General features: G+C 41.4%; 2 protein-coding genes across 9 annotated transcripts; one reads left to right on the top strand and one right to left on the bottom strand.

Annotated features, from left to right (window-relative positions):
- The first annotated feature begins 9,702 nt into the window (after positions 1–9,702).
- Positions 9,703–28,531, top strand: FAM98A (family with sequence similarity 98 member A). Of its 4 annotated transcripts, none has more exons than XM_074863379.1 (9): positions 9,703–10,116; positions 10,405–10,483; positions 13,467–13,615; positions 15,391–15,525; positions 18,181–18,365; positions 20,678–20,758; positions 22,099–22,215; positions 24,980–25,147; positions 26,666–28,531. In XM_074863379.1, exons 2-9 carry the CDS (start codon positions 10,431–10,433, stop codon positions 27,419–27,421), a joined length of 1,644 nt encoding a protein of 547 aa, XP_074719480.1. In that variant the 5' UTR covers positions 9,703–10,116; positions 10,405–10,430; the 3' UTR covers positions 27,422–28,531. The 4 variants fall into 4 exon arrangements, with proteins under 4 accessions (XP_074719480.1, XP_074719481.1, XP_074719478.1 ...); XM_074863377.1 differs by lacking the exon at positions 9,703–10,116 and adding an exon at positions 10,145–10,219; XM_074863378.1 differs by lacking the exon at positions 9,703–10,116 and adding an exon at positions 10,201–10,311.
- A 9,677-nt stretch (positions 28,532–38,208) lies between these two features.
- RASGRP3 (RAS guanyl releasing protein 3) lies at positions 38,209–104,652 on the bottom strand. Of its 5 annotated transcripts, none has more exons than XM_074863373.1 (17): positions 104,507–104,652; positions 72,755–72,944; positions 71,165–71,265; positions 70,435–70,499; positions 69,159–69,290; positions 67,758–67,905; positions 64,985–65,158; positions 64,456–64,572; positions 63,873–64,148; positions 57,215–57,292; positions 53,087–53,203; positions 51,177–51,292; positions 46,553–46,700; positions 42,910–42,946; positions 40,347–40,472; positions 39,448–39,812; positions 38,209–38,965 (listed from the first exon to the last, which is right to left on the bottom strand). In XM_074863373.1, exons 2-17 carry the CDS (start codon positions 72,822–72,824, stop codon positions 38,957–38,959), a joined length of 2,079 nt encoding a protein of 692 aa, XP_074719474.1. In that variant the 5' UTR covers positions 72,825–72,944; positions 104,507–104,652; the 3' UTR covers positions 38,209–38,956. The 5 variants fall into 5 exon arrangements, with proteins under 5 accessions (XP_074719474.1, XP_074719475.1, XP_074719473.1 ...); XM_074863374.1 differs by lacking the exon at positions 104,507–104,652 and adding an exon at positions 90,543–90,691 and having other exon boundaries at positions 53,087–53,200; XM_074863372.1 differs by lacking the exon at positions 104,507–104,652 and adding an exon at positions 90,543–90,663.
- Positions 104,653–105,198: the final 546 nt, after the last annotated feature.

The following is a 105,198-nucleotide window of genomic DNA, read 5'->3' as shown; positions in this document are numbered from 1 at the left end:
TAAGCTGTTTTTATGATGTTAAGCAGTTACTGCACTGAATATAAGAAGTCTTTGTTAGTATCATTGCCCTACTTTCTTCAAATAACCATTTGCTGTCAAAACCAAAGAAAGCAAGGTTTGACATGCTTTGATACTTCCAAAATGGAGTTGGGTAATGAGTAGAGATTGCTTAAATGCTGGTTTATAAATAAGTCCTGTGTTTCTCAGTTTTCTTCTGTATTTTTTTTTAATTATATATCTGAGTTTATTTGTTTACATTTGACAGCTAAATTATTTTCCCCCCATTTTCTCTCCAATTTCTTCAGTGAAGTGCCTGGTCCCTTGTAAATCCACAGAGGAAGAGGGGAACTTATTTTCTTGCCTGCCTTGTATTGAGGGATATCAGTGCAGGGAAGGAAGATATTAAAGGGAAGGCTGAATTTTTCCACAGTTCTGCATTTTAGATGGTGGTGTTTTGGAATACAGACCTGCTTTCTGGTTAGTTTCCTGCTGCGGATTGGTTTTCATGAAGGTCTCAGTGCATGCAACGGCAAACAGAGTAATTTGGACAATTGTCTTCTTCAGACAACCTTATTCAATGATGTGATACCTATGTGGGACGTACTCTTGATTAACTTTATTTTGGGGGAAAGGACATCAATGTAAATCCAATATCCTTGTTATCTGCTCTCTTACAGTTGCTTCTATAAGTAGTGGTGTTCAGTGCTGAACCTGACTGGCCACGAATGGAGAGCAGCTAGCACCAAGGGAAAGCAAGAGCTTTGCAAATGAGAAACTGAGAATTGTTACCCCATATTTGTCTTCAGCTTTCCAGAAGCTGAACCTTCCTATGGTACAAATTAAATTGTACTTCTGTTCATGCTGTTTATTCAAATAATTGTTCCTCTATCCCTGAGTGGAGTAGGGCTCTATCCCACACTGGAAGAAAGATTAATTTGGTCTTTTTTGAGGTAGGAGTAAAAGGTACTCCTGGAACTGCTGGAATGGGCAAGAACAAAACAGATGGTGTAGATGATGACATCTAGGCAGATTGCCAGACAGAGGCTTTAACACTGTCATGCAATTTCATGAAATGGCATATATTTTTATTTATGTATTCTTTTTTTTTCTTTTTTTTTCTTTTTTTTTTTTTTTTTTTTGCTGTGGTTTCCAGAGGCATGCAGTAAATGATTTATCCACTGTACTGGTCCCCTGTGCTGGCAGAGCTGTAGCATAGTGCACTGACTGGGAAGCCTTAAGTTCTAGGCTGGCCTTGGACTCTTGACTCCAGATCCTCAGGAGGAGGGGTGAGTTAATGGAGGGGATTTACTTGTGTGTTTGAACGGTGCAATACAGCATTACCTCTCCTTCCTGACCTAGTTCTCTAAAAGCTGCATAAGGCATAAGAAGTTACCTTTCTCCTGATTTTTAGAAGGCTGCTGATAGGAAAATAAGCCTACTTTGAATGTTTCTTTCTTTACACTACTTCAGACCAGGCACAAATACCTAGTGAATTCAAAGGACAATGGATTAAGCCTTCATTTGATGCTGCAACCTTTAGTTTGCCATGATGGAGGCTGGCAGAAAGGCCTTTCTCCCGGATGAAGTTTGTTGCAAAACCAAGCTTTACTGAGAGGCAGTGGAAGAAGTGCCATGGAAAAGCTGCTGGTGTTCTGTCATTGTATTGTATGTCCTGGTGGTTTTTTTTTTAGTATTTCTCCAGTTTCTTTTAACATTTGTGGCTGCGTTTGGAAAGGAGAAGCAGCCTTCAAATGTTTACGATTTGCAGAGAACTTTAAAAGCAAAAGTAATTTTTAGACAAAATACAGTAAATTTTTTTTCCTGGGTAGTCTCTTGGGCAGATAAATCTTGCTTCTAGCTTGCTGGAATCTTTTTCTTTGACTTAAGTTTTAACTAAGCAGCAGATAAGCTTTTGGGAGGATTGTTTCTTTGTTACAGACTTTTAAATGACTTGTGAGCAGGGAAGAAATGTATCAACCAGCATTCTGTTGTTAATTTTTTCCAAATGCATTTGTGTCTTAGTGGTAAAAAGTACAAGCAGTAGATTAAGATATATGGTCTCTGCCATTACTTAATTGTTGCCAAAGGTGAAAATAAATGCCTAATTCTTAGCTAAGGGAAGCTGCACAGAGATCTTAAATTTTGCCTATGGAAACAGATGGTAAGAAAAGGGGGCAAAACCAGATAATTTTTTTAGCCTGCTAAACCCTAAATAGAAATAGCAAGTGAAAGTAAGTGTTGGTAGCAGAAGTCTCTTTAAAAAAAACAAACCCACAACAATCTACCAAACTAGTGCATCCCAAAGCATGATAAAACTATTTCTTTAGTGCAAAGGGCAAGAGAAATCGCATGGTATAGTTTTTTATGTGGCACTGAAGTGCAAACAGCCTATGTGCCGCCACTGTGGGAGTATAAAGCAGCCATAAAATTGATTTTACTTGACTCCTCTGCCTCTGCCTAGGATGAAGGAGAGAGATGCAGGTTATGGTTGCTAGACCATCCTTTCTGCTAGCTGTTTTCAGCCAATATGGATGTATTTTTGGTTGTAACCAGCTTGAGCAAAATAACACAGCTGCAGACTCTTACATTCTGCCTTAGAGAAGAAACCCGAGGCTCCATATTTAGTATTAGTTTCTGGGGGTTGTTTTGCGATCCCATCTCCACCTCTTCTTGGGCTGTCTTGTTGCTTGCAATGAGAAGGCTGATTACCATATGTTAGCAGTTCTAGGCTCTAGTAAAATGAGTCAAGTTGCTGTGATAATTCCCATGAAGCTGTACAGCAGTGGGGTGCAAAGAACAGAGCCATCAGAATTGCTTAGGCAGGTGGTGGAGAATAGTTCGGTAGCTGCAGCAGATGAAACCTGTATCAGAGCTGCTTCAAGGAAAGCAATGCTCCCTCTTATTAGTAGGCTGACTGAAGAATCTTCAGTTTACAGACAGGAAAGCACACACACAAGGTAATGTTTTCAATTCTTAATCAGATACAATTTTTCTTCAAAAAACTGCTTTTGTAAGGGAGCTTTAGCCAGAACCTAAGCAACACTGAAATAGTACCAGTCACCTGGGATACCACCCTGTTTAATTTGCTTACATACTTCGTATGAATGCAGGAACAAAATAACACTTCAGGAGCGATGGTAGCTGTAAAGAATATGAAAAGCCCTGTAACAGCTATCTGCTAAAAAAATGGTAGGGATGATCCTCACATCAGTACTCGCATTAGACTGTGTTCATCTCCTGTCAGATATGAAAAAACAGAAATTAACGGTAAATGTCAAGTAATTAGATTAGAGAAGGACTCATGTAGCTATGCACCTGAAAGATGGGTATTGTTAGCGGAGAAAAAAAGAATAAAGTCCATTAGCAAAGGAGTATCAGTCACTGCTTTTTCTCCTAAGAACTGGAGGCTTGAGGCAATTCAACCCATTTAATATCATGCTTTCAAGGTACTGTTTAAACTTCATGTCCACTGCCAGTTAGTTTCACAGATTATATTGCTTTACCAAGTGTATGAGAGAGGTTCAAAACCAGTGTACCTTAATTGTGTCTCCAGCCATACCATCCAAGATAGGATTACAGAAGCAATTAGCACTTGTATTTCATGTATTCAGTGCAATGAATTCATACAATGGATTCAGTTTGGCCAGGGGGGGGAAAAAAAAAATCCTGCATCTGCATTTGCTACAGTACTTTATAATTCACATTTGATCTATCTAGCATTTGATATGATACAGGCATGGACAGCCTGCTTCAAGCTGGCTACAATGTCTACAGAAAAGAGATTATCCAAGATCCTAAACGACCTGTAATTACTCCTCTGAGTGTTGAATTTGTGTTTCAGAATGCAAGAAAGGCTTACAGGTTGAAAGTTTATTTCAGGTTTGTAAGATGCAACCCTCTGCTTTATAGGTTACCATCCTAGGTTATCCTAGTTCTTACAAATCTCCTCTCCTAGTGCACTACCTACATTCACAGTCTGTTCAACTTCAGCTGTTTTCATTCTGTATTAAGCTTGCTAGATTTCTTCATAACTACATCAAAAGCTTTTGGTATTGAAAGCTTTCAATGCAGAGAGGAAAATAATTAAAAGGGCCTCAGATTTGGGAATGTAACAGTCAAGCTCACCAGATGCTCAACAAGCAGGATTTTAGGATGAACATTGAGTTTGCTGTAACAAGCCCATTTTCTTTGCTGGCTTTTGGTTAATTTCCACAGGAGCTAAGAAAATGTTATCTGGAACTGCTGGACTTCTGGAATCCTGTTCTAAGAAGGTGGGTGCAGATGCATGACTGGAATGGTATCCTTCTCTGTGGTATGAGGGCACATTCATTTCATTATTATTAATGTGATTAATCAGTGAGGCTTTTTCTATATTCTTAATGGTTAAACATGCTGTTCATGGGTATGTCTGTAATCTAAGTTCTTTTGCCAGCATCCAGGAAGACTGTGTACATGTGGATGCTTCCTTTCTCTTGATTAAACAATTATTTTAAAAACAAACATTAAACTTTTATGAAAGAACACTGGATCCTGAGTGCTGTTTGTTTAAAAATTATTGTCTGAAGAGGATTAAAAAAATGCAGGCTACTCAAGGTATTAATAGTGGCAAGAGAGGGCGCTAGATTCTGAAGCTTCTTGATTCATGGGGACTTTATGGCCCTACAATAACAGTAGTTTCTGTATCTTTTGGAAGAGCTACTTAAAGTAGGGAAAAGGCTTTTTAAAACTCCTGTATCTATACTTAATCTGGAATCTTCCAGCTATTTTTAAACTCAGCTACCATGTTAAATTATTCATGCGAACTTTTTTGTCATGTGTTCACAGAAGTCCCTTGTTAACTCTTCTCATAATTATTTCACCTGAAGGAGATGGCGCTGTGTTTCAACAACATAAATGTGCTGACAGCAGCTACCAAGCATGTAAAAGAATAAAGACAAGCAACAGACAGGCTGCTTTTTTGCATAGGTTTATCATAGCTGTTGATTATTCTATAAAATAATGTGTAAGAGTTTGCTTTACAATATATAGATAGGCTCATCCTGCTTTATATGTGATGAAAAAACACAAACTAGATTGTTGATGCTGCTCAGGGAAGAAGAGCACTTTAGAAATATTTATTTTCCCCACACAAGCTCCACACAATGCTAATGTGTTTCCTAGCAGCAGTGCCTGGTAAGTCTTACCCATCTGTATAACCTTAAGTATTGAATTGTCAGCTCTCAGCTTGCTGTTGTGTTGTAGATCAACTTGCCCTTTCTCCTTCCTTAATTTGCTACTGCAGAGACTGACTGGTAAACTAATTACCGTAGCGCTGACATCCTTTGGCTAATAGAGCTGTAATCCAGGGATGGATTCGAACACTGTGTCTAGAAAAGACTGCCTGTACTTTCTTCCCTTTCTTCAGTAACCAAAGCAGCAGAGTAGCAGAGATCCAGCTACTCTAGAAAATTAAATAAGCATGTATTTCTGCTGATAAGGTATTCAGGAACATGGTACAGTATAGCTAGGGAAAAAATTAACTGCCACACAAAGGCTGCATTTTAAATTTGTTCTTTAGCAAAAATTAGCTCCTGCCTGCAGTAGGAGAAAAGTGTTGGTTGGAGTTGCTAAACCTGGTAGCCTGATAGAGGTGAAGCTGCCTGCACCTCCCATCTCCCCAGGTCCAGCCAGTAGCAAGACTGAGTGTGTACTCCCAGTAGGCACACACATGCCCTAACACATGTATGTGTATGCACATGGCCAACCACACAGATAAACACATATAAAACCAGAAAACAGCACTTCTGCAAATGGAAACAGGACCAACAGCATCATCCTGTTCCCCTCTCTGGAATGAAGGTCCTTAGTGGAACGTACAGACATAGGTACATCATGGGTCCCTCCAGGAACAGGCCTTAAGTGTTCGTTTATCCATTAGCTGGCCCCAGATCCTTGTTCTCTCCAGGTGCAGGCACCTGGTCATATAAGCCCCCGAGGCCCACTGCCCCACTCCGGTTGCTGGTACTCGGACCCCCTTGCACCCACAAACACAGGCGCACACAGACTGTGGACCCCTTCAATAACTGGCCTTAGGCAGCCCACCCTGTACCTGGCCCTGGTGCTCTCTCACCTCTAGCGCTCTCAGGCAGAACCTGACCACACAGTAGTAAGGACTGAAGAAACTCTGGAGAGCTGAAAGTAGTTGGAGGCTGGAAGAGTATTAGGGCAAGTGTCATACGTGCTTGTCCTGATCTTGATCTTCCCATGGTATCTGGTTTTAGTTAATACTACTAACAGGCTATTGGGCTAACCAGAGCATGGTCTGAGCCAGAACTGACTTTCCTAGATACCTGGTAAATACAGCTGTATGTCTGGCAGCCAGTAGTGGGCTTTTATCTGCAACACAGTGGCTGGATACTGCTGCATCCAGGCACTCTGGAAAAGCTGCAGCATCATCAGGGAAATTAGTAAAACATTTGATATTGATGCAAAAGTGATTAGCAGCACCTTAACATGCACACTCTGCACTTTGTAACACTCAAGTGTGTTTCATGCTGTTCCACCAGTGCAGATTTCAGGATGCCTCTGTCATGGGGATTTCTGATGACCATAGAGCAAACAGCCAAGACCTGAGGTGGGGTGGTGTAAACACTGTGAAAATAATTTAGCTATAATGAAATAATGCCCCCTTTAAGGTTGTAATCTTTGGCCAAGTTTCCTATGGAAGTGAGGTTTAAACCATCAGGGTGTGTTATCTTCAAACTCAGTGACCCATTCCAGGCAAGTTCAACAAGTCGTCTCCACACTGGCGGCAGGTTCTTTTGGTGCAAAGCTGAAGGAGGGGCTGCAACATCAACTCACACTTTATTAGACTGAGAGAATCTGCTCAGGACAAAGTCCTTTATCTTCAGTCAGAGCTCACATCATCCTGGACACCAAAGCCAATCAATCACAAAAGGCAAATACACAGCAAACCTTTGTTAAATGACAACTGGCATCAGAGCAGTGGAGCACCTCACACCTCTCCGAATAAATATTTCTGGCTGCTGCACAGCCTCAGGCCATGCAAAGGCTGCCAACTTCCTTAACCTATGTGTCACAGCCTGAGAGCACCTGACCAAGATCCACCATACACATCCACATCCCCCCAGGGCTAAGGGGGCTGGAAGGGGTTTACAGGGGTCCGATGGACAGGAAGCATCAGCCTGGGCTGGTGTGGTTATTCCCATATGGGAAATTGGTATTACACGGCTTTTCCAGTGCTGGCACAGTGTAGGGAGTCATGTATGGCTCCAGCCAGCACACTGCAGTGCAGCTGCCTGAGGACCATGTGGACTCCCAGAGCTACAGCTCCCTGTGAGTGAGGGTGGGGAAGGAAGGAGCCATAACAAACCCTACCAGGAAGAGAACAAACACGAGGAGAGCTGTGCTCAGTTCTGCAGCTTGACAAGTCTGCAGAGCCTTGGGTAGCCCATGGAAATCAGCTACCCCAGTTACAGCCCTGGTGTGAGGTGACAGCCCGAGTGGCTGCTGCTCCCAGAAGTAACCATTTTGCAAAGCCATGGATCTCATTGCACAACAGCTAACTGCTTGGGACAAGATTAGTTTGTTTGAGAAGCACTGGGATGCAAAACAAAAACTAACTGTACAGAGTCCAAGTGAATTTCTTCTAGAGGGGCCAGGATGCTGCACTGTTGCCATTCACACCTCCCATGCCTCCAAAAAACCCTACATAGCTAGGAAAAAAAAATATCACCACTGACAAGACACAGAATGACAAAGCAAAGCTCTCTTCCCTGTCCTCAGGGCAAATTGTAGCTGCCTGCTCCAGGTTAGCATCACAACTCCAACTGGTCTTCTCCCCAGCCATGAGATTCATACAGTTTTCAAGAAATCGCTGGTTCCCACAACACAGAAAGGACAATAAGGCAGTTGTGGAACTGAATGATACAGACTGGAGAGGGTGCCTTCCATCTTGTCTCTATCCTGCAGTATTGCCACAACTGAATCAAAGAGAGAAATAAACAAAAGGCAGGTGTTAACTTGAGCACCAAGATGAATACAACCCTTCTCCTGTGCCTGTGCTTATCTGAATCATCTGAGTAGTGTAAATACAGAGTTCACCTGCAGTAAATATAGGATGACAGCAAGTCTTTCCATGAAATTAACACAAAATCCTTGCTTCTCAACATGTGCAGAGTCGAGTGGACACAAAAACAGTCTTCATATGAGAAAATTAATCGTATCATGTACTGCTTGCTACTATGAAGACTTTTAAGCCCTATGTTTAGTCCTTGTCTGTGGACAAGAAAAAAAGCAGAAGGCTCAGAAATAAGGGCTAAACATTATCATGACCAGAAGCAGCAGGAACTGAGGAGCAGGGGCAGACTGTGGACATACTGCCCTGCTCGGTACACTTCCAGCTGTGCAAGCAAGCTGAACCCAACCGTTGCATCAAAAAAAGTGTTACAAGCCTTCAGCCACTATGTTGAATTTGGGAGGAAAAAACTCAGTCCCCCAAACCCCCGACTTAGACTGCCCACCCAGGCAAGGCTCCCAGGCAGAACACCTGAGATGCTTTGAATAAATCCAAAATGAATAGACTAAAGGAAAAGCAGGAAATTCTTACAGCCAAGTTTAGACCAGCAGTGATAAGGCAGCTTGCCAGGAGCCTTAATCTATTTTAGGTTTTTTTAAAAATGGAAATAGCCTATGGTTGCCCTTTACCAACCACTATACAACTAGAAGCAAATACACAAAGAGACAGGAATACCCATATTATTCCTTTCACATTAAGTTGTCTTTAGAAGGCAATTTTCTCCTAAATGTGTAGATTGACCTGTCTTTAATATAGCAGAACTGGTGACTGAGCTGGTAGTGAAGTTTCTTCTTTCTAGCCCTTCAAGGTAGTTTCTTTGTCCTCCTACCTATCATGAGGCTACAAGATCCCTACTTATTTGACCACAGCTTTTCTTCTTTATGCCTGACAAGTTCATGAAGTACAGGCAGCTAGGACTCCTCTGCTGGAGCATCAACTCATTGCTGGTGACAGACTGTGATTATTTTTGGCATGAGCGCTTTTGGCTTTCCCTGGCATGGCCTAGCTATTACAACATACTTTGCTCTCTTACTCATGCTTCCTTTTTAGTACTGATGTGCTTTCTGTGGGACTGCTGCGTCCCAGGCAATATGGCAATACTGCTGAAGAGAACTAGAAAGAGCAAACAGAATTATTCCCTATGACCCTATAATTGAGTTTTTCATTATTAATGATGCATCTTCATCCACATGCTTGGCTTTCCTTCCTGAAGATGCTGGCAACTAAGCAACTGAAAGCAGTGACTGGTTGCACCCCTCCCCTGCCCCCAAAGTTTAAAACAATTTCAATAAACTGCCAGAGCAATGCCTTAAGGAGTTTCACCGTCAGCACAAAGTGGGGCAGGCTCTGCTATGGCCAGCATCCTCAAAAACCACATCACCAGTAGGATACCGAGGCACCGCTGCCGCCTCCGGGCACGGGCTCCCGCCGCCTCGGCAGGGACAGGCCACCACACACCGGTTGGCGCAAACCCGCCTAGAGAGAAACGCGACCCACGGAAGCAGCAATTTCAATTTATTAATTTTATTTCCCCCCGCAACCGCAACATCTGCTACAAGGCCCCGCCTCCATCCGCCGCCAGAGCTCACCGGGCCCCCAGCAGCGGCGGGAGGCGGCCCGACGGCGGCCACTAGTGTCCCCGCGGGGCCCAGGGCATGCTGGGATTTGTGGTCCCGGTGGTGCCGTGGGCCCTCCCGGGTGGGGAAGCGCTCGCTCACTGATGCAGTTTGACCCTTCTGCCGCCCCGTCCCCCGCCGCCTGTTGCCGCGGCACCGCTCGCCACAGCACATTCCAGCGCGGGTTCCGCGGTGGGGAGGGAGGGGGGTCCTTCCTCCGGGCTTGCCCGCCGTGCCGCCTGAACAGAAACGTGGGATCCTTCGCGCGTCTCGGGCTCCCTCCCCACAGAAGCACCCCGGCGTCCATCCTCGCACCCACGTCTTCGTTTAGCAACGCTTCCTGGCGCGAGGGGTAGGCGGAGACCGCCGCGGAAGGAGGCCGCGCTGATCAGGCGTGGCGGCGGGCGGCCGGCGAAAAGCCGGGTGAGGGGTCAGGCCGGGGCCCTGCTCCTCCCTTCCCCCCTCCCTCCCTCCCCACCCTGACATGCCAACCCGGCAGTCGGCGGCGCAGCAGCGTGTGAGCAGCGTACGTGGGGCCGTCGGGGTGGGGACGGGACGGGAGCTCGCCGGGGGCTCCGCGCTCCCCCCACACCGCAAGGCGGGTGCGGGGTGCGACCGGTGAGCCCCCCCGCGGGGCCGGGCCGGGCTGGGAGGGGTGGCGGGACTGGGGGTACCAGGGTACCGGGGGTGCTGAGTCCCGCTGTCGCGCAGGTTCGCCCCCCGTGCCCCGCCGCAGGATGGAGTTCGAGCTCCTGGAGAGCGACGTGCTGGAGTCGCTGGAGGATCTGGGGTAGGTGCCCGCGGCCGAGCGACGCCCTGTCCCGGGGCTGGGGCGGGGGGAGGCGGCCGTTGGCGGGGCCGTGGCGTCCTCGGGCGGCCGGTGTGGGCCGGGAGCAGGAGGGCGGCCCCGGTGCGGCTCCCTGGCGCGGGGAGCGCCGCTGGGCGCCAAGGGCAGGCGGGGCCGGTGTCGCCCCGGAGGCCCGCGGCCCAGGGCAGCCCCCGGAGAGGTCTCTTTTCGTCAGAGCTGGGGTGCCGCCTCCAGAGCGGGGCTGGTGGTGGTGCCGCTTGGGCTTGAGAAAAGCACCAAGCCGAACAGGCGGTGTTTTAGCGGTACGGCCTTTGCAAACATTTTATCTCCAAGTGCGTGCTGATCTCCTTGATTCTCGTGATGCCATCTCATCGGTAACCCCTCTGTTCGATGGAGTGAGGGTGAAGAAGGAAGAAAGAATCCTTTTAAGAGAAGTCAGGGGAGAGGAAGTCTTTCAGGCTTCATATTTCGTGAAAAATAATAGCAAGAAAAATGACAGTATTTTTCCCTTTTTTAAAAATATAAGATAGCACAAGAAACTTGTTGTTTAAACCTGTTACTCTGTCAGAGTCAGTAAAGGTTATATAAATGTGAAAGGGAAAGCAAGGAGAATGTGCCCTACTGTAAGCTTGCATGTCTGTAAACTGTTGAAGTTCAGACAAGAAGCAGTTACAATTTTACTGCTGCTGCTAGGCAAACAGCTGTATTTACTCACATTGGCCACATTCCCATAAATCACTTTGTGGCTAGAGTCATTATACTGCAACAAAGATTATATTTCCAGGCTAAGTTGGTGATGATAGTTCCAAAGCTTGACAAATAGGCTTCTGTTTTGACAGGTATTTCTCTGACTGAAATGTGAAAAGGTCTCTGCCATGATGCACATACTGTGATTGGCTTCTTTTTTCTGCCATATGCTTAAAAGGATATTAGTGACTCGAAGGAGTTGTGATTTGTGCTTCTTATCTGTGTAATTATAGACAGAAAACATTGCTGTCTATTTTTGACATAAATAACGCAAACAATGAAAGGAGATTAAAAATTAAGTCATATCAACCAAGATTGTCAACAGTGGTTGAAAAGAAAATTTGGAGGGCAAAAGACATGGGGCTTCAACAGTTATTAGTAACAGCTAGGAAAACTGCTGCATGTGACTAAATGATTTCTGTTTCCTTGTCTCTGGAAAGACTGGGGTGTTTGAGGTTCTAAGATGTGGCAGTAGCAACATGGTCCTTCACAGTTCAACTTATTTTTTCTAACCAGATACTGAAGACATTTCTAATATATTACTTGATTTTATTTTTTTTAATAGCATTACACATCAAAGAGTTGTTTCTTTTTGGATTTGTGCTTGAGGTGCTCAAATAGTGGCCTCTTGCTTTGTAAGTCAGTTTGTTGAACTATCAAAAAAGAAAACAAACCGGACAGCAGAATGTTACCAAAAGAGAAGTGTAGCTCTAGAACATGTGCCATTGGCAAAAATGGAAGGAAAAAGCTGCTTGCTGTCAGGAATCTCCAAGTTGGATTACTGGCCAGGTAGATGTGTAGCTGAAGTCATAAATAGCAGAGATAACACAGACAAAATGTCATATCTGTCAAAGAAAAATTCTAGAAAAGGGTCCTCTGATGTGACCAGTGATTAAATACAGATCCTGCCAAAGGCTTGTCATCACTTCCCTTCTATGTTGATCTGTAACTGAATGTTTCTGTTCTGAGTCCCAGATGTTCCTATACGTGTGTAGGTCTGAAATGTCCCTGGGACAGGACTTAAACAACTTCTAATTAGCCTGTTGGAATTGTCTGGCCTACTGTGGTAATGTAGTAGCGTTGTCATACATCATATTACAGCTTCCCACCAGCTGCTAGTAGATTAACTCTGTGTCACTAATCGAGCTTCTCTGTGAGGTAAAAGTTACTTTTGAGTGTGACTTCTTCATTTTGGTTGGATGAAGTAACAGGCTGTTACAGTGAAGTCCAAATCCTTTATATGTGATGTTAGGCACAAGAACAAAGTGTGGAAATTAACATTTTAATTTGCTGTTTGAGAGGGGTTTTTTTACTTCTGAGGTTTGCCAAGAGTTGACTGGACTCACTGGGTTGCTGTGACATAGTGGGTGACTTTGCCTGGAAGTTTGAAAGAGGGATTTTGGTTGATTGTGCTCACTCTTGGATGTCTTTCTGTTTTGGATGCAGTGTATCAAAACAATACTGTGCATTTTTTCTTAAATACTCTGGTAAGCTCAGACTTTGTGCTTCTACCTGGTTAATAAGGCATTCTTCTCCCTATTCTTCTTCCTCCCCCTGACAGAGTATCAGTACACAGATGTCCGAAAACTATGTCTTCTAAGACCCGATCTGTAGACTCATGTTTTCTTACACTAGGCCTCATTTTGGCTTATTTTGTTTATGCAAAGAAATATTTCTATTTATTTTTCTTGTGCCCATTAAAAAAGGTAATTTTTCAAAGGAGGATATTGTTTTGCAGATCACTTTTATAACATTTGTATCGAAGGCATTGTTTTGCATGGCAATCCTTTAATACATGATAGGAAATAACAGAAAAGATGCACTAGTTCAGCAGTAATTATTCAACATACTGTAAAGCAGTGCTTGAGAATGATACTTTGAAACTGCTGTTGCCCTAGATAGTTATATTGTAAGTAACATCTTCAAGAGGTAGAGGCAGAGAAGTTGCCACTGTATATGTGATGACATTCTCTAGGATGAAACCTTTGATAATTTGTGACACAGTCTCTTTGGCAGTAAGCTAATGTGCATGAAAATACCGAGTTTACTCGGTTTTCAATATGCTTTTTCTTACAGTTCAGTACTGATCAGTTTAGATGTTCAGCATTGCAGATATGATGAGGGTGTAGCTCTCAATATGTATACAGCATAAAATAAATATCACAGGACATTGGTCATAGCAAATGTTAATGAACTGTGCTTTTGTTTTACTTGTCAGTTACAAAGGTCCATTGTTAGATGACGGAGCGCTGGCTCAGGCAGTCTCTCGTGGAGCCAGTTCCCCTGAATTCACCAAACTCTGTGCTTGGTTGGTATCTGAGTTACGGCTGTTCTGTAAACTAGAGGAAAATGTGCAGGCAACTAACAGTAAGTAGCCATAACTCTAGCACAAATGTGCACTTAATGTGTGTTCTTGCATGCCGTAAAGATTTGGGCTGAGAATTACTAAATCTGTTGTACCAAGGAGTATTGTCTCTATGCTGTTAGATTTTGGATATTTTCCACCTCAAACTTGCCTAATGAATAGCCAGTAGAGGTGGAAATAATAGTGAGGATCAAACGGTCTTTCTTCTGAAATTAGCTTTTTCTTTTAATTGTTCAACCATAGATATTTTTTTAAAGTTCTTGGATGGATTTAAGGAAACAATGGGGTTTTTTTAATCGGATCATGAGAATACTTTTATTTCAATGCTTCTGTCTGTAATTTTGATGTAAGAAATACCTACTGTTCAGGGAAAAATTCTCATGACTACAGTAACCATATTTTCTTTTTATTGTTGGTTACCTCTACTCTATGCTTACTATGTGTTTTTCCCTCTTGATCAAACACTGTGAGAAGGAGCCTGAAAATCATAGAATGGTTTGGGTTGGAAGGGCCCTTAAAGATCATATAGTTCCACCCCCTGCCACGGGCAGTGACACCTTCCACTAGACCAGGTTGCTCAAAGCCCTGTCCGACCTGGCCTTGAACACTTCCAGGGAGGGGGCAGCCACAACATATCTGGGCAACCTGTTCCAGTGCCTCACCACCCTCACAGTAAAGAATTTCTTCCTAATATCTAATAATATCTAGTCATGAAATGTTTGTTTATTGATTTGGTGGAGGAAGCAAACTGTAGTTTTCAAAAAATGTTATTTTTTGTCAACTAGTCATGACATTCTACAGATCAAATTGTTATGATAACCTGTACTTCTGAATATCTAATGTTATTAACTCATAATGCCTTTATAAGCTTAACTATCAATCTACTCAGTGGCCAAAGATTGCTGCCTTTCACCTCAACATCTGTTCTTTTCTTCTTTCTGTTTTTGACATGTCCATCCTTTCTTCTTTGAGTGTATTTGACTCCCTTTCTCTGTAACAATACATCACCTCACCTCTTCTAGTAGTGTAAGGTTCCTACTATACATTTTGTGTAAAAATACAAGCCAGAAGTATTCTAACACCTATTTCAAATTCTCTAAATACAGTGATAGAAACATCTGTAGTAGCATCAAGTCCTACCTTAATTTTGGGACTTGAGTTTATGAATAACAGACATTTTGGGTTGAAGTCCCTTTTCAACAGAAGAAAAACTTGTTACCTCTCATTAATCACTATTTTTTGCATAACTTGGCTTAGCATATTCAGATTAGTTTCACTAATTTCTGACACAAGTATCAGTCTAAGTTTTGTGACTCAATTATTTTTAAAGGATATTGGTATGAAGTAAGATCAGTTGACAAATGTTGAGCTTACAGGGAGAAGTAGTAAAAACGTAAGAGCTCAAACCATATTATTCAGAAGTATCTAATACATTTGTAGTGGGAAGAGTTAGTTGATACTTAAAATACCCCTGTAAAATTTGTGATGTTCTTAATGTCACTTTTCATTGTAGAAGTTGCCAATGCCTGTTGTAGCTGGGAAAAGCTGTCAATGAAATGTAATTTTACAGTAATGAGGAATATCATGGCTTCAAATAGGTTGTGCTGTGTTTTTGAGAAACCCAAAGAAAGCATTTGGCTTCCGTTAAAAGCGAGGTTTTAATGTTAAATAGCAGCTGGAGCAAAGCTTAATTTATTTTTTTTTTAAATAGCTAATTCATTCTAATCATAGCCATATATATTTGCTGTAAAAAAATTATTATTCTTTTCCTTCTAAGGTCCAAATGAAGCAGAAGAATTTCAACTTGAAATGAGTGGGTTGCTGGCTGAAATGAACTGTCCATATGCATCATTAACATCGGGAGATGTGACAAAACGCCTTCATAATCAGAAGAACTGTCTCTTGCTGCTTAGTAAGTTAAAGGGGTGCTTGCAAGCAAATCTGGTTTTGTGCAAGAATCATAGTATGGTTTCTTACACTTAATGAGATACTGTTTTGTTTACCACAATGTATAAAAACCATTATCTAAAATTATGAATTGTTTTTCACTGTAATTTTCAGTGTCAGAATATTATACTTTTGGATCTCAAATTTACCAGTCACTCTGCAGCCAGTATATGATGGAAAATACTCTTGAGTATTAACCTTTTTCATGTTCACCAGCAAAAAGCCTGTCCTATGACTTCTCAAAAGGTTCTCTGAAGAGGGAATAATTTGAAGACTTCTGTCAGGATTTAATCACTGAACTTTGTTTAGAAGGGTTGTAAAAATGACCACTAACATCAGATGCATCATCATTTTGGAGCCCCCACCATGATGACTTGCAAGGTGCACTAAGACTTGCATTTTCCTACACTTTGACAGCCATTGGAATTGTTGTGAAAAAGAGAAAATGTTTTACCCTGGCTCCCAGTTTGTTTGATCATCTCCCTAAGCAAATAGCTTCAAAAAAGATTTTTGCAAGTGTCAGAAATTGTAATACTAATTTTAATTTGATCTTAAATTTAACATAAAATAATGTTTTATTTGCTTCCTCAGTTGCTGATGATTCTTGTAACTTTTCAAAACAGAAATTTAGTTCTGCCTGCAGCTAAGATGTAAGAAATGAATTACGGACTAGGTTCCTGTATTTCAACAGTAGGAGAAAGATGAGTAGTAAGATTTTATCTGAATTTGTTTTGATAGTATGTTCAAAAATGTCAGATGAAGTGAGGTAATTACTGCATTTAAACTATTTTGTAGCTCAAACAATCTGCCCTTCAGCTTATTCTCTGGAAGCTAAGCCATTCAATAAATTTGGCTTGTCTGTGACACACAGTTTATCCCAGAGGTCCTCTGTGATGTACCTTTTGGTAATATAAGGCTATGTTCAGAAGCTGAGCTCTGGTATCCCATCTGGCAGGAATACTGTGTTTACTCTCAAATGTGGAATTGAAATAGATGCCAAACTCCTTTTTTGTGTACCATGATAGTTGCATAGCTTTCTTTACCTACATTAAGCTAACTTATTGGGTATCCTCTTGTATGTGAGCTGTAAACCGAGATCTTTTCAGGAGAAACAGAATAACTTTCTTTAATGGAATGCCAGGTTATTTTACATTTTAACGAAGTGCAGCACAGTTTATGTCAATTGGAAGATGTGGTAGTATTGCTGGTAGAGGAAAGCACCAAATAAATGTAAGTAGTTAGGATTATCTTGGAGTGCAGCATCACGAAAATACAATATTAAGTACTGGCATCTGCAAAGATAAAAAGTACAGGAGTTTCAGGTTGGTTCAGAAAAGGTCTGCAAAAAAGAATCACTATCTGGAGAATATTTACAGTGGTAGACTTAAAAATTTCAGTCTTTGTCAGAGGAGGTTGAAGGTAGCTTGAAAGTGATCTCTGAATTCCTGAAACAAAATTCTGCTGCTGGTTTCTTTTTCAGGAGGTACTAACAGGGTGTAAATAATTGGAAGTTGAATACAAGAAAAATCTGTATAAAATACCATTGCCAGAACTTACAAAGAATTCTTCACTGCTTTACGTATTTTAAGAACTTTATCATTTATAAGGTGTTCTGCGTCTTTAGCAGAAGACATTCTGGAGATCTAGAAGAAATTCTAGAGATCACTAAAATGTTTTGTTCTTTTCTTAATCTTTTGTATAGCCGTGGGTTTTACATCCCCGCTCACAAGTCTGTCTTTATCAGTGCAGTATCTATTTTTCAATCCTTATTTTTAGAAATATTTATGTTACTGTTATCGCCACCCAGTATGATTCATGATAAAAGTATCGTTAAACCTCTGTATTTTTTTCAATTCAAACTTTAAAGCTGTGACAGTTGCAAGGAGAGGCTGTGTGCTAAATTTGTATCGCAGTGAATGACACTTAATGCTGAAATTTTGGGTGTATATCACATTCAGAAATTGTGAGTTTGATATTTTTTTTGTTAGATAAAACAATTATGTGATGATAGGCTCTTGCAGTTCTGATATTGAAGAACACTGCAGGTTCTATTTCATCAGTTACTGCCTTTCTTTCTGGAGTTACTATATACCTGAATTCTCAACAGTACTTTTAAAAGTGGAGTTATTTTTCCACTCTGCATCTTGTCTTGGGAAGTAGAGGAGATTCATCCAGCATTTCACTTCTCTTTACTCATATCCTTGCTTTGTTTCCTAGAGCCTTAACGAGTTCTTGCTTGTCTAGCTTAAAGTGCATGTCCCAGTCCCTCATCCTGCTTACTTCCATGTTCCTAGTCTCCTGTCTTTGCTGGGCAAAGCCTGAAGGAAAAGAGCTGTGTTCTGTTGAACTATGTGATTAATACCTGTTGGAATCATAGGGATTTTTTTCCAGGCTTTAATTGGTTGTACTAAACCTTTCCCCTGTTTGTTGTGTTTCTAGCATTGGGCTCAGTGATTAGTAGAAATATGAGCGTTCTGTGGATACCAAAATTACAGCCCTAACTATTTCTAAAACAGGTCCATTTGCACATTTGTTGGTTGTAAGCACTTGAGTTCTCACTGGTTCTAAAATAATTTAACTCGGCTATATCTGATGCTGAAATCTAATTTTTCTTACCCAGCATACCTCATCTCAGAACTGGAAGCTGCCAGAATGCTGTGTGTGAACGCCCCTCCTAAAAAAGCACAGGAAGGAGGTGGCAGTGAAGTCTTTCAGGAGCTAAAAGGCATATGTATTGCTTTAGGCATGTCCAAGCCTCCAGCCAACATAACGATGTTCCAGTTCTTCAGTGGAATTGAAAAAAAAGTAAGATCCAAAGGAACAAAAAAAATAGAATATTTATGATGTTACTGTTTTGATGGAAAATAGTTCTGCTACCAGGGACAGATTTGCCTCTTGTGAAACTCCAGTGTTTGAATTGTGAAGGAGAGTTAACATGGTTTACTGAGTATGCCAAGAGTCAGGATTTTGAAACTGAATTTAAAGGCTTTTTCCACGCCAAGGCACGAGGTCAGGGACTACTGCTATCATTGCCTTATGGGGTGAGGTATTTCTTACCACTCTAGGTTTTAATGTCATCACCTGTTGCATAAGACATGGAAAATGCTGAGCTTAGGCCTCAGGAAGAATATTAAGGAGAAACATATTCCAAGGCATACACCTAAATAAATTTTTACAGGAACCTATTGTTTTAAAAATGTTTAGGTTAAAAGGTGTTGTAACTGAAGTAAAGCTTACACCTTTTCCCTAAGGCTTCATCAGTTCTTGTGGTTCCATTATTTATTTTTGTTCCTTTACATGTATGTGTTCTCCAGGTTGTTGTGGGTTTTTTTAAAAATAAATTTACTTTTGTTTGAGTAATTTTTATAAAGCAGAGAAATGGAGTGGACTATCCAGTGCACAGACCCAAGGTGGAGGACAGAAAGTTTTAAAGTTACATTAAATAACTTGCAGGATAGAGGAGAGCAGAACAGCAGAAGAGAACCTTTGTGAACTTTAAAGACAACTCCCCAAAATACTTTGAGAAGTTTTTTGACTAACCTTTTAGTTGCGTTGTACTTAAACCCAAGCAACTGAAAATAGTGCTTCATTTCTTTGCAAGAAAGCAGTTTGGATTTACTTCTTTAAGAAGAGGAGGATGGTTTTCCAGCAGAAGTCCAAGGTGTAGAATGGAAGCAGTCTGTTTTCTGGTTGGGGCATTAAATAGTGCTTCTGTTTTCTGTAAAAGGTAGAAAATATTCATAACAATGAACAATGCTAGCAAGCTTTGCTGGTGAAAGAGGCTCTATAAAAATGCAGAACACAAAGTAGATCAAAATCTTCTTTAAAGTCAAAACTTGCATACACCTTGTGAAATCATTAAGGTTAAATGAATGTTATCTCATTGATTTATTTATATCCATAGGTGGTTATACTAAAAAAACACTGGAACAGTCCTTATAGCTTAATACATCAGGAATTTCTAACCTACAGGATTTTTTAGAAATCATATATAGCTGTGGTGCTTACAGTCTGAAGACTTCAGATGTTGGTAGTATTTGAGAAGAAGAAAGTAAAGCTGACTAATAACTGAAAAAAATTATTTCACTTTGTAAATGAGATTGCATCATAAAGTTGAGAAGGTGTGAAAACTTACATAGAGTGAAAATTTGACTCTTGACTGTAAGATTATAGTTAAGAGATCACCCTAAAGTTTTCTTGATTTTTAAAAAGTGAGTCTTAGAATGGCAATATGCTGATCTAGCATGTGAAAATCAAGCTATCCTTTTCTTCACACATACACAGTACAGTTTGGAGCAGGATCTTTGTATAATTGACTCTCTTTGTTAATGATCCACCACATTAAAAAAGAAACTGCTGATACTTGAATGAACTGCTACCTCTACTGTTCTGAAAGCACTTGGTTTTAAAATCTTCAAGTTAACAAATTGGGCTCAGCACCTTTGGAAAACCAGTCAGTCACTGTGTTAAATCAGTTGCTGGAATGAACAGCTAAGGAAGTTGAAAAATGTGGCTTGCAGCAGTGGAAAAGTGTTTTCATAACTCCAGCCTGCTTTTGTTCCAAGTTTTTTGTTGCTGCTACTCCATTTCTTCCCCGTGAAGTCCTCAGAAATCCTTAGATGTGAAAGATAACCAAAGTTGTGCCCAAACTTCTAAAATGCAAGTTAAATTTAAATTTTCATATTGAAGATTTTCTCCTTTTGATTGTAAAGAGGGGTCCTTCTTTAGGTTGTGTTATATTTCACATAATACAAGCTCTTTGATGCAAGTGTGGGTTTTTTCAGAATTAAAGAGATGATGTGTAGAATAATCCCTCTGTCTTCAAGGGGCACTGTACCTCATGGTATCTTTCTGTTTTAACTGTAGATCTACTCTGTAGTTCCTTCTCTTAATTTTTAAATAATTACAGCCAAGACTACCAGACATATAAAAATAGTTGCTTTCCAAAGGAAGTGTGCTTGATTCTCTGTCCCAGAGAAAACAAACTTGATATTGGAGGTTGCTCTGGCATGCCTATGACTGTCCAAGAGTCCTCTCCTGTAATTTTAATCTTTGAAAAGCTGATATTTTTTTTTTTTTTTTAGCCAATGCTTACAGTCTTATATGTCTCCTAACAGCTGAAGGAAACTCTAGCAAAGGTTCCACCTAATCATGTTGGAAAACCTTTATTGAAGAAACAACTGGGACCAGCTCACTGGGTAAGTAGTTGCAGATGTTAAAGCTTATTTCCCTTTTTCAGGTATATAAAAATACTGATTCTGTGTGTAATGTTGCAAAATGATTTTTCTCATCTCTTTCTGAAAATAAGACAGTTTCTTGCAGTACTTTACATATATGTTGGTACAATAAATGTTCAGCAACTGGTAAGATCTTAGGCTTGTGAATCTGTATGTCCAGATGCAGGCAAAAGTTTTCCAAAATGGGGGATTTACAGTGGTGGTGCTGACCTGCATGCTTGTGCAGTAGCTTAAGCCTTCCTCTCCTGCCCTTTGCCAGCGCTGTCTGTGTGACCTAGCCTTGCTGAGATCTTGTCACATCCCCTCCTGTGGCTTCTTTCCAGCTAACCTGTGGGTCTTCCCATCATTTCTTCCTCTCTTTCTGTCCTGCTGGAGTAGTCTGCTTCCTTCATAGCCTCTTCGCCAAGAAGCAGTGAGTGTGCAGGTGAAAGCTGGGAGAGGCTGTGTGACAGGTGGCAAAGGCACAATCATCTCCAGCTGGGTTTTAGAAGGATGGTGCCTGTGTTAGATACTGCTGCTGCACCAGCACGAAACTATGGCTACTGCTGCAAGACTGCGAGTCTCTCTTGTGTCTCTTGCTCATCTAGTCCCAGCAGTCTGCTTCCTTCAGTGCTTGTATTGTTGAGGCTGAAAGTGGGTCCCACTGCCCCCATCCAGCCAGGCTTCAGCCAATACATAAATTATTTCCCTAATGGTGCATATCTCAACTGTTGCTCTGACTAGACCATTGTCTGCTACCAGGTGTGTTTCTAGTGGTGACTTCTCCCCATGCGACACTTAGTTGTCTTGTCTGTATGCAGATTGTGCTTTAATCAAGATCCTCTTACAGTACGTTACTTACTTTTAGTCCTCTTTCTTTGCTCTATCTTTTGTCCTTAAGCTTACTACTTTTTAAAAAGGCCAGGACACTGGTCCCTAGGACTTACGTATGTCCTTGCATCCCCTTCAGTTTGTAGCATGTAGTATTTTCTCACTTTCACTTCTTTGTCCTGGTGGGTGTTGAGAAATGCCTCAGCAGTGCATGCAGTTTTTATGTCCCTTCTGAAAAACAAGACAACTGTGCTGTTAGAAATGGTAGAAGGCTAAACATGAGGATAGCGGAGCCTTTGAAGCCTTCAGAAAAATAGTGTCAGCAGGCATAGCTTGCTGTGAGCCCATTTGACAAGGTAGATAATTGCAGACCTAAGCCCTTTTTAATATCTCTGTGGGTTATTCTTTTCCATCCACATAGTTTATTATCTTAAGTAGAAACATTTTATCTATAATCTCTAGGTTTTATGTTTGCAAATTTTTTGTTTCAGGAAAAAATTGAAGCAATTAATCAAGCCATAGTCAATGAATATGAAGTCCGAAGAAAACTGTTAGTCAAACGTTTGGATGTTACTGTGCAGTCCTTTGGCTGGTCAGATAGAGCTAAGGTACAAACAACTTGCTGTGAAGTTCTGGTTGATGGTAATGCTTTATAATAAGTATCTCTGGAAAACTGCTTCTTTGTTGTTTCATCCTTCATGAGTAAGAAATAATCACAGGAGTTGTCTGGTTTTGGTTTGAGTTTCTGAAAAAGTTTATGACAATGTAAGATGACTAAAAAAATTTTACTTCAAACTGATTTGTTTGGATTTTAAAACAGTATGTAAATTGAGAAGGTAGATGGTGTGTAACTATACACCAAAGCCAAAACATACAGTTAAATAGGCCACTAGAAAAAAATAGTAAGAGGAGATTACTGATCCAACCCTTTGTGTTCAGAGTACCATCATGTGAATCACTAAGTGCTGTCTCTGTGTGATGGTAGAAAAACATCTTCCTCTAGACCATCCTTTAACTAGTAAGTTGTGCTGTCCACAGTGGTCCGGTTTCCTTAACTCAAAGTGTGTCTGAAAGCACAGCTCCACAGATGCACATGAGAAAAGCTGCTAAGGCACTACTTGTCCTTACCTCATAGACAGAGTAATATTTTATGTGCTGCTTTTGTCTTTGAATCGTGCAAGTGGCTGTGACATGACATCTGTTCTCTCTGAGTATCACAGAATCACAGAATGATCTAGGTTGGAAAAGACCTTGAAGATCGTCTAGTCCAACTGTTAACGTAACACTGACCGTTCTCAAATGTGTGATACATATTCTGCTTTTAAAAATAATGACATGGTTTCCCTATTTCCTGTATTTCATAGTGAAAAAGGAATGACAAGATTTAAAAAATAGTACATATGATTTATTGTCTAGGACTAAACCAGATCTGCTAACATGCTGTTGATTATGCTGCTGGCAGTGCTTAAGACTGAGTTATTAGTGATAAACTGTGACACATGAATCATCAAGTGTTTTTTCTTGATAAATGATTTATTCAAAAAGTAACTATTTTAATAATAAACTGTGACCTCTCCCCTTTTCTACTTCATCATCTGAGTAGGATTTCTATTGGTGTACTATCTCTTAAACCTTGTGTTCCTCAGTTCTTTTAGTAGATGACTGAAGAACTATTTGATTGATTGAATATTTTAATAGTGAATGAAAAATGGGAAAAGTATGGATTAGATTAGAAACCAGGGGCTTCTAATTGTGTTGCAGCTTTGGCATCCAAATCTATGTTTGTTTGTTTTTTCCTTAGGAGACTTTCCAGGTGTCTTTGGACTAGACTAGTTATGTGAAATTGTTTCACAAGAATTATATATATGCATTTCTATCTATTGAAATGCAAATCTAAAGTTTTTAGGACCATAACAATATAAAATTGGAGAATGTGGCTGTGGTATTCCAGACATTCAATACAGTTTGTTTTAACAGTAACTTTTCATGATGCTTTAATACATGATGGTAATTTTTTTATTTTAAAATTTGAAAAGTATCAGAATTCAGTAGTATAACTAAATAGCTACTTCTCCAGATAGTAGAAACACCAGTAAAAACTTTATTAGGGGTTTTTTAAGTTCAAAAATTTCGAGTTTCACCTAAAACAATAATATCATAGCACCGAAATGCTCTGCGCAGAGCTCAGTCAAACTTGCCAGGGAGAAATATACTATTACTCTGGTGAATACTGTTGCTTTTCCTGTCTTTAGCCAGTGTCAGGTAAATGATGTGCATGTCTTCCTTCATTTTGAATAAACTGTGTTCAACTTGTAATATAAAGGTAGAAGCTTTTGGTTTAAAAACTTATCACTGAGTTGACTGGAAATACATACTCTCACTTCTTCCCAATTCCAGTTTTCTGCCTTTAGATGGAAAATAGGATTTTAAAATTTGCTGTGTCAAGCGATTTGTTGGAAAACCTGGTTTGCCTGTCCCCACTGCTGTCATCTGGGGTCCAGACAAAAAGCAGCCCTTTTGTCTGTGTGCAGATTGCAATCTGGTTTATCCTAACTGTATCTACACATTATACTCTGTTGGTAACTGAAGATAGATGTAACTCGTGTGTTAACTCATGGCTGGTGGCAGAGATTTCTGTTGTCTCCGTCATCTGGAAAACTGCTGTCATACTTTTGAGGTGTTCAAAAAAGCCAGTATGGTTAATGCCAAAAGGCAGTAGAGGAAGAGAGATACTCCACATACAAGGAAAAGTTTACGTGTAGGATGTCATTTTTAGCCTGGGCACTACATATGTGAGACAAAGGACTGAATTAGAGCAAGCACTTGAGAATTCTGCAAGTACCTTTTGACGGCTTGCCTTTGTGAAGAAGCTGACTGGAATGAAGAGTGTGAAAGACCTACTGCAGCCTTTTTCTGCTGATGCAGTGTTGAGATAGGTGATGGGATGCTAGCCTAACTGGAATGGGTGTGCTTCAGTGTGCAGGCACAGGAGGAGGTCTGGAGGCTGGACACAGATGTGTTTCAGTATCTTTTAGACATTAGCAGTAAGTTGTATAACCATACAACACACTTCTGTGATTGCCTGAAAGTAATACAGTCTGCATGTATATATTGTTAATCTTAAAACTGTCAGAAGATCAGTGTCTTGGCAATTCAGATTAGTGTTTCCTATATTAAGAAGTTAATTTGACAAATGCTAGCTTTGTTGCAGTGATTCTTAGTTATAAAGTGGTTCTCATTGTTTTTATATTAATTTTTGTTGTTTGTAGTAGTGTCTTGTTCTTCAGTATTGATTTGATTCTTTTGGTGAGGTGTCCCATTGCTTTCCTATTACATTAGCTGACTGGGTTTTGTTTCTCTTCTTTCCAACAGAGTCAAACAGAAAAACTGGCTAAAGTCTATCAGCCAAAACGTGCCCTCTTATCTACTAAGTGCACTATTTCCATTGCAAATCTCTTGGCAGCTCGGCAGGATCTGTCAAAGATTATGAGAACAAGCAGTGGGTCCATCCGAGAGAAGACTGCATGTGCCATTAATAAGGTACCTTTGGTGACAAATGGCTTGTTCTGTTATGAATATTTAACTAATTTGAGTGTAGTAATAAATCCCACTTTTTTACGATTTAAGTGGAATTTGGTAATAAAGGACGAGAAACTTGGTGTTTCTGTACTCCAGATTATGCATCAGTACATTATGGGAACTTCAATTTCACCTTTTAGGTTCAGAGTGCTCCTTAGGACAGTAAAAAATTGCTGAAATATCTTTGATTACTTTCAGTGGGAGTAGGCCTGCTCTGTCTTACCAGAATTACTGATGTCATTACACTGCTGCTACCTAATTCTGTCACTGTGTCTAAAATAACACCTACATAGTAACAGTTTTTCTGGTCTACCTAAATGGAATGTATTAAGATCACGAAGCAAGGCTCTTACAAGTTAGTCCCCTATGTATGCAAATAAAAGAGATTATAGTCAAGTGGGCAGTCTTAGTAAGACATAGTAGGAACATGATTTAGACTAAGCTATTTACTTTGTTTCAAAAATTATCATTTCATAGGACTAATAGGCTCACAAAAGCACACGTGCTGAACTCAAAGCTCAGTAGCTATGTACAGCAGTGTACTTGTTCCTTTAAAATTTATGGGTGCACATGCATGCTTTTCTGCCTTCTGGGTACCAACTGTATTTCAGATGAAGTTCTAATTAATTTGGGATAGAATAGTGGTGTGCTGATTTGACCACTCCACCCCAATAACTTTTTAGTGTAGTTGGAGTCTGGAATGTAAGAAATTAAATGGGAAGGCAGGTGTGACTATCATCAGACCATATGTATGTTTTACTAGGAATGCAATACTGCCCTGGTGCCGATCCATATTCTGTTATCTCCATTATCAATATTAAATATTTTCCAAGACAGTAACATAAAGTAACAAAGTAACCTGCTTCCATTGAAGTTTTTCTGTTACATCGTTTAAAATCTTCAAGTAATGCAAATGTCCTGTCCCATTTTGTCTTGCTAAATTCTTAATGTCACAGCATCCTTAGACAGCTAAACACCCCTAGAGTCTTGCTCAACTCTGATCAGTGCTGTCTGACACCTGTTAGTTGGTGTTTAAGTTTTTGCGTGTCCTTACTGAAAATAAAAATCTGCAGTTTGTTTACCAAGCCAATGGCTTCTACAGCAATTCAGAGCACTAGTTAGAGGGACTGTGTTGCGCTATACTTGTGGTTGTTTGAGACTAGCAGTCTGCACTAGTAAACAGTTTAGTGAAAGACTGTATTGATGCTGCCTCTACTGGTGTGCCTGCTGTTTGAACAAAAACCCCAGGTCTCCTGACTTGTCTCGTTAGTAGTGCTTGGAGTACTAGATAATCTCTATTCAATTTTTATTAATTGGGCACGAAGGTCTGTCACATTCAAACAGACAAAAGTTTGCCTTGATGAAATCCTCTGGATGCAAGAACTCTTGAGTGGCTGCTGTTTGTGGTGTGTATCAGTAAATGTGACTCTTCTGTGAGGTGTTACAACTCCTACAGCAGTTCTCCCTTTTCCTTTGCAGGTGCTAATGGGCAGAGTGCCTGACAGAGGAGGAAGGCCCAATGAAATTGAACCACCACCCCCTGAGATGCCACCGTGGCAGAAAAGGCCAGAGGCTGGTCCGCAACAAGGAGGTGGCAGAGGAGGAAGAGGTGGCTACGAATCCTCATATGGAGGGCGAGGAGGTTATGACCATGGGGGTCATGACCGAGGAGGAAGAGGAGGCTATGACTCATCATATGGAGGGCGAGGAGGTCATGAACAAGGAGGCCATGACCGAGGGGGACGAGGAGGACGTGGTGGTTATGATCATGGTGGCAGAGGAGGTGGAAGAGGAAACAAGCTTCAAGGAGGTTGGACAGATGGTGGAGGTGGTGGCTACCAGGATGGCAGCTACAGGGAGAGCAACTACAGAGATGCAGGTTTTCAAACAGGCGGCTACCATGGTGGTGGTGGTGGCGGTGGCTACCAAGGAGGAAGCTATGGTGGCTACCAGTCATCTTCATATTCAGGAAGTGGCTACCAAGGGGGTGGTGGCTACCAGCAAGACAACAGATACCAAGATGGTGGGTCCCACAGTGACCGAGGTGGGGGTGGGCGTGGAGGAGGGAGGGGTGGCCGTGGCGGTCGTGGTGGCCGTGGAGGTCAAGGAGGAGGCTGGGGGGGCAGAGGTGGACAGAACTTTAATCAAGGGGGGCAGTTTGAGCAGCACTTCCAGCATGGAGGTTATCAGTATAATCAATCTGGCTTTGGACAAGGAAGACACTTCACAAGCTGAGGCTGCTAAAAATTTTTGCTTCAGCAGAGTTCATGTAATGGAAACCTGGTTTCAGAGGCCTGGCTTAATTGCTGCTTGAATTAGTACAGGTTTGTACATGGCAGTAGAATCTGTTTGGGTGGGATGTTTTGCATTGAGCAAAGAACAACTTTCTGTAGACCGGCCCCCAACCTTGCTGAACTAAATGCATCATCCCTACCCACTGCACCCTAAACATCAACTAGTAGCCATGCTTTTTAGGTGTTGGACTGGTTCCCTCTGCTCAAAACACTTTTGTTCTGAAACTACCTGCTGTGTTTGCCTTCTGTTTTGATTTAGAGAAATATCAAGACCTGTCTGGTCTGATTTGTCTATTATAATACACAATAGAACTTCTGCATTTTTCCCCCAATCATTGTTCAATTACATGTTCTAAAACCAGTTCTGAGTATTGCTTTTTGGTTTGCTGACCTCTTGTTTTAGTCACGAAGACGTTACACACACTTGTGCGCACGCACAGAGAATGCCCTCTGACAAACAGGTTATTTGTCTATTATATGAGCTCTGCTATGGATGCCATGTTCGGTAGCCTTATCTCCTGCTAAACAAAGTTTTCCCACCTGCTCAACTCTGAAGACTGACTGCCGCCAAAATCTGCAAAGATCATTTAAAACTAAGCTAAATTGTGAACCGATAGTGTGTGTAGGCCTGTAGTTAGGTGTAGCAATTCAAACTGACCTGCATCCATCCAAAACAAGTTGCTCCTTCTCCAAACCTAATTTTTACTTGAAATCAGCTAGAAGAAATGACAAATTGAAATTTATTTTATTTGCAAGTTAATACCACTGGCTCAGCAAATCTAGGGCAATTTGTTTTGGGGGTTGTCTTTTTAAAGAAATGCACTACGGCCTGGGAAGATTAGTTCCTGCCTGGAGGAAGCCCTTTTATTATTGCTGCAGAAAACAAAGCCTGGCTGAGTTTGATGTTCTAATTTTTTTTTTCTTTACTGAAAGCCACATAATGCTTCTTGCTGGGTTTTTTGTGTACATAAACATTGTCAAGCTGTGAAAGAAAATGGCTGAAGGTGTGCTGTTGTATAAAAGGTGAGCAATAAAAGTATCTGTATGTTCACTTTGCTTTAGTTTCTTTTTCTTTGTGGTAGTAAAAAGCAGTTGCTACAGTAGCTGGAAATTTGTGGGGATTTCTCTCTGCTTCATCTATTTTATGTTTTAATCTATTTTAGATGTTCTAGTCATCCTAGCCGTACTGTGTATTCTGTGCCCTGAGAAGCTGTCAGAGCAAGAGTGGACAGGAGGAATTGATCTTCAGTTGCTCTGAGTTTTGTTCTATTCTTCCCTCTGACCTGGTGTAACAGTATGGGCTCTCTTGGGTGTCACTGTATAAAGTTATTCTGTGTGAGCACCCATCTCCCAGGTGATGCTTCTGCATGCCATGTGAACACGGTATGCTGCTTCTGGGAATTCTCCTGATGCTCTCCAGCCTTGTGGAAAACATAGGTTCCTGCTACTGTGCTTGGATTGCTGTAGCAGAGGCTGTGCTGATGGCAGTCTCTGGCTACCCGAAGTGTCCTTGGGGCTCAGCCCAGATTGATGCAGGCAGGAGGAGTTCCTTGGATTACAGAAACAGTAAGAGCATTTGAGAGAATCTGTGTGACGCTGTAATTCAAGCCAATCATGTAAATAAGCTGATAAACATTGTTTAGAACATTTCTGTGTATTTAATTCCATGATCAACCTGAAAATCTGTTTAATTTATTGCAGCCACTAGGTGCTGCTAATGATTCACAAGTTTGAAGCAAAGGTCTCTGAAAGGCACTTGGGAATCTGACTTAATGTCTCCTCATTTTTTAATGTTTCAAACAACGTTAACAAGCCTGACGAGGGAAAAGTTTTCTATATTGAATCCAGGTCTTTGAGGATCACCGATATAGATCTATCTCAGCATAATACAGTTCAAATTATGAACATCTAAAAATTAATGTTGCTGCTTCACAAATGTATTGATGGTTTCTCACAGGACGGTGCTCCGGAGAAGGTATCTCCTTTGTCATGAGCATTGGCTGGTAACTAGCTGCAAAAATGATTAGTGAATTTTTTAAGAATTAAGATCCCTGTAACAGAGTCAGCCTTGGACTGGTAAAGGTAGAGAGATTGACAGAGTTAAAGAGCCTTTTTCTGGGAATGTGATATCTTCAAGGTGACACCTGCTTTTGTTCACACCACTCCTCACTGTAAAGAGTTTGGTGTTTACTATCAGTGGATTAGAGTGCTGCAAACCTGTTCCTAGCAAGAGGCAACCCAGGAGGCTCTTAAGAGAGCCTCTGGTTGAGTTGAATCAGCACCTTCAGAGACTTCTTTCTGTGCTAGAGCTGACAGTTTCTCTGTGAGGCTATGGCTGTTGCTGCAGTGGATAGTCTCTCTGCACACTGTGACATGGTGAAATGATGCTGAGGTGGAGTAGGAGCACAGAACTTTCCCCTTATTCCAGCTAGCTTTTTCTCCTCAAAATATGTTGCTTCTCCTCCTCTCTCTTCCAGGACTTACGGTAAGCTGAGTCCCACTTTATTGCTGTTTGAGGGGGAAAGCTTAAAAAAAAAAAAAATCAATTCAGAAGGTGGCAAAACAGGAGGCTTTACTTTTCCAACAGGAAAGAAAACACTTTGCTTCTGCCAGCTGTTGTTGTTTTTCCTTACTCTATTGTTTCCTCCTAGTGTGCTGTGAATTCGTTCTTCTCCAGAGAAAACAAGCTTTGTATATGTAGAGAAGAGCAGCTTTGATTAATGAAAGCAAATAGCCACTGCTTTGTTACTGTCTGTATGATGCTCTGATATTTACTGTTTTCCAAACATGATTCCTGCTGCACTGGAAGGTATCTCTTAACTGGAAGCTAGGAGACAAGAGATGGGTTGTGGACATCATTAGGCTTGTGGTGGATTGGATAGATGTGCTTGATTTCATGTGCGTCGTGACTGAAAGCAGAACACCATCAGATGAAGAAGGCAATTAAGTAAGCAAGCATTTATACAGGGGAATAGTGTTCTTCCTTTTGACCACGGTTGTTCTTGCCACTCTTCTTCTACAAGCTTTAGGCATCTTGTTCTGTTTTTCCCATCTGCTTTTCTGTAATAACTTTTGTTTCCTAAAGGCTTTGCTTGCTTTGCCCTTCCATTCCATCTATTAGGATCACCCTCTCAAGTGTTGTTGTGTGGTAAAATAACTATGGGGAGCAGGGGACATGCTTTCTTCCCACATCAGACGTATTAGTATGTGACTGAGAATACTACGATCTATATGCACTGTGGTCACAGTTGGGTTTTCCTTGACGGTCTAAGGAATGGATAAAAATTTATTCCTTATTGTGTGTAAAATGGTAACACAAGGGAAGGCATCAAGCTGAGCTTGCACCATGCATCACGCACCCCAGGAAGCCTTTTTGCTTGTAGCTGTTCCCTGAGTAGTTTGAGTAGTTTGTCATCTTTAGGATTGGTGTTGGCTGGTAATCCCTAGCTCGCTTGATGAGATTCCTCCACTTCTCTAGTCAAACCCCTGAAGTGCCGTTATAGCTGTTGGCCCCCAGAGGGGCTCCTCTAGCTATGGGTTAGACTTCTCAGCCAGAGCATGTGGGTAACCTGCTTTAACGTGGTGGGGCCTTTGATTATGTGTGTCCATTAAACTGCTATTGGCATCTTAGTCAATGAAAGTGGCAAGTGCCTCAACCAACCCCTGGCCTCATTGGAAACTAGACACTTACCAGTCAAGTACCTATGAGAGAACTGGGAAGAAGGGAAGCAAGATTTGTGTCAGTAGACAGTTTGAGAAGTGGCTGGAGCTGGAAAAGTCCTGTGGCATGAGTATTCCCCATTAACAGGTTATGCATCTGGGAAATTAAAATGAAACTGTGTTGAAGTGGGCAGAGTTGAGTGAGGAGTAAGACGATTTTCACAGATCTGATGACTCTTTTTGGGTGTCCAAAAGGCTCCTGTGGGTCCTTAAAGTACTAGAAGCTAGTTCAGCTCCCTGTTTGGTTAATGAAGGCCAGCACACAAAAAGCCTTCATCTGTCTGCTCATCTCACGTGATTTATTCTTAGTTCTGCTATATTTAGGTCTGCAGTAGAGAGTCTTGGAAGTGTAGCTGCTAAAGACTGTAGGCTTGTGATCTCGCTTCCTCTCTGAACTTTGGATTTTCCTTGGATGACAGGGATGTTACAGAAATATGTGTGCATTTTTAAGGTGTTGAGAGTGATTTAACAGTCCCAAATAAGCTGGCTCATGCTAAACTGCAAACTTCCTTTATCAGCCTCCTAGCATACCCTTAGGTTAGAGTCACACCAGTGTTGTGATTGGAGAGCATACACCGAGGTGGATGTGAACTTCTGTTTCCCCTGTGCCGGCTCTCAAAATAGTTGTGTGCTTGTTTATTTCATGTTATGCCTTTTCAAAGGCACAGAAACTGAAAAAGCAAGTGCTTTTTCCAGCTGTAAACATTGCCTTCTCCCCTCTTTGGCTGAAAATAAGTCACACCTCTAATGGCTTAACAAACAAGGTTAGAAGGGAAAAAATATTTTTCCTTTGTGTTTACTTTGTGCTTTTTACAGCTCTGAGTGCTGTCAGTGTCATTGTTTCCCCTTCATTGTCCAGTAATTTCCCCTCTTGTCCACGTGGGTCTTTCCCACAACAGAGGAGAGAAAAACAAGTATAAAAAGTAGGAAAACACTATTGTAAAACCAAAGAAAGAGGGAGTCTGCCTGCGCTGTGGGCAGGTGGAAGGTCATAACTCGTTTTCACACATGAAGCAGAGATGAAGGTGATAAAGGCTCTTTAAACTTTCCGGCATTAGCTTAACTCATGGAAAAAGCAGACTTTTTGGCTAAATTTCATACTACCCCAGCAGTAGCCTTTTGCTGATGGCTTTTCTGTCTCCTAGGACCAGATTGTCAGCAGCTGTAAACAGCACTTCAGAGTTCAGCACACAGATTTTTCCAATGAGTTTAGCCTGTTGGCTGCAGTGCTTATTTTGAAAATTCAGTTCAAATCAGTGCTGATAACTCAAAAACTTGTTCCAAAGTTACATCTATTTCTCCGGTGTCCCTGGGTGGGCCAACTCTGTTGTCAAGACTTGCTTGAGAAGTACTTGGAGCTATTTTTTGTGCTGCACAGAGGCCTATCAGTTAGCAGGCTGATACTGAATAAAGCAAACCTTGGTTAGATTTTTTTTTTTGTCTATGACAATCATGAAAGAACAAGCCCTTGTTTCTCCTGCCTCTTGTGTCTTCACAAAATCTGCATTCAGATTTCCTTCCTCCCTTCCTCCCTTCCTCCCTTCCTCCCTTCCTCCCTTCCTCCCTTCCTCCCTTCCTCCCTTCCTCCCTTCCTCCCTTCCTCCCTTCCTCCCTTCCTCCCTTCCTCCCTTCCTCCCTTCCTCCCTTCCTCCCTTCCTCCCTTCCTCCCTTCCTCCCTTCCTCCCTTCCTCCCTTCCTCCCTTCCTCCCTTCCTCCCTTCCTCCCTTCCTCCCTTCCTCCCTTCCTCCCTTCCTCCCTTCCTCCCTTCCTCCCTTCCTCCCTTCCTCCCTTCCTCCCTTCCTCCCTTCCTCCCTTCCTCCCTTCCTCCCTTCCTCCCTTCCTCCCTTCCTCCCTTCCTCCCTTCCTCCCTTCCTCCCTTCCTCCCTTCCTCCCTTCCTCCCTTCCTCCCTTCCTCCCTTCCTCCCTTCCTCCCTTCCTCCCTTCCTCCCTTCCTCCCTTCCTCCCTTCCTCCCTTCCTCCCTTCCTCCCTTCCTCCCTTCCTCCCTTCCTCCCTTCCTCCCTTCCTCCCTTCCTCCCTTCCTCCCTTCCTCCCTTCCTCCCTTCCTCCCTTCCTCCCTTCCTCCCTTCCTCCCTTCCTCCCTTCCTCCCTTCCTCCCTTCCTCCCTTCCTCCCTTCCTCCCTTCCTCCCTTCCTCCCTTCCTCCCTTCCTCCCTTCCTCCCTTCCTCCCTTCCTCCCTTCCTCCCTTCCTCCCTTCCTCCCTTCCTCCCTTCCTCCCTTCCTCCCTTCCTCCCTTCCTCCCTTCCTCCCTTCCTCCCTTCCTCCCTTCCTCCCTTCCTCCCTTCCTCCCTTCCTCCCTTCCTCCCTTCCTCCCTTCCTCCCTTCCTCCCTTCCTCCCTTCCTCCCTTCCTCCCTTCCTCCCTTCCTCCCTTCCTCCCTTCCTCCCTTCCTCCCTTCCTCCCTTCCTCCCTTCCTCCCTTCCTCCCTTCCTCCCTTCCTCCCTTCCTCCCTTCCTCCCTTCCTCCCTTCCTCCCTTCCTCCCTTCCTCCCTTCCTCCCTTCCTCCCTTCCTCCCTTCCTCCCTTCCTCCCTTCCTCCCTTCCTCCCTTCCTCCCTTCCTCCCTTCCTCCCTTCCTCCCTTCCTCCCTTCCTCCCTTCCTCCCTTCCTCCCTTCCTCCCTTCCTCCCTTCCTCCCTTCCTCCCTTCCTCCCTTCCTCCCTTCCTCCCTTCCTCCCTTCCTCCCTTCCTCCCTTCCTCCCTTCCTCCCTTCCTCCCTTCCTCCCTTCCTCCCTTCCTCCCTTCCTCCCTTCCTCCCTTCCTCCCTTCCTCCCTTCCTCCCTTCCTCCCTTCCTCCCTTCCTCCCTTCCTCCCTTCCTCCCTTCCTCCCTTCCTCCCTTCCTCCCTTCCTCCCTTCCTCCCTTCCTCCCTTCCTCCCTTCCTCCCTTCCTCCCTTCCTCCCTTCCTCCCTTCCTCCCTTCCTCCCTTCCTCCCTTCCTCCCTTCCTCCCTTCCTCCCTTCCTCCCTTCCTCCCTTCCTCCCTTCCTCCCTTCCTCCCTTCCTCCCTTCCTCCCTTCCTCCCTTCCTCCCTTCCTCCCTTCCTCCCTTCCTCCCTTCCTCCCTTCCTCCCTTCCTCCCTTCCTCCCTTCCTCCCTTCCTCCCTTCCTCCCTTCCTCCCTTCCTCCCTTCCTCCCTTCCTCCCTTCCTCCCTTCCTCCCTTCCTCCCTTCCTCCCTTCCTCCCTTCCTCCCTTCCTCCCTTCCTCCCTTCCTCCCTTCCTCCCTTCCTCCCTTCCTCCCTTCCTCCCTTCCTCCCTTCCTCCCTTCCTCCCTTCCTCCCTTCCTCCCTTCCTCCCTTCCTCCCTTCCTCCCTTCCTCCCTTCCTCCCTTCCTCCCTTCCTCCCTTCCTCCCTTCCTCCCTTCCTCCCTTCCTCCCTTCCTCCCTTCCTCCCTTCCTCCCTTCCTCCCTTCCTCCCTTCCTCCCTTCCTCCCTTCCTCCCTTCCTCCCTTCCTCCCTTCCTCCCTTCCTCCCTTCCTCCCTTCCTCCCTTCCTCCCTTCCTCCCTTCCTCCCTTCCTCCCTTCCTCCCTTCCTCCCTTCCTCCCTTCCTCCCTTCCTCCCTTCCTCCCTTCCTCCCTTCCTCCCTTCCTCCCTTCCTCCCTTCCTCCCTTCCTCCCTTCCTCCCTTCCTCCCTTCCTCCCTTCCTCCCTTCCTCCCTTCCTCCCTTCCTCCCTTCCTCCCTTCCTCCCTTCTCTGATCGGTCTCCATTGGGATTCCCTTCCATTTTTGGTGTCACGTAGAGAGGGAGAGCTCTCTTAATATGCTTCTTCCCACGCCTACTCCCCATCTGTCTGTCATTAGTTCTTTTTTTGTTTGTTTTTTTCCACCTGTGTCCAGTATCTGGACATGCAACTATTTCCCATACAGATGCTTAAAGCTTCTGGAACTAGTGTCCCAGGCTGTGAGGACCCTCCTGTGACTGCTCAGGCTCAGCCAAAGGCTTTCAGGCTGGCTATGAGGAAGACCTTGGGGGCTGCCTTAGGGCATGCTTTCGCTTTGGCTTCCAAAGAGGAGTCCCTGAGCAACACTCCAGAGAAGTGACAGCAGCCAGTCCACTCCATTTTGGAAAATATAAAATTTTAGACAGCAGCTTCCCCTAAACTTGCTCTGCTGCTGAGCTCTTTATCTTCTGTATTGAAAGGAAAACAGCTCACCTCTCCCAGCTGGGGAAAATCCATGCTTCAGACTAGCTCTGCTCAGCAGGTATGTTACTGTGCCCCCCACCTCCCCTTCCTCAGCCTTCACCTGCCTGAGGAAGGCACCTCAGAAGATAGCTTCTGTCTAGGAAAATGGGATTATTCTTTTAAAGCCCAAAAGCTGGGTAAAATGAGGGGGGGTGGGGGTGGGCAGAGGAGGGCAAAACAGGCAGTCTAGAGCAGAGGAGAGCACTGCAGTTCAAACGTGGTTTTGCATTTCACTCTGAGGGAGCCCAGTGTCCTCTTGGACTCCTTGTATAGCACCCAGGGGGCTACTCCATAAAGTTGACAGCAAAGCTGAAGCTCCCTTATTTGTGACACAGGGCTTTGCAGAGGCTTTACACAAGCACAGAAAGTCCTAGCGGGTTTGGCTCAAACAGCCAAATCATCTCTTACAGGGTCTATCCAAGCACTTGCATTTTTCACCTACTCATGTTGCTTGTATTCTTTGGCATTTGCAGATCAGGCTGTAAATAAGGTTTGATTATAATCTTCCTTCCTTCCACTTTATTTTGTTTGTTTGGATTTTTTTTAAATGGCCCTCCTTTTCCCCTCAGTTTCTTAAAAGATCCTGAGACAGGGAAGAACAGATGTGGTGGAAGCATCCAGCATCATAAGGGATTGTATCTCACTTTAGCTACTTCATTAATCCAGTACTCTTGTCATACGACACTTTTTCTCCTGGACACTCTCCTGGAATTGCTCTACCTCTAGCAGGCAGGATTTCACCAGGACCAGCAGAGGCACATAGCTCAGTCAGGAACTGATATGGCTGATAGGTCTTGCCTTTTGTTAAGTAAGGGGAGGGCAACAAGAAACTCTTTGTTGCTTTGCCCAGACTGGGGAACTAAAACTGTTCTTGTGAGGTGAGGAAAAGTCTTGCCCCTCTTTACAAAAAGATGTCAACTTAAAGAAAGGAGAGAAAAAGATTTTTTCATTTCATGTATTCAGGCTTCCTCCAAGGTAAAGAGCTTACACCAACTTCTTAAAATGGTTGTTCATGCCCTGTCAGCTCTCCTCACTCAGGTGCTTGCTAGCACTAGAACTAGAAGATCACCGTTCTGCTGCAAACAGCCTGTTAATGCTTAAATTTTTTTGTAATTATTACATTGTCTATGATGAATCTATTCCTTTTTGGGGGGCGGGGAAAGTGAAAAAAGGGTTTATTTCTACCCAGTGTCTTTTTCTCAAGTTTTCCAGTGGCCAAGAACACTTCCAATGTGCCAGCAACACGCTCTCAATATTCTCCTTCTTGACATGCCTAAAGCAAAGGGTTGCCAGCAGGAGCAGATGCTTGAAATTTTCACCTAGCGTTAGTCCTTCTTGGACACTGCAGTATTTTGCTTAGAGGGATCAGCTGTGTGAGCCTGCAGTCTATGCTTGATCTGCAGCTGCTGCTGAGGTAAGCACCTAACCGACCAAAGCTACCAGGCTTGCAAGAGATGCATTGATGAAGTCTCTACAGTGGGTTGAAGCTTAAGCAGCCTAATTGCTAGCAGAACAGTTCCCCAGAAAGTGGGAGCTGCTTCTGTAGAAAGCATCACTTTTCTTGCTTAATATGAGTTTATGCCTTGGTAACAGTATACATGGAAAAAAAATGTGTCCTTGAAATGGCCTTCCTCTGAAGGACATAGAGCACCTACCCTTTTAAACAGTTTAGGAAAGAAACTTGTTAAGTATCTTGGGGAGTGGGTGAGAAGGTTATGTACAAGAAACATTCTTGTCTAAAACCCAAATGAAGACAGGCATGACTTGTGGGCCTGATAGAAATAGGAAAGCAGGTACTTTTCAGACCAAGAGCTACAACTAACTTTTAAAAGCCTGCAAGAAATGGGATGAGGTCTACAGACTAAATGCTGGTTAATACTCTTAACGTGATGTTAAGAATGAAATTGCACATGAACCTTTCATTTATAAAGCGTTAAAAGGCTTATCTGAACAGATCCATCAACAGCCTGGATCATGACCAAATTTCTCTATTCAAATTCTCTACCACATAATTTTCATTGTGTGCAAGCTGTACGCTGTAACGGTAGCTATGCGGTCAGCCTGTTGTGACCTGTCACCTGACCCAGCACAGGAACTAAAGACCATATTTTTGCTAATTCTTGTTCCTTTGCCCACAGCAGTAAGAGTGAAGTATGCTGCTGGCCCTCATCCTAGCTTGGAAATTGGTGCTCTCTGCAGTCCTTCTTTCTTTTGAGTTTGACACAGTAAGAGCATGTTGGTTTTTTTTCTCTCCCCAGATTTAACATCATTACTTGGAAAACAAAGGAAACCTGCAGGTTTCAAGATGTAAACCTGAGCAGGCATCATGTAGTTGCGCTGCAGATTACAGTTAAACTACCACAGAGCTGCCAGTTTTGGTTAGGGAAGTTATGAAATTACTCTCTGGTCTTGAGGGCTTATAACTTGATGAAAGGATGTAATAACTTGAATTTTGTAGGAAATCTTATAATTGGGTTGCTTTAATTCAGAGTGTGTGCTCCCCAGATGCACCTGTTTTTGTGGAGAGATGGGGTAAGAAGAATAATACATGTATATCAATTTGGAACACACTTTTCAGGTTTGAGCTTTGTGCTGTGCTGTTTTGCTTTTCTCTCTTATTTCCAGATGAGGGCTGTGCTCCTTAAGTAACCTAATGCTTCTGAGAAATGCCACTTCAAACCTGCTTCTCAGGCCATTAGAGATTCAGGTGCTGGATTTAGCAAAACGCTAATTTGGGCGTTGCTGTTCAGGACATTTAGTCTTAACGTATACAGGTTGCTAATCAGAGAAAAACATATCACATACACATATATACACATACACACTTAAAACTAAGGTGTTTATTATATGCTAATTTTACCATTATCAGTGCTGGCAAAGGTGACCCCTCTCCACTGCAGTGTAACCAGACAAATGCATAGTGTCTTGGAATTCCTTCAGTCTCAGCCATATGCTGCCTATTTGAAGGATCCTCAGTCAGGGAACTGGTATCACTGTGCTGAACACCAATACGCTCACTGTAGCAATGTAAACACAGCCAAAATTCAAAACCACAGGTGTGCAAAGAATTTCAGCATAGAGGACTTTGTGAAAGGTTTTTGTCTGAGATTTAATCAGCATACACACCTACTTCTTTCCTTAAAAGATCATTACAAGCCTCTGAAAAAGGAGTGTTATCGAACAAACTTAGATGCTTGGCTTCTGTCCTCACCATTGTTGTTGCTGGCAGACATACCGAAATGATGCAGTATATTTAAAGGAGGCCAAATATATCCTCACTGGCATGTAGAGGAAGTTTCCATAAAAGTCATACAAGAGAAAACACTGAGTGCAGAGATCTGTTCTGCTGTGTCCGTGCAATGTTCATCCAAATGGCTTACTTGTGAGAAAATAAATAGTGCTTTATAACACCTTTCAGCTAAGAAAACAGGGAAATGGTTGACTTTAAATGTATGAGGTACAGGAAAACTTCTCATGGCCAAATGTGGTCTGTGACAGTCCATCAGCACTTTCTGTATTACAGTTGTCATCTTCATTTTTCAGTGCTTCAGGGTGAGCAATCAGCTATCCTGTCATCAAAAGAAAATAGTCACTTAAATGGTGAATAAAAGCATGAGGCTTTGGAAGTATGAACTCTATGGGTGACTGCAACAGAAATCAGACCAATACCCTGGACTCGTATGTTTATCAGAATGCTAGTTCCTGTGAATCTAACTTGGAGCCCTGAACTGTGAATTGCAAGGGTACAACAGCACAGAATTTAGTCAGATATCCACCAGGCTATTTTAATGATTTTCAAAAAGAAAAGTGCCCAACTCCTAAAAGCACATACTGACACCAAGAGTCAAACTCCCAGTTACAGTGTTACAGTAAATGCACACTTCAGTGTAGAAAATAGGCATCTACAGATGATTTGGCATTCTTCTGAAAGTAACTCTTGTGCAAGAAGCAATGGCAATTTTGAATAAAAAAGTGTCCTGACATAAAAAAACCTTATGAGACCTCAGACTCTAGCAGATTTAAAACTGTCTTGGCTGCTTCTGCAACTCACCTCAGATTCTTGTCTTTCAGGGAGGGTTTCTATTCCATTGTGATCCTGTACGTGTTGTGGGGACTCAGCTTCTAGCTCTATATCAGCCTGCACGTTGGGCTTTTCGTTTTCCCATTTTGCAAAGCCTTTGTTCTTCCCAGCTTTTCCATGGAATTTGGACTTCATTTTGGGGAAAGTATGGGAACCTGAATCATTCCAGCCTGGCTCATGCCACAGTGGTTCTGTCTGTGTTGCTTGGCTGGTGGTTGCCCTCTGCAGCCGCACTGAAATTTTCCGTGAAGAGCCAGTGACGAGGGTTATAGCTCTGCCATCGAGGTCCTGGTGTTCTGCAGCAACACTGGGAAATTCAAATACTTCATCTTGGACTGAAAGAGAGGGTAGAATTGTTTATTTTAAATATTCTACTTCAAGATCTTTACAAAAAGATAACTTAAGCCTGGGGCAGGGGGGAGGTAACCTCTTATATGAAGCAGTGGTATAAATAGCAATATCCATATGCTGCTTGAAACTGATTCTGGCCTTGTGTGTGCACACTTCCTCCTCCCTCCATTTGCATGCTCAGGGGATAAGGCAGAGCTAGAATTGTGCCCTATGTCTCCCAGCCCCTGTCCCTCAGTGGCTTATAAGAAGTACAGTTTCCCTAATTATAACTTTATTTCTTTTCAGCTGGGATAGAGGTGCTAGTATAGAGGATAGGGAGCCTCAGGCAGGAGACTAAGGCCATCACTGCAGAAAGGGATGTTGTGATCTGAGCACTGAACACAACCTACAGTGCAGTGGAAAGTACATGTGCTGCTCTGTGTGCTGATACAAAGGAAAAATTAAAAATGGCAGCAAGAACACTGGCTGTTAGAGAGGATTACAGAGATGGTTTAAAATAGGAACAAAAGTGCTCTCACCTGGAGGCAGAGATGGACTGCTAGGCAGAGAGCCATGGTTGCTGCCTACCGAGGTTCCTCTGGAAAATTTCCTGCATGCCAGTACAAGCAGGTCTCTGCATTGCTTATGACAGTTGGCACCGCAATCTATAAAGAAAGGAATTACCAAGTCACCAAATGGAAAGCCACAACTATCTGGTAATCCCTCAGGGCTATTAGCAGACACATACCAGGAGGGATTTTGAAGGAACAAATACTTTGACAGAAGGTGTGAAGGGAGTTACAGAAATGGATCCTTTGGTGTGAAGGGCATTACAAAAAATGGGTCATTTCCATGGCAGCCATTGATAGAAATCTGGTAGCAGAAAGGAAGAGGGGCATGATATTTTCATTAGAAATTAGTTTCAAGGTAGAGGCCTGGAATTACTGATATGATCCTGTGTATGTCATGCATAAAGCTTCTGCTCCACTGCATGAGTCTCCAAAAAAAGTTGTTGGTTTTGGTTTTTTTTTATTTGACCCAGCAGAGCCCATTCCAGTAAATGCCCTTCATCAGAAGACACTGGAGCATCCATACTCTGAGCTTCTGGAAGGATAGTTGAAGGTCAGTGTAGACCACTGTAGGTTAAAACTAGTCTAAGTAGCTCAGCAAGCAACATCAGCACAGAGTAAGCTCTGTGGATGTGTATCATCCACCTGGATGAAACTGGCTGAGTGCCTGCACACCTAGCCTCTGCTGGGCTTTCCATCACTGCAGATAAACTCATCACTAGGTACATTTATCTGAAGTATGATTACAGTTGGACTGTAGTATGGATCTTATCTTCAAGAAAGGGCCAGAGAGTGGAGGATGTGTGCCCCAAACACAGGCTCTTTCTCTCCTCTGTGTCCCTTGCCCTTGTTTGAAAATTTCTATCTCCCTTGTTTCTCTGTTGCTGCTCCATGACCTAACATTTTGTTTTAGGCGAGCCTTTACCAAAGCGTTGTGTTTATAACTCTCTACTAAAAGAACCATTTTGCTCAGGGCAGAAGCTCTAGCATGATGGGTGAGAATTCTGGTTTCTCCCATCACTTTGTTCATATGACCAATACAGAAGTACTTGCCCAGCTGTGGTTTTGTCTGCCCCTCTTCCCAAATACAATAAAGATATCTCTTGGCAGTGGAGAATGTCTTTCATCACTTGTAGACCACACAGTCTAGCTTTATCTCATTATCCACAGCGCTGGGGTAAGCGGCAGACCTGAACAGATTAACTCCCTCCGTCCCCGGCTAGCAGCTCTGTACTCAAAAGCAGAAATAATCTATAATGGGTGCAGCACGCTGGTGATGCTGGCATATGGAGCAGCTGGTAGCTGCTGCAACAAAGGGCAGGCACTAATTACACTTGTTGACCACTTTAAGATCTGAGCAAGCAGCTCTGATCTCATATGCTCATGCTCCGTTGCCTATAATTTTGACTCTACAGAACCAGTTTTGCTCTCTCTCCACTGGGTCACTGTTACAAGCAGTGATGCAGGACAGCGCTCAGCTTTCAGATCTCCAGTTTACAGGCCTGCTGTGACAAAACCTTATCTTCCTTCCCTCATCCTACCAGTAAAAGTATAGACCACAACTAGCCCTTTCCTAGCTGCTCAGATTACAATAATCAGGAATAGCTGAATTACAAATGTTGCTTTAGCCATCAACATCTTCCCCACCCCTCTCTGAGGAAGAGATGTTCATGGGTGGAGAGGGAGACAGGAATACACTGTATCCTAAAAAACAATACTGCCAATTCTTCACTTTTCTCCTGGGAGCCAGTATAAGACTAAGGGAAAATAGTGCATATAAATACAGCTATGAAGCCCCAGCGTGAATGTCCCCATGTGAATAATTGAGATGCAACTACAACTGTGAAAATCAACATTGCCCTTCAACCAGAGCTGGGCTGCTTGAGAAATAAATGGGTCCAGGCCTTTAAAGCCAATGGGGACCACTACAATGTCATGTCTGACCTGCTCAATATGGTGCAAGTACTGCATAAGAAATTAAGCATTTTATGAAAGCAACACAAAGGACTGTAAGAGCTCTAGGATATTTTTCTAAAGTTGAATGTCTGGAGAAGATCTTGCAATGAGATCTGCTGGTCAGCCTAGAAATTAAGTATTTCTCTATTTCTAGCTCAGCCACTATTGCATTGCAAGGCCAGTTAGGCTTTGCTCCAGGCATGCGGATGTACATGACAGACAGCATTGCCAGCAGACCTTTTCCTGACCCCAAGTCTCAGGAGATATATTTCAGGATGTCTTGGTGTTAGGATGAGGACACTGGGTTTTCCAAGTTGCAACGTCTTTGCTGGTAGGAAGTGACACCTCATGGAGTCAGTGGCTGCTTTGGACCTTTAGCTCACAGAACCTACTAGGTGCTATGTCCCCTAATGCAGTGAGACTTCATAGTGTACCAGCAGTCACTGTTCATGGACAGTACCAAGTGTAGAAGCAAAATTTGGATGAACAGATGTCAATTTAGTAAAAAATACAGTTGACCAACTTACGCTAAAACTCACCACCTATAGCTTGAAAAATCCACTTAATATTTATTTACCTTTGCATTTGTAGCCTTGTTTGATTATACCCCAGAGCTGCAAAGAAAGACAAAAGAACGTCAAGGAATCAGAAAAGAGAGCTGGAAGGAAAACAAGGTCACAATGAGGAAGTACCAATGGCTACAAAAGCACAAACAGGATACAACTGCTCTTAACACCCTTCCTGTTAGGCAGACCTCCCCCTCTGATTGTGATAAGGCTTGTGTGGCTTCCCCCTTATTTCTACTACTTACAGTGGGACTACCAGAGAAGGAGAGACACAGATGACATTTGCTTCCAGGAACGGGTGAAAAATTGCCATCATATCAAGTTTACTGAAACCAGCAGAGCACATTCTGCTTCTAGGCTCACTTCGTGTTATCTGCTGGGGAATTTCCAGTGTACATTCATTCTCCAGATACATGAATGACCCATGCCACTCAAACACAGCAGAAGAAAGCACCACTGGGGATAAAAATTGAGTTTTTGGTTTCCATACTTGTCCCCAGCACACCTAGCCATAGCAATCTGATTTGTGCACCTGGCATTTTCCATTTAAAAAAAGGCTACAGACTGAAACAGGCAGAAAAGCCACTAAATTCCATCTGTGCTTCCTCCCAGAAGCTGTCCTTTTTGATGCACATAACAACCAAATGGTAAACTTCTAGGAGGCAGTGTGTGCAGTCGCACTTCTGAGAAGCTTTCACTGCAACATGAGCAGGTTTGCTTGGAAGTAGGAAAATTCCCTAGCAAATTGTTATCTATGCACTCAGAAGCTCTGTATCTACAGCCATGGCATTGTAAAAACAAGCATTTTCACTCTGAGAGGCAGAGAGAGGAAGGGGCAGTTTTTCTAGCTCTAGCATTAAAGCAAGAAAATCAGAGACTGCAGCGTTTGTTTGTCCTGAACTCATTTGAAACATTGCCAGGAAGGGAGAACACATCCAGGCAGTTCAAACTGCACGTGGGTCCTCACCATATTTATAAGAATCTATGCACAGTGTGCAGGGGGCGAATATGGTCATTAAAGAAATGTTCAAAAGGAAGAGCTGGAGAACATTAAGAATACAAAGGAAAGAGTAAAATAAACAGAAGGAAGATTCGGAGGAGGGGGGAAATTCCATACACTGCACAAAAGAATTGCAAGGAAAAATGGGGGCTTGGAGAAAGCAGACTAGATTAGACAAGGTGGAAGAATGGTGAATAAAAGAACAGAAGGGATAACAGTGGAAGAAGGCTCCACAGAAAACCTGCTGCTTGCTCTTTTCCTGCTAATCCTGTATATATGCACAGTGAATGCAGTTGCTGTGGTCAGGCAGTGACAGTGGAGCCCCCCCCCAAGCCCCTCTTGGAAGTGCAGCAATGACGTTTTTTCGCCAGTCTCTTTGCCAGGATCACTGTAAGAGACAGGGACTGTTATTTCTTCCATTTAAGCTCTAATCTGTTCCCACTGCAGTGCTTTCTCCTCATCTTCTCAGCTCTGTACCTTCCTCCTACTCAGATTTGTCACCACTGTTGTGGTTACACACAGCAGTGAAAGCTCAGCTGAAGTGCCATGTCATGAATTCTGACCTAAAGCTTTGACTCTGTCTGACACAGCTTTGCTGTAAAGCTGGCTTGAGCCAGCTCCAATGTAAGAGGATCTGTGCAAATTCAGATTACAAAGCTCAGCGGGATGGCTGGTCACCTACCCTGCCATGCGGTGCAACTCAAGCTGTGGGATGGAACTGTGGCCGGCCATGGGCATATCAATTTCATGCTGCTTAATGGCATTAGGTTTTAGCTTGACCTTCAAAGTTCAAAAAATTTTAATAACAGATATTTTATTGAATACTGTGTGCATTGCACTGTCATGTCAATTCATCCTGCTGCACTGTCAGTGCACATTATTTTGACTGTGAATCAGTGCCTCATTTTGCAATTAGGTTGGATGAGCAGCACTGAAATGCAGAACAAATACGCAGCAGATTTTCTAGTTGGTTCCTGTCCTATCAGCCCAGCTCATCCACTGGACAATGCCAATGACTTTACTGAGTTGACGGGAAGAATGACCTTATTGCCATTTCCTGTACAACCCCTTACTCATTTGTATTCCTGCTCTGGATGTAATCAGGGAGACGTGAAAAATCCAACAATGACCAATTAGCAAATTGATGCAGACGAAAAATATCTGGTGGAGAGGATATTGCAGGCCAGTCCTTGGGCCTTGCTTTGCTATGGAAGCCTTCCAAACATGAACTGAGTGTCACGAACGCAATGATGTCTTCCCAAGGCTGCAGGCAGCCTGAAACAATAGGCTCAGGACAGTGACTGCCCCTGCCCCATCAGTCTGCTGGAGCTGTCAGCTGAACAGCCCACCAGCACACTCCTGAATCAGCATTGATCATGTCGCCTTCAACGTTTTTGCAGTTCTAGTGGAAATAGGTGGAATTCCTTCTTCCCCGTGGCCTTGATCAGCGGTTACGATAGGTATCACGAGCATCTGAACAAGGCTGATACATTGCAAAAGAGGCGAGCAGAAGATGGGAGCATGGACAAGAGCAGGAACACCAGAGCTGGTCTGAAAGGAGGCACGTTTGAGCTCTTAGCAGTGCTGTTATTGTTACTTTCAACCATGAAGAAATACTACTTAGTGGAAAAGTTCATGTAGTACAAGCTGGAGATTTTGCTGCTGATAGCAGAGGCAGATCTGTGCTGGAGAGCAGGCATGATGGTCTGAGTTTACACCCTGTACATGGGCCATACATAAGCAGAGGCCATGGCCCTCTGCCCTTACTGCTTTAGCTGTCTAAACGTGGACATTTGAGTTCAGCGGAGTGTGTGCATTAAAGTAATTTTTAAATCATAGTAATTCCTTTCTCTTTACTATACTTGATTTGAAGAGGAAAAGTTGGAGGAGGTTTACAAACAACACAAATGTTCACAAAACCAATAATTTCACAGCTATGTACAGAGTACTCTAATAAGTGTCATCTGGTAAGTTATGGCTGAGAGAAAAAGCAAATAAAAAACCCCCCAACAAATAAATTAAAAAAATTCTTATTGTACAGAACTGATGGAAGCACTTTTGATTTCTTGACCAAATTAGAAGAACTGTTAATTCAATAGAGAAAGGATTAAGGCTGTTATGGCCATTCAGAGAATTATGAACATAGCTATGTTGCCATGTGCAATTTCCTGAGAAAGAACGGCTTTTGCTTCATCTACATCCTCTGTTCCAGACACCCATTTTCCCTTGAGCTTGTTTACATGGGCAATCAAGCCAAATTAAAGAACTTAAGATAAACCAAGTAAAGCCATTCATATAGTCTCTAATAACCTTTAGCTAACATAATTTAATTTTTTTTCCTCCTGCAACAGTAATTCTTACAAATGCCAGTATTCAGGAACCACTAAAACAAAACTGGACAGCACAGTTTTGTTTTAGTGGTTCTGGAATACTGGATAAATACTGGACTAAATGCTGGATAAATACTGGATAATACCGGACTAAAACAAAACTGGGTAGTACAGCTACAACAAGAGTAAATGTTTTGTGCTTCTGAGTGCGATGAGATATTTGGCCAAGAAAGTTTAGCTATGAGTGGCGCCAGTTTCACCCTGTCTACGTTAAAGGGCAAAAAATTGTGATTAAGATATACTATTATTTAAAAACATACTTACAAATCCTGCACAGTGCTCACAGAAAGTTGGTTTAAGATAGGTCATCTCCTGAAAGTTATGAATAAACCCTGGTCCCATTTTACACTGGAACTGTGATTTAGCTCTCAGAAAGTAAGCCATCATTTCTTCTTTGCTTATAAGACCATCTCTGTTAGGGAAAAAAAAGTAGAGTAAATCTGTCACTGCTCACAGCATGGAACAATTCAAGATTTTCTCAATGTAAAAAGCACACAGCATACAAAGCACATTCTTCGAAAGGGCTGCAACAGTCCTGGCAGAAAAAAACCCTTAGAGCCTTTGTGGTTCTTATCCTGCCTTAAACAGCAAACATTGAACTTACAGCATGGACCTTGGTTTCTCACCTGTTCATGGTATCAGAGCACAGAACAGGCCATGAAGTGAAGAATCTTGACTTAGTGCTCACACAGACCAAGTGGTTATGCCCCTGGCTGACCACCAGCCCTGACAGTCAAAAGAGATTCTGTACAACAAGAATTATCAAGCCCAGCTGACTAGGAAATACATATATATACCTCATAGAGTATTTGTTACCCTGTCTCTGCTACATACACTCATTTCCCTTGTCCTGTACACAGCTTACTTGTTTCATCAGTCTGATGACTGGTCTGGATACAGCATCTCCACTGTAATTTGATGGTACTCTAGGGGTTTTGACTCAGTCCCAGCAGGAATTCCTCATTAAGCTATTACATAAAGGATTTTTAAAGTACCAGGTAAAGCAGGACTCCAACCTGGGTGGGCTTATAGAACCGACTACAGCTTTACCACTCTGCAGACTGAAAAGACTTGTCACATCACGAGAGATGCTGGAGCTGAGTAAGGCAGCCAGATCTGCTCCCCATATAACAACCAGCGCAACTAAGAAAAGGTGATGGGTGATAGTAGTAGGCGACTCTCTTCTGAGAGGTACGGAGGCACCCATCTGCCAACCTGATGCACTCTAGAGAAGTGTGCTGTTTATCAGCAGGGATGTCACCAAGAGACTACCAAGCCTTGTACAGTCCACTGACTATTATCCGTTGCTGTTTCACGTGGGCATCCGTGATTCAGCCAGGAGTAGTCTGAGGAGTATCAAGGGAGATTACAGAGCCCTGGGAGTGGTGGTAAGGGACTCTGGAGCACAGGTAGTTTTTCCATCAATCCTCCTGGTCAAGAGGAAAGGGTTTGAAAGGGCCAGCTGAATCTGACAAATCAACAAATGGTTACAGGACTGGTGTCACAGCCAGGGGTTTGGCTACTTAGACTTAGAGACTCACTTTGAGAAATCTGGTCTGCTGGGGGCTGATGGGGTTCATCTGTCAGAGAAGGGGAAGAGCATCTTCGGTTATAGGCTTGCCAAGCTGGTGAAGAGGGCTTGAAACTAAAGTTGCTGGGGGCAGGAACCTCAATCTATCCCACTCCTACCAGCTTGATGCCAGTGCCAGCAATAGGAGTCCCGAGCCTGGAGAGGGGTCACAGATCATCAGGAGAGCACCTGAAGAGCAGTACAAAGGAATTCCAGCCACTCCACCCAGTAAGTCAGCTTCATCAAGGGCCCAACTTAAATGCCTCTATGCAAACACATGTAGCAGGGGGAATAAACAAGAGGAGTTAGAGACGTGCGCATGCCTGCAGGGCTATGATCTTTTTGGCATCATGGAGATGTGGTGGGATGAATCCTACGACTGGAGTGTTGGAATGGAAGGATACAGGATCTTTAGGAAGGACAGGCAGGGGAGAGTAGGAGGGGGTGTTGCCCTCTATGTCAATGACCAGCTGGAGTGCATGGACCTCCACCTGGGGCTGGATGAGGAGCAAATCAAGAACTTATGGGTCAGTATTAAAGGGAGGGCAGGCACAGGTGACATTATAGTGGGGGTCTGCTACTGGTCACCCAACCAGGAAGACTGAGCAGATGAGGCCCTCTATAGACAGATAGGAGCAGCCTCTTGTTCACAAGCCCTGGTTCTCATGGGGGACTTCAACCAATATCTGTTGGGAGGGACAACACAGCAGGGCATAAGCAATCCAGGAGGTTCCTGGAATGCATTGATGATAACTTCCTTCTCCAAGTGACAGAGGAGCCAACTAGGAGAGGTGCTATGATGGGCCTTGTTCTCACCAACAAAGAGGGTCTGGTGGGGAGTGTGAAGCTCAAGGGCAGCCTTGGCTGCAGTGACCATGAACTGGTGGAGTTCAAGATCCTTAGGGCAGCGAGGAGGGCACACAGCAAGCTCGTTACCCTGGACTTCAGGAGAGCAGACTTGGGCCTCTTCAGTGATCTGCTTGGCAGAGTAGCATGGGATACAGCCTTGGAGGGAAGAGGAGCCCAAGAAAGATGCTTAATATTCAAGGATCACCTCCTCCAACCTCAGGAGCAATGCATCCCAACAAAGAGGACGTCAGGCAAAAACTCCAGCAGGCCTGCATGGATGAACAAGGAGCTCCTGGACAAACTCAAACACAAAAAGGAAGCCTGCAGAGGATGGAAGCAAGGACAGGTAGCCTGGGAGGAACACAGAGAAATTGTCCGAGCAGCCAGGGATCAGGTTAGGAAAGCCAAAGCCCTGGCAGAATTAAATCTGGCCAGGGATGTCAAGGGCAACAAGAAAAGCTTCTATAGGTATGTCAGTGATCAAAGGAAGACAAGGGAAAATGTGGATCTCTCTGGAAGGACAAAGGAGACCTGGTTACCCAGGATATGGAGAAGGCTGAGGGACTCATGACTTTTTTGCCTCAGTCTTCACCAGCAAGTTCCCTAGCCACACTGCCCAAGCTGCAGAAGGCAAAGACAGGGACTGGAGGAATGAATAACTGCCCACTGTAGGAGAAGATCAGGTTCGAGACCATCTAAGGAACATGAAGGTGCACAAGTCCATGGGACCTGATGAGATGCACCTGTGGGTCCTGAGGGAACTGGCAGATGAAGTGGCTAAGCCACTGTCCATCGTATTTGAGAAGTCGTGGCAGTCTGGTGAAGTTCCCACTGACTGGAAAAGGGGAAACATAACCCCCATTTTTAAAAAGGGAAAAAAAGAAGACCTGGGGAACTCCAGGCCAGTCAGTCTCAGCTCTGTGCCTGGCAAGATCATGGAGCAGATCCTCCCAGGGACTATGCTAGAGTGCATGGAAATTAAGGAGGTGATTGGTGACAGCCAACATGGCTTCACTAGGGGCAAATCATGCCTGACAAATTTGGTGGCCTTCTACAATGGGGTTACAGTGTTGGTGGAGAAGGGAAGAGCAACTGACGTCATCTACCTGGACTTGTCAAACGCTTTGCACACTGTCCTGCATGACATCCTTGTCTCTAAATGGGAGAGACGTGTATTTGACAGATGGACCACTTGGTGGGTAAGGAATTGGCTGGATGGTCACACTCAAAGAGTTGTGGTCAATGGCTCCATGTCCAAGTGGAGAGCAGGGACGAGTGGTGTTCCTCAGGGCTCGGTGTGGGGACTGATTAACATCTTTGTTGGTGACATGGACAGTGGTATTGAGTGCACCCGCAGCGAGTTTGCCAATGACACCAAGCTGTGTGGTGTGGGTGACACACTGGAGGGAAGGGATGCCATCCAGAGGGACCTGGACAGGCTTGAGAGGTGGGCCTGTGCCAACCTCATGAAGTTCAACAAGCCCAAGTGCAAAGTCCTGCATATGAGTCAGAGTAATCCCAAGCACAAATACAGGCTGGGTAGAGAATGGATTGAGGGCAGAACTTGGGGGTATTGGTTGATGAGAAGCTCAACATGACCTGGCAATGTGCGTTTGCAGCCCACAGAGCCAACTGTATCCTGGGCTGCATCACGAGAAGTGTGGGCAGCAGGTCAAGGGAGGTGATTCTCCCCCTTTGTTCTGCTCTTGGGAGACCCCACCTGGAGTCCTGTGTCCAGCTCTGGGGCTCCCAGCCTAAGAAGGACATGAACCTGCTCAAGCGGGTTCAGAGGGTAAGTCTGATTAGCAAACATAATTTTAGAGGAACAGAATTCAGAGGAGGCCAAAAAGATGATCAGGGGACTGGAGCACCTCTCCTGTGAAGACAGGCTGAGAAAGTTGAGGTTGTTCAGTCTGGAGAAGAGAAGGCTCTGGGGAGACCTTCTAGTGACTTTCCAGTACCTGAAGGGGGGGTCTACAAGAAAGCTGGAGAGGGACTTTTTACAACGGCATGTAGTGATAGAATGAGGGGTAATGGTTTTAAACTGACAGAGGGTAGATTTATATTAGATATAAGGAAGAAATTCTTTACTGTGAGGGTGATGAGACACTAGAACAGGTTGCCCAGAGAGGTTGTGGCTGTCCCTTCCCTGGAAGTGTTCAAGGCCAGGTTGGATGGGGTTTTGAGCAACCTGGTCTAGTGGAAGGTGTCCCTGCCCATGGCAGGGAGGTTGGAACTATATGATCTTTAAGGTCCCTTCCAACCCAAACCATTCTATGATTCTATGATGCTATGATAAGAAGTTGAATGAGAACAGAATTCAACCTTCAGTGCTCTTCAGTTCCTTAAGCGAGATGTCAGACACAAGAAGCTTGCGAGACACTGTTTCTTCAGTATTTGGTTTTCATGAGTTTTTAAATTGAGGAAAATAAAAAAAAAAAAACCCACTAAAGAAATCTCCAAACTTACTGGTCTTTGTCCAGCACACAGAAAGAGTCCAAAAAGGGGAAGTTGGCAGCTATACTTTCAAAGTCTTCCTGAGAAATATAGCCATCATGGTCATGATCATAGTTCCTAAAGACAGACTGGGGAAAAAAAAAAAGAAATTATTGTCCTAATATCTAGCCCATCCTGAATCTATACCAGTTCTTCAACCTTATAATTACACGTAACTTAATGTTCAATGTTACTAATCAGATCCTCTGCTGCCTCATTTTATATCTTTTGCTACTTGGTACTTCAATATGCCTATTTATTGGCCTGTAGGGCTAATTTTTAAAGAAAACTTGACCTCAGTATTTATCTGGTGGTGGTCCTCCACACCTCTTCAGACAATTATTCTTGCTTTATTTTTCTTCTTTATTGGAAATTTTGCTAAAATTCTGCCCCATGTGACATATTCCCTTTGCTTCATTAAGTATGCTTTTTAATCACAGAAAAAGAAATGAAACAAAACCAACACAACAGCAGCTTTCCCATGAGTGTTTCAGATGTTCTTGGCTTCACTTCTCTTAGCTAGTTTCTAAGCACCTATCAAATGACCTGTAACTGATGACTGGCAGACCTCAAAAATACATCATCAAGAGGGAACCAGTATGCAAACCCAAGTAGTATTCAACACTTTTAGTAATAAAAACAATGCCTTAAAGCACAACTCAAAGCAGCTAGTAAATGACAAAGACTGGCAAAACAAAGACAGCTGTACAGAGTGGTGTAGGCCTCTTGGTAAGCTGTATCCATAACAGCCCCAAACCATGTTTTAATCCTGTCAAGATCATACATCCTGAACCAGGCCAAAATTGTGGAATGGGGTCTGCATCTCTCCCACCCACAGGAACAAGAACAACCCCCCACCCAGCACATTCTGGAAAGATTAAGGAGTTGCGACAGACTTCCTATTTAAACAAGCTATCAACGAGACGTTTGGATGTGGAGTGATTTTTATCAACACATATGGCACTGACAAAAGCAATATAGGAACAGCATGTGCAGTTCTGGCGTCCCACATTAAGAGAAAAATGAGACTTTTTAAAAATAAGAGCATGTGTGAAAAGTAAACCACAAGATATATTTGAGGTCTGAGTGAGAGAACCAAAGACTTTGTTTAAGTTATCTTAACAACATAACCCCAATTAATGATCTGTAACACAGATGAGGTCAGAATTTAATAGTTCCTCCCAGACTTAGTTATTAATTTGTAAAAAGCAGAAGGAAATCTTGCTTCATTATCTACAACACATTCCTGGTTCCTCTGCATGCTGCTCGCATCACTAAAAGTCCCTTACACACCAACACAACAGGGCTCAGTCTCTCCAAAGGAATCTGGTGGTGTTTGGTTTTGTTTGCATTACCTAACACATCACCCTCCAAACTGAAGCTGGAAGATCCCAGCTATAATTCTCCATGACCTCATGCCCCCATCTTTACCATACATAATGTTTTGGAGAGTCAAATAACAGCAAGTTGAAAATCAGAAACAGGGTTTCCAGAAAAATTCTCTGGACCTAGTAATGTGTGAGTCCTTGTTTCTGAGTATTTTTGTTTCCAGTTGTCTGTTAACAGACATAAACTTGATGTCTAGAGCTGCGAACACTCAACTTTGCCCTCTGAATTTATGTTTGCTAATCAAACCTACTGAACAGCAGCCAGGCTTTGGATGCTTCTGAAAGTTTGCTCCTTTGCATCCAGAAACCTGCTTACTAATCCCATTGCTTATTGCAGGAATAAGTATTTCTGAATATATCAATGGCTCAAATTTATCATCAGATGTCTGAAATCCATCCCAACAATTACAATCTCTTGAAAAGCTGTAAAGTAGTTATAATGACAATATCAAAGCTATCATTCTCTTTGACCAGTATATTCTTCCAAATACTTACATCCACCAGCTTTCGTATGTGCTTGTTAATGACTGTAGGGTCAGGTTTTGGTACCACTCCAGATGCCCACTCCAGTGGCACTACTGGCTTGTTAGGAGTTGTTGGGGAGGTAGGCTGCTGAGAGATGGATCAGAACACAAAGATTTTCAAATCTGAATTATGAAGTTGAATTTCCCATTAAAAGCAGCTCTATGTGTCAGAACTACAACCACAAACCACTGGAGTCCCCGTGCTGTAACAATGTGCTTAGCAAAATATCAGGCAAGGTTTTGAAGGGTTGCTTGCCTCTGCTAACAGATTCAGCTGGGCTCTCTGTGGCACCTCGCAGCTATGCCAGCAGTGGTAGCACCACTAGGTGAGCTCAGAAGCAAAACCAGGCAGACTTCCCTCACTGCCATCTCCAGAGGGACCAACAGCAACAAGGCTCAGAGGAAGAGGGAAGAAGGAGGGTCTCTGGACACAGTGGGCATCAGAAATAAGTAAACCCACAAACCTGCTTTTCTCCTTCTCAGTGAGGCCCCCAAGAAACTCTCCACCACAATGCAGCCTGGCCCCAACTCCCTGCTGGAGGGACCGTGCCCAGGAGCCACATGAGGGACTGCAGCAACCCAAATAAGTTAATGCTCCTGCTCTGTGCAGTACCAAGAAGAGAGCAGGATGCAGAAGTGAGGGCAGAATCGGGTTCAGAAATCCCACCAGTTTCCTGCCAAGATGTGCCAGGATGCACAGCTTAATTCATCTAGGCAGCCTGAGCAGAAAGGGGCTAACCTTTGACTTGCACTGCAGATAACACCAGCCAGACTATTTTATTTTGAAACAAGCTTGTTCTTGAAAAATGGTAGCTGACAGCTCACTTGATGCACAGAGCACGCAACCCGACTCTCTCCACACCACTATGGTGCTTTGGGAGAAGCTCTGGCATGCAGCTCAGCTTGTTCAAGTAGAAAATATAGGACAAACCTGAACACAGTGTCAGGTAAGGCTTCAAAAATCACCAGTTAGCATGAAAAATGCTGCAAGGTGTACTGGCCTTCTCCTGCATCTGCCACAGGTGAAGCAGTGTCAAGCAGAAAATTTAAGCATGGTTTGGATCAGAAGGGAGATGACCCACAGCCTCAGAAAGCCCCTGTATTAGCTGATGAGCAAAAGATCTGGGTCTCGTCTGTCTCCCTTTAAATTGGTGTGAATTGCAAGGGAGATAAGGAAGCCATGTAAAAATGTTACAGTTATTGTGCATAATAAAGGTATTGTAGACTTTAACATTGAGATGAAAAATGGTCACAATGTCATAATCTACTGTGTCTGGTAGGAAAAAAAAAAAGAAGGATGTGTTAGTGGGTTGCTTTATTAATTTGGCTTTTCCTTATTCAATTGTCAGAAGAGCTTTTATCAGTTCCTCTTGACTCATCGTACAAATCTGCACAAGTAAGTTTGGGAATTAAAAATCCCTATATCCACAGAATTAAGTTTCAACGAGAAATACAGTGAACCTGGACATCCAGCTCTTTATGCCAAAAGCACTTACAGAATGTTTTAATCCTAAAATTAATGTCACCACACAGTGATGGACCAACATGTGGCAAGTGTTTTTGTTCTAAAAATATGCAGAAATGCAGCAATCTATTAAATATGACATGTTACATGATAACATGTAACATGCCAGTATTGTGATATTCTTACAGCTATGGTCAGAGAAGAAATTTGGAATGGGCTTTCTCTTTAAAAAATCTTAGACTAAGGGAACTCAAAGCATTAGTATCAAAGTGTCAGAGTGGTGCTAGTCTACCAAGTCCTCACAGAGAGCTTTTAACTCCTGCTGGTCCGAGTGCACAATGGCAGAAAGAGACAGAATCCACTGTAGTCTTCCTCTTTCTTCTGGGCTATTTAATTTGAAGTCTCCTTTAATTTTTACGTTTTTTGACAAGTTGCAATGAAAGCTTCATGTTACTGCCCACTAACTGAAAGGAAATGTTGGTTCCTCCTATTTCACTCATAGACTCATATGAAAAAACATAATTTAATTTATGTATTTGAAATGCATGCTATGAAAAAAGGTACTAACCAGTGTCCAGAGACTACACAGCTGAATTTAATGAACATTCAGAAACACTGTATCTGGCAATGCTGTTTGTGATTTAGCCTGTATCTCCTGCCTGTTTCACCGGCACAGGGGTAATGGTATTGTAGACTGAAAAAGCATTTTCAGATGGATGCAAACATCTGTGTATTTTGGTGTTGCAATAAATTCTACTCAAAACTAAAAAATGTATATAAGTGTGTCTTCACTGGCATAACTGCACCAGGCAGAGCTGTCTTCTAGTCAATAGCTGTACTAGTAAGAGCTCCCAACAAGAAGATAACTAATGCGCGGGGAAAAAGCTGGACAGTGTGACAGGGAGATGCTATACTACAACTGTTAGTCTTCAGTATTTTTTTAGGCTGCTACACTGACTGAAGAGTCTCCTCCCAGTTTTAGCAGCATGAAAGTCTTGCTCAAGTCTCCTTGACAGCAGGCTCATATGCTAACAGATCAGCTCCACTTTTGCCTTGAAGATGACTGCAGCGGCCTGAGGCACTTCCTCTGCAGTGCACCTGCATGGGAGTTGTACCCGTACAACAATAAATCAAGGAACAGTTGGAATGATACAACTATGCTGCCACGTTGCCTTTGACAAATTTTTCCACATACAAAAGCTCTACAGAGTCTTTCCCCTCTAAAATATCTTGTGTGCTTTGGCACTCCATCAAAGAGAAGTGTTCCTCAAACGATCCAGCTTCTGTCGATTCAGCTGGAGCTTTCTACCCATCAGGGTGCTGCAACAGCTCAATGTCACTGGTTATTCATTGATCGTTATGCACAAGTCTCCCAGAATTGCTGGGTAGTGTTAAAGTTCACAGCACTGTTTATATCGCTTTTGTCCTTCTTAAAGCTCACGCTGGAGATCAAAGCAGCAACATGATAATTTTCTTCATTTACAGTAGTGGCCCATTAGTCCTTCCACAACAAAGAGCTGTAACAAATCAGCTTTGCTGGCAATAATGGGAGCAAGAGGGAGGCAGAATGACTGTGATAAATGGGAACTGTTGTGGTCAAATCATATCCAACAAGGATGAGAGACTCTAATGAAATTCTGGGTGTTCAAACCGAATTAGTGTTGACTATGGAAATATTCAATAGCTTCGTTACTATTGCTCATCACCCACCATTGAAAGCACACACACATAGTCCTCAAACTGGTCTCCAAGAGTGATAAACTATCTTATAGAAGCACTATACTTGGAAATTAAGGGGTTCTGCTTCCTTGCTTGCTTTTAAAAATACTTCAGAAACAAAAAAAGCACTGCAGTGAATCACCTCAGACTACTGGACTCTGCTCTTACACCCTGCTAAGCATTTCCAGCCACCCGTAGTTTCTGCTGGTGTCAGACTTGAGAGGGCTCAGCCTGAGAGAATCACATGTTGGATATGATAGGTAATAAGGATGTTAATGCACTGATGAAATACTCAGAGGAAAGAGGAGTCCCCAAACAGAAGAGAGAGTAATGCTTTAAATTAAATTCAACTCTTAATTAGGAGATTTATCCTCAGACTTGCAAAGCATAATGAAAAATGCATTAATGCAGCAGTATCTTTAGTTGCACATACTAAAAAAAAGCAGTATCTAGTCTGAAGTGTTTAAACATTGGTTGAGAGTCCAAGATACAGCCAATTGTACATAACCAAATAGTTTTTAAAACACTACCACTAATGCTGTGGCTTACCTAAAATAAATCTTTGGACTCAATGTTGTTTTATATAACTGCACCGACATCCAGAAAATGAAGTAATGGTCATATAGAAATAATTGATGTAAACTTAGAAAGGTTGTCTTCACATAAAGCAGAACTACGTTTTCCATGACTTGCAGAGGTTTTGTTATAAATAATAAAGTCTGGCATGTTTCACTACTTACTTCTCCCAATATGCCCTAAAACCCATACATAGTGACTGTGTTTACTATACAAGCATACACACTAAAATGCTTTAAGTGAATAGGAATAATGGAATTCATTAACTGATTAAAAATTTAATCAATTGCATGCAGACAAAACAAACAATATGTAAAAATGCAGTAAAAGATAACCTACAGATTTGGAGTTCCTTGGTTCCAGCACCAGCGAGAGCTTGTAGATATCATCCTCGGTGTGATAGAGGTCCAGGGACAGCTATGTGTAAGAAGGAGAGAAACCCAGTAATATTTATTAGACTGATAATACCTCTCGCTGAAGCTAAACAACAAGTTTTGCTACTCGGATCTCAGGATACATACTGAAGCTGCTTGCAGCTAGTAGGAAAGCAGCTTTTCACAGAGCTAACATAACCCATGCTGGTGAGAACACGTTGCTGTTCATGCCTGTACTGAGCTGAGCAGGTGCTGTACTTGAGGGCTGTCACAATCTGCATCCCAACATGTCAGGTGAGAGAGGATGCGTGTTGACCCTCTCCAAAGAGGAACACTGATACCAAAGACCACCCTTACACAAAGTGATTTCTCTTAGCAGCTCAATGATCATGAGAGATCTCAGAGAAATAATTTGGTGAATACAAAAACTTCAGGAAAGAAGTTGTAAAGGAGCTAGGCTAGAAGGACTTCAGATTGTGTTCTGGTCAAATTTTGTTCATAAAGAAGGGTCAGAGTACTGTAGTTCTTCTATGGAGATCAGCCCATACAGCAAAAGCCTCTCTGGAAAGCCCTGGGCACTGACACAGTCCCAGGAAAGGCAAGCCAGGTTTGGCACCATTGTTGACACAGCAAAGTGCTCCATGAAGAGCAATCCCAGTTACTTGAGTCCACCTTGGCCTCTTCCCGATCCTCTCTCACCAAGTAAGGCATATTCCTTTTCAGCTTCTGTTTTTAAAGAAATGAAAGATTTTTTTCTTCCATGTACTCATTCTTTTCCATATAGGATATACTGAGGGAAAAGAAGGGGCATAAATATGCTTAAAGTATAATGAATTTGTTTGTTTTTACTTTGGCAGCTGTCATCTTGTGCTGATGCAGGTCTGCAGTAAATCTCTCCTTGCTTGGAGTGATGAAGGAGAAACGTAATCAACACTGTGGCTAATGTTTTGCAATGAGATGAAACAAACACTGCATGTTTCCTGTGATCAAGACCCTACACTAATTGGCTTTGGAGTAATTGACATGATTTGAAGTTATCATCTACCTTGCAAATCCCCAATTAAGTTACAGTTGAGTTAAAAAGATGTTTCCCAGCAGGCAGACGGAATTGCTACTGACTAAATGACTGTGACAGAAGGTTATTTTTAGAGAATCTGAAGTGCTGAATTAGCAACAAGCAGGACCAGTGACACTGTACTGCAGAACCGCCTCTAGGAACCACCTTCTTGTAGGCAGATTTTTGTGCAGTAAGACAGGTGTTGTGCCCTTTCCCAAGATAGGTACACATCCCAGAGCGAACACATGGCTTTAGAGATGTCTGGATTTTGCACTATTAATTTTGTCTAGCTGTAACACTATGCTGATTTTTGCGCTTCATAATTTGGTTATGGGCACCAGTGAAAGCCTGAACATCCTACAGGTTCCTTCACCCAGCTGGTGTACTGCTGTCACAGAGGAATGTAAGGACCTGTCCTAAAGACAACATAGTCACTGCTGTAATAAATATTACTCATGCACTTAGTTATTCAGTGACTGTATTCTTAGGTTTCTTGTTGGTATACAATAAGAACAACTCAGTTGGAGCAAATGATATTATCAGGACAGGCTGGGACTGACAGCAGAATTGTTAGTTCAAAAAGCCTTGCCCTGTTCCTACTAAAGAGCCCAGTTTTCTCAGCAGGCCAGACGAGCAGGGTGTAGATTTGGAGATGAAATGCATTAGTATTCATTTAGCAAGTTTGTATCTCCCCTCTCTGAATAACTGACTTTATCAAAAGTAGCAGTTACAACTTCATTACGCACAATGGGTAAGCACACAATGGACAAGGTATTGTCTAGCAAAAAAATTACAAACATGACAACTATGCAGTTATCCAAGCTTTCATTTTATATTTTATTCACAGTTTTGCTCTGACAGATAAAGTATAATCAGTTTTCCTAGGACAACCTTTACAGTGGTGGCAGTTTCCATTCTAATTTGACTTTCATTGCTGTCCTGTTTTTCCAAGTAATTTTGGGGGGGATTAAGGAGGGTGGAGGAGCAATCAGAAAGGCGTGGCTTTTTTTTTATGTAAGTGGAACTTACTGAACTCAAGTTAGGGAGGGTGACTTTCAGTTTGATTGTTTAGATATTTCTCATTCTCTTCACTAGACTGTACAAATGACTGGGACTTTCCAGTAATTTGCATATAGTCTCAGAACAGGTTAGATAAATAGCTGTTGAGACCTAAAAATAGTTGGGGAAAAATGGTGGCACCAAATAAGTTCTAATGCAGTTAGTATAAATACAGTGTAGACTAGTTGAGAGACTGAGATCCTCTTCCAATCCACAGAAAGTGATGAAACATTTACCCACAGGCTTTTATTCATGTTGTGAATTAAAAACGATGTGGAAATACTGCACAGCAGGTAAAGAAATCCCTTAAGCATCTTTACCAAATGTTAAGTTTTCTAATGATGAAAATGTCATTAGAGCACTGCCAAGCTAGGTCCTCTTTTACTACTTCTACTTCTTAGTTCCAGGTTTTGGATGCCAGGGACCAGGTCAGAACTGGGTACAGAGTCAGTGGAGATGGAGTGAGTGTGGCCCTGAAAGGAGGAAAAGAGGCAGAACCACACAAAGTGCAAGCATGCACTAAGATGTGAGTCTATCTTTGTGTAACATGCTCTGGCTCACTGGCAGCTGAGTTGTGGCATATTTACTTCTCTTGGCCATGTAATTCAGACTCATTTACACATGACCAAGCAAGGGCTTGCATCACTAAAGCTCCCCCTCAGCTTTTGCAGTCTCCTGTGCCAGTAAGCCTGGCATTTGTCTCACTGTCCTCCATACAACAAACCTTTGCCTTATGTGTGGCATTTTAACTTCCATGCAAAATATTGGCTTCTTTCAGCTACTTGTTCAAAGCTAAAATTCTGTGAGCTAGAAGCTCATTTTTCATGCTGACATAAGATGGTGGGGGGTGGGGGGGGTGGAACAGACTTCTAAATTTGTATGCAGACATCTAAATCAAGAGAGAGCCCCAAACTTCCAAAATGCTGATCAGCAGCAGCTACCACTGAAACCAGAGATTTAAGTTCTCTTGCTCCCCATTCACCCTTTATACACAATAGCATCTAAAAAATGCTCCTAAAGACCCTTGCCAGGTGGCCTGAAGTTTACTACCAAGCTCTTGCCCCAGATTTTAAGCCAATCTCTCACTTCATAGCTCTTAACACAGTCTCCCCAAACCTCCCCATTTCCAAACCACTTGAAAGGTATCAGCTTCTCCAGAGCAGATGGGACTCCACCACTGAGGAAAGGAAAGACCAGGGCAAATTCCCACATGCCCATGAAATACCCATTTTATCTTTTTGTGCAAGTTGTTGGACTAACAAACCAGCACCCAGTGATTTACTTGTCAAGCAAGCACAGGCCAGGCTGTTAGCACTTGCTAAGTGTGGTGTAAAAGGCAATACTGCAAGGGATGGAGACCAGGCAAGAGATTTACACTTGTCCTGCTTATCAGGACAAAATGCCTACTAAAAGCCTGTCTGGAGAGAAGTGGCTTAATGGGAAAACAGCAGAAGTGAACAAATAGTTGGGTGAGCTGGTTCACACACAAATGAAAAGCACTCCACATACTTATACACATTTACTAGTTTTGAAAGGGAGTTTCTCTAAGTAAGTTAAAGATAAGAAAATTTTTTACAGTTTACATTAGAGTGGGAAGACCTAACAATAAATTGTTATTTCTTCAGGCTCTGAAAACTGAGGATAACTTTGGCAGCAAGGGAGGCTAAACCTGCTAAAAGACCATTTGGACATAACAAGGTCCACTATTTTTAGTCAGTTCTTGTCAGCTTTGGGCTGCAATCCTAGCTTTCTCCTCCTCTTTCTCTGGCCCCAGCCTATAATTTAAAACTTTCTTATTAACAAAAAGGTTGACAAAAACATTTCACCTACTATGGAAGTTCATTATTACTGTTTAAGAGACCAATGTAAAAAAAAAAGTACTGTAATGTATTCATATGTACAAATGAGGTCAGGTCCAGAAACCTTTTGCAGAAATTTGTTTTTATCCTTTCCAAGAGTCACTGTCTTAAATCAAAATTCACACACTTGACACAACTACACTTCCAGTGACTACTATGAAGACAGAATTACCCTCAAAAGGTTTTAGGGTATGTACAGATGTTCACCTAGGATACCTATGTTTATCTCCATCATTATTGAAAGGTACCACCGTAGAATCATTCTAACAGGTAAAAAGCAGCACAAGTTAATTTTAAGTCATGATCAGGACTGGAATAGACATTGCAGCATGCAGCTTCATTTATTTACAATCAGATAGGCTTAACTGTAACCAAAATCAGCACAGTTATATTAGGAATTAATACATCAGAACATAGTAAGCAAAAAAGTACTTGTCATGTACTCAATTACTTCTCCTGGTAGATGAAATATACTTAATTAAATATTATGTAGATATAAATAAAACCCATATAATTTTGCTAAAATCAAACAAAACAAGAAAAATATTTTAAAAATTTAAAAACAGGTAAAATACATAAAATCAGGTTGATACAATGATGGGAATGAACCTGCAAGGTCTTAGAAAAAATTGGAGGTTTCTGCTCCTTTTGGAAAACAGGCTGTCACCCAAAAGAGAGAAGAACAGCTAATGAAAATGTCAGCAGTGGTTCAGCTTCCATCTCTCACTTCACACTGTGTAATTTCTGCCCTTTTGGGTTCAGTTTCTTATTGCTCAGTTCTCTAAAACCTGAAGTTTTACTTCCCTCTACTCACAGCCAAGCTTGTAAGAAAGGATGAACTTTCAGAAATGAGCAGGGAGGGAAAGAGTGGCGTGAGATAAGAAAGCAACTCTCAATCCCTACTAAAACAAAACAAGGTAATAAATACCTGACTTTATACTCTAATATTTTAACTAGGTGGGTGTTGCACTCAGCAATACACAGTCCCTTCTCCTCCCTGTCCCACTAACTGTGATTAGGACTTGTTCCCAGATTGCTCCTAAGTGCAATAGGAGAAGGTTTTCCTATTCCCCCTGACTTTCCCATTCCTCATTACGATGAACCCACAGGTGTATCCCCACTGTCTTGGCTGCTTCAAACTCAGGCTCATATTTGTCAGCCTCTGTAGCATAAACCCTGGTACCTGATCAGTTCCAGCATAAATCCACCACAAGTTACAACCTCTGCTTAATTTCTAGATATGCGTATTTTTTAGCATTTTAAAGTAAAGCATGAAAGGAAAAAATCCAAAACTCCTGCTCAACAGCCCTCCAATTAAGGCATTTACCTAGAATGAGCTAGGTCATGAGTCACCTCAAGTCTGTGACCTGACTGAGGAAAAGCTGGAATTTCATTCCTACCTCCCCAGGGAGTAAATTCTGAGAAGTTCATGCTATCCAACAAAATAAACACTGGAAAAATTCTGAAATCTGCCCTAGTTACACACAGACCTTTCTTACTTCTAGTTTATTTTGTAAAAAAATCCCACTGATTTAAGGAGAGCAAAGAGATTCTCTTTCAGTCCAGACTAGAGATCTGAAAGACAAAGTTAAATAACAAGAACAGAAACAGTATAAAATGATTACATATTAAGAGAGTCCTTTATCTAACTTGACATATTTCAGACTGCTCTCGGATGAGTAGGTGGCCGTTATTTGTCTACAACATCAAGTGGTTTATAAGAAATAACATGGCTTTTTTTCAAGTTTCACAGGTTCTATCTTTAATTCCAAGACACTGTTTTTTGCCTGTGACCTGAACAAACTGTGGTGTTGGGTCAAACACTGCTGCAGTTAAGATCAGTGCTAAAATAGCTAAATTTCAATAGAAACAGGATTTAGTCTGATGGTTCAGGCTCCACACTTCAGTATGTTTTGAAATAAAGTGTAGTATTTATTAAAATGACAGTCATTGTCTACATATCAAAAAGGGGACTGGAAATTAATTCCTTTTAGCATTGTCAGTTGAAGCTTTTTAAAAAAATGTTTTTTAAAAAAATGTATTCAGTCTTTTTGAAATCTCACTTTCCTTTGGTTTGAAATGGGACATTCAAATCCTTATCTGTAATTTGTGTGTGCAAGTTTCAAACCTCCCCAAATGTAGCTACTGCCAAGAGGTAAGAGCAGGGGTTGCAGGGGCTCTTTAATACCCTTCAAGAGCATTTTTATTTACTGGATAGGAAGAGTGCTGTGTCGCACACTAAGCATGAAGGGGAGTAAGAACAGCGTGACGGCCAAGTTGGAATTTCACTTGTGTGTCCATGTCAACATGTCACCCAGTCTTTGCACAGGAGACATAAGCCTCAATTTTAAGTAGTCAGAACTTAGGTTTTACTTCTCCTAACACAAATACAGCTCTCTTTCTGTCATTCTTAAAATAATTAACTGATAACAATCCTGTTGCTGCTTCCAGCCATCACATACTACAGTAATGAAACTCTCTTTCGCTTTATTCACACCTCATGTGAACTTGTTTCTGTTTTGTATTCTCTCCCTTTTCTTTTACAAAACTGGGGTAACAATGTGCACTTATCTCTATAGACATTAATATTCCTACTGACATTCAACATCTGAATAACTGAAGTGAATTGTAACATGCTCAATACTTACGGTTAACAGGTTAATTAAATCCATATTAGGCTCTAAATGATGAGAGGCAGTTTGCAGGGAAACCAGTTCACTCAAGGTGATGGAAAGCTGCTGCATTTTCACTATGTTAACTTTGTTCTCATCTATCCAGTCAGGAAAAATGACATGGACGGCAATCAAGTCTTTCAAATGAACTCCTAAAATAGGAATTTTGAAGCCAACACAGTCAGCAAAGGCCTTGCGGTAGTTGCAGTAGTTTCCATTGGAGGAGACCAGCTCTGTCATTTCGTTCCAGTCCTACAAATAGCCAGAGAAGCAAGTCTCTGTGAAAGCATTCATAGCATTTCCTTAATCTTTTAAATGAGTGTAACTCATGTCATAGTGTCAACAGTGTTAATTTCCTCTCTGACACTCAAGGCAATAAAGCAGAGGACCTCAGTGAGCTGATCCTTCCCTGCCAAGAACAATGCAACCAAAGTGCCTTTTAGGATGCCCTGCCATGATCCAAGTACGGTGCTGGTGAGACACCTGCACTGCAGAACCCATCAGACCTCAAAGAGGTGATGTTCGGCTCAATATGTCTATATTCTGGAGTCCACCATACCTTTGTGACTTCTGAAGACAGATGAGAATGAGTTTCTTTCAGGCGAGAAATAGAGCTGTGGCTTAGACCTCCCACAACTGCCATCAGTGTGTTGAAGTTCTGGAGGTGAAGGAGCTTCTGCAGGAGAGATTGATCATGATAATTAAAAATTAATTAAATACACGTAACAGCTATCCAGTGTCACACATGACAAGCAACAGGAGACAACCTATAACTGCTGAAGTAGAAATCACTAAATCAGGGGACGTAGAATGGTTCAGCATTTCTTTTTTTAATTAGCTCAGCTCCACAAGAAACACACAATAGCCACAGTTGTCAATCAGACTACAACAAAAAAAAATATTTTATAGTTATGTCTGCTAGTTAAAAAATGCAGATATACCACACCTGAACAAATAACCTGCAGTGATGTTGAACATGCTATTCACTGAGGAAGCAGCACAGAGAACATCCAGTTCATTTATTTAGTGCAGTCCTATTTGTATTATTGCTTTATACTGGAGGAAAAAGACTCAAATGCAAGACTTACCTGTGCAACATTGATAAACTTTGTGATTACTTCTGCCCTTTGCTGGGGTGTTGGTTTGCTGAGAACCATGAGCTGGACCCATTTGGAAATACCATTAAATAAAGCAATAGATCTCTCCAAAGTAGGATTGTTCTCCAAGCAGCCACGGATTACATAGCTTTGGTAGTCTGTGAACTAACAGAGGAAAGGCATTTTCAGTGAAACAGTGGACAACTTAAGAATCAAACTGAAGCTTTGATAATTTTTTCCTTTTAAAGCTCCTCTTGTTTAAAAACTGATCAAGACTCAAGGTCAGCAGACCCTGCTGCACATAAGTTCTTTCTTAAAATTTTGTTGTTGGTGGTGGTTTTTTTATTACTTAAATGTCAATTTAAAAATTCAGTGTTTGTGTGTCAGGTAATATAGCAGCATGCATGATGAGCATGATTACTACTTCCATGGAATCATCTTTCCCATAATTTACTCAACACTTACAATATTTTATTTTGTGTAGTTTTACTCGATATCTTCATGGCATGATACTCTATAGGAATTACCTAGTGCTACAAGCAAGAAGCATATAAGTAAGAGCTTTCATTCCACTCCAATATCCTGACCAACTCCATTGTTGATGTAAAGAGGGAAATCTTGGCTCTACTGAAATTAATAAGAGCTCTGTCACTCTTCACAGGAGCTTGAACTGCATCCCAAGAAGCTAACTATGCAGTCATTTTCTTCCTCCTCTGTCAAAAAATATCTGTAGCACAAGGAGCTACTTCCGCTAAATCTTGCTTCTTTTCATGTTATTGTTCTGTCCCTATATGTTTGTGGACATAGTTCTACATGGGAGAGCTACTGCTCCCAAGAATTAGATTTCCCTAAATGTTTGGAAACTTATGACATAAATTTAGCTTGTGCAGGGATTTGATAGCAATGCCAGCCAACATGGGTTTCTTGGTCTTAGCTGATCAAAAATTGCCTGCTAGAAGACCATATGATGGCATATGCTCTTACACAGCAGATGCTCCTCTCAGAGCTGCAGATAAACAGTATCTCAGTGTTCAGATACTTTTAAATGTTTTCTGTTATAGTTAACACTGGTTTTCCTTCTCTCCCACATTTTTTTAAATAGGTAAAACCAAAGACATGATTCAGACTAATAATCTTTTACAATTCTATAGCTTTGAGATCACACTTTTGAGGACCTTGCAAAAATAAATGGCAATCTTACATTTGTGAACAGTTTATAGCATAAACGTATCTGGTCTCATTGACATCTCCATATAAATGCTAGTCGTTTCTCTGTAGCAGTTCTCAATTTTCTTTAAATTAGATTAGTGATAGTGGGCTCATTTTTCAACCTCTACATCTTGAGGTGTGCTCTTCACATTATTTCCTGGAAATGTACCATTCTTACAACTTTTTGATTACCAGTCTCATATAAACAAGCAACACATTTTTCAAACCTCTTCATTGCATTACAGGATAGCATAGATTAATTAACTCTAACTGGTTGCAGAGAAAGATCTGAGAGAGGAAAATTCAAGCCAAAGAATGAACAGACAAATTAGAAATGGGAAGGAAAACCCCAAAATTAGTTGCAGGTCTGAGTTTTCTTTCTGGAATTCCCAAAGGAATTAAAATATATCTTAAGTCCAGTTAGAAATCCATCCCTTTTTTCTTGTCCCTCTCTCTTTCTTTGAGGTTAGCATTGCACAGATCACGGTAGGGTGTTTTCCCATGATTTGAAGTCTAGAGTAATAAACCTTTGAACATTATTAAATGACGTCAAAAGCGATTCTATTTAGACTGGTCTCAGCTCCTCATTGATCTCTTTTTCCTTCCTCTCTTGAAACAAACAAAAAAACTCATATATTTTTCTTAGCTTGGAGTTTGATTTCTTTCATGCTCCTAAACACTGAAGAGAACTTGTCATCTTGAGAACTTACTGCTTCCATTTGCCACCAGATACAGTGGCATCATGTGACCTTTTCATATGTATATTTGCCAGCAGAAAACAGCATTTCTTTTGGCATTTGGGTTACTAATTTGTTTTGCTTTAGCTTCTACTTACATTTTCATCCATTTTTGCCCCTTGTTCATGTACAATCCTGTGCGAAAAGAAGCAACTGTAACTGAATTTTCCTCAGTGCCAAAATGGGAGAAGGAGGAAAGAGAAGTTGTGCTGCCTCTGTTCTTGCAGGTTTTCAAGACCAAACTGGCTAAGTCCCTGAGGAACATGATCTATCTCAGAGCTGACCCTGCTTTGAGAAAGGGCTTGGCCTAGAGGCCTCCTGAGATCCCTCCCAACCTGAATTATCTTCCTATCCTAAGTCAGCAAATGAAGGGACAGTTTCTGAGGAAGTGGTTGGGAGTGAATGGAGACTACAAGAGGACTATATATATTTCAGTCTCTTCAGAAATTATTTATTGCAAAGACTCTGATGTTTCCTGAAAATTTAATTAACTATTTTCTTCAGAGGAAAAAGAAACACCTGAAGATTTTGAACAATAACATTAGTTTAATCAATTGCTACAACACATGGCTGCAGTAGCTTTTAGCAGTAATTTTTGCCCAGAATTTCTCCACGATATTAACTCTGTCCTGAAAGCATCAATCATGAAAAAGATCAAGGAAGTGCTGGTGCAGCCATAGCTATGTACATCATATGAAGGATTATAAAGATTTACTACACTGAAATGTAGAGGGGAAAACGTCATAAATGTTAAACCATGTGAACACTCTTTAAGGACAGGCTCCTAATAACAAGTGTCAAAGTTGTAGGCTTCTTACAGAAATTCTCCTGAAAGATTTGTGCTCCAGAAAAGTGAGGTGTTCAGCTAGCTCAATGGGCTCCAGATGGTCAAACAGCAGGCAGGCTTTTCCTTTCTTGGAAATCTTCTTCCTCTGTGTAACTCTTCTCATCCAGTCATAGGAAGGACTGCAACAGAAAATAGGTACAATTCTCATTTCTGCTTGGGTACAATGTGAGTTTGCACACATAGTATAAAAACACCAAGAGAGAGATCGGACGTTTTCTGATCTGTGATATCCAGTAAAAAACGCTCAGAGTAAAACCCATTCAGGTGCATAACAGAAGATAAGAGTTTCAGAGACGCTACTGCAAATGATAAATAATGGCAGGTTTTTGTCAGAACAAAAGGACAACGTACTCTTTTCTATGATACAGGAAGCCATAATTAAAAAATGCCTTGGGAATACAAGAACAAGTCTCACCAAATTCTGATACAGAATAAAAAAGACTTGAATAACATCAAGGCTTAATTTTCACTCTGTAAGACCACAGGTCCATGAAATAATGGAACAGCAGAAACAGTCAAACAGCTAACAAAAGAGTAAGAAGTGGGTGGACAAAAAGGCAAATAATTTGCTTGCAACCAGTGGAATAATTCCTACTTACATACAGTAAAAGCACTTCAGAGAGCAGAAGGAGGTTGCTAACAGTATTTTAAAATTAAGGTTTAAGAGACAATATTCATGTGATTTCACTGATACTGTTCTTTCAGGAAGTCTTGCAACCTTCATTGAGATTAGTAGTGCTGTCCTTCCAGGTTACTATGACATTTTTAAATAAGGAAAAATCGCTATGCATGTGCCATATTTTAAAAGAAAATCTACAATATCAGGTGAGATACAAGAGTCTTTCTGGTGATGTTTAAAACGTAATTTTTGTTTCAGTGTGTCAAGGAAATAGTAATGTAATCGTTCTGATGCCGTAATACTAGAGATGTGAATGCTAAAGATCATCCAGTTAAATCATAGAAGTACACAGAAAGCCATTAGAAAAAATTAGCAGGTTACTGATGAGAGAACAAAAAAGCTTCCCTAAGAAAATGCAAGATTTACACAACATGCCAGTCACTGCATTTCTTGTTGTTCTATATGAAAAAATATAGGAAAAAAGTAATATTAATCACTTAGTTTGCACTAGCTTTGTCAGGAAAATTATTTATTTCCTGTTTATATTAAAAACTTACAGATAAGAATCTTCTCTTTACTGTGACACTACAACTAGAATTTCAAATTTTCAGTAAATTCAAATTTAGAAGACCATCTTTTTGTAACTGCTTTTTTGCTCTCTCAAGATCAAGATGGCCCTTAATATTTTTATATTTTGCACAGAACTAAAATTCTGCAGTTACAGAGACAGAGAGAAGCTCATAACATCCTTACATGCTGGAGATATCAATGAGATGGATGTGATCCTCATATCCGAGCTGGCTGGCTACTTCTCGAAACTCTTCAGTCAAACGAATCAGCCCAAGATCCAAGTTAAACTCCGCAGGAAATTCCAAAATCCAGTATCTGAAATCCACAGACAGCAGTTCAGAGATGCCCATGGATTCAGTGGCTGCATATCTATACTCATATTTTATTTAATAGGACATAAATATTTCAGACCCAATGGCTTTTGGGCAGAGATGGTGGACTACCCCAACTTGTTGCTGCTGTGATAATCTGTGATACTGAAGTGGCAAAAGCCACTTTATCATATAATTTCCTTTGGTTAACTCAACACAGCACAGCACAGCAGCATTCTACTGAAATGTGAAACTAAAGTGATGCCTCAGGTGACACACAAAAGGCACACACATGTCATGACTCACACTGCCAGGACACCCAAATGACACTTGCACTTATCCCTTGTCTAAGTGTGACACTGTATCTACACAGAAAAGATTTTTCAATGAAAATAAAAATGTGAATTTCGGTGGCAGTTCTACCACAATAACCATGTAAACAAGATGTCTCTGCTATTTAAGGGGGTATGGAAAAAGCCTTATCAGTCCTGCTTTCAATACCTCCCTCCCTTTCTTCACAGTGATATAACTTGGTCTAGAGGCAGAAAGAAAAAGCATTTATTTGAGGGAAGTAGGTTATATCATGTTAGCTTAAAAATTCATGCTTTCTCTTTTACAGAGTGTTTTTCCTACACAAGCACAGCCTAACACATGAAAGCTTTCCCATAGAAACAAGGCCAGAGACGGTGCAAGGATCAGGACATAATCAACCTGTAATAGCTTTGGCATCACTAACACACTCCTGTTGTCATAGATTATGTAGGTTGTGTGAACTGAAGCCAACAGCCCAGAGACAATCTTCCTCTACCACACTAGACTACATCTTGAAGCAAAATGTGTCTCTCCTCTGTGTGGCACTGAACTAGTCTCCCTCTAAGAGATGTCACACTCAACACCAGGTAAATCATAGTGCAAGTTTTCAGTCAGCTATTTTAGGTCAATACAGTTAAATGCCTTAAAGACTGGATGGCTCAATGTAAACAACTGTTTTCAAAGCACAGAAATTCACTCTTCAATATGGACTGGAGATCAAGTTTTTTTTAAAAAAAGAAAAACTTTATATTTCCATGGTTTAGTTTTAATTAATTAATTGATAGTATTCACAGAAGCATAAAACCAAAATGCTAGAGGACCAGAAGCATGCTCACCTCATGAAGTAGCAGATTTTTAATCTGAATTCATTGCAGTTCTCTCCATTGGCATCTCTATATGTAGGCTAGTTAAAGAAAGCTTTGTGTGCCTTGAGTCAGTAATGCTGTTTTTAATCCACAGAAGGCTCTGACACTAGACTAGATGCATAAAAAACAGTATCAAACTTTTCTTCTAGAGATAACCAGAGTATGCTCTGATATTTCATTCACTTTCACAGCACCTTAGGGGACAAAGACCATTTCCTGGCTGCCACTTTTTTTTTTTGCCCTACCAAAAATGCATCTATTATACTATTCTGAATATTCTGCTGAATGGTTTCTTGCCAGCTCTGGCTAACCAAATACAACAATATTTCTGATTACTGAAGTCTATAAGAGGTATAAATGACATGTAGGTGCTTAGCTAACACTGAAAGTTCATATCAGTCCAAGGCTAGCCAGCCATTACACATTTGAAAAGTTATCTTGGAAATATATTTCCACTTATTCAAAGTTAATTCAAAGTATGCCTCAGAAAACTTGTACATATGGAAAAAGTCCACAACCAATAGCAGAAAGAAGCTCATAGACTTCCACCTTTTAGGCTGAAAAAATCTTACCCTTAAACCTTGTTTGTCACTAATTAATTGACACAATTTGACATGCAGTCACAGAAATAATCTGCCTTTGACGTTGTGATGTCAAATTGCAAGTATGTCAAATTGCAAATCTTCCTGAAAGGATATGTGGACAGAAGCTTGCCAGCCAGCTCTGTGGAAGGCAGATACCACCGGTGCATTAAAAGAAAGGTTCTTGGCAAATGGCTGGAGCACTGATTTCCTTTGTCATCTGCAAAACAGAAACAAGTGAGTTAACCACATTATTCAGGATCAGAGAGGAGCTTTTATTCTCCAAGTGGAGTCAGAGAGAAAGGATCAGAAGTGGAAACGTTGGGCCATTATCTACCAAATAGTTAGGAAACAAAACCAAAGAACACAATTGCTCCTTTAATGATAACTACAGCTAGATTGTAGTGGTAGGATAAAAAAAATAACCAGTGTAGATAATAGGTAATAGCTAGAATAACGGGTATGGACAGCACTATGCTAAACATTATACAAAGAGACTGCCAGTAACCCAAAGAACAAATCCCAGATTAGTCCACCAAAAGGGTGGGGAGGTGATTTATGTATAACCCCTTCCAATATTTGTTTTATTGCAGCTTTATAGCTTTATGTTAACAATTAGATTGTTAAAAAAAGGGATCTGCCTCAAGGAATTCAATGTCAAAGCAGCACCTCACATCTGTGCCCAGGGTTCCATCTCCAGCTGTCATACAGCCCCTTGTGTCTTTGCAAGGTAGCCACTGAAACTACAGGAAGACTTATTCCCTGGCAGCCTGGCTGACCATCAGTGTTCCTCAACATCTGCAATCTTAGGTTATTGTCTGTCTGTCACTCTTTTAAAAGACAGTAGATGATATGCATGTATGAAATGGGAACTACTGATGGATGACAGTTGTCAGGAGTGTGTATACAAGGAAGAGAGGCACAACTTGCAACAGACAACAAGTATGGCCCTGATACCTCTCATTAGGTATCTACAAACAGGGTCACATGGGGATGCACTACACTCAGTAGCAAGATCTGCCCCTAAATTATTTAAACTCTCTCACCTTTAGATACTTGTTTCTCTCCGCAAGGGAAAAACCCCTAATACCTCATTCCAGCCAAAAGCTGTCTTGCTTTTCAAGAGAATCTAAATGTAGCTTTGTGAATTAAGGCCCCATTTCAATGCATTTAAGCCCATCCATGAACTCATCTGACTGCAATGTGACACATATCATGGTTAATGGTGTTATGGATCAAGGTCTATTTCATCACTTCTTTCCCTCAGACCTGGTACATCACATTTAATAAGAGTAAAAAGATTACATGAGCCTTAAGTCATACTATTGCCAATTATTCCATGATGATTCAGAAAACCTTTCAAAAAAATGACTGGTCAGAAAGGCAGCTGTGTAACCACTCAAGACAAAGATCAATGCCAGAAATAACTCCTTGAATAATTCAACTAAACATTTCTCTTGGTGAAGGCCAGCATTTTAAAAACCACTATGCCCATCACTGTGCATTATCTGTATTAAGAAAATTTAATACAGTCTGCATATGATTAAAATTCTGGCCCATGTGATTCTGGGCCAAAATGAAACATGGAAAATTTTACAGAACAGAAATGTTGTTTGCCAAGGGAAAGACTGGCTAAATCAGAGAACAGCAGGGGTTATATTATAAGATGAATTTCAAGAACAGCAAAGTAAAATATTGAAAAAGCATACCAAACATTTCAATACAAGCATTCAAAAGCTCATCTAATGTTGCAGCCTTTCCAAGTGTGTTTGACCCCATTGTCCTTTAATGTTGTCAAAAAATAAGAGACATTTTCACCAACTAGAAGGATGCTTCTTCAGCTGCACAGCTTTTTCACTTTATTGTTGGTTGCATTCTTAGCTGGGCTTCAAGGAAAATCTGAAGAAAGTAAAAGAAATCATAATTATATGACTATGTGGAAGGTTTATCAGGATGCAATGTTTACAGTTCAACTCATCCTTCCTATAAACTGTTTTTTCTCCACATGATACAGAGCACGTGAAAGACTGCTGTAAGCTTTCCCTACATTCCAGCCTGTGTTTTTAAGTGTTGTCCAATTGTTTGTCCACTAGCACAAAATAAATCCATAGCTAGCATCATAAAACAGAAACCAGATGGTAAACGAGGGCATGCATGTACAGTGACGCACATTTTGTTCAGGTCATTTTATTTACACTTGATAAGTCACATTTTGTTAATAACCCTGCTTTTATGTTTTTAAGCATAACTGTTTTTTTTTCCTAAGGTTACTGGTTCATGGTAATGCTAATGGTCTTAATTGGCACAGGCCATATAAAATATTTAATGAAGTTCATAGCAAACATTAAACTAGGAGGCGATTTTTCAAAGAAACTTAAGATCAGTCCCTACAGCTTTTTTAAATAAATCTTCCCACGGTAGCTCACAGAAAGCTGAACACACACAGAAACTTCTAAACTGTAGCATACATCTACTATGCATTTAATTATCAAATATCCATTCAACTGAAAGACACGCAAAATACCCTGTTACAAGTTTTCAGAAATAATTTTTTGGGTTATATTTAAAGAAGAAATCAGTATTTTATTGCCTATCTGTGACTAAGCCTCACTACTGCCTGACCCCTGGCAAGCGTTTGAAATGCGACAAATAATAACAAAGTACACCCAGCAACTTTTCTAGGAAAAAAAGTCAAGAGTAGAATTAAAACAGTCCTTAAAGCAAAACAATGAAGGAATTTGGGAAGGTGCTTTTTAGAAGTTGTTGCATGTACATAACTTTTTGATGTTGGTCATGCAAAGCACTAAGGAAGCATATACCTGCCTTAATTCGTCCAGAAATGCAAAGTTTTTCAAACCTACCGTATCACAGACCTCATCTGCAAATTCAGTTCTGATAGGACTGGCATCCTTCACCCTTTTTACTAACCCACCCTGACCCTCTCTCAAATGCCACTGTTACAATAAACACAAAGTGCTTTGAGCTAGGTCCCTGTGAGCTTGCAGCCCTGCAGACGTCACCATGGGCCAGCCACCCAAGGGACACCAGACAGTGGCAGCCTTGCTGGCCCTGCTGGTGCCACCTCAGCCAGCCAGCTCACACCCAGGGCACGGGCAGGCATGTTCCTTCCTCAGCAAAAGGTAGGGTCAACTTATCCTGACACAGCTCCAACTTCCCAGGAAGAGAAGAAAATGTTTCTCATTCAGGCTAGGTCCACACTACTGAACTGACCATGCCCAGGCTGGCTCCCAGGTGCCAAGGCCAACTAGCAGAGGTTGGCCTGTACCTACACCAGTGAAGTCTCTCAACCTCCCAAACAGAGTTGGCACCTGCAAAGTGCCTATTGCTGGCTTATGCTAATTCCTACCTGCACCTGAGATCCACTTAGGAGACCACTGGCTGGTAAGAGAACCTCCAGCAGCACAGTGTATTGCATCCCAGCACCTGGAAAATTGTCCCACACTGGATAATTCTTTATAGACCTGGCTTCAGAGTCCTGCAGGGCCCAGGCTGCTCTAAGCATGCAGCACTGTTTTGCTTGGAAGACCTTCAAAATGTACCATTCAGCCAAAAATACTATTATTTTTTGATGGGTGCCTACAGCCAGGTTATTTCTCATGCCATCCAACAAAGGATTTAGATATGACACACTTTTCCCTGAAACTGAGAGAAGGAGCCTGCAGGAAATAAGCACAGCTCACCAAGCAGGGAGTTTCTACAAGTCAGTGTGCACATGATGCTGCAGCAGCCTAGGTCAGCCAACAGGAAACATGAGCAGAGAGGTGCAAACATCAGTTGTGCCCTGCTAGTGCCTTCCTTCTAGCTGGAAGAAAGCACTTTCCTCTGAGTTTGGTGGTATAGAACTCCCTCTTGAAGGAACACACATCTGTTTTTCCAGCAATTAGGAATTGAGCAGAGCTCCTATTTGCAACTAATTGGGGGAAAACTACTCCTTTCACACAACAGTAAGCAGCCAGAGCACTCACTTAAGAAAAAGGGGAAGGTGGGTACACCGTGGTCCTTGGCTTCGAACCCACACTTGGTATTGTAGCAGAAGGTGTCCGTCCTAACAGTTAGGTCTGGGGCTAGGCTGGGCAGCCTCAACCCTTTCTGCAAAAGCTGAGCCATTGCACAAAACCCAAAGTTATCTGAAGTGAACCAGAGAGATCATACAGGGAGATACGTGGCTCTCTAACCTGCTGGTCAGGCCACACATGAGCCAGGGTCACCCTAGGTTCAGTCTTTCTTCCCAAAACTGTTTATGTATTTAAAGGGAAAATAACAAAGTAGAGCATTTGCTTGGTTTACTTGCTTTGAGAGTTAGCCAGTAGCTGAGCAGTGTTTTTCAAGATCACAACTTTGTATTTGGCACCTAACTTTTGCTAGAATCCCACTTTGGGCATGTTTGTCCTTTTCGACTATCCCAAAATCCTTCTCTAAGTGCTCAAATTACTGGCTTGATTTTTCACAGAGCCGGATATCTAGCTCTTTCAACTTCTTTTTTCAAGAGGAGAAAAACAAAATAAATTTTACATGGGCTATTTCAACATATTTTTTACCCAGCTCTTTAAAAAACAGAATCAAGAGAAGCCATTACATTTTCTGCCTATCCCTTGAAAACTGCTAGCATGAAATGTAATAGGGGAAGAGATTTGATCTGCTTTTTCAGTTTTGCTAGTATTACCATCCTCTATAATATATAGCATAGGAGAGTGTCATTCCTATCTTCTGTTGGCAACAGCATTACGGCAGCTATGTAGTAATCGACAAATAATGCTCCATGTAAAACTGCAGGATTTTTTTTAATTACATGACAGCTACTTTACCAGTAGATACCTAGATCCTGATGTTACAGTGCCATTCCCCCAAACATTCTATCTGACCATTAAATGGTTTTATTCTCATAATGCTTCTAAAAGAAGAATAAAACATTTCCACTGGAGGAAGAACTGGCTGACTGGGCTAAACTACATATTCACAGCTGAGCCAAAACCTGATATCACATCTCTTGACTGCAGACTCCAACAACTACAACCATTACATCACTACTTGTGTGATTAAGCACTGCTGTTCTACTAGAACAATAAACGTGTTGTCTATATCATGCCACAATGGTATACAACCACACCAACAGCTCTAGAGATGGATGAGTAAAGTACAACTATAAATTTCATCTACATAAATTAAATAAATTATATTTTGATAGTCAACAGCTCAACATGAGAAGCACAAAACAATCATACAGGTAATAATATGTGTATATAATGTATATACATATACATGTATAATAATGTGTATATATAAAATGTATAATATATGTATAAATACATATATGTAATACATGTAAAGAATTAAAAACTTTGAAATAAGTGGTTACTATTAAAAAATTGTTTGCCAAAGGTGCAATTTGATTTCCAAATAAGGATAACCTAGAGAATCTCTGCCCTCAGGTGCTTCCTAATGTAACTCTGAGACATCTCATTGCCATTCATCTGTTTCAGGGGGATTCAGGAAAGCTGGATAAGAAAAACAGAGCTCACTCAATGACATCACACAGTTAGTGAATGATTGCATACTACAATGAAATGAAAAAAAATTTTCCCTTATAATGGAATTATAAATCCTACTGGGTTTACTGTGGTTTACAGAGGCTATTAAGAACACAGGAGGCACACAATCCTCCACAGCTATCCATTCTCATTTCTTAATTGGGTCACTTGAGATGACAGACTCCACTATAAGTCTTGCTGGGACTTCAGGGCAATAGTCAGGACTGGGTGAAGGATGGTAGGAAAATGATCAATGTAAGTCTTAGTGTACCTTCAAAGCCTGCAGCTTTGTCTAAAGGACCCCCTTCATTTACATAACAGGTACAACCATAAAATTCCTATGAACCAAGTCATGGTATCAGGCATGTCATGCTTTATTTCATGATATATCACCATTATGGGATGCGTACTTCCTACTTAGGGCGAAAGGAGAAATATCTGCAGTGATGTGCCCAGAGGTTAGAAGTCCCCGGTGGACTGAACTACAAGACAGAGTCCCTTTCAAGTCTTGCCATCACCCTGACTGCCACATGCACACAGACAGCTACTTTGAGCAGATGGCCTTACTCAGCATTCTTGTACAGTGTAATTGCATTTTTTGTTCAACATTTTGGAGGTCTTGACATAGCACTATTGTGGACTGTCTTGATAGATGTATTTAAAACCAGTGTGTAGGCTGTAAGCTCCTGAGACAGATGTGGCCAGGTGTAATACATTCATTTTTAAAAGAAACAGGGTACCCTGCCAGTAAACTTGTGGTCTTATGCAAAAGCATCAGACGGTGTGAACAGAGTGGGGAAGCATGCAGTCAAGTTTTAAATGTTGGCTACTGTCGTTAGTAAAACCAAAAGACATCACTTTTACTGCTGGAGGCTACTAAGGGGAAGTCCACACCTACAAGTTATGGCAGTTTAATATTAAAATGTCAAGCCAGTACAAATCCCTGTGTGGGCACTTTCACATGGATTTCAAGCAAGTTATATTGGTTACAGGTGCAAGCTAAACCAGTAAGTTGGGTTTAAATAGGCTTAAATTTGACATACAGAGTAATATTTATTTAGCTAAATGAAATTTAAACAGCTTTTTAGCCAAGCCAAAGTAAATATGCATGTAGCATTTTCCCCATTAATGAAAAGTGGGCTATTTTCCTTCTACTTGGGGACAATAAATAGAGCCACACACAAACAGTTCAACTCTGACACAGAGGCACCTCTATGGGTCTCAGTTTATCCATAAACTTTCCAGAGGCCTGCACACAAGAGACTCATATTCTTTACAAGATGATGACATTCTTGGGGGTTTAAGTAAGCCAGACGTCCCCTCATCTCCCCCTCCTCCAAGCCTACACCACATAACACTGAATGCTTGCATTAAACGGCTTCCACCTGGCTGCTGCAGAAAGAGTGCTAAATGTGAGCAGCTGAACTGGGAAATAGAATTGGTAACAGTATGCAGAAAAAGAAGCCAAGAAGAAATCAGGACTCTCATGAGAAGGTTTAAGGGTAACTTCCCTTGTTACAGCTTTTTCCTTTATCCTGTCTTGCTTGTGCCCAGGGCAAGCTCTTCAGGACAGAGTTCATCTGCTACCATGTAGATGTAGTGGCAGCTTCCACAAATGAGGCCTTTTCTTGTGATTAGTCTCCACGCATATTAGTGTAATTACCATAATAAGAATCCCAGCTGGGACATATAACAGCCTGCACCTTTGCCTACACAGGTGCAATTGAGACATCTGTTTGGGCTCAAGTCAACAGGTCTTAGGTAGCCTAATGCATAGTTCCTGAAGTTTTTCCTCTCCAAGCAGTTAAATATTTCTTGTAGGTGGTCAGTACCAGTTTATTTACTACAGTACACACAAGTCCGTTTCTAGAAAACTCTGAGCAAGTGACATGGTCAGGTTTCTCCAGCATCTGACACATGCCAAAGCTGTGCTAAGCAGGAAAGGGCAGTGATGCTGGGCTGTCAGGCAGCCTAATGCCACTGCTTCTGTCCCAGTCCATGACCTCAACCATCACATGCAGCTGGCTGCAGGATAGCACATCTGGCTTACTGATGACGTTTGTCATGTGAAGCGAGGACACAGAACAAGGGAGAGATTGTGGCACTGCTCCATGAATGCAAGATACAAGCCTTGCTGCGGGCAGGAGAGGAATGAAAATGAAATATGAGAGTCTTGGGCTCATCCAATGTGACTCACCAGTACTCATTCACCTTTGCTACACACCTTCAGACAGTAGTTACACAATAAACCTATTACTTTGATTCATTCTTTTTCTGAATCAAAGGGGAACTTCAAAAGACACTAAACAGAGTGGGACGTCTGTGTCTGAAAAGGGGAGAGGACAGGGGGATGGTTAATTGTACACTGCTGGTGGACGGCTAAAGCCAAGCCTCATATCAACAACAGACACTGCACAGGGGATGTTCATGGCTCCCCAGCTCTCAGACTCCATGGGATAAAGTTTCACCTATTCTATTTCATTTGCCTGCCAATTAACATAAATATTTAATTACTAATTTGGGTATTGGGAAACAAGACAAATTTTAAAACACCTTTCCTCCCACTTTCCCGGCTCAGCTTCACTCCAGACACCTCTCCTTCTGCCCTTGTTATTGCTGCAGGTTGCACCCAGTCCCTTCAGTGAGGCAACAAGCAGTGCAGGTCAAGGTCAGTACACAGCAGTTTCTCTCTGCTGCTCCCTCCTTGTCAGTCTTGTCTATGCTCCAGCATGGGTCCTCTATGGGCCACAGTCCCTTCAGGGAAGTACCTGCTCTGCCACACAGCACCTCCTTGTCCTCTGACCTCTGTTATTCCATCTGTTCTTCCCTCCTCCTCTCTATTCCCTTGTCCCTGTGTTCCCTCCCCTTTGGCATTTTTTGCCTTTTCTTAAATATGTTTTCACAGAGGTGCCACCAACTCGGCTCAGCTGTGGCTTGCGATGGGTCCCTTGCAAAGACAGCTGGAAGTGGCTGTGTTTGACACAGGGCAACCCCTGATCTCCCTGTAGAGAGGTCATGCCTGCAGCCCCCCTGCTGCCAAAACCTTACTATTTGCATCCAATATAGCCTCTAAGGGGTGAGCATTTGTCACCTTAGCATAAAAGTATGCAGGTTACAAACTGTCAAAATGTATTTCATCATGCTTAATTTGGAGAGAAGAGTTCACTGAGCTAAATACTTACTTTCAGGTCATTAGAGGTCACCCAATTAACACAGAAGGGTATTATAAATGGTTTCAGGGCCTAGACACCTACTATTCTATAGGAACAGGTTAAATGAATAGGACCATACGTAGGAAATCAAGTGGATATACAGATCCACTCATATGCACTACCAGACTATTAGCTCAGAGCCATATAACTGCTTGTAGAAGTTCTTAAATTAGCATATGGGGTACAATACATGCTGACCTAACATAAAAGAGAAGCTTACAGAAATCACAAGGAATGCTAATGGACAGTCACACGACCAAATAGTTTCAGTAATCAGAAAGTCACTTGATTAAGGCTTGAGCTGCTTAGACAGCATTTTGTTTAGCATTCTTATCTCTTTCTGTGAAATATAACCAAGATGATTTCTGAGACAACAGAAAAAAATCCCAGGTTTCCCCACTTATAAGCCCCCTAAAATAATGGATAACTTGATAGCTGGATTTGTAAAAACAACAAAGGTTTCATTCTCAATTGCAATTCTAGCATTTCATGGAACTGGTTATCTATCACAGCTCAGTTTTGTTCCATCCACTTCTACACTTGTTTCCTCAATTTACTGTGTTGACATCTCCCTCTATAACTGTAACTCCAGCTAATAATGGCTGTAAAATCTGAACATATATCCTCGAGTTATTTCATGTACTATGATGACATCTTACTTCCACTTTCCATAGGTCAAGGTAGTACAATTGCCCAGAATGCATCAGGTTAAAAGGAAGAGCTAAAGGAAGGCTTTAGTTCATTTTCAAAAAGAGGAAAACTTTCAGCCACACTTCTCAGTATATGTGTCACAAAAGCTTGCTGTTGTCTTGCTACTTCCAGTAAAGCAAAAATAAAACTACAAGTATCAGACATTTGATTAATGGGTATGATGTCAAGGGACACAGCTCTTCTGAGAATCTTTGCCCTTCAGATACATTAGAGATCTCCAACACCGAAGTACAACCCTTCGGGAGAGGACAGGTAACAGCAGTAAGTGTTCACATACTCTAACTCAGTCTGTTTTCAGAAACCAAATCAATACACTGTCAATACATCTTACAATTTATACTACTGCCTGTAAGCCTTCAGAGAAACTCTTGGCAATTACCTCTACTATTCACAGACTTGCATACTCTTTACAGTCCTTCATGAGCAAGTCTGCTTTGTTAACCTAGTCACATAGCTCAAGTCAGGGGAAAAAAACACCTATCAGTATATATTCTTGACTGGTTACACTGTTACATGCCTTTAATGAGACTGGACCAGCCCAAGAAAAAACATTTTAAAAAGTATTTTAAAAAACATATGGGGAAATAATTAACGCTTCAGTTCTGAAAGACAAAGACACAGTATATTTATTATCATATATCTGTTACAAAACATTTTAATATTTTATTATTATTTACCTTTGCCAGCTATATTCTCTTAAAGCCAAGCTAGAAAAATAACTTATTTATTAATTAGATTACTTATTATCATTACTTATTTCTTAATTAGATTAATTAGATTAATCATAGGCCATATTTACCTAGACCTTCTGATATGTTCAGCTGGGAGATCTGTATTTTCCCCCACAAAGCTTATTTTGTCTTATTTTTAACTAAGCCAAAATTCTTCTATAGTAGCATAGTCCCTGGGTAGTGTCTTTTTTGAAGCTCTTAAATCTTCCAAGAATTACGACAATTTTAATTGTCAGCACTGCTTTCAGTTTCACACCACTTTCCAATCAATTTTAAGACAAAGAGGAATGATAAGAGACTCTAACTTGTATTAAAATTCCATAAGTTTGGTATCAAAGCTCTTGTCTGATAAACCCATGACTTCCAAATCAATTTTCCCTTGGAAGAAGCTTTTTCACTCCATATAATTCTGTAATTTCCAGTTACTTCCCTCTGCAGACTAACTGCTCGTGGCACAATACTTTCTAGGCCCATGCTGGCAGACAGCCACACTGCAAACATCTGTGCCACACATTATAATGATGCCACAGGAATTACAGACACGCGTGGAGCTTCTCAAGCATGTCAGGCTCTACAGTCTTGTGCTGGTCACCCAAACAGTAGAGATTATAGTTAAGCCTCTCAAAAAGCAAGATGTTACAACACATTCCCTCTTCCCTTTTCCAGTTCTGCAGCTACACCGTATCAAGAGAAGATTAAAAATACAGCCCCTGATACCAGTGAAGGGAGACTTCAAGACCTCCTACCTACGTGCTATCATTTCCAGCATCAGCGACTGTGTCTGATTTCTCACTCTTTTTGGTTTCCGGCATTCCCCAAGCTGAAGAACAAGTGCAGTCACTTTACATCCAATAAAAGCAAGGGTATCACCTTGTGAAGAGGGGAGGTTAAGTGCCTGTTCTTCTTCTTTGCCCCTGTTATCCTATACATTACCTCACACCTCTCTCCATGAATTCACAACCTATACCTATCCTGGTGTAAGCAGTGGCCTTCTCATGTGGTGAGAGCAGTTTTGCTGCTGACCTTTCCTCCTGTGACTGAAATCAAAACAGGGGTTGGCTTCAGAAATATCTCTACCACACATTTACAGCCTGGGAAATACTTATCAGTGCAGTAAATTGAAGGTAGCAACTGGCAAAACAATAAAAGCAGGAAGAGGCTTTCAGAGACTTAAGTAATGGGAAGCTGGATGTCTGAGATGGAGTAAGAGTTAAAAGGACATAGGGGCAGGACAGAACTTTGGCTCCTTTTGTTCATTTGGCTGTTACGGTGCATTTCTAATGGAATCATCCTCCCTTTTAACTTTGATGAATGTAGAAAATGGTTCACATGTAACTGCTATTTCCCCACAGATGTGCTAATAGGTCCCAGACAAGGAGAGAGCCTGGACCAGTTGCTAATGGCCATTAACCCTTTTCACTCCGGGCGGCAGCTTCCCATTCATTTTAGAGCAGTCACTGTTTAAAGAGAGAATACAAATCAAAACGGTATGCTAGAAAACATGGACAGACACACATGACAGTAGACAGACCTGCTGTGTGATCCTAGGAACTCATGCAAATTGCTTTCTACTGCACACTCACATGAATCAGGGATGCCTGCCTTGTGCAGTGCTACGGTTTTGCCTCTGCAGAAGTCACCGATGACTCACAACTCACAGGCAAGCAGGCATGCAAAAAAGCTGGTAGAGTGAAAACACAGCCTGAAGGTCAGGAAAGATCCAGCATCCTTCTTTGCAAAATTCAGTCAGCAGATGCTGGACATCAAAATACATAAGCAGCATCTTACATCTAGTTATTTTCTATGAGATTCCCTTGGGAAGATGGGTGAAACAATGGCAGCTTTGGTTTTCTTAATGATGCGAAGTGAGTATTTTAAACACAGGCATACTATGTTTCTTAAGCCAGTTCAGAGGTTTTTAAAACAGCAAGCCTGCAACAGAAAAGAGCAGGGAAAAGATCAGTTGCTCTTTCTAGCGTGTCTGACTAGATTTTGTACTTTTTTCAGAGTCAACAAAGCAACCATCAGTCAGCTGACTAAACCTTGTTTCCTTACTAAGTGGTCTACTAAGGAACACACACTGGTTAGTACAACCATATGAAGACACACAGCAAACCTCTAAAAGTCTTTATGATACAAGAAGTCTACAGAGTACAGGATACGAGAACAGCATCACCACAGTTGATTCCTATATCCAAGCTTTTGCAACAGAGTGACTTTTATTAATAGCCAAGACAGTTTGCAGCCAACAAGTTAAATACCTTCTTTAAAAAGAGAGTAATGGCAACACAGAAATTTCTCATCAAAGACTTGAAACACAAACACAAGCTCATCTGAAGAAGGTGCTATATATAAAGGTATACAGAGCAGCAAGACAATTAGAAAAAGGGGAAGGAGCAGCATAAAAAAATCTATCTCGAAAAAAAGAGGAAAAGCATCTTACAGCTTCTACCTTAACAAGTAATATATTAAACAAGTAACTTTGATCTTTAGTTTGCTAATATTATTTTGGTAGTTAAATATTTATTGTATGAAAAATATTTAACAGAGGATTGCAGCTACACAAATATCCTACTTCCGCGACCACAGAACACATAGCTACAACGGGACTTCAGAGAAACAAGCCTTACTAAATGGTTAAGTTTCCAGTGCTCATGTCCTAAGATGCAACACTGTAATTCTCTAAAACTCATGTACTTGTAGTGCAACCTGTATTTTCTGCCTAGAAGAGTAAGATCTGTAGAAAATCCCAAAATGCATAGTTTGTAGAGATGCAGGGCCAAAGATTCACCATTACTAAAATCAACAAGAGCAGTTGCTGTAGCTGTAACAGTTGAGAATCACGTACTCCACCAAGTATCTTTTTGGCTGTGTGGATGAAACCCCTTCAGTTAATTGGCAGTATAAGGCCTTTCCAGTGGCTGGTTCAGGCTATCCCAAATACCTGTCACCCTCATGAGTAACTTGGAAGACATTAAATTCATCCAAGCCTGTTTGCTTTGTATTTACAGAAGAAACTCATAACTATTTACTCCTTAGCATGTATTTACCAAATTTAAGGAGCTAATCAGAATTTCTTGAAGGTTCTGCTTAACTCCAATAATAATTAAAAAAATTAAAAATCCTCTGGCTATGTGGTAAAGCTAATATGAAGTGAAAAAATTGGTCAAGTAAGGGGAGGAAATTAAAGAGCAGGTGTTAGGAAGATCTTGATTTAGAAGCTGAGATAGAAGCTTAGGGACTTGTTTTCCTTTCCCCAGTATTCAGCATTGAAAGACTGACTGCTATTGCAGTCAGATTTTCAAAACAGGTCACTCCTTTCCAAGCTTACTTACAGAAACAAATTATATTTCTATAAGCACTAGTATACCAGATAATCATGCCCAAGTCAGAGTTTACACCAATCTCCAAATCAATATAGTTAAATCAAAGCAAGAATTCCAAAAGGATCAGACTTTGAAACATGAAGCAAATTGCAAGAGAGTCTTTACTTAAGATATATTAATCTGAAAACCACCTCTCTTATTTTGGTTCTGCGATGTGAGCTGAGAACTAGATCCAAAAGAAGGATTAAGCGCCCAAATCCTGACTCCCTTTCACTTCCAGGGTCTGACTCCAGGGGTGTGATTCTCAGCCTGGTCTCTCCTTCTCACCTCCTCACCCTGGAAGGTGACTGCCTAGAGCTTTTCAGCTCTCTCTGCATTTTCAATATTAAAGTCCCCAGATGCCCAACAGTGGGCTTTGAGAAGCCTATCAGAGTCAGCAACACCAAGAAGCTCCCCACTTACGTCAGTCCTAAGTCCTTTTGGGATCTGTACACCAGAAACTCCTCTGCCTTGCCTGTGTTAAGCATCCTCTGGTCACACCTAGCATGTCACTCCCATACTAGATAGGTGCAACTGTGATGCCCAAGCTCTTTATCTAAGACCCCTGAACACTCTTTAAAGTTGTGAGAGATACAGGATCAATTCTTCCCATTAGTGGAAGGATTGTAAATCTCCCACTGTCTTGGCTGAGACTACAGACCAGATTTACCAGCTCCAGAACATCAATGAAATTCCACATTAAATGAAATAATGGAAGTTTGTTTGGGCTGCAGGGAGAAAGCAAGAAAAAGCATGACTGTATAATTTAAGGGGAAGAGTACTCACTCAAGAAGAGAGGGGAAAAAAAGTGAATTCTAGTTCCTGCCCCAATGCCTACTTAAGATAAAAATATATGGACAGTCATTAGGGCAGGGCCTGGAAACCAAGAGTTTTAGGAAGGGTGGCAGCTGTTGCAGGAAGTATGTGTTCATGAATTCGGTAAAGCAGAGCATGAGTAAGCAAGCTAAAGTAGGCAAGACATCTTTAGCAGAGGAGATTATTATTAGTCTTTTAAGGAAGCTATTTCATGAACAGTGTGATAAGGCTGGAATGTCATGGCTATTCTGATTCGGATGACAAAAGTCACTGTATATCCAGATAGTAAGTTGACTCAAGCCCTAGTCCAGCAAAGAGTTTCTGATGTAATTTGCCCCACTGGCAATCAATTACATATTTGCATAAACTGTTCTTTTTACTTCCCACTAGCAACACCAGAAATTTCCAAACAAGATCTGGGTTCAAACACTGGGGCACTGCAAAACAAACAAACAGAACTTACCAGTCCATGCCATATAAACCAGCACCAAGACTGGGCAGACCTAAGGGAATTATGAGTTATGAATGGAAGCCTATCTGTAATAGTACTATTTCAGATTAAGAAAATTCAATATGGTGAAACCAGAGTTTAAGCTGGAGAAATGTTATGCCATTTTAAAGAATATGAAAAAGGTTATAGCATCATGACAACAAAATATGCAACCTGGGGTCATGTGTCAAAGGCAGCCTTATCAACATGTTTAGCAAGCATGAAAATATACCAAATATAAGTCACATCCAATCTATTTGACCATATCATGTATGACTTACTTAAATACTAGCCTCTTAAGACTAATTTCTGTATTGAAAACCATCAACCCGTTTCAGGCATGGAGCGCAAAATATACTTCAGAAGGAATGGAAAATCCTTGTTCATCTTGGAGATCCTGTTCCTGCTCACACTTCCTGCACTCCAGAGTCTCTTGCATGAGCCCACCACTACTCTGAGTAGAACATCTGTTTCCCTAGTAGGGGTTGAAAAGAGAGGCAGTTTTAATGGTAGTGGAAGAAGTTGTATATGGAAATGTATTGATATACGTAACATGTACTATCAATGTATATTAGCTACTGGCATATTGAGCTTGGTATATCTTTTGTGGTAGTCCAAAGCAGACATCCTGCTGAATCACTAATATTAAATTTGTGTTAATTTAAGATGATATGGTTATTTTCTGTTTGCAGGAACTAAATATATAAAGTATCTGAACAAGAATAGCTCAGGTTTCACTAATTTTGGACAGATTATTATGTCTGGCAGGTTCTTGAGATGTTGAAGCCTTCCCTTGCCTGAGAAATTCCAGATCATTAGTAAAGAGAATATGCATAAATCACAGGTGGGAGAGTACAGTGTAGAGTCAAACCATTTCACCTATTTGAATGTGGTCAGAGGACAACGCAGCAAGGGGAGCAGTTATTCAGAGAAGTGAGAGAGCAGATGGCCACCAAAACAACCAGAGTAATTCTCAGGAGTAATTGTATTTTCTGCTGAGCTCTAAACATGAGTCGTGTGGGTATTTCCACACGCCCACACTTTTATCCTGACCCCATACACACATAGAGGTAAGCTGAACTTTCTGATGGGACCACTCATGAGTCCAGCTCAGCAAATACCTATGCATTTACAGGATTAGTCTTTGTATCTGAACCGGACTCACCAAGTCTGTTTTGTTGATACTGCCAGTGCTTGTAGTTGTTATTCTTTTACCTTCATTCCAAGAGAAAAGTTCTCCCCTGTCCCAACACCTCTAATCTGATGGTCAGGTGGTTTTTGGATATGTTATACCAATAAGCAAACCCATTAATGAAAAAGTACAACTGCACTGACTATTCACATTGAATAGAAAAAACACAGAGAAAAGCAATGAACAGCAACAATCAGAACACCTGAGAATTTGTTTCACCTTTTTTATTCAGACACTTGGGTATAAGACATTGTCATTCCTGACTTAAAAGAAAGGGCCAACGTGAAAACACATCTATCAAATTAAGCAGTGAAAAGTGATTATACCACAAATATGTTAACGGAAAACATTCTGTGTAAGTTGTTTAGAGTATCTGTACAAATGTTCTGTAGACAGGCCCGGACAGTTTAGGGAAAAAAGAAAACCACAAAGTACCCCTTCAGTGCTTTTAAAAGTAGTTTCCTCTCTTTATTCAGGAACATCCTGGGAGTGGCTCCTCTGTATAATGGCATTCTCAACCAGGGAAAGGGGCTGGCAAAACTACAGTTACTCTTCAGCAAGATGTTTTTGTCTAGAGCAGAAATATGCCCATTCAGAGAACTATAAGGCTGCGCTGATCAGTTCCTCAGAGTGAAGGAAAAGGATTTAACAGGAACCTTACAAGGCTCTCAGTGATATGAGTATGCACTGAGCTTCTGCAGAGGGGCAGCAATGGTCACATTGTTACCAAATCCCCTCTACTACGTAATAAAAAAAATTCCAGGATGAACAATTTCTGTTAGGTATCGGACTTTCTGGAGATGTATCAATGGGAAATGCAAGGGCTGAGCACTTCCCCAAACAAAGCATGCTGAAATTTAATTCATATACTTCATGCCTATGCAGACCTGCCTTGACTTATATAGGCATAATGAGGGGGTATATTCGAAAAACTGAGCATATATTTTTGTGAGATCAGTATATTATAAAATAATATAAAAGAGTGGTGGTACAGAGGTTGTGTCTTCTGCTCAAATGCAAAATCAGTGTGTGCTCCAGTGACGTTCCATGACTGGTGCTGCAGTAACAGATGTTGCAGTTGGGATTCATCAGAAAAGCCATAAAGTGAGGAGGGCCTGAAGACTGCAATACTCTTGTTTCTCAAGGCACTGTCTGCATTTAACAGTAAATATTCCTACCAAAATGGGTTGGTGATAAGGATTAGAACAACTGCACCTTTGAGAATCTTGTAATGTTGATGAAGTTTTTTTTATTTTGTGGTCAGAGGATTTAAGTGTCTACCCATAAGTCTTGAATTTCCTTCAAAATAAGATACAGTAATGACAGCTGGAAGCTATAAATAAAGCAGGGTTGATTACCTTAGATTTTGCAGATCCAAGTCATGAGTTATTCTCCTTTATTGTAAACAACCTTAATAATCAATAATATAGAGGCACAAAACTGAGCTCTCCCACCACATTTAAGACAATTCAGTGACCACTGTGACAATGTGTTTTCAGACATTATTACCTGAAGGTGAGCTCAGCAGTGCAGTTATCTAATGTTTACTACGCAATCCTCACTAGTTCCCTTTTATACAACACTTAATTCCCATGGATGCCTGAGAATAAAATCAGTTGCACAAGAGGCACATAGAGCTGGCTCCTAATCCAGCTGATGCAGTCCATATGGCTTTACACCAGTCTTCTGCACCAACCCTGGCACAGAGATAGGGAAGAAGGTACAGCAGGCGCTCCTATCTATTTTCTGGTATATCTGGGGTTGAACTTGGGTTCAAAGCATGGCTCTTCAACAGTCCTTTTCATCTGACTGAACAGTTTGCTTAACAGAGAATATTCATCACTAAGATAAAATACAACCTCTGGAAACAAGCACACTGTGGCACAGTCTTACCGAAAATGAAGAATTCCTACAGTTCTGAAGGAAGTTATTCTGGGATCAGAATTAAAAAGCGAGAGCAGACCAGTTATTCTCCCTGCACCACATGGTGTAGAGACCTGGACAGGCCTGAGGGGCTCCACTGCAGCCAAGGTTCCCGGGGGGACTAGGGGCTCCTGAGCGCAAAGCCAGGCACCTCAGGGCCCCGTAGGCCTGCTGCATTCCCAGCGTCGCATGCCATCTGTGTGGGAGGGCTGCAGCATAACCACAGCCTGATAGCACTTCAGCTCTCAGTTCAAAGGCAGTCTACCCTCGGAGATGCAAACAGGCAGGAAGCCAGGCAGACTTCTGGTTTTGTGAACAATTGAAACTGATTGACATTTTCCTACAAAATTTCCAGTTAACCAGCAAAGCCATAAACCCTCATTTAAAAGAAAAATAAGTCTTCAGGGAGAAATAAAGTTTCTCCTTCTTACACGAGAAGTCTTTGAATAAGAATTATTCTCCCCATCTTTAAAGGAGGAACCACATGCTTCACTAAACCTGCCAGTGTTTACCCTTGGTCCTGTTCTGAAATTCAGGCTTTTTAACTTGATATACATCTTCCTCAACAGGATCCCGCTGCTCTCTACCTCTGCACCTGTTTAACCTTCCCCAAAGCACATGGCATCCCTCAGGTTCATCACATACTAAGTTCCATCACCCATTCATTTGTTCTCATTCCTCCTAAGTCTTCTCTAAAAAACCTGATTCATCTCTACATAAATAATTGATCAAAAGTTCCCTTATATATATTCTATAGTGCAATTCTTGTTTTAAAGCAACACTTCAGACCATAACAGTCAAAATTATCAGATGGGGAAATCAACCATTCATGAAGCAAAAACATCAAAAATAAATTTAATTAAAAACTTGGATATTTAGGAGACTCACTCCCAGTTTTTAGGAAGGATTTTTTCAGTCTTCACAGTCTAATTATGCATTATCAAGAATGACTCAATTATATCTTAATCAGTGCACCTTCACTGTCTTCCTGTAATTCTCTGCTTCTTTTTCTTTCAAAAAAATCTCTGCATTCTCCTCCAAAAAGGAACCATTTACAAGTACTTTCTTCAGATTGATCACACTATTTTGAGGGGGTACCTCTGTCAATTCCTTAAGCGAGTACTTCTAAGCCAAATACTGAAATTGCTCTATACTCAAGTTGCATCATTACCTACTGACTAGTTCTACAGAGAAAGGAAAATACGTTCATCATAAACAACATCTTCACTGCATCATCTGAGTAAACAAACACCATTTTCCCTCCTCGGCTAGCATGAGGACAAAACACCATACCTGTCTTGTTCCCGCAAGAGCAAAACCAACATTATTGTTAATCCCAGGTCAGAAAAATATAGGCATTCTGAGCATGAATGACTGCTTATCAATGAAGTGACAAAAATACGCCTCACCCTTAAGTGTTTTTACGAAAGGTCTAGGATGAAAATAGGAAAGCAGTGGCAGTTTAGGAAATAAAAAAAAAAAAAACAAAAACAGGGAAAATCACTTACTGTACTTGGTTCTGCAGAGGTATTCAACACAAACATCACCCTTCCTTGTCCAGCTGCCAAGTGCTAAAGCATGAAATGAGCAGCTGTTTCCTTCAAGCTGGGGCTGTGTGTCTTAACTAGTCACATGCCCCTCCTGATAAATCTCACTGCCGTGCCAGGAGGTCAGAATCTGAAGATCATTATTCTCCTTATTAGAAAATCCTTTTCATAACAGCAGCCTTTGCTAAAGCATTTGACTGGAACGTGGCGCTATGTGCTCCATAACTTCTTTTTTTTTTTTTTCTTAATGACTAACACCAAACAGTAGATAAGCCTTAATCAACAGTAGGGGCAGCACAAATGGAAAGTTAAACACATCCCTGTCGATTGTTTCAGGTTTGTTTCTGTCTTCACAATGTGCTGTGTTTAAATTTAGGAATTTAAACTATCGGGAACAGGACAATTTAAAACACTGTGGCATTTACAGCATCTTTAAGACCACGGCACGCCACAAATGATGCGAAATATGTGAACAATCCCACTTTTGGGGATTAGTTGTACTTAAGGGGCAACTTCATTACTTTTGCGTTGGATAGTAGAGCGATGAGTGCCTTATTAATACTGGAGATCATTTTAATTTTGGTATCTAGCATTTTTACAGCACAGATTATGGGGCTGCATTGTGCCAGACATTATCTAGTCAGACTGTTATAGCCCTTTTGAGTTGGGAACTATCAGTCTAAACAGAGAGAGCAAAATGGGAAACAAAAGCATCCTTATCCCCATGTTCCCAAATGTAGGACAAATGAAGGAGAAACACTGAAGAAAGGAACAGCTTCTGATGGAATTTTCCAGGGTGATATGTAGCCATATGCTACTGAAATTCAGTTGAGACTCTGCACCTAATTCCCTTTACCTTGGTCACATATTTAAAGATATTTAGGTATTTAAGGCAAAGGCATACTGTGAATGGGATTTTGAGGGTGCGATGCAAAACATCATTTTCTGAAATGCTTAATTCCCATCCCACTTAAAGAATATACCATGCAGAAACTCTGGTGGTACTTTAGATTGAAAAGACTGACAAGACAGAGGCAATTGCCATAACTCAGTATAGGATGTGGTATTCTACTGTTTGGTAAGCAGTCCAGATCTTGCAAGATTGCACAGTCTCACTGGATTATAAAGGGCATTATAGGGCATTTTTCTGAAATACAACCTGCACCAGTAGTTAGCACTGCAGCTGAGATTTGAACAAATTCAAGGAATTGCTCCAAGTCAGATAGGTGCCTGTTGTTAAAATTCTTAAATTATAGTAGCATATCTAGCTGGCACATTCATCAGAGACCGATGACAGCCTGCAAATCACTGAAGATGAGGGTTGCAGCAAAAAAGGGTAACTCAGGTGGCTTCCTTTGACCTCACCCAGCTCTTCATATTATATAAACTCACACATGGTTACAAAACCCTGCAGCCATCAGCACTGCCAGCTGAGCCTGGAGCGGGGAAGAAGCCCTCTGTGCTAAGTCCCGTGCCTTTGGGGGTCTCTCCTCGGTATCACAGGGAAACCTCTGGGTTTCCTTGGCAAGTTTCCACAGAAAAAACCTTTTGTGCCACATGGGCTCTCATAACCCAGCCAGACACAGGTGTAGCCAGCCCAGAGGAGGACCTTGCTGGCAGTCTGGGAGGTGAAGGTACCCCCAGTACCTGCAGCCAGAGGGGCCCACTGCCAGCACCCCCAACCACTGGCCTTTCCCCGGTGACACGCCAGCGTTTGGTGCCTTGCTTGTCCACACCTGCCTCTGCGCCCACGCCCTGGTAACGCATGTAAACAACAAACCAGCGAGGAGGAAGCATCAGCTGAAAGTCTCTTCGGTTGTTGATGGCTGGGGGGAGGCTCACCCTGGTTTTCCCCGGGAGGACGAGCACGGCACCACGCCCTCCCCTCCCCGACCTTAGGCCCCTCGCAGAGGGCACCCGACGCCCTCAGCAGCAGCACTTCAGAAGGAATTCGCCCTTTGGCCCGGCATTTCCAAAGGGCAAAAGTGCACCAGGCCCGAAGGGCTGCGGTCGGGAGGCCGTGGATGTTCCCAGACGGGGTTGAGGGGCGCCGTGGGGAGGCCCCACAGCAGCCCCCAGCATCCTGAGGTCCCCGGCGCAGCCGCCCCCAGCCCCCCCACCTTGGAGGCCTGAGCTGTGGGTTTGTGCTTGAAATGCTTGAATGTAGTATGATGCCAGGCCTCTGTCCTGCATTGGTATGATGCCAGGCCTCTGTCCTGCATTGGTAAATGGGGTAAGCATGTGCAGCGCAAGGAGGAACGCTTCTGGAATAGCAGGTTAACGGCTAGGCAAACAGCAAATGTTTGCTGCAGATGTGCAGCACCATTTTGTTCCAGTGCGCAGTCTGGCCTGGCAACGTACCAACAAGTCACTCCTCTTGGCCATCCTGGGAGGCTGCACTGAGGAGGCTTCCCCAAGCTTCCTCAGGAACTTCCATCAGGACTCTAAAGAGCATCCCCATGCATGGGGCTCTGACCCTGGGGCCTTCTGAGCTGCTAAGGAGGCTTTAAAAGAGAGGTAGAGGAGTAGTAAAAACTATTAAAAAGGAGAAATAAACCCATGAGGAATGAGTTCATTTAAGTTTAGGACACTGGTGGGATGACAATTTCAAACAGGGACTGAGAGCTGCCCCTGCAGAACTGAGTTGGAAGTTCCTGCAGACCCTGGCCACAGATGGCTGCTCACAGAGCTGGCGTAAAATATCAGGTCTTGCTCACAGAAAGGAGAAAGCACTCAATGTGCTTGAGGGCACAGCCCATTGACCAAATGAGCTATCTTTGATAAATGCCATTTCCCCTATAACGCATTTTCATTGGAGATCAAGGGTAACAGAACTTTATATGCAGGTTTAAGACTAATCTTAAATTTCTTTAGAAACTTTGTTACAAAATTACTCCCTGCTGATGCTGAAGAAAACATGATTGAAATGTGTTCCATAATAGTCCACCAGTCCACAATTAATAATATTTTGCCTATTTCTCTGATTATGCAGTATCAATTGCACTCTTACATTTACCCTTTGATATCATTGATTAGATATTGGTAGTACCTGGGCCACCTGAAATAGCACACAGAACAGAGTCATCGTTTTGCACTGAATAGCTGCCTATTTTTATTTGGTAGTCATGCTCCACATGGGAACGTAATTTGATGATAATGACTGAATAGCAATACAGTTCCACAAACAACTTGGGATACACTCCCTAAAAAGAAAAGGAGCCTTTGTACTTTCTGAACTGAGTAGACAAATGTTTTTTTATGGCTCAGTAAAAAATGCCATAAACTCTGATTGCGGTTTATGCGGGAAAAAGTTTATCAGTTCCTCATGCTAAATGGACAGATTTAAGTCATCATGAAACAGAACAGAGAAATAATTTGGGTATAATTCCTGCAAATAAGTCACAAAAATTTTGTGGAGGTTTCTTTTTTCCTGTTCTTTTCTTTTCTTTTTTTTTTTTTTTTTTTTTTAAGAAACAGCAACATACAAAAAACCCAAGGTAGCTAATGCAGACACAATGAATATAATGTTGTGTTCTTCTATCTATCAGATGGCATCTTCTGTATGACAAGCTTTGCTGTTTGTTACACAACAGTATATTAGATTCTGTTGAGAAAACAACTGGATTGAAAAGGGTACATTTTTCTCTGTGGACATTGATGCCTCAAGTAAAAACTAAGAAATGAACATAGATTTCTCAGACATGCTATGAGAAATACTTAACAGGAACAACAAAAATGAGTACAGTTAGCACTGAGTTGTGACAGGGATGGGTGCATGTAAGGTTAAAATTTTAATATCAAATAGAATGGATAGCTTTTGGAAAAGTCGTAGAGAACTGAAGAATGGAACAGTTGCCCATTTTGGTTCAGTTTGAGATCAGGAAGTTGTTTGCTTTTATTGATGCTGGATAAATGGATCCAAAGCCTCCTCTTACTGTAGGAGAGGCTTTATTTCATGGCTTGTTTTTAGCTATTGTTTCTCTTATTATTTTAGACATACTTGGCTATGTCTTGCTTATGTGTCATTTAATTAACTTTAGGTGCGTTCATTTATAAATTGATCATTGTTAAAGAGCTTATCTCAGCATCATTGATACTGTGCAAAATTTTGGAATATAGGCTTGTTATCTGAATATGGCAGTTATGGACAGCTATTTTGTGGGTTGCCTGAAAGTGTCTTTTTCTGTTAACGTGTTCTGGAGTTTACGTAACAGGGGCTAAGACTCTCAGTGGCTATAAATGTAAGGTTATACTAACTACAAGTCTCTGTTACTACATTCGTTGCACTATGATTTGACTGCAGCCTTTTAGAATATGTGGAATCCATAACTAATAAACAGTGCCTGGTTTGCTGGTCTACCTCACTGCTTCTGATATTATATAGCCTTCACTATCAGCAGAATTGAATGAAAGCAGACCATGGAAGGCTTCGCTAGACAGGATGTTTTATAAATACCTAAGTGCGATTAAAAAGTCTGCTATATATAGTCCAACAGCTCTTACACTAAGCTATCAGCTAAAGGGCATTTGAAGGATATAATGGAAAGGAAATTTTGCTGAAAATATTATATACACCTCTAAACTTTACATTACATTTCTGTTTTAAACTTCTATAGGCTGTGTATGTCCCTAGCAATCTAAGTTAATTCCCAGTTCTTCAATATAATGCTCTAGGGGGCACAGGAGTACCACAAATGTACTGTGTCCTTCCCTTTTCATACCCAAGGGTATGCCCAGTAGTCATGTTATGGCTAAGAAGGCAAGAGCTGAGGAGATAAGGTATCATCAGATTAGGTCATCCTTAGGTATGATCCTTGAAATCAGTCCTTTCTCTCTATAAGCAATTACGTCATAGGTGGAGCCTATAGCAATGCCTAGAGTTAAGGTTGCTGGTTGCTTTCCACTGGAAAAAAAATGGTTTTTAGTAATTTAAACTGAAATTTGATATGCTGTGTGTCTGCCTGAAATGTGGAGTTTGTGAATTAAGCTAAAATATCTGATAATTTCATTCTCAGAAATAATGGAGGGAAAAAATTGTTGTGCTCTGTTAAACATTTCTTCCAAGTGTGGTATTGATAAACAATAACACTTCTAGGCTCTGAAGTACATACCTGCCTTTGGACAGATCAGTTGCATCATGGCAGGGAGTAGGGGATTTTTTTTGTTGACCTAGTAAACATTCAGTCCAGTTGTAAGCTTCTGACTAATGTTTTCACTTGCTTAGTAGAGATTTGGATGTTTGTTACTGTGGCTGCTGAATTCTCCGGGGATTAAGCCACTCTGCCAACAGTCCATGCCCCCAGTGCTTCTCATGCCATGTTCCAGGGGGGCTCCTACCTGTCCTTCCTGCCATCTTCCCAGAACTTTTGGATGACTTAGTGTTCTCCTAAGCACTTGATCTGCATAGTGGAAAACTCAGAAGCAGTATGCCTGGAATGGAGGGGAATATGGAGAAGGGGTTACTGGAGTTAGGAGGAAGGAAGTGCAGTGAAGGTGCTAAGGTGCAGAAGAGGTGCATAGGAGAGGAATAGAATAGAATATTTCAGTTACAAGGGATCTACAATGATCGTCTAGTACAACTGTGAAGCGCAGATATCTAAGAGTAAAGGAGAGAGAATCCAGGAGGTACAGATGGGAGGTGGAAGGATGAAGTTTGATGATAAGGGTGGATTGTATAAGAGTGGTGGGAATGGCATGATCAAATCACTTAAGGCAGCCTTTTCACTCATGTATGTTACTGGTGGCTCCACTCTCCTTTTCCTTCTTTCCTCTTGATGTCCAGCTTAGAATCTGAGCTCTGGTTTGTGGAAATGCTGTGCAGTCAGAGCTGTAAGTTAATGGTAATTGTGCCTTAATTTATGTAATGTTTTCTCTGAAGAAGTACAGGGAGATACCAGATTTTAGGGATTACAAATTTGGCATGAAAAATAGGGGATAGTCTTAATTTATGTGTACCTTTGGTCCTCAGATTTAGAAAGGAGATGACAGTGACTAATGGGGTGAATGAAAACCTCAGACCTACTCAAACAAAAATCAAATCCACAAAATCAACTCTCTTTCTCCCTTATTCCCTCCCTCACAAAGCCCACAATATTCATGGAGAAGATGGCAATTTAGAGTTCCTTCCTTATATCAACATATGTAAGAAATTTTAATTAGAGATGGACTAACATTGTTTTGCGCTGTGAATACTAAAGGGTAGTGGCATTGCCTCTGCTGAGGAACAGGGTGAAATTGTGCCATGCAGTCAGAGCAGGTGATAAGGACCTCTTCTGTAGCAATAAATATATTAGTGATTGTTTAACCAACAAAGCGAACGCAGCAAAGCAACAAAAGCTCTTTGTTGTCTATTACCAACTAAATTGAATAGTTATATTCCACGGGGTGGATGTGCTCATTTCAGAAGCAGAGCTTGAAGAGTGTGTTCCTGTAGTTCTAGACCTAGATGCAGTAGCACCACCAAGCACAAAACCAAATCTGTCATAAATGGTGGTTTTTTAATACTACCTTGATTGTTCTGAAGTTGAAGATTTCTAAACAAAGCTGATCATTTAGAAGAGATCTGTTTTCTAGGTTTCTCCAGCCATCCTCTTTGTGAATAATGTGCTGAACAAGGGTGGAGCATTGATGCAATGTTGAATGTACAGTGGCTCTCAGTTTTTGTTGTCTTTTCTGCATCTGGTAAGTTTCAGCTAATCAGCAGTTCCTTTAGCATTTAAAAATCTTCAACAAGTATTTTTTTTCCACAATTGATGCAAATGAGTACAAGTGAACAAAAGTATGACATCGGTGCTTTTTTCATAGCTCTTCATTACATCCTCTCTCAGACATGAAGTGGAATAATTGTTGCACAAAAAGTTTCAAGTCAGTGAATGTATGTTTTGTAATGCATTTATTTTTGTTTTATAGAAAGTACCTGGCTTTCTGCGACTTTTGTATTTTACTTGTCTCTCCTATTGTAAATTCAACTACTTTCAGCTTTATCTTGTATAAATCACCTCTGAGTATGTCTTTCACTCAAAATGTACATCGGAGAGAATGTTATTCTGCCAATTTTGCATTATACATAAGTAGTGAAAAATGTTTTTTCTGTTTTGTTAATTTTGATGTACATGTTGTCACCACTGATGTCACAGTGGTTCTTGGTTCGGTAAGTCAGTCTCTTTTCGGTGAGGCAGCATGAGCTGGTACTGAGTATCAACCTGAAGCAATACATCCCACCTTGCAGCTTGACATAGTCTATTTGCATTGACTTTACAAGAGTGGAAGCAATGGAGTCTGGTAACAGACCCAGAAAAGAGCAAAAAACCAAGCCTGTTTCCTTCCTCTCCCTGTTTCCTTCCTCTCCCCAGAAGAAAACAGAACATTTTTTTTTCCTGTTTCTGTCAAAATATTAAAAAATAATGCACTGCTCCTTTGTAAACAATAACACTTTAAGCTTGTGCTTGCACTGTAAAATGAGGCATGGCCTGCAAATGCCTACCCTGCTAGAACTGGCAGGCAGGGTCTCCACTAAGTCCAACACGCAGCATGTTTATCAGTCAGACTACGTTATCCAGCAACCTGTCTGAGATCTTCTGCATGACATGCAAACATCCTGGGGCTCATGCTTCCAAACTTACTGTGAGATGAGTGAATTTGGATCCATCTGTGCCTTCTGTGTACTCTCTGAAGTACTCGGTGCAAAGACGAGAGAGGGACTATTGCTTCCATGCTCATTAGTTGTGAGGAGATTTGCTTATTATAGTCACAACACTTAATATTTTTGTATGCCAGAGGCCCTTGGGGCCAAGGTCTCTGTATATGTAACTACTACATTTACTACACTTGGTTGAATCTAGGCCTTTCTCTGTTGCTAATGTTCCAGTTTCATGTCTCTTAATGGTATGAGGACACTATCCTGCTTTTTTATCTTATTTCTGCTTTTGATTATTGCTCACCCTCCTACTTTAATAGAGTAGATGTGAATGAATAGAATAGAACTATAGTAGAATGATGTGCTGTGTCCAGAATTCCATATAGGTTTTGTTGCAGTATACAAACTACAGCATTATATGAAGGCAATATGGAGGCTCCTTCTTTTAAGAGAGAAAGAAGAGACTAGCCATGACTGAGAGGAAGGTCAAGCAGCTTGGAAGAATTCAGCATTAGTCCACTCCCCTCCCTTGCCTCTTTCCATTTCTGAAATTATAAAGAATACTTTGTAGTTCAGTTGAGATTGAATGCTATTTGAGTTTTGCCTTTAGTAATGAGCCAGCTGGTCTTTGAAGATTTATCTTTGTCTCCATCCTCCCAGGATAATTGTGGTCAAGTAATAATCCTCAATAACAATGATACACTATCTTGGAAAAATAAGGTATGTTAGGATATAAAGGACTCTAAGAATGCTAAGCTATCTGAACAGAGATGTTGGTACACATTAATTTTTGTTCTAACTAAAGTGACATACAGCTTTGTAATGTAAACTATTATGAATTAATTAGTGGGACAATGCCAGACCTGTTAGCTTGACAGAACATTAACCTCTCCCTACAAACTGAGTTATTGTGCATATGGTTGAATCACGTTTGTAGAGCAGACTACCCACAGTGCTTTGTATCACACCATAACTGCTGTGGCTCTTTGCTACATTTGTGCTCTATTGACCAAGTCAATTCTTTGCAGTACTGGCAAAAAACTGGCCAATTTGCATTTTCATATTCCTGGAGGTGTATGGTCCTGCATTATAGAATTGTTACAGCAGGGCTATATTTTGCATTGTGCGGTTGCTTGAGTCCACACAGTGTTTGGGGACCACTGCTACAAACTGGTCTGCATTACTAAACAGGTGGCTGAGAAGGGTCATTTCAGAGATGATATCTAGTGCACAAATGAGAGCAAATTGCTGAAATGAGTTTACCGAAGAGCTAAGGACTGAAACATGGTAGTGTGCTTGCCATTTTCCCCTGCTGCCAAGAGTTGGGACAGGTTTCTCCTTCCCTTATGGTACCTCTGCTTCCCAGGAAGTACTGTGCTAAGTAATAAGGAGATTGCCAACCCTGAAACTCAATGGAAATAGGAAGAAGATAAAGACAAGAATACTTCTCAAAGTCAACATGTCTTTTTTGTGCTATCCCAAGACATGAAGATGGTTACTGAACATGCAGGCTCCTTGGAGGAATCTTTAAGCCAGTGTGTCCTATTGTATTTTTATTAAATTTTTCTATGAACAAACATTGGTAATACTATGTCATATAGTGGAGTTTTACTTTGTTCTAGGTGTTCTGTGAATACAGTCACTTAGGATGCATATCAACTTCAGTGTTTTTAGGCTCTTAGTTGTGTAAAGCACAGGCCAGCCCATTTCCTCTAGCTGTGTTTTCAAAGAAGCCCTGGAGGCTGTACGTTCCAGCTCCTCTGTTCTGCTGCAGTGTGGGAAATCCTTTGTAGTCAAAGGATCTTTGAATCCTGGGAACAGAATATGAATTGTGGGCAAGGTGGACTTGTACTCCAAGACAACCTTTCTTGTTCCACCTCCCTTGTTTTTTTTCTTATGACCGTATATTGAATCCTTCCACAGCACTGTTCTGCTGTTGTGTGTTCATGTAATATAAACCCACTGTTACTGGTCCTTATAAAGGAGGCCCCAGGTCAAGTCTCCCACATTTTCTCTTGTCTTCTGTTCAAATAATAAGTCTTTTTAAAGTGTCTATGTGTGTTCAAGTGATGATAAGAGATTTGACAATGTCATTTCTGCTGTATGTATTGATTTGGTTAACACTTCCATGTCTTATTTGCTTCTGAGCAGTGGCTCCTTATTTTGTACCACAATTTGCACGTGGTCTGTGGGAAATGAGAGAACCAAAGGCAAAAAATACAGCTGCACTTTGGCATGAAGATTGACTTGTAAAGCAGCTTTTTCATTCATCCCTGCTTATGCAATAGTACTTCTCTAGTCCACTAGAAGAGTAGGAAAGCAACCAAAGTGAAGTTAATGGCTTATTCTGATAGCACACAGACTTCTGGGATAAACAGTCCATCTTCCATACACACATTGACCTTCACCCTTGGGCAGTAAGCTGGTACAAAGTGTGTGCAACATTTAATTCCTGTTTGAGCTAAGGGATTTGTGTCAACTTGAGCAATTCTCACTGTAGTGAGTTGCTACTCAGGTGTGTAGAACACCATGATCTTCCCCTTTTGTCTTGAACATACTATATCCATATGTTCTGTTGTAAGCAGGCAAGCTTTTGGGTTTCAGACAAGAGGAATGGTAAAATTAGCATGCTGTGTTTGAAGTCAGACTAGATGATCTAGTGACTCTGCCTGGCTTTAAATTTTATCAGCCTGGTGAAATAATTTTGCTTGAAATCAATGGGACTACTCATGCTTAAATTTAAGCACCTGTATAAACATTTGCACGAGTCAGGATGTTATTCAGCACATAGTTTTTTAGACTTTATCAAAGAAATTATTTTTTAGCACTGACATTTCTGTTTTAAGTGTTGAACAGCTGCTTCTCTTTGTAGAACTATTTTGATGCTGTCTAATATTGAGCCTTGATTTCTCAATGGGTCTTAGCTGGGTTTCTTTTTATGTTCTCTCTCCCCCAGTTCTGCTTTTTGAGTGAGACTACTGTAGACATATGTTCTCAAAAAAATCTTGCTTTGACTGCCCCAAACAGACACTCTGGTACTTCTAAGTTTCTGCTTTTTTTTTTTTTCCTGGTAATGTTAGCGGGCTTGACTGTGACTTGGAGCACAAAGCTCCCTTGTAAGAGTGTCTGGTGTAGTGAAATAGGGGCTTAGGGAGAAATTAAGATACTTACTCTGGAGCAATTGCATGAGGAATAATAAATCCTACTAAACCTGAGCTAGCTTTACATAAAAGTGTGACATGGTTTGTCTGTCACCCGAAGTGCATTATTTTTCAAGTCATGTGATTTTTCTTTAAGTCAGTCAGCTTTTCTGGAACCAGAAACCCACACTGCCCACAGAGTAGTGACAGTTGACTGAAGTATTGATTTGACAACCCTAGACTTCTTTATATCTCCTGGCAAAATAATGGCAGGGTTGAAAGCATGTGAACCTCCACTTCCTCTGCTATATCAAATTCTCCTATTTAATTTTTAGCTTGGAGTCTTAATAATTGCAACCCTGTTAGTACTTGTGAACACTCAAAAGTGTTTATATGCAAAGACTCTCCCGCAGAGTAGTTAGACCCTAGCAGGTAGTAAGATTTTATAAGGTGCAGGGGTGTAAATTTCATTCTAAGGATTTCTGGAATGATTGTATCTTCAGGACAAAAGTCTCAGTTTGCAAACTCTGAACTCATGAACTTCTGAACTCTTGCAGTTTTGAAACAAATCTTTTTATGTGTGTGTTTTTTTCCCCTAAAACTGCTACTTCTGTGACTATGTAAGGCACCTTCCATTTTTTAAACTAAGGTTACTAACTCTTGCAATTACAGAGACAAGCTTGAAAACACTGGCCTCACTGATAGAAAACCTAACAGTAATTTCTAAGCCAGGTTTTTCCCTAAGACAATCTTATTTGGAAACTACATAGTATATTTTGAGTGCTGTTAGCCATACTGCTGACACATTTTCCCTGATTCTGAGCAGCTTTGAGCCTGTCCTAGATGATGAAATGGGAGATGGGATTGAAGAAAAGAGTAGAGTAGCTACAAGCTACTGCCATATTCCCCATACAGCATACGATAAGAAACAAATTAGTTGAGTAGCCCTTGGAGTTAGGTTGTCCTTATCTTCAGAATAAAAAACTGTTCTCAGTGGTGTGAGCAACTCTCTTGGTTTCAGGGGGTTTCTGTCTGTGCCTCTCATCAGAATTTGTTCTGTTAATTCTTCATTAAGGATATGAATTTATTAAGAGTATTAATTAGGAAATTTCTAAGTACCACCTATAATATCTTTTACCCAGATAAATGTGAAAGTGCATCAGTACATTATTTTATCACCTCTTCCTGTGTAATTATATTGTGACTGGCTGATTTGCAAATGATCTTCTCCTTATAGTTAAGCAACAGTCTCTGTTTTGCTACATTCATGCAGTGATACTGAGCTTTAAAATAATGTTGCAGATCTGAATAAATTTGAATGACCCTGTGTTTGCTGTTCAGTTGCATTGCAATAGCTGTGCAACTGATACCTTGTGGAAATGACTGCAGAAATCGCAATGCTTCTTTGCTTGGGTATTTATCTGCAGGTTTGTCTCCATTCCCTCCATCCATCCTGTGAGTTTTACAAAAGCTTATCTAGTGTAACAGTGGTTAAACAGTTTAATCTTACATTTTTAAGGTAAGACCTTTTTTTTTTTTTTTGTTTCTGCTCAGTCTTTGTGCAGGGGAATCAGTTACTGAAATTGAAAGCAAGGAATGCTACCTGAATGAGAGCATGCTATGCTAGCTATTCAAACTGCAGCCTAAAGAACTTTCTCTTGCAAATATCTATATAGGCTTTTATTTTTACACCCATTACAGGTGTTTTATTCTTCACAAGACCAGGCTTATAACCTGTTGGAATTGAGAATTACTGTAAATAATTGAGTCCTTTGAAATCAAAGAAAGAAAAGCCTGATCCTTTCTATGACTAACATCTGCTTCATTGGAATTGCTGCTTGGCACCTCCCTGGGTCAGATTTTCAGCTGACTGCTGCTGTTTACAATTGTCCTATCGCAGCTTTTCACCTACATAGATGACATCCTGCCTTGCTATCTTCACAATAACAGACTCTAAACATAATAGCATCCTACGGGGATACAGTAGAATAACAACACATCACACTTCCTTTTTACTCACCAGTAACTTTTTACAATAAACCACTAATCCTAAGCAACATCTGAAAAACAAATGAAAAATCTGAATGGCATATGTGTAGAGGTAATGTGTTAACACCAGTGAGACTTAACACAAAGGTTATTCTCATACATCGTTCAAAGATGATGAAAATTGCATGATGAAATCCTGAATCTAGTATTCTACAGCTTCTATCCTCCTTATCCTCCTGCCTTCAAATCACAACAGCATTTCCTTTGTTAGAAGAACAAAATACATGTTGGAAATTGAAGAAATCAAACACAATCTTAAAATAACTTTGTATCTTTCCCTCTTAAAAGTCTGTCTTGTTGATGCTAATTCAATTAATTAATATGGCCTGTACACTGGTATGTCTTAAAATGGAGCTTTTTACACATGCAGTCATGATAATATAACTGTGTATAGTATCTGAAAATAAGCAGATAAAAAATTTCTACTCACATTCTACCATCAGTTTAAATTAGACCTCAGAATGGCAACTACATGATATTGTAATGCAAAACCACAATGAATAATATATATCTATCTATATTTTTATGTAAGCACACACACAAATTACCTGCCATAATAAATACTAAAAATATAGAAACTTTCAGGTACTTTATGTACCTCATGAGTATTAAAACTAAATTCTCACAAAACTTCAGTTAAAAATTACATACGTTTTGAAATGTTTATGTATTCTAAATTAACACATCTTATATAAATATATATTACATATGCTTCTCCCTCCCTCTCTCTGTCTAATTCTATATATTTAACCTAATGCAGAGTTGACTTAATTATTTTTCTTTGGGGCATATAGTTACCATCAACATTGCTCTAGTACTTGATCACAGATTATAAAATGAACACAACATGGGTGTGGAAAACAGCAAAGTTATCTTATGGATACATGGCAAAGGCTTCTTTTGCTCAAGGAAAGTTCTGAAGAATCCATACCTGAATTCAGATTTCTTTATCTAAAAATCAGATATCCTGACAAACTTTTATCTAAAAATCAGATACAGTTCCTTCTTCAAAATCCATTCTGTTTTCATTTATCAGTCTGGGCACATCTGAAAAGACCTAGAGAATGCAGCAAGCAGAAATGCCAGAAGGAGACACTTACCTTAATTAGATAGGTATCCAACTTTCAGCACACTCCTTTCTGTAGAGTTCTTCTGACAGTGTTGAGACGCTGAGATTATTTGCTGCCCAGCAGTGTCCTGTACGTGACTCTTGCACTCAGGAGCCCTGGCAGGGCCCTGGAGAGAGAAGCAGGATTGTGCTCTGTTCACTCCCAGCAGCTTCACTGAGGCTGGGACTCTTTTGAGCTCAATTAGTTCTAGATTGTTTGGCTAAATGGCAGTCCCACTTCCTTCTATTCTTTCCCAACTTAGTTTTCCTGCCTCCAGTGGTGCTTTTTCCTTTCTTTGGACTATAAATAGGCCTGCCACAACACAGTCTGTAGCAGTAAGGAAGGCAGGAAATGCATTTAAACAAAGGAAAGATCTTAGGTTTTTTTGCTCTCACCCACTAATATAAATAAAAGAATTTGATAAAGATTGCTCTTCAGACACAGTTCTCTTGCATGAGGAAAGCACTTGTTCAACAACATGCTAGAATGTCATCTTTTGTACTCTACAAAAAAATGAGGAGACATAGTAGCGCTAGGCCTTTTGACCTTAGTCTCTTGAGTAATTATTACTTCCCGTATGTATTTGATTTTGATTAAATCTTGTTTGACACTGAAGAGTTGGAACAAAGATTTTCTTTGGTTTAGAAAAGAGGATAAAGATGGCTAACATGTTTTAGGATGGC

This window comes from Strix uralensis, chromosome 3 (assembly GCF_047716275.1).
Source record: "Strix uralensis isolate ZFMK-TIS-50842 chromosome 3, bStrUra1, whole genome shotgun sequence".
Lineage (NCBI taxonomy): Eukaryota > Metazoa > Chordata > Aves > Strigiformes > Strigidae > Strix > Strix uralensis.
This window is presented reverse-complemented; position numbering and strand designations above follow the sequence as displayed.

Coding starts and splice junctions, on each gene's coding strand:
- FAM98A (XM_074863379.1), top strand. CDS start 10,431: ATGGAGTTCGAGCTCCTGGAGAGCGACGTGCTGGAGTCGCTGGAGGAT. Junction 18,366..20,677: donor TCAGTGGAATTGAAAAAAAA/GTAAGATCCAAA, acceptor GTCTCCTAACAG/CTGAAGGAAACTCTAGCAAA. Junction 20,759..22,098: donor AACTGGGACCAGCTCACTGG/GTAAGTAGTTGC, acceptor TTTTTGTTTCAG/GAAAAAATTGAAGCAATTAA.
- RASGRP3 (XM_074863373.1), bottom strand. CDS start 72,824: ATGGGGTCAAACACACTTGGAAAGGCTGCAACATTAGATGAGCTTTTG. Junction 64,149..64,455: donor TGTCTTCAGAAGTCACAAAG/GTATGGTGGACT, acceptor GGCTATTTGTAG/GACTGGAACGAAATGACAGA. Junction 40,473..42,909: donor ACAAGGCTACAAATGCAAAG/GTAAATAAATAT, acceptor CTTTCTTTATAG/ATTGCGGTGCCAACTGTCAT.